Here is a 144,179-nt window from a genome sequence, read left to right as displayed (position 1 = left end):
CCTCCTCCCAGTTTCCCTCACCCTTCTCCCATTCTCCCTCACCCTCCTCGCATTCTCCCTCAACTTTCTCCCATTCCCCCTCACCTCAATCCAAATCTCCCTCACCCTCCTCCCAGTCTCCCTCACACTCCCCCAGTCTCCCTCACACTCCCCCAGTCTCCCTCATACTCCTCCCAGTCTCCCTCACCCTCCTCGCAGTCTCCCTCACCCTCCTCCCCATCTCCCTCAACCTACTCCCAGTCTCCCTCACCCTCCTCTCAATCTCCATCACCCTCCTCCCCATCTCCCTCACCCTCCTCCCAGTCTCTCTCACCCTCCTCCCATTCTCCCTCATCTTCCTCCCATTCTCCGTAAACTTCCTCCCAATATCCCTCCCCTCCCCCCATTCTCCCTCACCATCTTCCAATTCCCTGTCACCATCCTCTCAATCTCCCTCACCCACCTCCCAATCTCCCTCATCATTCTCCCAATGTCCCTCATCTTCCTCCCAGTCTCGTTCACCCTCCTCCAAATCCCCCTCAACCTCCTCCCAGTCTCCCTCACCCACTTCCCAATCTCCCTCCCCCTCCCCCAGTCTCCCTCACCCTCCTCCCAATCTCCCTCACCCTCCTCCTAGTCTCCCTCACTCTCTTCCCAGTCTCCATCACCCACATCCCAGCCTCTCTCACCCTCCTCCCAATCTCCCTCACCCTCCACCCAATCTCTCTCACCCTCCTCCCAATCTCCCTCACCCTCCTCCCAATCTCCCTCACCCTCCTCCCAGTCTCCCTCACCCTCCTCCCAATCGCGCTCACCCTCCTCCCAGTCTCTCTCACCCTCCTCCCATTTTTCGTCACACTCCTCCCAATCTCCCTCGCCCTACTCCCAGTCTCCCTCACTCTTCTCCCATTCTCTCTCACACTCCTCCCAATCTCCCCCATCCTCCTCCCATTCTCCCTCACCCTCCTCCCAATCTCCCTCGCCCATCTCCCAGTCTCCCTCACCCTCCTCCCAATCTCTGTCACCATCCTCCCAATATCCCTCACCCTCCTCCCATTTTTCCTCGCCCTCCTCCCAATCTCCCTCACCCTCCTCCCATTCTCCTTCACCCTACTCCCAAACTCCCTCACCTTACTCCCAGTCTCCCTCACTCTTCTCCCATTCTCCCTCACCCTCCTCCCAATCCCCCTCAACCTCCTCCCGGTCTCCCTCACCGTCTTCCCCATCTCCCTCACCTTCCTCCCAATCTCCCTCACCCTCCTCCCAGTTTCCCTCACCCTCCTCGCATTCTCCCCCTCCCTCCTCCCAAACTCCCTCACCCTCCTCGCATTCTCCCTCAACTTTCTCCCATTCCCCCTCACCTCAATCCCAATCTGCCTCACCCTCATCCCAGTCTCCCTCACACTCCTCCCAGTCTCCCTCACCCTCCTCCCAATCTCCCTCAACCTACTCCCAGTCTCCCTCACCCTCCTCTCAATCTCCCTCACCCTCCTCACAATCTCCCTCACCCTCCTCCCAGTCTCCCTCACCCTCCTCCCAGTCTCCCTCCCTCTCTTCCCAGCCTCCCTCCCTCCCCCCAGTCTCCCTCACCCTCCTCCCAATCTCCCTCACCTTCCTCCCTGTCTCCCTCACTCTCCTCCCAGTCTCCCTCACCCTCCTCCCAATCTCTGTCACCATCCTCCCAATATCCTTCACCCTCCTCCCATTCTCCCTCACCCTCCTCACAATCTCCCTCACCCTCCTCCCAGTCTCCCTCACCCTCCCTCCAGTCTCCCTCACTCTCTTCCCAGCCTCCCTCATCCTCCTCACATTCTCCCTCACCCTCCTCCCAGTCTCCCTCACCCTACTCCCAATCTCCCTCAACCTCCTCCTAGTCTCCCTCACCCTCCTCTCAAATCTCCCTCACCCTCCTCCCAATCTCCCTCGCCCATCTCCCAGTCTCCCTCACCCTCCTCCCAATCTCTGTCACCATCCTCCCAATATCCCTTACCCTCCTCCCATTTTCCCTCACCCTCCTCCCAATCTCCCTCACCCTCCCCCCAATCAACCTCACCCTACTCCCAATCTCCCTCACCTTACTCCCATTCTCCCTCACCCTCCTCCCAGTCTCCCTCACCCTACTCCCAATCTCCCTCACCTTACTCCCAGTCTCCCTCACTCTTCTCCCATTCTCTCTCACACTCCTCCCAATCTCCCTCACCCTCCTCCCAATCTCCCTCACCTTCCTCCCTGTCTCCCTCACCCTCCTCCCAGTCTCCCTCACCCTCCTCCCAATCGCGCTCACCCTCCTCCCAGTCTCTCTCACCCTCCTCCCATTCTTCCTCACACTCCTCCCAATCTCCCTCGCCCTACTCCCAGTCTCCCTCACTTTTCTCCCATTCTCCCTCACCCTCCTCCCAATCTCTGTCACCATCCTCCCAATATCCTTCACCCTCCTCCGATTCTCCCTCACCCTCCTCACAATCTCCCTCACCCTCCTCCCAGTCTCCCTCACTCTCTTCCCAGCCTCCCTCCCGCCCCCCAGTCTCCCTCACCCTCCTCCCATTCTCCCTCATCCTCCTCGCATTCTCCCTCACCCTCCTCCCAATCTCCCTCACCCTACTCCCAATCTCCCTCACCTTACTCCCAGTCTCCCTCACTCTTCTCCCATTCTCTCTCACACTCCTCCCATTCTCCCTCACCCTCCTCCCAATCTGCCTCACCCTCATCCCAGTCTCCCTCACACTCCTCCCAGTCTCCCTCACCCTCCTCCCATTATCACTCACCCTCCTCCCTTTATCACTCACCCTTCTCCCTTTATCACTCACCCTACTCCCAATCTCCCTCAACCTCCTCCGATTCTCCCTCACCCTCCTCTCAATCTCCCTCACCCTCCTCTCAATCTCCCTCACCCTCCTCCCAGCCTCCCTCACCCACCTCCCAGTCTCCCTCACCCTCCTCGCAGTCTCCCTCACCCTCCTCCCCATCTCCCTCAACCTACTCCCAGTCTCCCTCACCCTCCTCTCAATCTCCCTCAACTTCCTCCCAATCTCCCTCACCCTCCCCCCATTCTCCCTCACCATCTTCCAATTCCCCGTCACCATCCTCCCAATCTCCCTCATCCTCCTCCCAGTCTCCCTCATCTTCCTCCCAGTCTCGGTCACCCTCCTCCAAATCCCCCTCAACCTCCTCCCAGTCTCCCTCACCCACTTCCCAATCTCCCTCCCCCTCCCCCCAGTCTCCATCACCCACCTCCCAGCCTGTCTCACCCTCCTCCCAATCTCCCTCACCCTCTTCCCAATCTCTCTCACCCTCCTCCCAATCTCCCTCACCCTCCTCCCAATCTCCCTCGCCCTACTCCCAGTCTCCCTCACTCTTCTCCCATTCTCTTTCACACTCCTCCCAATCTCCCTCACCCTTCTTCCAATCTCCCTCACCCTACTCCAGTCTCCCCCATCCTCCTCCCATTCTCCCTCACCCTCCTCCCAGTCTCCCTCACCCTTCTTCCAATCTCCCTCACCCTACTCCAGTCTCCCTCACTCTTCTCCCATTCTCCCTCACCCTCCTCCCAATCCCCCTCAACCTCCTCCCGGTCTCCCTCACCGTCTTCCCCATCTCCCTCACCTTCCTCCCAATCTCCCTCACCCTCCTCCCAGTTTCCCTCACCCTCCTCGCATTCTCCCCCTCCCTCCTCCCAAACTCCCTCACCCTCCTCGCATTCTCCCTCAACTTTCTCCCATTCCCCCTCACCTCAATCCCAATCTGCCTCACCCTCATCCCAGTCTCCCTCACACTCCTCCCAGTCTCCCTCACCCTCCTCCCAATCTCCCTCAACCTACTCCCAGTCTCCCTCACCCTCCTCCCAATCTCTGTCACCATCCTCCCAAAATCCTTCACCCTCCTCCCATTCTCCCTCACCCTCCTCCCAATCGCCCTCACCCTCCTCCCAGTCTCCCTCACCCTCCTCCCAATCTCTGTCACCATCCTCCCAAAATCCTTCACCCTCCTCCCATTCTCCCTCACCCTCCTCACAATCTCCCTCACCCTACTCCCAGTCTCCCTCACTCTCTTCCCAGCCTCCCTCCCTCCCCCCAGTCTCCCTCACCCTCCTCCCAATCGCCCTCACCCTCCTCCCAGTCTCCCTCACCCTCCTCCCAATCTCTGTCACCATCCTCCCAAAATCCTTCACCCTCCTCCCATTCTCCCTCACCCTCCTCACAATCTCCCTCACCCTCCTCCCAGTCTCCCTCACCCTCCTCCCAGTCTCCCTCACTCTCTTCCCAGCCTCCCTCCCTCCCCCCAGTCTCCCTCACCCTCCTCCCATTCTCTCTCATCCTCCTCGCATACTCCCTCACCCTCCTCCCAGTCTCCCTCACCCTCCTCTCAAATCTCCCTCACCCTCCTCCCAATCTCCCTCGCCCATCTCCCAGTCTCCCTCACCCTCCTCCCAATCTCTGTGACCATCCTCCCAATATCCCTCACCCTCCTCGCATTCTCCCTCGCCCATCTCCCAGTCTCCCTCACCCTGCTCCCATTCTTCCTCACCCTCCTCGCATTCTCCCTCAACTTTCTCCCATTCCCCCTCACCTCAATCCCAATCTGCCTCACCCTCATCCCAGTCTCCCTCACCCTCCTCCCAGTCTCCCTCACTCTCTTCCCAGCCTCCCTCCCGCCCCCCAGTCTCCCTCACCCTCCTCCCATTCTCCCTCATCCTCCTCGCATTCTCCCTCACCCTCCTCCCAGTCTCCCTCACCCTACTCCCAATCTCCCTCACCCTCCTCCCAGTCTCCCTCACTCTCTTCCCAGCCTCCCTCCCGCCCCCCAGTCTCCCTCACCCTCCTCCCATTCTCCCTCATCCTCCTCGCATTCTCCCTCGCCCATCTCCCAGTCTCCCTCACCCTCCTCCCAATCTCTGTCACCATCCTCCCAATATCCCTCACCCTCCTCCCATTTTTCCTCGCCCTCCTCCCAATCTCCCTCACCCTCCTCCCATTCTCCTTCACCCTACTCCCAAACTCCCTCACCTTACTCCCAGTCTCCCTCACTCTTCTCCCATTCTCCCTCACCCTCCTCCCAATCCCCCTCAACCTCCTCCCGGTCTCCCTCACCGTCTTCCCCATCTCCCTCACCTTCCTCCCAATCTCCCTCACCCTCCTCCCAGTTTCCCTCACCCTCCTCGCATTCTCCCCCTCCCTCCTCCCAAACTCCCTCACCCTCCTCGCATTCTCCCTCAACTTTCTCCCATTCCCCCTCACCTCAATCCCAATCTGCCTCACCCTCATCCCAGTCTCCCTCACACTCCTCCCAGTCTCCCTCACCCTCCTCCCAATCTCCCTCAACCTACTCCCAGTCTCCCTCACCCTCCTCCCAATCTCTGTCACCATCCTCCCAAAATCCTTCACCCTCCTCCCAATCGCCCTCACCCTCCTCCCAATCTCTGTCACCATCCTCCCAAAATCCTTCACCCTCCTCCCATTCTCCCTCACCCTCCTCCCAGTCTCCCTCACTCTCTTCCCAGCCTCCCTCCCTCCCCCCAGTCTCCCTCACCCTCCTCCCAATCGCCCTCACCCTCCTCCCAGTCTCCCTCACCCTCCTCCCAATCTCTGTCACCATCCTCCCAAAATCCTTCACCCTCCTCCCATTCTCCCTCACCCTCCTCACAATCTCCCTCACCCTCCTCCCAGTCTCCCTCACCCTCCTCCCAGTCTCCCTCACTCTCTTCCCAGCCTCCCTCCCTCCCCCCAGTCTCCCTCACCCTCCTCCCATTCTCCCTCATCCTCCTCGCATTCTCCCTCACCCTCCTCCCAGTCTCCCTCACCCTCCTCTCAAATCTCCCTCACCCTCCTCCCAATCTCCCTCGCCCATCTCCCAGTCTCCCTCACCCTCCTCCCAATCTCTGTGACCATCCTCCCAATATCCCTCACCCTCCTCCCATTTTCCCTCACCCTCCTCCCAATCTCCCTCCCCCTCCCCCAATCTCCCTCACCCTACTCCCAATCTCCCTCACCTTACTCCCATTCTCCCTCACTCTTCTCCCATTCTCTCTCACACTCCTCCCAATCTCCCTCACCTTCCTCCCTGTCGCCCTCACCCTCCTCCCAGTCTCCCTCACCCTCCTCCCAATCGCGCTCACCCTCCTCCCAGTCTCTCTCACCCTCCTCCCATTCTTCCTCACACTCCTCCCAATCTCCCTCACCCTCCTCCCAGTCTCCCTCACCCTCCTCCCAATCGCGCTCACCCTCCTCCCAGTCTTCCTCACACTCCTCCCAATCTCCCTCACCCTCCTCCCAGTCTCCCTCACCCTCCTCCCAATCTCCCCCATCCTCCTCCCATTCTCCCTCACCCTCCTCCCAGTCTCCCTCACACTCCTCCCAATCTCCCCCATCCTCCTCCCATTCTCCCTCACCCTCCTCCCAGTCTCCCTCACCGTCTTCCCCATCTCCCTCACCTTCCTCCCAATCTCCATCACCCTCTTCCCAATCTCCCTCACCCTCCTCCCAGTCTCCCTCACCCTGCTCCCATTCTTCCTCACCCTCCTCGCATTCTCCCTCAACTTTCTCCCATTCCCCCTCACCTCAATCCCAATCTGCCTCACCCTCATCCCAGTCTCCCTCACCCTCCTCCCAGTCTCCCTCACTCTCTTCCCAGCCTCCCTCCCGCCCCCCAGTCTCCCTCACCCTCCTCCCATTCTCCCTCATCCTCCTCGCATTCTCCCTCACCCTCCTCCCAGTCTCCCTCACCCTACTCCCAATCTCCCTCAACCTCCTCCTAGTCTCCCTCACCCTCCTCTCAATCTCCCTCACCCTCCTCCCAATCTCCCTCGCCCATCTCCCAGTCTCCCTCACCCTCCTCCCAATCTCTGTCACCATCCTCCCAATATCCCTCACCCTCCTCCCATTTTTCCTCACCCTCCTCCCAATCTCCCTCACCCTCCTCCCATTCTCCTTCACCCTACTCCCAAACTCCCTCACCTTACTCCCAGTCTCCCTCACTCTTCTCCCATTCTCCCTCACCCTCCTCCCAATCCCCCTCAACCTCCTCCCGGTCTCCCTCACCGTCTTCCCCATCTCCCTCACCTTCCTCCCAATCTCCCTCACCCTCCTCCCAGTTTCCCTCACCCTCCTCGCATTCTCCCCCTCCCTCCTCCCAAACTCCCTCACCCTCCTCGCATTCTCCCTCAACTTTCTCCCATTCCCCCTCACCTCAATCCCAATCTGCCTCACCCTCATCCCAGTCTCCCTCACACTCCTCCCAGTCTCCCTCACCCTCCTCCCAATCTCCCTCAACCTACTCCCAGTCTCCCTCACCCTCCTCCCAATCTCTGTCACCATCCTCCCAAAATCCTTCACCCTCCTCCCATTCTCCCTCACCCTCCTCCCAATCGCCCTCACCCTCCTCCCAGTCTCCCTCACCCTCCTCCCAATCTCTGTCACCATCCTCCCAAAATCCTTCACCCTCCTCCCATTCTCCCTCACCCTCCTCACAATCTCCCTCACCCTCCTCCCAGTCTCCCTCACTCTCTTCCCAGCCTCCCTCCCTCCCCCCAGTCTCCCTCACCCTCCTCCCAATCGCCCTCACCCTCCTCCCAGTCTCCCTCACCCTCCTCCCAATCTCTGTCACCATCCTCCCAAAATCCTTCACCCTCCTCCCATTCTCCCTCACCCTCCTCACAATCTCCCTCACCCTCCTCCCAGTCTCCCTCACCCTCCTCCCAGTCTCCCTCACTCTCTTCCCAGCCTCCCTCCCTCCCCCCAGTCTCCCTCACCCTCCTCCCATTCTCCCTCATCCTCCTCGCATTCTCCCTCACCCTCCCCCCAATCTCCCTCACCCTACTCCCAATCTCCCTCACCTTACTCCCATTCTCCCTCACTCTTCTCCCATTCTCTCTCACACTCCTCCCAATCTCCCTCACCTTCCTCCCTGTCGCCCTCACCCTCCTCCCAGTCTCCCTCACCCTCCTCCCAATCGCGCTCACCCTCCTCCCAGTCTCCCTCACCCTCCTCCCATTCTTCCTCACACTCCTCCCAATCTCCCTCACCCTCCTCCCAGTCTCCCTCACCCTCCTCCCAATCGCGCTCACCCTCCTCCCAGTCTTCCTCACACTCCTCCCAATCTCCCTCACCCTCCTCCCAGTCTCCCTCACACTCCTCCCAATCTCCCCCATCCTCCTCCCATTCTCCCTCACCCTCCTCCCAGTCTCCCTCACACTCCTCCCAATCTCCCCCATCCTCCTCCCATTCTCCCTCACCCTCCTCCCAGTCTCCCTCACCGTCTTCCCCATCTCCCTCACCACCTCCCAATCTCCCTCACCCTGCTCCCATTCTTCCTCACCCTCCTCGCATTCTCCCTCAACTTTCTCCCATTCCCCCTCACCTCAATCCCAATCTGCCTCACCCTCATCCCAGTCTCCCTCACCCTCCTCCCAGTCTCCCTCACTCTCTTCCCAGCCTCCCTCCCGCCCCCCAGTCTCCCTCACCCTCCTCCCATTCTCCCTCATCCTCCTCGCATTCTCCCTCACCCTCCTCCCAGTCTCCCTCACCCTACTCCCATTCTCCCTCAACCTCCTCCTAGTCTCCCTCACCCTCCTCTCAATCTCCCTCACCCTCCTCCCAATCTCCCTCGCCCATCTCCCAGTCTCCCTCACCCTCCTCCCAATCTCTGTCACCATCCTCCCAATATCCCTCACCCTCCTCCCATTCTCCCTCACCCTCCTCCCATTCTCCTTCACCCTACTCCCAATCTCCCTCACCTTACTCCCAGTCTCCCTCACTCTTCTCCCATTCTCTCTCACACTCCTCCCAATCTCCCTCACCCTCTGCCCATTCTCCCTCACCCGCCTCCCAACCTCCCTCACCCTCCTCCCATTCTCCCTCACCCTCCTCCCAGTCTCCCTCACCCTACTCCCAATCTCCCTCACCTTACTCCCAGTCTCCCTCACTCTTCTCCCATTCTCTCTCACACTCCTCCCAATCTCCCTCACCCTCCTCACCCTCCTCCCAGCCTCCCTCACCCTCTCCCAAACTCCCTCACCCTCCTCCCAATCTCTCACCCTCCTCCCATTCTCCCTCTCCCTCCTCCCAGTCTCCCTCACCCTACTCCCAATCTCCCTCACCCTCTGCCCATTCTCCCTCACTCTTCTCCCATTCTCTCTCACACTCCTCCCAATCTCCCTCATCCTCCTCCCAATATCCCTCACCCTACTCCCAATCTCCCTCACCTTACTCCCAGTCTCCCTCACTCTTCTCCCATTCTCTCTCACACTCCTCCCAATCTCCCTCACCCTCTGCCCATTCTCCCTCACCCTCCTCCCAGTCTCCCTCACCCTGTCCCAAACTCCCTCACCCTCTTCCCAATCTCCTTCATCCTCCTCCCAATTCTCCCTCACCCTCCTCCCAGTCTCCCTCACCCTACTCCCAGTCTCCCTCACTCTTCTCCCATTCTCTCTCACACTCCTCCCAATCTTCCTCACCCTCCTCCCATTCTCCCTCACCCTCCTCCCAGTCTCCCTCACCCTGTCCCAAACTCCCTCACCCTCTTCCCAATCTCCTTCATCCTCCTCCCAATTCTCCCTCACCCTCCTCCCAGTCTCCCTCACTCTCCTGCCAATCTCCCTACCCTCCTCCCAGTCTCCCTCACCCTTCTCCCAGCCTCCCTCCCCCTCCACCCAGTCTCCTTCACACTCCTCCCAGTCTCCCTCACCCTCTTCCCAAACTCCCTCACACTCCTCGCATTCTCCCTCAACTTTCTCCCTTTCTCCCTCACCTCAATCCCAATCTGCCTCACCCTCATCCCAGTCTCCCTCACCCTACTCCAATCTCCCTCAACCTCCTCCTAGTCTCCCTCACCCTCCTCTCAATCTTCCTCACCCTCCTCCCTGTCTCCCTCACTCTCCTCCCAGCCTCCCTCACCCAACTCCCAGTCTCCCTCACCCTCCTCCTAGTCTCCCTCACCCTCCTCCCAGTCTCCCTCACCTTTCTCACAATCTCCCTCACCCTCCTCCCAATCTCCGTCACCTTCCTCCCAATATCCCTCACCCTCCTCCCATTCCGCCTCATCTTCCTCTCAATCTCATCTCGTCCTCCTCCCAATCTCCCTGACCCTACTCCCAATCTCACTCACCCTCCTCGCATTCTCTCTCACCCTCCTCCCCAACTCCCTCACCTTCCTCCCATTCTCCCTCACTCTCCTCCAGTTCTCCCTCACCCTCCTCCCCATCTCCCTCAACCTACTCCCAGTCTCCCTCACCCTCCTCTCAATCTCCATCACCCTCCTCCCCATCTCCCTCACCCTCCTCCCAGTCTCTCTCACCCTCCTCCCATTCTCCCTCATCTTCCTCCCAATATCCCTCCCCCTCCTCCCATTCTCCCTCACCATCTTCCAATTCCCCGTCACCATCCTCTCAATCTCCCTCACCCACCTCCCAATATCCCTCATCCTCCTCCCAGTGTCCCTCATCTTCCTCCCAGTCTCCCTCACCCTCCTCCCATTCTCCCTCACCCTCCTCCCATTCCCCCTCATCTGCCTCTCAATCTCCCTCGTCCTCTTCCCAATCTCACTCAACCTCCTCCCCATTCTCCGTAACCTTCCTCCCAATATCCCTACCCTCCCCAATCACCCTCACCCTCCTCCCATTACTCCTAACCTTCCTCTCAACATCTCTCACCCGCCTCCAATCTCCCGTATCCTCCTCCCAATCTCCCTCACCCTCCTCCCAAACTCCCTCACCCTCCTCCCAAATTCCCTCACCCTCTTCCCAATCTCCCTCACCCCCCTCCCTGTCTCCCTCACTTTCCTCCCAGTTTCCCTCACACTCCCCCCAGTCTCCCTCACCCTCCTCCCAGCCTCCCTCACACTGCTCCCAGTCTCCCTCACCCTCCTCCCAGTCTCCCTTACTGTCTTCCCAGCCTCCCTCACCCTCCCCCCAGTCTCCCTCACCCTCCTCCCAATCTCCCTCACCCTCCTCCCAGTCTCCCTCACACTCCCCCAGTCTCCCTCACCCTCCTCCCAATCTCCCTCACCCTCCTCCCAGTCTCCCTCACAGTGTCCCTGAGTTATTTGTCTGCAGTTTCTGAATTGGCGGGAGAGTGTGATAATGCCTGAGAGGATGTTGTGGATGTCGATGAGATTTACCGAGATGGCGCCTGGGCTGGAGAGTTTCAGATTGGGGGAGATCTCGAGAGACTTTTTCCGTTTGTGGGAAATTCTGGGACCAGAGGGCATGACCTCGGAATACTGGGTGCATGTTGAAGACAGAGATGCGGAGGAATTTCTTCCCACAGACGGGAGTGAATCTCGGGTTTTTCCCACGTCGAGGCTGGGTCGTTGAGTATGTTCAAGGCTGAGATAGACAGATTGTTTGTCAGGAATTAGGAGTTGAAGGGAAAAGGCAGGAAGGTGGGGGTGAGGACCATCAGACCAGCCATGATCTTACTGCATAGCAGAGCAGGCTCGATGGGCTGAGTGGCCTTCTTCTGTTTGACTGGCTGGTCCTCTGGAGTATGGAGCAGGCTGGGATCGCTGTGAACTGTCATATCTCTCTTCACACACAAACCATTACCCCCGCCTGCCCTTTTTAAATCTTTTCCCTCTCACCTTCAAAATATGCCCCCCTAGTTTTGAAACTCCCCCACCCCAATGGAAAAGACATTTGCTCTTCACCTTTGCTCTGGCCCTAATGATTTAATAAACCTCTATATGGACACACCTCAGTCTCTGACACTCGGGTGAAAAAAAGTCCCAGCCTGTCGAGTCTAACCTTGTGACTCGAGCCCTCCAATCCTGGAGACGTCCTGGTAAATGATTTCTACACCCTCTCCAGGTTAGTAATCCCCTTCCTATAACAGGGTGATCAGACCTGGACTTGGTACTCCCGAAGCAGCCCTCACCTCCATCCTGTACATGACATGACAGCCCATCTCCGATACTCAAGGGACTGAGCAATGGGGGTAAGCGTGCCAAGTGCCTTCTGAACTACCCTGTCTCCCTGTGACACAAACTTTGAAGAATTATGTACCTAAACTGATTGGTCTCTCCATTCAGCAACACTCCCTAGGACCTTACCCTTCAGTGGATAAGTCCTGCTCAGATTTGCTTTTCCAAAATGCAGCACCTCGCATTTATCTGAATTAAACTCCATCTGCCACTTCTCAGCCCATTGGCCCATCTGGCCCAGATCCTGTTGTAATCTGAGGTAACAACAATGACTGCAGATGCTGGAAACCAGATTCTGGATCAGTGGTGCTGGAAGAGCACAGCAGTTCAGGCAGCATCCAAAGTGCAGCGATATCGAAACGTCGATTTTGCTGTAATCTGAGGTAACCCTCTTCGCTGTCCACTGCACCTCCAATTTTGGTGTCATCGGCAAACTTACTAACTATACCTCTTATACTCACTTCCAAATCATTTCTGTAAGGTGGACTCCGCACCATCCCCTCGGATCTCTCCCTTAAAACAGCTCCTTCCTTTTCTCGCTCACAGTTCAAAATTTAAAAACCATGAAAAAAGCATGTTCTTTCTGAGTTTGCACCTGCATTTCACCATGAGGTATATCACACACAGACAACAACAACACTCCAGACTCACACCCATTCACCCTCGCTCTCCCAAGAGAATCTTTTATCATCTCTTCAATCTTTAATTCATTTCTTCTTTTTACTTTGCAAGGCATTGAATGATAGATCGAACCCCTACAGTGTGGAAACAGGCCCTTCGGCCCAACAAGTCCGTACCAACCCTCCAAAGAGTAACCCACACAGGCCTATTCCCCTTCTATTTACCCCTGATTATTGCACTTAACCTACACATCCCTGAACGCTACGGGCAACTTAGCGTGACCAATTCGCCTAACCTTTGGACTGTGGGAGGAAACCGGAGCACCCGGAGGAAACCCACGCAGAACGAGCAAACTCCACACAGTCAGTCGCCGGAGGCTGGAATTGAACCTGGGGCCCTGGTGCTGTGAGGCAGCAGTGCTAACCACTGAGCCATCGTGCTCAATGGCTGAATCAAAAGACTCCACATAAACAGGCTGTTTTTGTTTGTGTTTTCAACATTTTAATTAATGCCAGCAAATCATTGTCAGTATAGATCAATGTTCCATTGCAACCATATCTGACACATCCCAACGTGCTGCGAACCAGCTATAATCCCAAAGTCTCCTTTTCCATAGCAGGAAACTCGGCCTGCATCCGGGTGATGAAGACCCACCAGCAGGTCCACAGCACAGAAACATTCCGTTTCAGGAAAACTGGCTCAAATACCCTCAGGATTTCCTCACAATTTCCCAACCAATCTGACTATCCCAAACTGCGTGGAGATTAAAGTTGACCCCCAACCCCCGATTAATGTACAGCCTTTGCACCTCCATTCTATATCTTCCATGTCCTTTTCCACAGTAAATACTGATGCAAAATACCGGTTTAGTATCTCCCCCATCTCCTACGGCTCCACACAAAGGCCGCCTTGCTGATCTTTGAGGGGTCCTATTCTCTCCCTAGTTACCCTTTTGTCCTTAATGTATTTGTGAAAACCATTTGGATTCTCCTTAACCCTATTTACCAAAGCTATCACACGTCCCCTTTTTGCCCTCCTGATTTCCCTCTTAAGTATATTCCTACTTCCTTTATGCTCTCCTAAGGATTCACTCGCTCTTTCCTGTCTATACCTGACATATGCTTCCTTCTTTTTCTTAACCAAACCCCCAATTTCTTTAGTCATCCAGCATTCCCTATACCTACCAGCCTTCCCTTTCACCCTGACAGGAATATACTTTCTCTGGATTCTCATTATCTCTGTTCTGAAGGCTTCCTATTTTCCAGCCGTCCCTTTACCTGCGAACATCTGCCTCTGATCAGTTCTTGAAAGTTCTTGCCTAATACCGTCAAAACTGGCCTTTCTCCAATTTAGAACTTCAACTTTTAGATCTGGTCTATCCTTTTCCATCACTATTTTAAAATGAATAGAATTATGGGTTGCTGGCTCCAAAGTGCTCCCCCACTGACACCTCAGTCACCTGCCCTGCCTTATTTCCCAAGAGTAGGTCAAGTTTTGCACCTTCTCTGGTAGGTACATCCACATACTGAATCAGAAAATTGTCTTGTACGCACATAAGAAATTCCTCTCCATCTAAACCTTTAACACTATGGCAGTCCCAGTCTATGTTTGGAAAGTTAAAATCCCCTACCATAACCACCCTATTATTCTTACAGATACCTGAGATCTCCTTACAAATTTGTTACTCAATTTCCCTCTGACCACTAGGGGGTCTATAATACAATCCCAATAAGGATCATCCCTTTCTTATTTCTCAGTTCCACCCAAATAACTTCCCTGGATGTATTTCCAGGAATATCCTCCCTCAGCACAGCTGTAATGCTATCCCTTATCAAAAACGCCACTCCCCCTCCTCTCTTGCCTCCCTTTCTATCCTTCCTGTAGCATTTGTATCCTGGAACATTTAAGCTGCCAGTCCTGTCCATCCCTGAGCCATGTTTCTGTAATTGCTATGATATCCCAGTCCCATGTTCCTAACCATGCCCTGAGTTCATCTGCCTTCCCTGTTAGGCCCCTTGCATTGAAATAAATGCAGTTTAATTTATTAGTCCTACCTTGTCCCTGCCTGCCCTGACTGTTTGACTCACTTCTGTTCCCAGCTGTACCCGTCTCAGATCGATCTCTTTCCTCACTATCTCCCTGGCTCCCACACCCCCACCGTACCAGTTTAAATCCTCCTGAGCAGCTCTAGCTAATCTCCCTGCCAGTATATTAGTCCCCTTCCAATTTAGGTGCAATCCATCCTTCTTGTCCAGGTCACTTCTACCCCAGAAGAGATTCCAATGATCCAAAAATGTGACTCCTTCTCCCATACACCAGCTCCTCAGCCACGCATTCATCTGCTCTAACCTACCCTCACTGGCTTGTGACACCAGGAGTATTCCAGATATTGCGACTCTCAAGGACCTCCTTTTTAAATTCCGGCCTAACTCTCTCTATTCTCCCTTCGTACATCTCTCGACTGTGGGAGGAACCCCAGACAGACACAGTGAGAACGTGCAGACTCCACACAGACAGCTGGCCGAGGGTGGGATCGAACTGGGGGCCCTGATGCTGGGAGACAGCAGTGCTAGTTACCGTGCCTACCAGCGTTGGCTCCCCTGATATTTCTTACCTCCACCCATCGACATCATCAGAGCTGAGATCATTCCTTGCTGTTGTACTCACTCCACGCATACCAACAATGCTGTCTCACCACCCTTTCCTTCCTGCCCCTCCTTGTGAAAATCACATCCCCCTGAATATTTCGTTGCTAGCTTTGATCTCCTTATAAACTGCATCTTTGTAATGGCTAATAAGATCAAACTCATTATCCTGTCTTTTGTGCAACAAACACAATGCATACGCAAATAAAGAGTCACCCACTTTGGATTTTTGGTCTGATCATTCTCCCCCAGCTAGTTCTCTCTGTTTGGACACTCAGTCCTATCCAGTACCACTCTGGGCATCATTATCCAATAGGTGGAAGTGAGGACTGCAGATGCTGGAGATTAGAAAGTGTGCTGGAAAAGCACAGCAGGTCAGGCAGCATCCGGGGATCAGGAGAATCGACATTTCGGGCAAAATCCCTTCATCAGGAATGAGGCTTTTGTCCGAAACGTCGATTCTCCTGCTCCTCGGATGCTGCCTGACTTGCCGTATTTTTCCAGCACCACTCTAACCTTGACTTCCCATCATTATCCAACAGCCAACCCGACACATTCTCTCGCCCTGTGAGGCTACAGTTCCCCTCTCCCAAACCCGAGGCACCTGATTCGCCAGGGCATTGGTCCCAGCTCCGATCAAGTGAAGTCCATTCCTCCTGATCTGCCCCCTTCTGGCCCAGCACATAAGTGCCAGTGCCCCATGTGATTGGGACTTTGGTGGTTCTGCATTGTAATTTAAAACCTCATCATCAAAATCTTCAGCTAAGCCTCCCTTCCAGTCATAGCCTCGTAGAGTCATCCAGCACAGAACCAGCCCCTTCGGTCTCACCAGTCCATGCTGAACATAATCCCAAAAGGAACGAATCCCACCTGCCTGCTCCTGGTCCCTATCCCTCCAACCCCTTCCTAGTCATATACCCATCCAAATATCTTTTAAACATTGTAACATCCACCACTTTCTCTGGCAGTCCGTTCCACACATGAACCATCCTCTGTGTAAAAGATTTGCCCCTCATGTCTTTTATTAAATCTCTCTTCTCTTACCTTAAAAATACACCCTCCCTTGACTTGAAGTCCCTCATCCTAGAGAAAAGACCTTGTCTACATACCCTATCCATGCCCCTCATGATTTTACCAACCTCTATAAGGTCACCCCTCAACTTCCTATGCTCCAGGGAAAACAGGCCCATCCTAATCCAAGATGGAGGACAGGAAAAATTTCTGGCTGTAAGAGCTGCTCCTTTTTTTGTGGTATTTTAGGTGTTGGCGGTGATTTCCTTGAATTCCAGGAGCACAATTACTGTTTGATATGCTGTTGCGTTGTTTTGGTACTTTGGGGAAAAAAAAGTCAAAATAAAAGCAGTTTTAAAAGGGAAAAGAGCAGACAAAGGAAGCACATGGTGAGGACAGTGCAGGAGAGAGAGAGAGAGAGAGAGAGAGAAAACCTGCACAGTTACTGCCTTTGCTGTTTTTGAATTCATGTGTTGCTGGACATTGGAGTGCATTTGGGAAAATTAACAAACAGCGAATTTCACAAGGAGAAAGTGAGGACTGCAGATGCTGGAGATCAGAGCTGAAAATGTGTTGCTGGAAAAGCGCAGCAGGTCAGGCAGCATCCAAGGAGCAGGAGAATCGACGTTTCGGGCATAAGCCCTTCTTCAGGAATGAGGAAAGTGTCACAGAGTGAATTTCACAACTAATCTTGAAGGAACCGGTTTGGGTGAAGTTCACAGCACAGAATCAGATAAGTTAATTGTTGTTTTAAGTCTGTCCAAGAGAAAGGCTGCATTAGTGAGTACAGTGGGTTCTTTCTTGATTATATGTTTTTTGGAGATAAATCTCTTGATTAAACTTAAAATATAAGCCATAGCTATTAATTTAACCGGTGCACTGTTTTGTAGAGGAATAAGACAATGTTATTTTCTGGGTCTGTAGATTGTGAAGGAGCAAAAATGACCTTTGCAGTGATATGTACTTCTTGTCAGATGTGGGAATTTAAAGACAGTTTAAGGGTTACTGCGGATTATATCTGCCATAAATGCTGTTGGATGCGAATCTTATCAGATCAAGTGGATCAGTTGGAGAGACAGATAGAAGCAATGAGGAATTTGCAACAGCAACAGTATATGATGGATGGCAGTTATAGGAAGGGGGGAATGTCTCCGATACAGTCACATAGATGGGTTAAATCCAGGAAGGGTAAGAGAGGTAGGCACCTAGGGCAGGAGTCTTTTGTGGATATACCCATTTACACCAGGTATGCTGTTTTGGAAAATGTAGGGGGTAATGGATTCTCAGGGGAACATAGCACGAACAGCCAAGTTTCTGGTACTGAGACTGGCTCTAATGCAATGAGGGGTACGTCGGCTTCCAAGAGATCAATTGTGTTAGAGGATTCTATAGTCCGAGGTACAGACAGACGTTTCTGTGGCCAGCAGAGAAAAAGCAGAATGGTGTATTGTTTCCCTGGTGCCAGGATCAAAGATGTCTCAGAGAGGCTGCAGAATGTTCTCAGGGGGGAGAGGGGCCAGCAAGAGGTCATTGTCCACATTGGAACCAATGATATAGGAAGGGAAAAGGTTGAGATTCTGAAGGGAGATTTCAGAGAGTTAGGCGGAAATTTAAAAAGGAGGTCCTCAAGGGTAGTAAGATCTGGATTACCCCCAGTGCTACGAGCTGGTGAGGGCAGGAATCAGAGGATAGAGAAGATGAATGCATGGCTGAGGAGCTGGTGTATGGGAGAAGGATTCACATTTTTGGATCATTGGAATCTCTTTTGGGGTAGAAGTGATCTGTACAAGGAGGGATTACACCCGAATTGGAAGGGGACTAACATACTGGCAGGGAGACTTGCTAGAGCTGCTCGGGAGGATTTAAACTAGTAAGGTGATGGGGGGTGGGACCCAGGGAGATAGTGAGGAAAGAGATCGATCTGAGACAGGTACAGCTGAGAACAGAAGTGAGTCAAACAGTCAGGGCAGGCAGGGACAAGGTAGGACTAATAAATTAAACTGCATTTATTTCAATGCAAGGGGCCTAACAGGGAAGGCAGATGAACTCAGGGCATGGTTAGGAACATGGGACTGGGATATCATAGCAATTACAGAAACATGGCTCAGGGATGGACAGGACTGGCAGCTTAATGTTCCAGGATACAAATACTACAGGAAGGATAGAAAGGGAGGCAAGAGAGGTGGGGGAGTGGCATTTTTGATAAGGGATAACATTACAGCTGTACTGAGGGAGGATATTCCCGGAAATACGTCCAGGGAAGTTATTTGGGTGGAACTGAAAAATAAGAAAGGGACGATCCTTATTGGGATTGTATTATAGACCCCCTAATAGTCAGAGGGAAATTGAGAAACAAACTTGTAAGGAGATCTCAGCTATCTGTAAGAGTAATAGGGTGGTTATGGTAGGGGATTTTAACTTTCCAAACATAGACTGGGACTGCCATAGTGTTAAAGGTTTAGATGGAGAGGAATTTGTTAAGTGTGTACAAGACAATTTTCTGATTCAGTGTGTGGATGTACCTACTAGAGAAGGTGCAAAACTTGACCTACTCTTGGGAAATAAGGCAGGGCAGGTGACTGAGGTGTCAGTGGGGGAGCACTTTGGGGCCAGCGACCATAATTATATTCATTTTAAAATCGTGATGGAAAAGGATAGACCAGATCTAAAAGTTGAAGTTCTAAATTGGAGAAAGGCCAGTTTTGACTGTATTAGGCTAGAACTTTCAAAAGCTGATTGGAGGCAGATGTTCGCAGCTAAAGGGACGGCTAGAAAATGGGAAGCCTTCAGAAATGAGATAACGAGAATCCAGAGAAAGTATATTCCTGTCAGGGTGAAAGGGAAGGCTGGTAACTATAGGGAATGCTGGATGACTAAACAAATTGAGGGTTTGGTTAAGAAAAAGAAGGAAGCATATGTCAGGTACAGACAGGATAGATCCAGTGAATCCTTAGAAGAGTATAAAGGAAGTAGGAGTATACTTAAGGGGGAAATCAGGAGGGCAAAAAGGGGACATGAGATAACTTTGGCAAATAGGGTTAAGGAGAATCCAAAAGGTTTTTACAAATACATTAAGGAGAAAGGGGTAACTAGGGAGAGAATAGGGCCCCTCAAAGATCAGCAAGGCGGCCTTTGTGTGGAGCCACAGAAAATGGGGGAGATACTGAATGAATATTTTGCGTCAGTATTTACTGTGGAAAAGGATATGGAAGATATAGACTGTAGGGAAATAGATGGTGACATCTTGCAAAATGTCCTGATTACAGAGGAGGAAGTGCTGGATGTCTTGAAATGGTTAAAGGTGGATAAATCCCCAGGATCTGATCAGGTGTACCCGAGAACTCTGTGGGAAGCTAGAGAAGTGATTGCTGGGCCTATTGCTGAGGTATTTGTATCATCGATAGTCACAGGTGAGGTGCCGGAAGACTGGAGGTTGGCTAAGGTGGTGCCACTGTTTAAGAAGGGTGGTAAGGACAAGCCAGGGAACTATAGACCAGTGAGCCTGACCTCGGTGGGGGGCAAGTTGTTGGAGGGAATCCTGAGGGACAGGATGTACATGGATTTGGAAAGGCAAGGACTGATTAGGGATAGTCAACATGGCTTTGTGCATGGGAAATCATAGAACATAGAACATAGAAAAATACAGCGCAGTACAGGCCCTTCGGCCCTCGATGTTACGCCGACCAAAGCCTACCTAACCTACACTAGCCCAATAACCTCCATATGCTTATCCAATGCCCGCTTAAATGACCATAAAGAGGGAGAGTCCACCACTGCTACTGGTAGGGCATTCCATGAACTCACAACCCGCTGAGTAAAGAAAATCATGTCTCACAAACTTGATTGAGTTTTTTGAAGAAGTAACAGAGAAGATTGATGAGGGCAGAGCAGTAGATGTGATCTATATGGACATCAGTAAGGCGTTCGACAAGGTTCCCCATGGGAGACTGGTTAGCAAGGTTAGATCTCATGGAATACAGGGAGAACGAGCCATTTGGATACAGAACTGGCTCAAAGGTAGAAGACAGAGGGTGGTGGTGGAGGGTTGTTTTTCAGACTGGAGGCCTGTGACCAGTGGAGTGCCACAAGGATCGGTGCTGGGTCCTCTATGTTTTGTTATTTACATAAATGATTTGGATGCGAGCATAAGAGGCACAGTTAGTAAGTTTACAGATGTCACCAAAATTGGAGGTGTAGTGGACAGCGAAGAGGGTTACCTCAGATTGCAAAAGGATCTGGACCAAATGGGCCAATGGGCTGAGAAGTGGCAGATGGAGTTTAATTCAGATAAATGCGAGGTGCTGCATTTTGGGAAAGCAAATCTTAGCAGGACTTATACACTTAATGGTAAGGTCCTAGGGAGTGTTGCTGAACAAAGAGACCTTGGAGTGCAGGTTCATAGCTCCTTGAAAGTGGAGTCGCAGGTAGATAGGATAGTGAAGAAGGCGTTTGGTATGCTTTCTTTTATTGGTCAGAATATTGAGTACAGGAGTTGGGAGGTCATGTTGTGGCTGTACAGGACATTGGTTAGGCCACTGTTGGAATATTGTGTGCAATTCTGGTCTCCTTCCTATCGGAAAGATGTTGTGTAACTTGAAAGGGTTCAGAAAAGATCTACAAGGATGTTGCCAGGGTTGGAGGATCTGAGCTACAGGGAGAGGCTGAACAGGCTGAGGCTGTTTTCCCTGGAGCGTCAGAGGCTGAGGGGTGACCTTATAGAGGTTTACAAAATTATGAGGGGCATGGATAGGATAAATAGACAAAGTCTTTTCCCTGGGGTCGGGGAGTCCAGAACTCGAGGGCATAGGTTTAGGGTGAGAGGGGAAAGATATAAAAGAGACCTAAGGGACAACTTTTTCATGCAGAGGGTGGTACGTGTATGGAATGAGCTGCCAGAGGATGTGGTGGAGGCTGGTACAATTGCAACATTTAAGAGGCATTTGGATGGGTATATGAATAGGAAGGGTTTGGAGGGATATGGGCCGGGTGCTGGGAGGTGGGACTAGATTGGGTTGGGATATCTGGTCGGCATGGACAGGTTGGACCGAATGGTCTGTTTCCACGCTGCACATCTCTGACTCTATGACTCTATCCAGCCTCCCTCAAACCCTCCATTCTCAGACATATCCTGGTACAACCTTTTTGAACTCTCTCCAGTTTAATAATATCCTTCCTGTAACTGGGTGACCAGAACTGGACATGGTTTTCCAGAACAGGCCTCACCAATGTCCTGTACAATCTGAACCGGACATCCCAACCCCTATACTCTAAGGGCTGAGCAATAAACTCACGTTAAATGCTGAATGCCTTCTGAACCACTCAGTCTACCTGTGACCCAAACTTCAAAGAACCATGTACCTGCACCCCTAGGTCTCTCTGTTCTATAGCACTACCCAGGGCCCTAGCACTAACACAGTGTTAGTGCCAAGATGCAGTGGGTGGTTGGGATGCACAGTTCGGAATGAGATGGCTACAATAATGGGGGTTGGGGCGATTGTTGAAGGTAGAGCCAGAATGGGAGCAGAGATGTCATGGGCCACCTCACTGAGATCTCCCAAGACCATGACGTTGATGTGATCATCCACAACAATCCCAGAAAGTCAAAGCTTTGTTCACAACAGACAGGTTAAAGGAAGGTTCCTCACAGGGTATGGGACCAATTGGATAACATTCTCAAAGACACTCACTAGGCCAAGTGGTCTACCTTTAAAATTCCCATCCTCCCTTTCAAATCCCGTATCTAGAATCCCCTAAAGCCTTGCTCCCTCCAAGATCCCTGCCCTCCTTCAGTTCTGCACACGGAGTTTACCCACAATTGATAATTGTGCCTGCTAGTAGTCTCAGCCTCAAATTCTCACTCCAACCTTCTCCATCTCTCTCTCTCACCGTATCTCCCTCGCTCACTGTCTCTCTCCCTCTCTCACCCTCTCTCTCTCTCACTGTCTCTCTCTCTCTCTCACCCTCTCTCTCTCTCTCACTGTCTCTCTCTCTCACTGTCTCTCTCTCTCACTCGCTCACTGTCTCTCTCTCTCACTGCCTCTCTCTCGCTCACTGTCTCTCTCTGTCTCACTCTCTCTCTCTCTCTCACTGTCTCTCTCTCTCTCTCGCTCACTGTCTCTCTCTCTCTCTCTCTCTCACTCACTGCCTCTCTCTTGCTCACTGTCTCTCTCTCTCTCTCTCTCACTCTCTCTCACTCTCTCTCTCTCACACTGTCTCTCTCTAATTCACTGTCACTCTCACACACAATCACTATCTCTCTCTCTGTCTCTGGGTCACACTCTCTCTGGGTTTTTCTCTCGCTCACTGTCTCTCTCTCTCACTGTTTTTTTCTCTCTCACTGTCTCTTTCTTACACACAATCACTCTCTCTCTCTCTCTTTCACTGTCTCTCTCTCTCTTGCTTTTTCCCTCTCTCTCTTTTCCACTTTCTCTATTACTGTGTCTCTTTCTCTCTCTCACTCAGTCTCTCTCTCTCTTTCTTTCTCATTGCCTCACTCTCTCTCACCTCTTTCTCACTGTCTTTCTTTCTCTCTCAGTCTCTCTCTCTCTTTCTTTCTCATTGCCTCACTCTCTCTCACCTCTTTCTCACTGTCTTTCTTTCTCTCTCAGTCTCTCTCTCTCACTCTCTCTTACACAATTACTGTCTCTCTATCTCTCTCTCACTGTCTCTCTCACTCTCTCTCTCTCTCTCTCTGTCAGACTGCCTCTCTCTCACTGTTTCTCTCTCTCTCTCTCTTTCACTCACACACACACACACTCTCTCATTGTGTTTTTCTCTCTCTCTCACTGTCTCTCTCTCACACACACAACCACTATCTCTCTCACTTTCACTGTCTCTCTCACTGTTTCTCTCACATTGCCTCTCTCCCTCACTTTCTCTCTCTCTCTGTTTGTGTGTGTGTGTGTGCGCGCGCGCGCGCGCGTGTGGCTGTGTCACTCTCTCTCTCTGAGTTTCTCTCTCTCTCACTGTCTCTATCTCTAATACACAATCAGTGTCTGTCTCCCTCTCTCACTGTCTCTCTTTCTCACACACTCTCTCACTGTCTCTCTCTCTCTTTCTCACACAATCGCTGTCTCTGTCTCTCTCTCACTCTCACACTCTCTCTCTCGCACACTCTCTCTCTCCCCCTCTCTCCCTGTGCCCCCTCTTTAAGCCGTTCCTCTTTAGCCCAGTGTTTGGTGATCAGAGTGACTGCTACCATAAATGGCTCCATGGGAAATTCAGATTGCTAGCTCTCATTAAGCTGTGATATTTCACTCCATGAAAGCTGCTATGTATAACAAGCTATTGTTGGTGATATCTGAAGGTCTGGTGACTTCAACAGGAAGGACAGCCTGGGCTGAGCATCCCACTGTCAGTTAAAAATAACTTCCATGGTTTTTTTAGCCGCCCTTATGCCCTGGAGTTCTGAGATTATTTTTAAAACCTATTCACCAGATGTGGGCGTTGCTGACTGGCTCAGAGCTCATCACCTGTTGATTTTTGAGAAGGTAGAGAGTTTGGAAAGTGCTGTCTGAGGATCTTTGGGGAATTCCTGCGGTGCAACTTCTTCCCCTGAGTATCGGTGGTGGAGGGAGCCAGTATTGACAGTGCTGGATGGGACACTGGTCAAGGACCGGACTTTGTCCTGGACGGGCATAGAGATGTACAGACACTTCGGTCCAACTCATCCATGCCGACCATTAATCTAGTCCCACCTGCCAGCACCCGGCCCATATCCCTCCAAACCCTTCCTATTCATATACCCATCCAGATGCCTCTTAGATGTTGTAATTGTACCAGCCTCCACCACATCCTCTGGCAGCTCATTCCATACACATACCATCCGCTGTGTGAAAACGTTGCCCCTAAGGTCTCTTTTATATCTTTCCCCTCTCACCCTGAACCTCTAATTCTAGACTCCCCCACCCCAGGGAAAAGACCTTGTCTACTTACCCTATCCATGCTCCTCATAATTTTATAAGGTCACCCCACAGCCTCTGACGCTCCAGGGAAAACAGCCCCAGCCTGTTCAGCCTCTCCCTGTAGCTCAAATCCTCCAACATCCTTGTAAATCTTTTCTGAACACTTTCAAGTTTCACAACATCTTTCTGATAGGGAAGTGTAGAGGGAGCGTTACTCTGTATCTAACCCCGTGCTGTCCCTGTCCTGGGAGTGTTTGATGGGGGACAGTGTAGAGGGAGCTTTACTCTGTATCTAACCCTGTGCTGTCCCTGTCCTGGGAGTGTTTGATGGGGACAGTGTAGAGGGAGCTTTATTCTGTATCTAACCCCATGCATCCCTGTCCTGGGAGTGTTTGATGGGGACAGTGTTGCACACAACATTCCAACAGTGGCCTAACCAATGCCCTGTACAGCCGCAACATGGGGGTGGGAGGCTCTGTGGATGGGAGAGCGGTCTGGGGGTCTGGGCAGTTGGGTGTTTCCCTCACGATCAAGGTCTACCCCGTGAGTACCCCCTGTGTTCTGGGAGGCCAGCTCTCTGCTCAATGCCTAACTTGAAAGTTTCCAACTTACCCAGTCCACACCACGCCCTCAATAACACTCCGCCAGTGTGTCCCCATAGCAACCTCCACAGCTCAGATCACAACGGTTTGGTCAGACAAAATAAAATAATGCTCCCTCCCCACTGTCCCCATCAAACACTCCCAGGGACAGGGACAGCACGGGGTTAGATACAGGGTAAAGCTTCCTCTACACTGTCCCCATCAAACACTCCCAGGACAGGGACAGCACGGGGTTAGATACAGAGTAACGCTCCCTCTACACTGTCCCCATCAAACACTCCCAGGACAGGGACAGCACGGGGTTAGATACAGGGTAAAGCTCCCTCTACACTGTCCCCATCAAACACTCCCAGGACAGGGACAGCACGGGGTTAGATACAGGGTGAAGCTCCCTCTACACTGTCCCCATCAAACACTCCCAGGACAGGGACAGCACGGGGTTAGATACAGGGTAAAGCTCCCTCTACACTGTCCCCATCAAATACTCCCAGGACAGGGACAGCACGGGGTTAGATACAGAGTAAAGCTCCCTCTATACTGTCCCCATCAAACACTCCCAGGACAGGGACAGCACGGGGTTAGATACAGAGTAAAGCTCCCTCTACACTGTCCCCATCAAACACTCCCAGGACAGGGACAGCACGGGGTTAGATACAGAGTAAAGCTCCCTCTATACTGTCCCCATCAAACACTCCCAGGACAGGGACAGCATGGGGTTAGATACAGAGTAAAGCTCCCTCTACACTGTCCCCATCAAACACTCCCAGGACAGGGACAGCACGGGGTTAGGTGCAGAGTAAAGCTCTCTCTACACTGTCCCCATCAAACACTCCCAGGACTGGGACAGCACAGGGGTTAGATACAGGGTAAAGCTCCCTCTACACTGTCCCCATCAAACACTCCCAGGACAGGGACAGCACGGGGGTTAGATACAAAGTAAAGCTCCTTCTACACTGTCCCCATCAAACAGTCCCAGGACAGGGACAGCACGGGGGTTAGGTACAGAGTAAAGCTCCCTCTACACTGTCCCCATCAAACACTCCCAGGACAAGGACAGCATGGGGTTAGATACAGAGTAAAGCTCCCTCTACACTGTCCCCATCAAACACTCCCAGGACAGGGACAGCATGGGGTTAGATACAGAGTAAAGCTCCCTCTACACTGTCCCCATCAAACACTCCCAGGACAGGGACAGCATGGGGTTAGATACAGGATAAAGCTCCCTCTACACTGTCCCCATCAAGCACTCCCAGGACAGGGACAGCATGGGGTTAGATTCAGAGTAAATCTCCCTCTACACTGTCCCCATCAAACACTCCCAGGACTGGGACAGCACGGGGGTTAGATACAGAGTAAAGCTCTCTCTACACTGTCCCCATCAAACACTCCCAGGACAGGGACTGCACGGGGTTAGATACAGAGTAAAGCTCCCTCTACACTGTCCCCATCAAACACTCCCAGGACTGGGACAGCACGGGGGTTAGGTACAGAGTAAAGCTCCCTCTACACTGTCCCCATCAAACACTCCCAGGACAGGGACAGCACGGGGGTTAGATACAGAGTAAAGCTCTCTCTACACTGTCCCCATCAAACACACCCAGGACTGGGACAGCACGGGGTTAGATACAGAGTATAGCTCCCTCTACACTGTCCCCATCAAACACTCCCAGGACAGGGACAGCACGGGGTTAGATACAGAGTAAAGCTCTCTCTACATTGAGTGCTAACCCTGTCACAGGTGATAAGGTGCCTCTTGTCTCTGAGTGAAGGGAAGTGTGTGTTGGGAGGAGCAGCCTCTGATTGAGTGTGAATTCCTGTAGGGAGATGCCGGACTGTCCCTTGGGAGCTCCCTCAGCCTCCCGTGCATTCAGCACGGATATGGAACGGAAATGCAGTCTCCATGTATTCGGAGAGGCAGGTCAGGGAGCTATTGTTCCCCAGCACGCAACCTCAAACCAGCACCGCCCTGAGGAGGCAGAGGCTGGTTCACCACCCTGGTTAGAGACAGCCATGACCATTCCTCATGACCAGGAGGGGCACGAGATCAGAGAGAGAGGCCTGAGGGAGGATAGGGAGACAGCAAGTGTCAGGGAGCGAGAGTGAGAGTAACACAGAGATAAATATTCGGAATAACATTGAGTGACACAGAGAGAGGCAGAGAGAGACAGGGAGAAAGAAAGATAGAGAGATAGAGACAGAGAGAGAGAGAGACAGAGAGAGAAAGACAGAGATTGAGAGACAGGGAGAGGGAGTGAGATTGACCAAGATAGACAAACATTGAGGGGGAGAGACAGTGATAGAGGCAGAGAGAGAGAGAGAGAGAGAGACACACAGACAGAGAGGCAGGCAAAGAGAAAGAGAGACAGTGAAAGAGCTAGACAGATAGAGAGAGTGATACACACATGGAAAGAAAGGGGACACTGGAAGATAGAGGGACAGAGAGAGAGAGATTAGAACGAGAGATAGCACCAGCACAAGGGATGAGAAAGAGAGAAATAGAGAGGAGAGAATTCAGTGCAGGCCAACTGGGAGTGAGGGAGTGTGGAAGGAGAGGGTGGTAGGTGAGGGTGTTCAGTGTGAGGAATGAAGGGTGACAGTGCTGGAGCTGTGAGTTTCTCCCCCCCCCACACACACACAGTTTCTCCCTCTCAGGTTTGCTCCCCCATTTCTCCCCCAGTTTCCCTGCCCCATTTCTACCCCCATTTCTACCCCCATTTCTACCCCCAGTTTCTCCCCTAGTTTCTCCCCTCAGTTTTTCCCTCCATTTCTGCCTCATTTCTCCCCCAGTTTCTCCCCCAGTTTCTCCCTTCAGTTTCTCCCCCGTTTGTGCCCTAGTGACTCACTCCCCCAGTTTCTACCCCCAGTTTCTCCCCCAGTTTCTCCCCCCCCCGTTTCTCCCCCCATTTCTGCCCTAGTGACTCACCCCCCCCAGTTTCTCCCCCCAGTTTCTCCCCCAGTTTCTCCCCCCCCATTTCTCCCCCCATTTCTGCCCTAGTGTCTCACCCCCCCCAGTTTCTCCCCCCCGTTTCTCCCCCCATTTCTGCCCTAGTGACTCACTCCCCCAGTTTCTCCCCCCCCCGTTTCTCCCCCCATTTCTGCCCTAGTGTCTCACCCCCCCCAGTTTCTCCCCCCAGTTTCTACCCCCAGTTTCTCCCCCAGTTTCTCCCCCCCGTTTCTCCCCCCATTTCTGCCCTAGTGTCTCACCCCCCCCAGTTTCTCCCCCCAGTTTCTACCCCCAGTTTCTACTCCCCAGTTTCTCCCCCCACAGTTCCCAGTTTCTCCCCCGTTTCTCGACCCCCCCCCCCCCCCCCCCATTTCTCCCTCAGGTTTCCTCCCTGTTTTCTCCCCCATCTCCGTTTCTCCCTCCAGTTTTTACTCCCCACCCCGACCCCATTCCCACCGACCCCCCCCACTTCCCCTCCCAATTTCCCCTCCCCCGATCCCAGCCTCTGGCCTGACTGTGGGGAGGGCAGTAGCTGTTAGAGTTGTACTGAGGGGGTTTAATGTGTTCCAGATTGTGGAGATTTAGTTTCTCCCACTGTCGCCTGGCACCAGTCCAAGGAGGAAAAGAGAGAACACAATTACGGCCTGCCCTTTTCCCAGGGACGGGGTTAACCCTTTCCTCTGCCTCGCCATGGCAACAGGGTGACAGGGCCCAAAATCCCACCCCATTCCCAGCTCCTTCAAACCTGCCGACTGGGCCCGGACCACCCCAGCTCAGCTAACTCCCACCGAGGGGTTACTTACTCACTCCTGGGATGTGTGTCACTGGCATTTATTGCCTGTCCCTAGTTGCCCCTTGAGAAGGTGGGGGTGAGCTGCCTCCTTGAACCGCTGCAGTCCATGTGCTGTCGGGTTGACCCACAATGCCCTGAGGGAGGGAATTCCGGGATTTTGACCCAGTGACAAGGAAGGAATGGCGAGATATTCCCAAGTCAGGATGGGGAGTGGCTGGGAGGGGGTGGTGTTCCCATGTACCTGCTACCTTTGTCCTTCTAGATGGAAGTGGTCATGGGTTTGGAAGGTGCTGCCCGTAAATTGTTGGTGAATTTCTGCTGCGCATCTTGTAGATGGTACACCCTGCAGCTACTGGGTGTCAGTGGTGGAGGGAGGGGATATTTCTGAATGCGCTGCCAATCAAGTGGGGGCTTGACTGTTAATCCACTGAGCCAGGTCATGTTCTGGGACCTAAGTTCGTATCTCCCCCTGTCAGATGGTGGAATTTCATCACAGTAAAAGTCTGGATTTAAGGCTCTAGTGATACATGAAATTGTCAGGAAAAGCCCATTTGTGTCACTGATGTCCTTCAGGGAAGGAACCTGCCCTCCTTACCTGGTCTGGCCTACATGTGACTCCAGACCCACAGCAAGGTGGGTGACTCTTAACTGCCCTCTGGGCAATTAGGGATGGGCAATAAATGCTGGGCCGAGCCAGAGATGAAAATGTGTTGCTGGAAAAGCGCAGCAGGTCAGGCAGCATCCAAGGAGCAGGAGAATCGACATTTCGATCATGAGCCCTTTCCTGAAGGGCTGAACCTCCTATACTACCCTTAGAGTGTCAAAGTGAGATTAGATTAGATTCCCTACAGTGTGGAAACAGGCCCTTTGGCCCAACCAGTCCACACTGACTCTTTGAAGAGTAACCCACCCAGACCCACTTCCCTCTGACTAATACACCTAACACCACGGGCAATTTAACATGGCCAATTCACCCTGACCCGCACATCTTTGGACTGTAGGAGGAAACCGGAGCACCCGGAGGAAACCCACACAGACACGGGGAGAACGTGCAAACTCCACACAGACAGTTACCCGAGGCTGGAATCGAACCTGGGACCCTGGCACTGAGAGGCGGTAGTGCTAACCACTGAGCCACTTCCTAACGTCACTCCTGAACAGTCTGTCCCTGATTTTGAGACCACACCGCCCCCCCGCCCCCCGATTATCTTGTCGTTTTTATCGGGAGCTTGCTGTACATGAATTGGTTTACCCCATTCCAAACGGTGACAACTTCCCTGAGAGATTTCTTTCATGTGATGGTGAAAAATGCTACGGAAATGCAGGCCCTGATGTTTCTCTTCGATTCACTGAGCAAATTGGATCTTTACTGCTGGAACTGGTGATGAGTGCTGACTCAGGTTTCCATGGAGATTGTCCAGGGTTCTTGGCCACTAGAGGATTGTGGGTAAGCGCTATCAGAGAGCCAGCACAGTGCAATGGGACAAATGGCCTCCCTCTATCCCATTTCATTCGGCAGTGCTGCTTTCCTGGCATTGCTCGGTGCTGACGTCATTAGCAGGGCCTGGAAAACAAGGCAGAGGGACGGTCACAGCCCAGGAAGCTCTGCTCCCAGGTCAGACCAGCACCAGTCTGAACCTCAGCCCTTGGGGAGCTGTCAATGCAGCCTCTCCTGTTAATCTGAGGGGGTCCAGGCCTCACACACTCTCTGGGAATGGCGAGGAACATCTGGAACTGTGTGGAAATCCAGGACCAGGAAGACAACAGCCAAAGTATCACAGAGCAGTGAGGAAGATCTTGGAGCAGTGAGGAACACTTGGAACAGTGAGGAATATTTGGAACAGTTAGGACTAGTTTTGGTACAGTGAGGAATAATTTTGGAGCAGTGAGGAATATTTGGAACAGTGAGGAATAATTTTGGAGCAGTGAGGAACATCCTAGAGCTGTAAGGATTTTTTTGTAACCCTTAGAAACATCAACAAACAGAGGGATGTAGGTTCACAGGTCCCTGAAAGTGACAACACAAGTGACTAAGCTGGTCAAGAAGGCATTGGGCATGCTTGTCTTCATTGCTCAGGGCACTGAGTCACGTTGCAGCTGTTGTACACTGCTCTGGTCATCGGAAGGACGTACTTTTTAAATGCATCATGGGATGTGGGTATCACTGGCTAGACCATTATTTATTGCCCATCCCTAATTGCCCTGAGGGCAGTTAAGTGTCTTGTTGTGGGTCTGGAGTCATGTGTAGGCCAGACCAGGTAAGGATGGCAGTTTCCTTCCCTAAAGGACATTAGTGAACCAGATGGGATTTTCCCAATTATTGATTCATGGTCACCATTAGATGTTAATTTCCCAATTTTGATTTGTATCGAATTCAGGTTCCACCATCTGCCGTGGTCGGTCCCCAGAACATTCCCGGATTAACAGTCCCGTGATAATACCACCAAGACATCAGCTCCCCTCGGACGTTTGTGGAAAACGCTCACCAGGATGTTGCCTGGTTTGGAGGGTATTAGCTATGAGGAAAGTTTGGACAAACATTTTGGTTTGTTTTCACTCAGACTTTGGAGGCCGAGGGTCGAGCTGATAGAAGGTTGTAATATCATAGTCAGAGTCTTTCCCCAGGGTAAAAATTGTGGGGTGGTGCTGGAAAAGCACAGCAGTTCCACACACTTGACTCTGACCACCAGCATCTGCAGTCCTCACTTTCTCCCAGGGTAGAAATGACAGTTCCTAGGGGGCAGAGGTCAAAGGTGAAAGGGGGGATATTTGAAGGAGATGCGAGAGGCAGCTCTTTCACACAGAGGGTGGTAAATGCTGCCAGGGGAGGGGGTTGGGGGCAGATACAATTTCATTTAAGAGGCATTCTAAGAGATACACGAATAGGTAGGGAATAGAGGGACAAGATTAGAGTGGTGCTGGAAAAGCACAGCAGGTCAGGCAGCATCTGAGGAGCAGGAGAGTCAACACTTCGAGCAAAAGCCCTTCATCAGGAATAGCGGGATATGGATTGTAAAAGGTTTCCAGTTTGGGAAACACAGCATGTGTTGGCACAGGCTTGATGGGCTGAAGGGCCTGTGCCTGCTCTCAGTTCATTCGCAGGATGAAGAAAATCTTCGACTAATGAGGATCCTCGAGAGAAGGGAGGAAGGTGAGGGAGCAGTTGGTGATCCTGGGGGATAGGTGCGATGTATGTGGGTAAGTGAGGAACAGCCAGACCAGCCCAGATGGTGAACTGGGAGGGACACCTGGAACCTTGCTCCCATTCTAACCAAATTCCGACAGGTCATCCCGGCTCCCTCAGCACGGGAGTGGGAGTGATCTCCGTGGAAACTGAGGGAGATGGCTTCTAGGCAGCTGTTGTCCTCCTCTTCCAGTGAGATAACTCACCAAGACCCATGCCCTCTGGTAATGGAGCTCACCATTGAGACGATCCCAGCCAATGAGGCGATCCCTCCCATTCTGTGGCTGCACGCCATCCAATCGCTGTCTTCCCACAGCACGCCCCTCCCTCGCCCAACTCTCGGAATCAGAAAGGGCAAGAGGCCATTCAGCCCCTCGCACCAGCTCCACAAACAGACTCAACTGCTTGGAATAAATACACAGAGCTCCCAAGGGTGGGTGGGGGGGGTGGGGGTGGGTGGGATGGGGTGGTTGAGCGCCTCTCCAGCTCTGGAGCAGTTGTCATGCGCTGTGGGAGGTTTGGTCAGCTTACCTGAGACAGGATGTTCTGCCGATGGACTGAGTTTACCAGACTGATTCCTGGGTATGAAGGGAGACTGGATTGGTTGGGACTCTACTCACTGGAGTTTACAAGCATGGGGGTGGAAAATCATAGAAATCGATGACATTCTAACAGGGAGCCCGGGGAATTCTCTGGCACAGGAAGTGCATTGAATGTTTTCTGGAAGAATCGGATCTAGATCTTAGGGCTAAAAGAGATCGGAGAGTCTGGGGGCAGGAAGAGGGACTGAGTTCAATCCTCGGACATGATCCCAGTGAATAGTAGGACAGGCTTGAGGGGCCAAATGGCCCGCTCCTGGTCCTAGTTACTATGTTTCTAAGTTTAATAAATCCTGGCTTTTTGAATCCAAAATGACCTCAGTGGGTTCTCCCCCCTTTGTCGGGATGGGATGGACCTTGATGCAGTGAGGTGTTTGTGTGTTTATTGGAGGTGAGGGTGGGGGATTATTTTGTTTTTAATTCAGTCATTTGTTGAGGCCATCACTGGCTAGACCAGCATTTATTACCCAGGGGACAGTTGAGAATCACCCACAATGCCGTGGGTCTGGAGTCACGTATAGGCCAGGCCAGGTAAGGATGGTGGTCTCTTTCCTGAAAGGACATTAGTGAACCAGATGGGTTTTTCCACTAACTATTGTCCCATGGCCATCATTAGGCACAAAATTCAAGATTAACCCCACTACCTGACATGGTGGGATCTGAACCCAGGCTCCCAGAGTCTCTGGATTAACATACCAGAATAGCACCACTAGGCCAGCACCTCATGTGTACATGTAACCTGGAGTGTGTGTGCTTACTTGAATGTGCGTGTGTGTGTGAGAGCGAGTGAGTGTATTTGTGTGTATATGTGAGAGAGTGTGTTGTGTGTGTATGGGAGAGTGTGTTGTGTGTATATATGTGTGTGTGAGTGGGTGAGTGTGTGTATGTGTGTGTGTAGGAGGGAGTGTGTGTGACTGTGTATGTGTGTAAGCGAGAGTGTTGAGTGGGTGTGAGCGAGATTGCATGTGTCTAAGTGAGTCTGTGAGAGAGTGTGAGTATGTTGAGTGGGTGAGGGAAAGAGTTTGACAGTGTATGCTTGAGAGTGTGTGTATGAGTGAGCGTGTAAGGGTGTGTTGAGTGAGTGTGTGTGTGAGCCTGTGAGTGTGTGAAAGTGTGTGTGTTAGAGTATGTGTGAGTGTATGGAAGAGAGAGAGTGTGTACAAGTGTGTGTGAGTGTCAGTTTGTGTGTGTTTGTGCAAGTGTGTGTGAGTGAGTGTGTGTGAGAGTGTGGGTGTGTGTGAGATTGATAGTGTGTGTGTGTGTGTGAGAGGAAGTGTGTGTGAGAGTGTGAGTGTCTGAGAGAGTGAGTGTGACTGTGAGTGAGAGAGTATGTATTTGTGAGTGAATGTGAGACAGTGTGAGTCTGTGAGTGTGTGAAAGTGAGTGTTAAGGTGTGAGACAGTGTGTATAAGTGAGTGTGTGAGAGAGTGTGTGTGTTGAGTGGGTGAGGGAAAGGGTTTGAGCATGAGTGTGTGTGTATGAGTGAGCATGGGAGGGTGTATTGAGTGGATATGTGTGTTTGTGAGTGTGAGAGAGTGTGTGTGAGTGTAAGTGAGTGAGTGTGTGAGTATGAGAGAGATTGAGTGTGAGTGTGTGTGTGTGAGTGTGAGAGTGTGAGTGTAAGTGTGAGTGTGTGTGTGAGTGTAAGTGTGTGTAAGAGTGAGTGAGTGTAAACGTGTGTGAGTGTAAGAGTGTGTGTAAGAGTGTGTGTGCGTGTGAGAGTGTGTGTGTGTGAGAGTGTGTGTGAGACTATGTGAGTATAAGAGTGTGTGTGAGAGTAAGAGTGTGTGTGAGTGTGAGAAAGTGTGTGAGTGTATGAGTGTGTGTGAATATGAGAGTGAGTGTGTAAAAGTGTGTGTGTGAGTGTGAGAGTATGTGTGAGTATAAAAGTGTGTGAGAGTAAGAGTGTGTGTGAGTGTGAGTGTGTGTGAGTGTGAGTGTTTGAGAGTGTGTGTGTGTGTGAGTATGAGAGTGAGTGTGTAAGAGTGAGTGTGAGAGAGTGTGTGAGTATAAAAGTGTGTGAGAGTAAGAGTGTGAGTGTGTGTGAGTGTGTGAGTGTGTGTGAGTATGAGAGTGAGTGTGTAAGAGTGAGTGTGAGAGTGTGTGTGAGTATAAAAGTGTGTGAGAGCAAGAGTGTGTGTGAGTGTGTGTGAGTGTGTGAGTGTTTGAGTGTGTGTGTGTGTGTGTAAGAGTGTGTGTGAGTATGAGAGTGAGTGTGTAAGAGTGAGTGTGAGAGTGTGTGTGAGTGTGAGAATGTGTGTATGAGAGTGTGTGCGTGAGAGTGAGTGTGTGAGTGTGAGAGTGTGTGTGAGAGTGTATGAGTGTGTGTGTGTGAGAGAGTGTGTGTGTGGGTGTAAGTGTGTGTGTGAGTGTGTGTGAGTGTAAGTGTGTGAGTGTGTGTGTGAAAGTGTATGAGAGAGTGTGTGTGTGTGAGTGTGTGTGTGTGTGTGAAAGTGTGTGTGTGAGTGTGAGAGTGTATGAGAGAGAGAGTGTGTGTGTGTGTGTGTGTGTGTGTGTGTGTAAGTGTGAGAGTGAGTTTGTGTCGGTGCTTTCCCTGAGTTGCTGCGATGCAGCTGTTGAAGGGTTAATGCAGGCCGTGCTGAGGCTGAGTGTATCGCTCAGGAAGGGGCTGCTTCGGGGAGTTGGAGCTGAGCTCTGGAGCAGACTGTATCCACAGCCCTCCCTCACATACTCAGATGGTAAGGAGCTGGGGGACAGCAGGCGCACTATTGGTGATTGTGGGCAGAGTCCGCTCACCTTGGGGCTGGAGGGCAGACAGAGAGGGGCAGAACCACACCACCCGCAAGCTCAGAGCCTCCTCTCAGACATCTCCTTCACTTCTCGTTTCTCCCAGGATCCTGGCACTGTATTCCCAGCCACAGACCGGGAATGTTGTACTGAAGGCATTGACCAACACAAGGTAGGATGGTGCCTTGGGATCTTCTCAGCTCGGGACTGGTCTGCTCTGGCTAGGACTATCCCTCAGGGCAATGGTTTTCTGAAGTTAACCATTTCAGTGTCTCTGGTCTGACACAGGAGGGAGGGATGGAGGGAGAGGTTCCCCATCTCTCTCTCTCCCCTCGCTGCAGGAAGAAGAATTTAGAGTCAAGCGTTCCACAGGGGCTGAAACAATACCCCAGGCTCAGGGGGGCGGTGGGAGGGAGGGGGGTGGGGAGAGATCTTCCAAATCCAACACAGATTCTGTTTTACCCAAATCACCACGTTGTGGATCAGTACTGAGGGAGTGCCACACTGTCAGAGGGTCAGTACTGAGGGAGTGCCACATGGTCAGAGGGTCAGTACTGAGGGAGTGCTGCACTGTCAGGGGGTCAATACTGAGGGAGTGCCACACTGTCAGAGTGTCAGTAGTAAGGGAGTGCTGTACTGTCAGAGGGTCAGTACTGAGGGAGTGCCTCACTGTCAGAGGGTCAGTCCTGAGGGAGTGCCGCACTGTCAGAGGGTCAGTACTGAGGGAGTGCCGCACTGTCAGAGGGTCAGGACTGAGGGAGTGCCGCACTATCAGAGGGTCAGTACTGAGGGAGTGCCACACTGTCAGAGGGTCAGTACTGAGGGAGTGCCACACTGTCAGAGGGTCAATACTGAGGGAGTGCTGCACTGTCAGAGGGTCAGTACTGAAGGAATGCCACACTGTCGGAGGATCAGTACTGAGGGAGTGCCGCACTGTCAGAGGGTCAGTACTGAGGGAGTGTCGCACTGTCAGAGGGTCAGTACTGAGGGAGTGCCGCACTGTCAGAGGGTCAGTACTGAGGGAGTGCTGCACTGTCAGGGGGTCAGTACTGAGGGTGTGCTGCACTGTCAGAGGGTCAGTATTGAGGGAGTGCTGCACTGTCAGAGGGTCAGTACTGAGGGTGTGCTGCACTGTCAGAGGGTCAGTATTGAGGGAGTGCTGCACTGTCAGAGGGTCAGTACTGAGGGAGTGCTGCATTGTCAGAGGGTCAGTACTGAGGGTGTGCTGCACTGTCAGAGGGTCAGTACTGAGGGTGTGCTGCACTGTCAGAGGGTCAGTATTGAGGGAGTGCCGCACTGTCAGAGGGTCAGTACTGAGGGAGTGCTGCACTGTCAGAGGGTCAGTACTGAGGGAGTGCTGCACTGTCAATTGAATCCTATGCGTTAGTAATTCTGTCTTATTCATGTCTACTCTTGCTTCTTGGTTGTATTTAAATGATCCCATGAGCTGTCTGTCGGAGCCTGGGTATTTTCCCTGCAGTTTGTTTTGCCATGAGGAGAAATGTTTTCACCCAGAGAACATAGCACAGTACAGCACAGTACAGGCCCTTCAGCCCTTCATATTGCGCTGGCCTTTATCCTACTTTCAGATCAGACTAGCCTACGTACCTAGGTAGATGAGAGTAAACCGGTTGATGTGGTGTATATGGATTTCAGCAAGGCATTAGATAAGCTTCCCCATGGCAGGCTATTGTACAAAATGCGGAGGATTGGGATTGTGGGAGATATAGCAGTTTGGATCAGAAATTGGCTTGCTGAAAGAAGACAGAGGGTGGTGGTTGATGGGAAATGTTCATCCTGGAATCCAGTTACCAGTGGTGTACCACAAGGGTCAATGTTGGGTCCACTGCTGTTCATCATTTTTGTAAACAACCTGGATGAGGGTGTAGAAGGATGGGTTAGTAAATTTGCGGATGACACTAAGGTTGGCAGAGTTGTGGATAGTGACGAAGGATGTAGTAGGTTACAGAGAGACATAGATAGGATGCAGAGCTGGGCTGAGAGGTGGCAAATGGAGTTTAATGTGGACAAGTGTGAGGTGATACACTTTGGACGGAGTAATCGGAATGCAAAGTACTGGGCAAATGGTAAGATTCTTGGAAGTGTAGATGAGCAGAGAGATCTCGGTGTCCATGTACACAGATTCCTGAAAGTTGCCACCCAGGTTGACAGGGTTGTTAAGAAGGCATACAGTGTTTTGGCCTTTATTAATAGAGGGACTGAGTTCCGGAACCAGGAGGTTATGCTGCATCTGTACAAAGCTCTGGTACGGCCACACTTGGAGTATTGTGTACAGTTTTGGTCACTGCATTATTGGAAGGATGTGGAAGTTTTGGAAAGGGTGCAGAGGAGATTTACTAGGATGTTGCCTGGTATGGAGGGAATGTCTTACGAGGAAAGGCTGAGGGACTTGAGGCTGTTCTCGTTAGAGAGAAGAAGGTTGAGAAGTGACCTAATAGAGACATGCAAGATAATCAGAGGGTTAGATAGGGTGGACAGGGAGAGCCTTTTTCCAAGTATGGGGACAGCAAACACGAGGGGACACAACTTTAAAGTGAGGGGGGATAGGTATAAGACAGATGTCAGAGGTAGTTTCTTTACTCAGAGAGTAGTAAGGGTATGGAATGCTTTGCCTGCAATGGTAGTAGATTCGCCAAGTTTAAGTCATCATTGGACAGGCATATGGACGTACATGGAATAGTGTAGGTGGGATGGGCTTCAGATTAGTATGACAGGGCGGTGCAACATCGAGGGCCGAAGGGCCTGTACTACGCTGTAATGTTCTATGTCCTATATTCTACGTACCCTTCATTGCACTATCATCCATGTGCCTATCCAAGAATCACCTAAATGTCCCTAATGTATCTGACTCTACTACCACTGCTGGCAGTGCATTCCACACACCCACGATTCTCTGTGTAAAGAACCTCTGGCATCTCCCCTAAACCTTCCTCCAATCACCTTAAAATGATGCTCCCTCATGATAGCCATTTCCTACGTGGGAAAAAGTCTCTGACTATCCACTCTATCTATGCCTTTCATCATCTTGTCTATCTCTATCAAGTCACCTCTCACCCTTCTTCACTCCAATGAGAAAAGCCCGAGCTCCCTCAACCTTTCTTCGTAAGACATGCCCTCCAGTCCAGGCAGCAACGTGGTAAATCTCCTCTGCACTCTTCCTAAAGCTTCCACATCCTTCCTATAATGAGGCAACCAGAACTGAACACAATATTCCAAATGTGGTCTAACCAGGGCTTTATACAGCTGCAGCATAACTGAGCGGCTTTTAAACTCAAGCCCCCTGCTCATGAAAGCCAACACACCATACCCCTATTTAACAGTCCTTGTGTGGCACCCTTGAAGGATTCATGCACTTGGACCCCAATGACCCTCTGTTCCTCCACATCGCCAAGAATCTGCCTTTCACCTTGTATTCTGCATTCAAGTTCACCCTTCCAAAATGAATCACTTCACACCTTTCCAGGTTGAACTCCATCTGCCACTTCTCAGTCCAGCTCTGTATCTGTCAGAGTCTCGTTGCAACCTACAACAGCCCTCCACACGATCCACAACTCCACCAACCTTCGTGCCAGCAGCAAGCTTAGTAAGCCACCCTTTTGCTTCCTCATTCAAGTCATTTATAAAAATCACAAAGAGCAGGGGTCCCAGAACTGATCTCTGTGGAACACCATTGGTCATTGAGATCCAGGCTGAATACTTTCCATCTACTACCAACCTCTGTCTTCTATGGGCCAGCCAATTCTGTGTCCGGACAGACAGATTTCCCTGTATCCCAGACCTCCTCGCTTCCTGAATGAGCTTACTAAGGGAAATCTTATCAAACGCCTTGTTAAAATCCATATACTGCTCTACCCTCATCAATGTGTTTTGTCAAAGAATTCAGTAAAAGTTTCTGAGGCATGACCTGCCCCTCCCAAAGCCATGCTGACTATCTCTAATCAAACTATGGTGCGCCTGTGGAAATCTCTTCCATTTCAAAGCGGTTTGAGGCCAAAACATTGTAAGTTGTTTAGAAGGAGTTCAGTATTGTTCTTCGGGCTAACGGGGTCAAAGGGTATAGGGGAGAAAGCAGGAACAGGGGTCAGAGTTGGGTGGTCAGCCATGAGGGTATGGAATGCTGGGTCGGACTAAAAGGGCCGAATGGCCTACAGCTGCGCACAATTTCTGTGTCTCTTTATTTCCACGGCTGGGATTCAGAAACAGAGGCACATAGTCATAGAGATGTACAGCACGGAAACAGACCCTTCGGTCCAACCTGTCCATGCCGACCAGATATCCCAACCCAATCTAGTCCCACCTGCCAGCACCCGGCCCATATCCCTCCAAACCCTTCCTATTCATATACCCATCCAAATGCCTCTTAACCGTCATAATTGTACCAGCCTCCACCACATCCTCTGGCAGCTCATTCCATACACATACCACCCTCTGCGTGAAAAAGTTGCCCCTTAGGTCTCTTTTATATCTTTCCCCTCTCACCCCTAAACCTATGCCCTCTAGTTCTGGACTCTCCCATCCCAGGGAAAAGACTTTGTCTTATTTATCCTATCCATGTCCCTTATAGAATATAGAACATAGAAAAATACAGCGCACTACAGGCCCTTCGGCCCTCGATGTTGCGCCGATCCAAGCCCACCTAACCTACACTAGCCCAATAACCTCCATATGTCTATCCAATGCCCGTTTAAATGCCCATAAAGAGGGAGAGTCCACCACTGCTATGGCAGGGCATTTCATGAACTCACGACTCGCTGAGTAAAGAATCTACCCCTAACATCTGTCCTATACCTACCACCCCTTAATTTAAAGCTATGCCCCCTCGTAATAGCTGACTCCATACGTGGAAAAAGGTTCTCATGGTCAACCCTATCTAAACCCCTAATTATCTTGTACACCTCTATCAAGTCACCCCTAAACCTTCTTTTCTCCAATGAGAACAGCCCCAAGTGCCTCAGCCTTTCCTCATACAATCTTCCTGCCATGCCAGGCAACATCCTGGTAAACCTCCTCTGCACCCGTTCCAGTGCCTCCACATCCTTCCTATAGGATGGCGACCAAAACTGCACACAATACTCCAGATGCGGCCGCACCAGAGTCTTATACAACTGCAACATCTTTTACTCCACCCTCAGTAAACTCCACCCTCACAGAGAGGTACAGAAATTGGGATCTTGCTGTGTATTATCAGGCTGCTATGTCTGTGTGTCCCCTCACTGACAGGACAGCTGTTGAAAGCACTGTCCTCTGGGTTACGAAGGGTTTCGGGGTACCCCGATGAGGTGTCCCGTGATGAAGGTGAACATTCCCTCACCCTCCCTCTCTTTGCTCCATCCTCCCCCAGACCCCTTCCCCTATCACCCGGCTGGTGGGTGGGAGAGCTGGGGGATGGGGGAACGGGAAGGTGGTGAGTCCTGCCTGGCTCCTGGTTCTTATCCACCTGGTCACAGGCAGAGAATCACTCACCTCCCCCCACCCACCCCTCTCTCCCCTGGTGTCCCCTGAAGATCGATCCTTGGCCCCGTCCTATTTCTGCCCCATTCCCACCCCAGTAGGAAGGCAGTCAGTGCCCTCTCTCAGCTCCCTGGTGGGGGTGGGGGTTGACGGGTGACAAACACCAGTTGCCATGCCAACGGACACCTCCCTGGCACTGTGAGGCAGCAGTGCTAACCACCATGCCACCCCAATTGCTATGACCCTGATATTAATATTGCTGCCTGGATCCTAGAATTCTCCCCAATATGAAGCCCATCGTCCAGTCTACCTCACCGCGTCTTTGAGACAGCTCTTCGATTGTCTGACTGATTGTGGCTCAGCCCTTTGTGTTCCTTTGGTAACTCACGTTTGAAGCAAATTCCATTGTGTCACTAATATCCCAGAATGTGTGGTGGGTGTCAGACAGCAGGGTTACTGACGCAGGGAGATAGGAGGCAGGGATACAGTGAGATATCGTTATGTTGGACGTTGCTCAGTGCTCAACGGTTCAAGTTGGTCAAAGAGTACATTTGTGGGTGACCAATGTGTGTCAGTGTGAGAGAGGTGTTCCTTCATTCACAGGATGAGGGTTTCATGGTCTCGGGTAATGTTTAATGCCCATCCCTAATTCCCCAGAGGGCAGTTAAGAGTCACCCACCTTGCTGTGGGTCTGGAGTCACATGTAGGCCAGACCAGGTAAGGAGGGCAGGTTCCTTCCCTGAAGGACATTGGTGACCCAGATGGGACTCTGTGACAGTCGATAGGGGTTTCACATTCAGAGTTTCATTGAATTCAATTTCACCATCTGCCAAAGGGATGGGCTTTTTCAAGTCATGTCCCAGACATGAGCCAGAGGCTCTGGATCACAGTCTAGTGACAATACCGACATGTTAGAGAGAGAGAGAGAGAGAAGGAGAGAGAGAATAGTGTCAGTATATTTGTGTGTGAGAATGTGCTAGTGAGAAAATATATGTTTGCATGTGTGAAACAGGGAGAGTGTGTGTGTGAGCGAGTGTGTGTATGAGTCAGTGTGTGTGTGTTGTGTGTGTGTGAGAATGTGTGTGTGCGAGTGAGTGTGTGAGAGTGAGCATGTGTATGAGCGTATGTATGTGTGTGTGTGAGAGAGAACGAGTGTGTGCGAGTGAGAGTGTGTGTGAGTGTGTGAGTGAGAGTATGTGTGAGTGAGCGAATGTGTGTGTGTGTGTGTGAGTGTGTGTGTGTGTGTGTATGTGTGTGTGAGTGTGTGTGTGAGAGAGAGAATGAGTGTGTGCGCAAGTGATTGTGTGTATGTGTGAGAGTGTGTGTGCGTGTGTGTGAGAGAGAATGAGTGTGTGCGTAAGTGAGTGTGTGTATGTGTGAGAGTGTGAGTGTGTATGTGTGTGAGAGAGAATGAGTGTGTGCGCAAGTGAGTGTGTGTATGTGTGAGAGTGTGTGTGTGTGATTGAGAGAATGAGTGTGTGCATAAGTGAGTGTGTGTATGTGTGAGAGTGTGAATGTGTGTGAGTGTGTGTGCGAGTGTGAGTGTGTGTGAGTGTGTGAGTGTGTGGGTGTGTGTGTGTGAGTGTGAGTGTGTGAGAGTGTGTGTGTGTGTGTGTGTGAGTGTGTGAGAGTGTGAGTGTGTGTGCGAGTGTGAGTGTTTGTGAGTGTGTGAGTGTGTGGGTGTGTGTGTGTGAGTGTGAGTGTGTGAGAGTGTGTGTGTGTGAGTGTGTGTGTGTGTGTATGTGTGAGGGTGTGTGTGTGTGAGTGTGTGTGTGTGTGTGAGTGTGTGTGTGTGTGTGAGAGTGTGTGTGTGTGAGTGTGTGGGTGTGGGTGTGGGTGTGTGAGTGTGTGGGTGTGTGTGTGTGTGTGTGTGTGAGTGTGAGTGTGTGTGAGTGTGAGTGTGTGTGTGTGTGAGTGAGTGTGAGTGTGTGTGAGTGTGTGTGAGTGTGAGAACAATACCCTTTGCCCAGGGAGGAGTTTGGGTGTGGAATACATTGCCTCAGAATGTGATGGAGGCAGCTTCAACTGAAACAGGGAAGGAACGGCGATATATTTCCAAGTCAGGATGGCGAGTGGCTCGGAGGGGAACCTGCAGGGGGTGGTGTTCCCATGTACCTGCGGCCCTTGTCCTGGACGGTGTCGAGTATCTTGAGTGTTGTTGGGGCTGCCCCCATCCAGGTAAGAGGGGAGTATTCCATCCCCTTCCTGACTTGTGCCGTGTAGATGGTGGACAGGCTTTGGGGAGTCAGGAGGGGAGTTACTCCCTGTAGTATTCCCAGCCTCGGACCTGCTCCTGTGGTCACTGAGTTTATGTGGTGGGTCCAGTTGAGTTTCTGGTCAATGGTAACCCCCAGGATGTTGATAGTGGGGGGTTCAGTGATGGTAACACCATCGAATGTTATCGGGCAGTGGTTAGATTGTCTATTGTTGGTGATGGTCATAGCCTGGCATTTGTGTGGCATGGATACTGACAGCATCCATCATTTATCTTTCTCCATTACTCCACTGTTTCAACATTATCAGCTTACCGCCAGGGGCTGAGCAGAAATTGCCTCAGCCACTGGGTTTATTTCCCAGTGCAAACCCAATGCTCTAACTGTGAGGCGGAACGACAATGACAATCTCCCGGTCAGGCCTGACCCCCACCACCAGCCTGGAGAGACACCGACAAGAAGGTTGTGTCATCTTCGAGATTGTCTAGTCACTCCCCCTTTACTGAAACCAGCCAACGCTCGGGTCGTCAGATAGCATCCACGGAGAGAGGGGAAGCTCACATCCCCCCAGCTCTGATGCAGAGTCATCTAGTCTCCAAACGCGAGCTTGCTGTCTCCCTGTGGATGCTAGCTGACTCGCTGTGATCTCTAACACTGGTGGTTTTCCACACACATTCCAGCATCTGCAGTAATTTGCTCCTACACCCCTGTAACTTCCCTTTACCCTGTCCCAGCGGATCCATCCTGGAGCACCCCTCTGTCTCCCCTAGACTGGATTGTTTCATGGTGGGTATCCCACACTCTGGATCCTCCAAACCCCAGCTGTCAGTGTCTGACCGGACTTGCTGACCAACAATCCCCCAATTTTAAAATACTCGTCATCGTTTACAAACCACTCCGTGGCCTCACCTCTCTGTATCACCTCTTCCAGTCTCTTGAACCCTCTGAGCTACTTGCCTTCCTCTGGCTCTGGTCTTCACCACAGGTCTGGCTCAATATCGCCAAGATTAGAGCCGTGCTGGAAAAGCACAGCAGGTCAGGCAGTGTCCTTTTGCCCAAAACGAGACCCGGGTTCAATTCCCGACTCAGGCGACTGACTGTGTGGAGTTTGCACGTTCTCCCCGTGTCTGCGTGGGTTTCCTCTGGGTGCTCCGGTTTCCTCCCACAGTCACAAAGATGTGCGGGTCAGGTGAATTGGCCATGCTAAATTGCCCGTAGTGTTAGGTAAGGGGTATATGTAGGGGTATGGGTGGGTTGCGCTTCGGCGGGTCGGTGTGGACTTGTTGGGCCGAAGGGCCTGTTTCCACACTGTAAGTAATCTAATCTAATCTAATCTAAATACATCGGTTCTCCTGCTCCTCGGATGCTGCCTGACCTGCTGTGCTTTTCCAGCACCACTCTAATCTAGACTCTGGTCTCCAGCATCTGCAGTCCCCACTCTCACCTGCTCGATATCACCAGCATCGCCTGGAGGCCGAAGGTCTGTAATTCCCACCTTTAACCTCTCCCTCCATTATCTTACTCTCTGTTAGACATAACCTGTGACCATCTGACACAAGACCCCTTGGTGCTGCTCTGTAGAACATTATTTCAGAGGGTTCTCCCGCTGAGACCGGAGAGGGAGGGACTGTCTGATGAGGAGATGTGTACAGGTTGGGCCTGTACTCATTGGTGTTTAGAAGGAAACAGATAGGATTGTTAGAGGATGTGGCAGGATAGATGTGGAAAGGTTGTTTCTCCTTGAGACAGAGTCATAGAGGGTAAAATCTCAGAGTAAGGGCTCGCGCAGAGATGGAGGAGGATTAGAACTGCTCTGGGAGTATCGCGGGGAGCTTTGAACTCAGGGCTGGAGAGTGGGAGCCATGTTGAAACCTCTGTGTGTCACAGCCATTCCCCTCAGTGATGGAAGGTCCCTTATGTGTTTTTTTCAGAAGTTGCTTTGACCAACACCAGCAGATGCGACATGAGCACAGACCGGAACTCGAAGAGGGGGCAGTCTGCCCCAGGTAAGAAGGCACCGACTCAAAGATCGAGGGACTGCCCCTCCTCCCAAAACCTTCCTCCATCCTCGGCTGCATCGGCGCATGGGTGACCACCCAGGGACAGTACTGTCCCCTCACCCACCCTCGGTGGGTCAGTGAGGATTAACGGATGGGGGCAGGAGGGTCAGTGAGGGATGTGGGGGGGAGGGTCAGTGAGGGATGTGGGGAGGGTCAGTGAGGGATGTGGGGGGGGAGGGTCAGTGAGGGGTGTGGGGAGGGTCAGTGAGGGATGTGGATGGGTCAGTGAGGGATGTGGGGGGGAGGGTCAGTGAGGGATGTGGGGAGGGTCAGTGAGGGATGTGGGGGGGAGGGTCAGTGAAGGATGTGGGGAGGGAGGGTCAGTGAGGGATGTGGGGAGGGAGGGTCAGTGAGGGATGTGGAGAGGGAGGGTCAGTGAGGGATGTGGGGGGGAGGGTCAGTGAGGGATGTGGGGAGGGAGGGTCAGTGAGGGATGTGGGGAGGGAGGGTCAGTGAGGGATGTGGGGAGGGAGGGTCAGTGAGGGATGTGAGGGGGAGGGTCAGTGAGGGATGTGGGGAGAGTCAGTGAGGGATGTGGGGGGGTGAGGGTCAGTGAGGGATGTGGGGAGGGTCAGTGAGGGATGTGGGGGGTGGTCAGTGAGGGATGTGGGGGGGAGGGTCAGTGAGGGATGTGGGGGGAGGGTCAGTGAGGGATGTGGGGGGGAGTGTCAGTGAGGGATGTGGGGGGAGGGTCAGTGAGGGATGTGGGGAGGGTCAGTGAGGGATGTGGGGGGGGTCAGTGAGGGATGTGGGGGGGGAGGGTCAGTGAGGGATGTGGGGGGAGGGTCAGTGAGGGATGTGGGGGGGGAGGGTCAGTGAGGGATGTGGGGAGAGTCAGTGAGGGATGTGGGGGGAGGGTCAGTGAGGGATGTGGGGGGGGTGAGGGTCAGTGAGGGATGTGGGGAGAGTCAGTGAGGGATGTGGGGGGAGGGTCAGTGAGGGATGTGGGGAGAGTCAGTGAGGGATGTGGGGGGAGGGTCAGTGAGGGATGTGGGGGGGTGAGGGTCAGTGAGGGATGTGGGGAGGGAGGGTCAGTGAGGGATGTGGGGAGGGAGGGTCAGTGAGGGATGTGGGGAGGGAGGGTCAGTGAGGGATGTGGGGAGGGAGGGTCAGTGAGGGATGTGGGGGGAGGGTCAGTGAGGGATGTGGGGAGGGTCAGTGAGGGATGTGGGGGAGAGGGTCAGTGAGGGATGTGGGGAGGGAGGGTCAGTGAGGGTTGTGCGGAGGGTCAGTGAGGGATGTGGGGGGAGGGTCAGTGAGGGATGTGGTGTGGGTCAGTGAGGGATGTGGGGGGGAGGGTCAGTGAGGGATGTGGGGGGGTCAGTGAGGGATGTGGGGGGGGAGGGTCAGTGAGGGATGTGGGGGAGAGGGTCAGTGAGGGATGTGGGGAGGGAGGGTCAGTGAGGGATGTGGTGAGGGTCAGTGAGGGATGTGGGGGGAGGGTCAGTGAGGGATGTGGGGGGGGAGGGTCAGTGAGGGATGTGGGGGGGAGGGTCAGTGAGGGATATAGGGGGAGGGTCAGTGAGGGATGTGAGGAGGGTCAGTGAGGGATGTGGGGGGAGGGTCAGTGAGGGATGTGGGGAGGGAGGGTCAGTGAGGGATGTGGGGAGGGTCAGTGAGGGATGTGGGGGGGAGGGTCAGTGAGGGATGTGGGGAGGGTCAGTGAGGGATGTGGGGGGGAGGGTCAGTGAGGGATGTGGGGAGGGTCAGTGAGGGATGTGGGGGGGAGGGTCAGTGAGGGATGTGGGGAGGGTCAGTGAGGGATGTGGGGAGGGAGGGTCAGTGAGGGATGTTGGGGGGAGGGTCAGTGAGGGATGTGGGGAGGGAGGGTCAGTGAGGGATGTTGGGGGGAGGGTCAGTGAGGGATGTGGGGAGGGAGGGTCAGTGAGGGATGTTGGGGGGAGGGTCAGTGAGGGATGTGGGGAGGGTCAGTGAGGGATGTGGGGGAGAGGGTCAGTGAGGGATGTTGGGGGGAGGGTCAGTGAGGGATGTGGGGGGGAGGGTCAGTGAGGGATGTGGGGAGGGTCAGTGAGGGATGTGGGGGGGAGGGTCAGTGAGGGATGTGGGGAGGGAGGGTCAGTGAGGGATGTGGGAAGGGTCAGTGAGGGATTTGGGGGGAGGGTCAGTGAGGAATGTGGGGGGGAGGGTCAGTGAGGGATATAGGGGGAGGGTCAGTGAGGGATGTGGAGAGGGAGGGTCAGTGAGGGATGTGGGGGGAGGGTCAGTGAGGGATGTGGGGAGGGAGGGTCAGTGAGGGATGTGGGGAGGGAGGGTCAGTGAGGGATGTGGGAAGGGTCAGTGAGGGATGTGGGGGGGAGGGTCAGTGAGGAATGTGGGGAGGGTCAGTGAGGGATGTGGGGGGGAGGGTCAGTGAGGGATGTGGGAAGGGTCAGTGAGGGATGTGGGGGGGAGGGTCAGTGAGGAATGTGGGGAGGGTCAGTGAGGGATGTGGGGGGGAGGGTCAGTGAGGGATGTGGGGGGGAGGGTCAGTGAGGAATGTGGGGAGGGTCAGTGAGGGATGTGGGGGGGAGGGTCAGTGAGGAATGTGGGGAGGGTCAGTGAGGGATGTGGGGGGGAAGGGTCAGTGAGGGATGTGGGGTGGGAGGGTCAGTGAGGGATATCGGGGGAGGGTCAGTGAGGGATGTGGGGGGGAGGGTCAGTGAGGGATGTTGGGGGAGGGTCAGTGAGGAATGTGGGGGGGGAGGGGGTCAGTGAGGGATGTGGGAGGGAGGGTCAGTGAGGGATGTTGTGGGGAGGGTCAGTGAGGGATGTGGGGAGCGAGGGTCAGTGAGGGATGTGGGGAGGGAGGGTCAGTGAGGATGAAGAATGTAGGACCTCACTACTTCCTACTCCCCCCCCCCCACACCCTCCCACATCCCACCACCCAGGGATTTGGACCAAACCAAGTGCCCCCTCATGCCCACCCTTCACAGCATGCTGGAGGGCCTCTATTGGTCAGTAGGGGGCGGTCTGCTGGGAGGGTGGAATCCTGAACCCTGGGATAGAATTCGATTCCCACTGAAGACCACCATCGGGGGAAGGTCTCTCTGAGGGTCAGGAGCAGTGGATCATTGGATACAGAGATACGTGGTTGAACGTTTATTCAGGGGTGGAGACCCTGCCAGACCTACAGTGAGCTAGCTTGAAAGGCTAGCTTAGAGAGAAGGGTCACGGGTGTCTTCCTGCCCCAGTTGGCAGGGTTAACAGCTGTCTGTTTTTGGCTGGGTTACATTCCCGGGTGATATCAGAACCAGGCCCTCACAGGAGCTCTGCTGAATGAGGTCTCGATCAAACTGTGTAAAACGTTTAGAAATGTTCATTCGTTTGCAGGAGTGCAGTTTCTGGTCCCCCCCAGGCCAGAGCTCTGATTTTACCCCTGAGTGACCACGGTGGCATCAATCCCTCCCTGTGTCTGGGTGATTCCGGCCAACGCTGTTCAGGGCAGGAGAGAGGAAAACCTGGGGGCTGGGTCCTGACAGAACGCTCGCGAGAAAACCGGAATAATCAGAGCGGCTTGTTCTGAGAGGGGGCTCGATCCCCAACCAACAGGAAGACAGGGATTAAACCCTGAGTCCATCCGGACTCGGGCCACTGCACAGTCGATCAACTGTTCAACAGATCACCTGGGGGATTGCCAACAGGGATCGGGTTAGTGTGCTGCTGGGTCAACACCATTCTGATTACACAGGGGTTGGAGAAAGATGTAACCAGATATGGCAATGAGTGGAGGCCTTTGGATCTTATTTTAGTTATGATGAAACCTCGTAGTGAACCGTGCGAGGTGTAGGCAGGGGGTCGGGGAGAATATTGGTCCATCCGTATAGACTCTGTGCCTTCCCGTACAGGGAGAGGCTCAGCGGGGATCACACAGTGGTCAGGGTGCGCTGGATGAAGCTTCATCAGAATCACTGCAGAACAAAGAAGACCATGCATGGGCCAAATCCATGTGCTTCATCAGGAAGACCGAATTCAGCAAGCAATTGCCAGGGAAACTTTCTGTTTCTTGGTTCCAGCGTTAATCTTTGGGAAGGCTCCCAAAGTGCAAGTAGAAACAGTGGGAACATATCGCAGTCCCTGTCAGTGTCTCGTGCCTGGGTTGTGGGGGGAGAACAACACACCAGTGTTTACCCTACCTGCTGTCAGTGCTGACTACCGTGGACACCATAAAGACTGAGTTCTGAGGAAAGGTCACCGGACCCAAAACACGAACTCAGCTTTCTCTCCACAGATGCTACCAGACCTGCTGAGTTTTTCCCAGCAATTTTGATCTTAGTTCCTGATTTACAGCAGTTCTCCCAGGTGTTTACAACATCAGACCAGTCTCTTTAGGCAGGTTGTCAGAGCAGTAACGGAATAGTTGAATTGATGAGATTTCTATTGCCACATGTACTTACAGACAGTGAAAAGGTTTGTTGTGGGTACAGATCATGGCTACCAAAGGTGATAGGAATACAGAGTTCCAGAGAAGGTGCCTGGACAGCGAGATCAACTTTATCAGAAGCCTAAGTTCCATCAGTGGGGCAGATGGATTCTAAAGATAGACTACAACAGACTGAAAATGCCCAGGAAGTGGGTGAGCGAGATGTATTATTCTCCTTGGGAGAATGTTTGGAATGTGGATATCACGGTTAATGGTAAGCAAGCTGAAAATGTGTTGCTGGAAAAGCGCAGCAGGTCAGGCAGCATCCAAGGAGCAGGAGATTCGACGTTTCGGGAGGTCATGGTGAGGAAGCCAACATTAGACTGGATACAGGTGTAGGCAGGTCAATCCTTTCTGATTCTCACTGTCACAGCTGGCTGTTCATGTGATGGAATTCCCAGATGGAATAAAAACATCCCTCGTTCACTCACAGCGAGCTGGGAGCATTGGTGATGCCTTTGACAAAAGGAACGTTGGTGGTGGGGAAGGGGCAAGTAGGGGGCAGGATAAAATGGCCAACAGTTTCTGGGACGGAGAGCAAGGCTTGGGGAGGGGAGGGGATGTAAGAAATGGGTCTAATAGCTCTACACTCAGATGGTCACAATGATGTCAGACCACAAGGTTCATAGAATCTTCTAGTAAAGAGGAGGCCCTTCAGCCCATCCAGTCCACACTACTCAAAATCTGCTCTAGTCCTGCTTTCCAGCACTTGATCCCGAGCCTGGAATGTTTGATGATAATGCAGTTGAATACCCTCCTCCTGAACTGTGTCCGTCAGCGATCTGTACGTGGTGAATAAATCTTCTTAAGTTTGTATAAGTCTGGGTTCCAGGCCCCGCCATCCAGGTACAGCCATGATTCAATGTGCAAAACACAAGACAGGGGAAGGGCAGAGGGAGAGAGAGAGAGAGAGAGAGAGGGGTGGAAGAAGAGATAGAGACGGGTAATCAGACAGAGAGAGACAGAGATGAAGCTGCAGAGAAAAGGGACAGAGATAGATAGATAGATGCAAGAAATGGCAGGGAGGGAGGGTTAGAGTGGAGTATAGAGAATTATAGAATCCCTACAGTGTGGAAACAGGCCCTCTGGCCCAACACCAACCCCCTGAAGAGTATCCCACCCAGACCCAATCCCCTACCCTATACATTTAGCCCTGACTAATCCATCTAACCCACACATCCCTGAACACTATTAGCATGGCCAATTCCCCTAACCTGCACATCTTTGGACTGTGGGAGGAAGCTCACACAGACACGGGGAGAATGTACATACTCCATACACAGTCACCCGAGGGTGGAATTGAACCGGGGTCCGTAGTGTTGTGCCACTGTGTAACCATGAGAGAGGTAGAGAGCAGGCAGAGAAAGAGAGAGAGAGAGAGAGGGAGAAAAGTACGAAGAGAGCAGATGGACAGAGAGGATTCAGAGAGAGAGAGGAGACAGAGAGGAGACAATCGGGCTGGGGATGTGGAGATTTTGGCTGCAGACAGGGTTAGTTGGTCTTGGTAATTATAGATGGTGACAGGGCTCAAACCTCAACATTCTTCATTTGAGAAGCTGTGCCAGAGGAGCTCAGCTCTGACTGGGGCCTTTACTCTGCACCCAGACACCAGGCAGCAGTGTACAGAGACAGGGCCTAGCACCACACTCAGCCCCCAGATACCCAGCAGCAGAGTACAGAGATAGGGCCTAGCACCACACTCAGCCCCCAGATACCCAGCAGCAAAGTACAGAGACAGGGCCTAGCACCACACCCAGCCTGTCGAGTAGCTACAGAGCAGAGGTACATGTCCGGGGAATGGTGAAGGCTCAAACAGTGACTGACCCTGCCTTAGACACACACACTCACACACACTCACACTCACACACACACACACTCACACTCACACACACACACACTCACACACATACTCTCTCTCACACACACGCACTCTCACACACACGCACTCACACACACGCACTCACACTCACACATGCATGCACTCACTCACACACTCACATACTCACTCACACACACATTCAAACACACACACTCACTCACACACACACGCACTCACACACACATACACACTCACACACACACTCACAAACTCACACACAGTCACACACACACTCACTCTCACTCACACTCACACACCCACCCACACACTCATTCATACACACAATCACTCACACACACACAATCACTCACACACACTCTCACACTCACACATACTCACACACACGCACTCACACACATGCACTCACACATTCACACACACACACATGCACTCACACTCACACATACTCACATACAGACACTCACACACATACACATGCACTCACACACTCACACACACTCTCACACATACACACACACACTCACACTTGCACACACTCACACACAGTCACACACATGCACTCACACTCACATACACGCACTCACACTCACACATACTCACATAAACACACTCACTCACACACACATGCACACTCACACACAGACACACAGACACACACACACACACACACCCTCAGTATTGGAGCACTGTGGTTACATTGCTGTATTAATGAGTTGAAAGCCCATGGCAGCAGCTGGGGAATTTAAATTCCATTTATTAAATACATCTGGAATTAAAATCCTCAGCTCGGTAATTGTGATCAGGAAGTTGCCCCTGATTGCTGTAGGAACTCGAGCCTATGGGAAGGAAGGAGAGCTGCTATCCGGAGCTGAGCTGTATGTGAGTGCAGACCCACAGTGATGTGGTTAATCCAAACCTGCTCTCTGAGGGTCCCACAGTGTAAAACTGTGACTCACCCGCACACTCTCAAAGGCAGTGAGACAATGTTGGACCATAGCCAGTGATGTTCACATCCCACACAGCCCTAAAACCACACTCACACATACAAACACAGTCAATACAGCCTCACAGAGAGAGAGAGAGAGAGAGAGAGAGAGAGGGTGGGGGTGGGGGTGGGGATTAGGGGTGGTGGCCACCCAGAGACTAGCTGCTGCAGATGAAGGAGGCCGGAGTTAAAGAGCAGACAGCAGACTGGGAGAATGTGGTTCCCAAGAGGAGACAGTGGGTGCCAGTTATGGAAAGATTCTGGAGTTTGGGAATGTTTACTGATATCCCACAGAATATTCCCCTGGGCCCACGTCCCTTCATTGTGAACAGCCATGATGGAGAGACAGAGAGGGGATGGGGGCAGGGACCCACTGCAATACCAGGATTCAAACTCCATCCTCTGGACAGAAGGAGCGTTTCAAATCCATCTAATTCTTCACAACCCCCAGCAGGAGCTCGGGCCCCCTCACACTCTCTCTCTCTCTCTCTCTCAATAGACAGTGTATGAACTTCTCTCATTCTCCTCTTCTCCCTATTTCTGTTTCTCCTTCCTCCCCTCTTCCTCCCCCTACCTCCTCACTCTCTCTCGTGCACCTCCATGACCCCCCTCCCTGTCTGTTGCTGTCTCCCGTGCCTCTCTCTCTCACTCTCTGAACCACCCTCCTCCCCTCTCCCTGACGCCTCCTCGCTCTCCAACCCCCTCCCTCCCCAATCTCTTTCTGCCACTCTCCGTGTCTCCCTCTCTCTCTCTCTCTTTCCTGCTTCATCTCACATTCTCCCTCTCCCATCTTCCCCACCCCTCACTTCTCTCTCTCTCTCTCTCTCTGTGAATTTCCTCCCACAATCCAAAGATGTGCATGTCAGTTGGACTGGCCATGCTAAATGGCGCATAGTGTTCAGGGATGTGCAGGCTAGGGAAATGCAGGGGTTATAGGGTAAGGGAGGGCGGAGAGGTCAGGAAGAGGATTGCAGGTTAGGAGGGCGGTGCTGAGTTGAGGGAACCGACTGAGACAAGGTGGGGGGAGGGGAAATGAGGAAGCTGGAGAAATCTGAATTCATACCTTGTGGTTGGAGGGTTCCCAGGCGGAAGATGAGGCGCTCCTCCTCCAGCCGTCGTGTAGTTGTGTTCTGCCGGTGGAGGAGTCCAAGGACCTGCATGTCCTCGGTGGAGTGGGAGGGGGAGTTAAAGTGTTGAGCCACGCGGTGATTGGGTTGGTTGGTTCGGGCGGCCCAGAGGTGTTCTCTGAAGCGTTCCGCAAGTAAGCGGCCTGTCTCACCAATATAGAGGAGGCCACATCGGGTGCAGCGGATGCAATAGATGATGTGTGTGGAGGTACAGGTGAACTTGTGGCGGATATGGAAGGATCCCTTGGGGCCTTGGAGGGAAGTGAGTGTGGAGGTGTGGGCGCAAGTTTTACATTTCCTGCGGTTGCAGGGGAAGGTGCCGGGGGTGGAGGTTGGGTTGGTGGGGGGTGTGGATCTGACAAGGGAGTCACGAAGGGAGTGGTCCTTGCGGAACGCTGATAGGGGAGGGGAGGGAAATATATCCTTGGTGGTGGGGTCCGTTTGGAGGTGGCGGAAATGGCGGCGGATAATACGTTGTATGCGCAGGTTGGTGGGGTGGTAGGTGAGAACCAGTGGGGTTCTGTCTTGGTGGCGGTTGGAGGAGCGGGGCTCAAGGGCGGAGGAGCGGGAAGTGGAGGAGATGCGGTGGAGGGCATCGTCGATCACGTCTGGGGGGAATCTGCGGTCCTTGAAGAAGGAGGCCATCTGGGTTGTGCGGTGTTGGAATTGGTCCTCCTGGGAGCAGATGCAGCGGAGACGAAGGAATTGGGAATATGGGATGGCGTTTTTACAGGGGGCAGGGTGGGAGGAGGTGTAGTCCAGATAGCTGTGGGAGTCAGTCGGTTTATAATAGATGTCTGTGTTGAGTCGGTCGCCCGAGATAGAAATGGAAAGGTCTAGGAAGGGGAGGGAGGACCGCTGCACCCGATGTGGCCTCCTCTATATTGGTGAGACAGGCCGCTTACTTGCGGAACGCTTCAGAGAACACCTCTGGGCCGCCCGAACCAACCAACCCAATCACCCCGTGGCTCAACACTTTAACTCCCCCTCCCACTCCACCGAGGACATGCAGGTCCTTGGACTCCTCCACCGGCAGAACACAACTACACGACGGCTGGAGGAGGAGCGCCTCATCTTCCGCCTGGGAACCCTCCAACCACAAGGTATGAATTCAGATTTCTCCAGCTTCCTCATTTCCCCTCCCCCCACCTTGTCTCAGTCGGTTCCCTCAACTCAGCACCGCCCTCCTAACCTGCAATCCTCTTCCTGACCTCTCCGCCCCCACCCCACTCCGGCCTATCACCCTCACCTTGACCTCCTTCCACCTATCCCACCTCCATCGCCCCTCCCCCTAGTCCCTCCTCCCTACCTTTTATCTCAGCCTGCTTGGCTCTCTCTCTCTTATTCCTGATGAAGGGCTTATGCTCGAAACGTCGAATTCTCTATTCCTGAGATGCTGCCTAACCTGCTGTGCTTTGACCAGCAACACATTTGCAGCTGTGATCTCCAGCATCTGCAGACCTCATTTTTTACTTATAGGGTAAGGGCAGAGTAGGTCTGTGTTGGAGGGTTGGTATGGATTTGATAGGCTGAATGGCCTGATCCCACACTAGAGGGATTCTATACAACTGGGAACTGTCATCTAGATCAGATAATGCCACACTCCCATCCAGAGACAGGTCTCCAACCGCCCTCAATGTCATTGTGGTTAGGATAGACCAATTCAGAGTGAGGAAAATTAATTGGGGTAAGGATGGATTTGAGCCAAGGTTGGCAGGAAATGTGACATCTGGCCAATGGGCCACCTTCAAAGAGCAACATTGAGAGGACTAGGGAGGTGAAGGAGATGGTGGCCTGGTAGTATTTTGATAACCTCAAGACCCAAAGCTAATGGAGCACTGGGGTTCGAATCCCTCACTGGTTGTGAAATTGAAACTTAATTTACAAACCTGGGATTAAATTGAACGGCCGAAGAAATCAGGGATTGAACGTTTTCGTCCGTTGTTGCAAAATCTCTTCTGGTTGACCAACACTGGTGAGGGAAGGAAATCAGCTCTCAGTACTTGACCTGGCCGACACATAGACTCTACACCCAAAGCCAAGGATTACTCACTGCCCTCTGGCACAGCTGAACAAATCGCTCAGCTCAAGGGCAACTCAGGACAGGCCACAAACGCCAATGATGCCCCCCCGGCCAGGGACATAGGAAGAAAGAAATCCCAGTGAAGGCTGGGGTGATGGGGAAACAGGAACGGGGAGTGATCACTGGGGAATGCCAGTTGGGCAGTGCGGATAAGAACAACCCTGAAGGGAAGGTTCCAATGGGAACTGGTAAATGATTAAAGGGAAGCGAAGAGTGTGTGTGTGTGTGTGTGTGTGTGTGTGTGTGTGTAAAAGAGGGAATTACAAAGTCTCCTGTAGGCCATACAAGAGGATGGTAAAGGATGGACTAAAAGTCATTCCCACATGGAAGCAAGGGGCCTGTGGTATTAAAGAGATACATCACATCTCAAAAAGGAAAAGGAAGGGCAGGGATTGACTGACTGTCTGTATTTCATGTTGACAAAACTCTGACCAGATACATCCAAACATATCGTGAAGGGCTGAATGGCCTCATGCTGTCCTTGTGTAACACTCTGGAGGGGCTGAATGGCTTCTTGTTGTCCCTGTGTAACAGCCTGGAGGGGCTGAATGGCCTTGTGCTGTCCCAGTGCTGACAGGGGGACAGTAATATCTCCATTTCTGTGACAGTGTTTGTTTTGTTTTGATTCCAGTTGCTGGAGGAGACTCACCATCGGGACATCGGACTGAGATGGTCTCACCGTCCAACCCAGAGAGTTACAGCATCGCGCCCCTCACCCCATCCCAGACCCCGGTACGTAACCCCCTCACCCCTCACCCCATCCCAGACCCCAGTACGTAACCTCCTCCCCCCCCTCACCCCATCCCAGACCCCGGTACGTAACCCCCTCCCCCCCTCACCCCATCCCAGACCCCGGTACGTAACCCCCCCTCACCCCTCACCCCATCCCAGACCCCGGTACGTAACCCCCCCCCCACCCCTCACCCCATCCCAGACCCCGGTACGTAACCCCCTCCCCACCCCTCACCCCATCCCAGACCCCGGTACGTAACCCCCTCCCCCCCCCTCACCCCATCCCACACCCTGGTACGTAACCCCCCCTCACCCCTCACCTCATCCCATACCCCGGTACGTAACCCCCTCCCCCCATCACCCCTCACCCCATCCCAGACCCCGGTACGTAACCCCCTCCCCCCCCTCACCCCATCCCACACCCTGGTACGTAACCCCCCCTCACCCCTCACCTCATCCCATACCCCGGTACGTAACCCCCTCCCCCCATCACCCCTCACCCCATCCCGGACTCCGGTACGTAACCCCCTCCCCCAACTCACCCCATCCCACACCCCGGTACGTAACCCCCCCTCACCCCTCACCCCATCCCAGACCCCGGTACGTAACCCCCCCCTCACCCCATCCCCCCCACCCCTCACCCCATCCCACACCCCGGTACGTAACCCCCACCTCACCCCATCCCACACCCCAGTACGTAACCCCCCCACCCCTCACCCCATCCCACACCCCGGTACGTAACCCCCCCTCCCCCCCTCACCCCATCCCACACCCCGGTACGTAACCTCCCCCTCACCCCTCACCCCATCCCACACCCCGGTACATAACCCCCCCTCACCCCCTCACCCCATCCCAGACCCCGGTACATAACCCCCCCCTCACCCCTCACCCTATCCCACACCCCGGTACGTAACCCCCTCTCCCCCCCCTCACCCCATCCCAACCCCTCGGTATGTAACCCCCCTCACCATCCAAACCAGAGAGTTACAGCATCGCCCCCTCACCCCTAACCCTGCCCTTACTATGTAACCCAATCACCCCCACCCCCACACCCCATCCCAGTCTGAGGTAAGTAACTCCCCTTCCTCCCCATCCAATCCCAGTCTCTGGTAAATAACTCCCCCTTTATGCCATCCCAGTCTCTGGAATATAATTCCCCAATTATGCCCCATCCCAGTCTCTGGAATGTCACTCGCGGTGAGTGTGAACTGGCAGTGGTGGTCTGGGGGAGGTAATCCCGCTCTCAGGAATGCTGGCACTGCAGCCTCAGTCCCTGGGCGTTACTGACAGTGCCCTCCGTTAGCCAGTGGAGGATGGTAAAGTCCCAGCATTGTGAAGGGAGGTTTCACTGAGACCTGCTCAGCGATGGAGTGGGGTTCTGAGAAACTGTCTCCTGCTCAATGCTAGCAAGGGCTTCTCATGATGTAGTGCAGTGTGCTGAACTCTGGGCTGACAGGTTCAACGCCCATTCACCCTCCCAATGTCCATCGACACCATTGACCTCGAGGGCTGCTTTAATGTTCCTCTGGCTGTGGCTCATTTGCTCGCACTCACCTCTCACGATCCATGTTCCGGGAATCACAAGATGGGAGAAGGGGACGGTTTTGCCCATCAGGGCTGCACGGCCTGTCCGAGTGAGCTCTCTGGCTTGCTCCCACAGTCCTACCCTCTCCCGGTAACCCAGCACATTCTTTCTTTTCTGATAACAGACTAATTCCCTCCCCGATGATCTCATTGACTCTGCCTCCCACCACACTCCCAAGGCAGTGCAAATCCACACCCTCACTGCCCACTGAATACAGAAAACGTTTCTCATCACATTTAGCGTCAGAGAGATGTACAGCATGGAAACAGACCCTTCGGTCCAACCCGTCCATGCCGCCCAGATATCCTAAATTAATTTAGTTACATTTGCCAGCACTTGACCCATATCCCTCCAAACCCTTCCTACTCATATACCCATCCAAATGCCTTTTAAATGTTGTAATTGTACCAGCCCCCACCACTTCCTCTGGCAGCTCATTCCATACACGTACCACCCTCTGTGTGAAAAAGTTGCGTCGTAGGTCCCTTTTATATCTTCCCCTTCTCCCCCTAAACCTATGCCCTCTAGTTCTGGACTCCCCCACCCCAGGGAAAAGACCTTGTCTCATTACTTTGACCATGCCCCTCATGATTTTATAAACCTCTATAAGGTCACCCCTCAGTCTCTGACGCTCCAGGGAAAACAGACCCAGCCTGTTCAGCCTCTCCCTGTAGCTCAGATCCTCCAACCCTGGCAACATCCTTGTAAATCTTTTCTGAACCCTTTCAAGTTTCATAACATCTTTCCGATAGGAAGGAGACCAGAATTGCACACAATATTCCAACAGCGGCCTAACCAATGTCCTGTACAGCCACAACATGACCTCCCAACTCCTGTACTCAATAATTTCTATAAATCCATGTCACCTTATTCTCATTCCCTGTACCTACCCAATCTAGCCCACTCATGACTTTGGAAACCTCTCCTCTCAGATCCCCCCTTCCCTGAGGCACTCCCTCCACACACCCCCTCCACCCCCAACCCCCCCCCCCCCCCCCCACGTCTCTATTGTACATCCTCATCCCTGGAGTTATTCTTGCGGATCTAGTCTCTGCACATTCTCTCTCTCTCTCTCTCTCTCTTTATCAAATGGCTCACACCCTTCATAAAACCTAGTGCCTGGGGATGGACACAATGCCCAATGTCAGTGATGTGGTCCTCTCGAGGACTTATTTTGGATGGGGTGGATGGGAATGGAAAGGCTCCATGATGTTATCACGGTCAATGTTTATCTTTCAATGAACCTGCTGAGTCAACAGATTGCTGAGTTGCCTTAAATATGCTGTTTATGGGATCTTGCTGTGTGTGGGCTGCCGTTCCAGCAGGTGATGACATTTTGTGGGCTGTATAAACGTGTTGGGGCGGGTACTCTGTCATTCACAGCTGCCCCCCGATGCCAGGACTGCCCCCTGACCCATCCCTGATTGTGTTTTACAGAGATCCCTCGGCACCGGGCCACGGTTTCGGCCGTTCAGTGTGGTGGTGGCTATCGACTTTGGCACCACGGCCAGTGGCTATGCATTTAGTCTGGTACAGGACCCTGAAACCATCCACATGATGAGGTACGTCCGGCCCTCGGTGGCTTTCACATAGCGCCTATCCCTAATTACCCCAGAGGGGTTGGTGATGAGCTGCCTTCACATAGCGCCCATCCCTAATTACCCCAGAGGGGCTGGTGACGAGCTGCCTTCACATAGCGCCTATCCCTAATTACCCCAGAGGGGCTGGTGATGAGCTGCCTTCACATAGCGCCTATCCCTAATTACCCCAGAGGGGCTGGTGATGAGTTGCCTTCACATAGCGCCCATCTCTAATTACCCCAGCGGGGCTGGTGACGAGCTGCCTTCACATAGCGCCCATCCCTAATTACCCCAGAGGGGCTGGTGATGAGTTGCCTTCACATAGCGCCCATTCCTAATTACCGCAGAGGGGCTGGTGATGAGTTACTTCCTTCTGAAATTTTGTGGTCTTGGACTAATCAGGACAGAATGCAAGAATGCCAATTTTTGTACAGTCACAGCTGTTTATGCTGTGGGAGGAAGGCTCTGATTGGCCATGGCAGGGTGAGGCTGCTGAACTGTGGTAATCTCACGGAGCCCTGGAGGCCTCAGTCCATTTCGTACCTGGTCCCTGATTAATCTGGAAATGGATCTGGGAATCTCTGTACCGGTGACCCTGAAACTAACGTCAACTGGCAAAACAAACCCATCTGCTTCATTAATGTCTTCTGCAACGGCTCAAGAAGGCATGGTGGCTCAGTGGTTAGCGCCAACGCCTGAGATCCGGGTTCAGTTCCCGCCTCAGGCAACTATCTGTGTGGAGTTTGCACAGTCTCCCTGTTTCCTCCGGGTGCTCCGGTTTCCTCCCACAGTCCAAAGATGTGCAGGTTAGGTGGATTGGCCATGCTAAATTGCCCGCAGTGTTCGGTGTAGGGGAATGGGTCTGGGTGGGTTGCTCTTCGGAGGGTCGGTGTGGACTTGTTGGGCCGAAGGGCCTGTTTCCACACTGTGAGTAATCTAAATCATCTGCCACCTTCTCAGGGGCAACTAGGGATGGGCAGGAACTAGCAACACCCATGTCCCTCGGATGAATGCTAAAGAAATAGTTGTCCAGTTGTAAGATCGGCAGCTTGGGTCAGCAAAAAATACCCCTCACTGTCTCACTTTTACACTCAGAGGAAATTAAAGTCCACAAAGGCTGTCCTAATCAAAATGGATTAATTCTCATCGTCCTTACTATCTTCATTCCAGGCCTCACTCTCTAGGCTGGCCTTTGTTGTCCATCATTAATTGCCCCCTGAACTGATTGACTGTCTCAGAGAGTTGCCCAAGCTGCTGTGGGGCTGGAGTCACGTGTACACCTGACCGGGTAAAGATGGCGGTTTCCTTCCCCGAAGTGAACTAGACGGGGGATTGGCGATGATCCAGTGGTTTTGTGGCGACTGTCTCTGAGATATCATCTCTGAAAGCACTGATAGGATTTGAACTCTCAGTCGTAGGTAGACAGGATAGTGAAGGCGGCGTTTGGTATGCTTTCCTTTATTGGTCAGAGTATTGAGTACAGGAGTTGGGAGGTCATGTTGTGGCTGTACAGGACATTAGTTCAGCCACTGTTGGAATATTGTGTGCAATTCTGGTCTCCTTCCTATCAGAAAGATGTTGTGAAACTTGAAAGGGTTCAGAAAAGATTTACAAAGATGTTGGAGGGTTTGAGCTTTAGGGAGAGGCTGAACAAGCTGGGGATGAGGGGTGACCTTATCGAGGTTTACAAAATTATGAGGGACATGGATAGGATAAATAGGCAAAGTCTTTTCCCTGGGGTGGGGGAGTCCAGACCTAGGAGGCATAGGTTTAGGGTGAGAGGGGAAAGATTTAAAAGAGACCTAAAGGGCAACTTTTTCACACAGAGGGTGGTACGTGTGTGGAATGAGCTGCCAGAGGATGTGGTGAGGCTGGTACAATTGCAACATTTAAAAGACACCTGGATGGGTATATGAATAGGAAGGGTTTGGAGGGATATGGGCTGGGTGCTGGCAGGTGGGACTAGATTTGGATGTAGGTTCGCTCGCTGAGCTGGAAGGTTCGTGACGTTTCCTGATGTTTTGTCACCATTCTGGGTAACATCTTCAATGGGCCTCAGGGAAAGCACTGCTGATAATTCCTGCTTTCTATTTATATGTTTGGGTTTATTTGGGTTGGTGATGTCATTTCCTGTGGTGATGTCATTTCCTGTGGTGATGTTATTTCCTGTGGTGAAGTCACTTTCTGTTCTTTTCCTTAGGGGGTGGTAGATGGGTTCTAACTCGATGTGTTTGTTGATAGAGTTCCGGTTGGAATGCCATGTTTGGAGGAATTCCTGTGTGTGTCTCTGTTTGGCTTGTCCTAGGATTGGTGTATTGTCCCAGTCGAAATGTTGTCCTTCCTCATCAGTATGTAAGGATATTAGTGAGAGAGGGTCATGTGGTTTTGTGGCTGGTTAGTGTTCATGTATCCTGGTGGTTAGCTTTCTGCCTGTTTGTCCAATGTGGTGTTTGTTACAGTTCTTGTTTCGCTGGGATGAGACTAGGTTGGGAGACCTGGTCAGCATGGACAAGTTGGTCCGAAGGAAGGGTCAGTTTCCATGCTGTATGTTTCCATGACTGTGACTCTGGGTCAGTAGGCTTGGTCTCTAGATTGCTTTGAGATTGGAGGAGATTTTCAGCCCATCTAGCACCTCCTATCTCCAGTGTATATTTCACCCTTCCTGCTCTGTCATCTCCTCAGCATTTCCTTCGCCCGTCTAGCCATTGCTATCCCCATGTTCCGTGTAAACTCATTATTTCCCAATGGCTCAGGCACATGCGAGGACATTTTATTGACAGGAGCCATGTCTTTCTATGACTCTAAAAGGACAATGGCTTCTTGCTACTAATGCTGGACAATGAATGCAGAGACCCTGGTAATGTTCTGGGGGATCTGGGTTCGATTCCCACCAAGGCGGGATACAAATCTGGAATTAAAAGTTGAAAGATGACCATGAAACCGTTGCCAATTCGCTGATTTCCTTCAGGGGAGGAAACTGCCATCCTTACCTGGTCTGGCCTTATGTGACTCCTGACCCAGTGGGCAATGACCTCACCCTGTGAACGAATAAAAATGTCATATCAATGATCTCTCCCACAGTCCGAACCTTTCTGGGCACTGAGTAACAAAGAGAATTGCATTGCAAAACTATCTCCAGACAAAAGAAGGAAATCTCCAGTCGGTTTGGAGATAGCAATTCTGTAATGGTGGGTCAGTGGTTAGCACTGCTGCCTCACAGCGCCAGGGACGTGGGTTCGATTCCACCCTCGGGTGACTGTCTGTGTGGTGTTTGCACGTTCTCCCCGTGTCTGCGTGGGTTTCCTCTCACAGTCCAAAGATGTGCAGGTCAGGTGAATTGGCCATGCTAAATTGCTCATGATGTACAGGCTGGGTGGATTAGCCATGGGAAATGCAGGATTATGGGGATAGGATGGGTCTGGGCCGGATGCTCTTTGGAGGGTCAGTGTGGGCCTGATGGGCCTGAATCCCGCACTGTAGGAATTCTAGTGGAAGTACAAATCGTGATCAGCGTTGAACGTTGCCAGACTCCGACTGCTTCAGTGTGTTTGTTTGTTGCTAGGCGATGGGAGGGTGGTGATCCTGGAGTCGCCAATCAGAAAACTCCAACCAGTCTGCTCCTGACTCCTAACGGCAGTTTCCACAGCCTGGGCTACACAGCCAGAGACCACTACCATGACCTGGACCCTGAGGAAGCAAGGGACTGGCTGTACTTTGAGAAGTTTAAGATGAAGATTCACAGCACCTGTGTGAGTATACGCTGTACAATCACTTCACTCCCAGTGTGACAGGGACAACTCTCACATTAAATCACAACACACTGTTAGGGCCCCAACTCATGGCAATGCTGAATAGGTCAGATCCTGGAGCGGGTTCTGATAAAGGGTCACTGGACCCAAAATGTTGGCTCTGCACCTTCTCTGGGACTGTAACACTGCATTCAGTACTCTGTTACTGAAAGGTCGACTCCCCTGCTGCTTGGATGCTGCCTGACCTGCTGTGTTTTTCCAGCGTCACTCTCTGACCGTTGCCCTGATACATTAGTACAGTACGGTCCACCTGCAAAATACATAACACAACTTTTCACCGTACTTGGTACGCATGACAGGAATAAATCAAATCTACTTTCCCTCCAGAGCTGCTGTCAGACGGCATGGTGGCTCAGTGGTCAGCACTGCTGCCTCACAGCACCAGGGTCCCAGGTTCGCTTCCAGCCTCGGGCGACTGTCTGTGTGGTGATTGCACTTTCACCCTGTGTCTGTGTGGGTTTCCACCCACATTCCAAAGATGTGCAATCAGGCCATGCTAAATTGTCCCATAGTGTTAGATCAGAGGGAAGTGGGTCTGGGTGGGTTACTCTCCGGAGGGTCGGTTTGGGCTGAAGGGCCTGTTTCCACTCTGTAGGGAATCTAATCGAAACTAGTTGAGTTTCTCCAGCAATTTCTGTTTTGGTTTCCAGCATCCACAGTTCTTTAGTTGATGTTCTATGAGGATACAGTCTGGCTTGATGGGCCACAAGACTAACTTTTACGTTTAGTTCACGTTGTACTAGCTATTGAACATACTTATACAATGCTGCCGATGTTAACAATGTAACACAACTTTATTTCACAACAAAACAGAATAGATAAAACAGTTCAGAAGAGCAACACAGCAAATTGCCAATGTTTTTCCCAGCAATATCATTTACAGATACTCAATCCCAGTGTGGTCTAGCTCCTATCTCAGCCTTTTAATTTCTTACTGTACTGTACACCACAGCACGGTGGCTTAGTGGTTAGCACTGCTGCCTCGCAGCACCAGGATCCCAGGTTCAATTCCAGCCTCGGGCGACTGTCTGTGTGGAGTTTGCACGTTCTCCCCGTGTCTGTGTGGGTTTCCTCCGGGTGCTCCGGTTACCTCCCACAGCCCAAAGATGTGTGGGTCAGGTGATTTGGCCAGGCTAAATTTCCCATAGTGATAGGTGCATTAGTAGGGAGTAGGGGAATGGGTCTGGGTGGATTACTCTTTGGAGGGTGGAATTGTTGGGCCGAAGGGCCTGTTCTGCACTGTATTTGACATCCTAGAGCCTTCTCTCCAGTACTGATGATGTATGAAAATGTTCTGGGCAAATAGGATTAAGGAAAATCCCAGGGCCTTGAGGAACAAGAAAGTAGCTAGGCAAAGGATAGGTCCACTCAAGGAGAAAGGAGGGAATTTATGCATGGGGCTGGAGGAAGTGGGTGAGGTCCTGAATGAATACTTTGCTTCAGTATTCACATGGTGGATGGGGACTTGAGATAGTCTAAGATATGTCAATATAACAAAGGTATTGGGTGTTTTGAAAAACATTAAGGTAGATAAGTGCCTAGCATCTGATGGGATCGATCCGGGAATACTGAGGGAGGAAACTGCTGGGGGCCTTGTATCGTCTTTCATCACAGAGAGCTCCCAGAGGACTGGAGACTAGCCAATGGTCTCCTTTAGATGAGGAAGGGCAGCAGGATGATCCACAAATTTCCAGGCAGGTGAGTCTTACATCATTGGGAGGGAAATTATTGGAGAAGGTGCCTGGGGACAGGATTTACGTCACATTTGGGAAAAATGTGGACTTACTAGCAATAGGCAGCATGGTGAAGGTCGTGTCTCAACAAACATGATTGAGTTTTTTGAGGAAGTGACGAAGAGGATGGATGAGAGCAGGGTGGTGGATATCGTCTTTAGCGAGGCCTTTGACAAGGTCCCTCCTGGCAGGCTGACGCGGGAGGTGAAGGCACATGGGGTCCACACTGAGCTGGTTAGATAGATTCAGAACCGGCTTGCTCAGGGAGTAGCAGGGGAGTGGTGTTTTTCTGATGGAGATCTGTGCTGGAATCCTTGCTGTTTGTAATAGGTACCCATTAATTAAAAGAGAATGTAAGTGGTCTAATTACTAAATTTCGAAACAAATATTGGGGGAGTTGTGGAATAGTGAGGCGGATTGCCAGAGGGGTACAGCAGGACGTAGATCGACTGGAGACTGGAACAGAGAAATGGCAGACAGAAGTTGATCCAGACAAAGTTGAGGTGATGCATTTTGGAAGGTCAAATGCAGCGGGGATTGTAGAATCAGGGGAGGGAGGGGATCTCATAGGAACATGTAAACTCCTGATGGGAACAGACAGGCTAGATGTGGGAGTAATGTTCCCAATGCTCGGGGAGTCCAGAACGAGGGATCACCATCTAGAATAAAGGGTGAGCCATTCAGGACTGAGATGAGGAAGCGTGTCTTCACTCAGGGAGTTTAGGAACCTGTGGAATTCTCTCCAACAGGAGGCTGTTGTTGGGGACCAGTTCATTAGGTAGGTCCAGGAGGGAGCTGGATGTGGTCCATGTGGCTAAACGGATCAAGGAGCGTGGGGAGAGAGTGGGAATGGGATACTGAGGTTGCATGGTCAGCCATGATCGTATTGAATGGTGGTACAGCCTCAAAGGGCTGAATGGCCTGTTTCTATGTAAATATACAGTAAATGGCAGAACCCTTGGCAGCATTGACATACAGAACACTGTGGGCATATAACTCCACAATTCCCTGAGAGGGGCAACACAAGTGGATAAGGAGGGCAAGGATAAGGGGGCGTATGTATGGCCTTCCCAATGTTCTTTGAGGATAGGGATGGATTTGATAAATGAATCTCAGTGTGGAAAACTGTGAGACATTACACTTGGTGTAAAAGTGGAAAAGTCACCTATTTCTTAGAAATGAGGAACGTATACTGAAGCAAAGGAATAGAATGGCAGAGGCATGTAGCTTGGAAATAGGCCCATCAGCCTATCAAGTCTGCAGTGGCCATAAACAACCACCTCTCCATTCTAACCCCATTTCCCAACCCTAGGCCCATAGCCTTGGTGTCACATCTAAATCCGCCTTCAATGTGCCGAGGAGTTTGGTCTCTCCAACAGGCAATCAGTTCCAGATTCTCACCACCGTCTGGGGGAAATAGGTCTTTCTCACATCCCTCCTGCTCCTTACCTTCAATCTATAGCCCCCCGGTCACTGATCCCTCCATCAGGGAGTAAGGTTCCTTCCTGTCTCCCCTGTCTATGCCCCTCTCTGAATTATATACATCTCCATCGTGTCCCCTTCCAATCTCCTCTGCTCTGCAAAACCACCCTAGTGCCCAATCTCTCTTTATAACAGAAACTCTCCAGCCCAGGCAACACACAGAGAATGCTGGAGAAACTCAGCAGCTCTGACAGCATCTATGGAGAGAGAAACAGAGCCTCTTAAATGTTGTAATTGTACCAGCCTCCACCACATCCTCTGGCAGCTAATTCCATACACATACCACTCTCTGCATGAAAATGTTGCCCCTTAGGTCCCTTTTATATCTTTCCCCTCTCACCCTAAACCTATGCCCTCTAGTTCTGGACTCCCTCACCCTAGGGAAAGGACCTTGCCCCTTTACCCCACCCATGCCCCTCATGATTTTATAAAACTTCAAACCTCTCACTAGTGTAAATGCCAGTGGAAACAAACCCAGCCTGTCCAACCTTCCCTCAAGATACAACCCCCCCTCATGCCCACTATCAATCTGGTAAACAAACTGTGCATCACCTCCAATATATTTACAATCTTCCTCAAATGAGGAGACCCACCCAGCACACAGTGGTGGAGACATGGATCAATACTCACCATTAACCATTGATACTCAACAATGACCATCAATACTCACCAATAATCATCAATATCACCAATAACCATTGATACTCACCAATAAACATTGATGCTCACCAATGATCATCAATGTTCACAAATGATCATCGATACTCACCAATGACCATCAATACTCACCAATGACCATCGATGCTCACCAATGACCATCGATGCTCACCAATGATCACCGATACTCACCAATGACCATCAATACTCACTAATGGCCATCAATACTCACCAATGATCACCGATACTCACCAATGACCATCAATACTCACCAATGGCCATCAATACTCACCAATGGCCATCGATACTCACCAATGATCATCGATACTCACCAATGGCCATCGATGCTCACCAATGACCATCGATACTCACCAATGATCACCGACACTCACCAATGACCATCGATGCTCACCATTGGCCATCAATACTCACCAATAGCCATCAATACTCAACAATGGCCATCAATACTCACCAATGACCATCGATACTCACCAATGACCATCGATACTCACCAATGATCATCGATGCTCACCAATGACCATCGATGCTCACCAATGACCATCGATACTCACCAATGACCATCGATGCTCACCAATGACCATCGATGCTCACTCTCTGATTTCAGAACCTTCCACGATGCTGAAACCCCTTGCCTTGTCTCTCCAGGACCTCACCATGGAGACGGAGTTGGAGGCTGTCAATGGGAAGCGGGTCAAAGCCCTCGAGGTGTTTGCTCATGCCCTGAGATACTTCCGGAAGCATGCTCTCAAGGTCAGTGAGGTGCCTGAACTTTGACTAAAAAATGAGGTCTGCAGATGCTGGAGATCACAGCTGCAAATGTGTTGCTGGTCAAAGCACAGCAGGTTAGGCAGCATCTCAGGAATAGATCCTGAGATCTATTCCTGAGATGCTGCCTAACCTGCTGTGCTTTGGCCTGAACTTTGACATTTGTCACTGGGGTCAGGTGGTCAATCGGGAAGGGATGAGGACTGAGGTGGGAGTGAGGGCCATCAATGGGACCATGGGCTTGATGAATGTAGTCCGCTGTGTGTTGAGGTAAATCTGTTCTCCTATTCCTGAGCAGTGCTGTGTGTTTTGGCAGGAGCTGAGTGACCAATTCTCGGTCGGCCTGGACACGGGTGATGTCCGCTGGGTAATCACCGTGCCTGCAATCTGGAAACAACCCGCCAAGCAGTTCATGAGGGAAGCAGCTTATCTGGTAAGGAGCATCCAGCCCACCACTCAGCGTCTCCGGGAGAGGCAGGGGCACTGAGGGGGCAGGGAGATCGGGGTTAGGGGGTGAGGCACCGAGGGAGCAGACAGGTCGGGGTTAGGGGGAGGGGCACCGAGGGAGCAGACAGATCGGGGTTAGGGGGAGGGGCATCTAGGGAGCAGAGAGATCGGGGTTGGGGGAGGGGCACCAAGGGGGCAGAGAGATTGGGGTTGGGGGAGGGGCACCTAGGGGGCAGAGAGATCGGGGTTGGGGGAGGGGCACCTAGGGGGCAGAGAGATCAGTGTTGAGGGGGTCTGGGGATGGAGCTCCGAGGGGACAGAGAGATTGGGGTTGTGTTGGGGATCTGGGGGTGGAGCACTGAGGGGGCAGAGAGATCAGGGTCTGGGGGTGTCTGGGTGTGGGGCACTGAGGGGGAGACAGAGCAGGGTCTGGGTGGGGGTCTGGTGGAGGGGCACTGAGGGGGCAGAGAGATCAGGGTCTGGGGGTGGGGCACTGAGGGGGCAGAGAGATCGGGGTCTGGGGGAGGGGCACTGAGGGGCCAGAGAGATCGGGGTCTAGAGGGGGCTGGGGGAGGGGCACCGAGGGGGCAGAGAGATCAGAGTCCGGGGGAGGGGCTCCGAGCGGGCAGAGAGACTGGGTCCGGGGGAGGGGCACTCGGGAGGCAGAGAGATTGAGGTCTGGGGGGGGGTGCTGGGGGAGGTGTACTGAGCGGGGAGAGATATCGGGGTCTGGGGGAGGGGCACTGTGGGGCCAGAGAGATCGGGGTCTGGGGGAGGGACACACAGGGATTGATGGGGAACAGAAAACTGCCCTGTGAAGAGCTGGTGAAGAGATGGGGGAGAGATGGGGGAGAGCTGGTGGAGAGATGGTGAGGCGATCGTGGAGAGATGGTGAAGAGGTGGTGAAGAGATGGTGGAGAGATGGTGAAGAGATGGTGAGGAGATGGTGAGAGAGGTGAGAGAGAGAGGAGATGGTGGAGAGATGGTGAGGAGATGGTGGAGAGATGGTGAAGAGATGGTGAGGAGATGGTGAAGAGATGGTGAGGAGATGGTGGAGAGATGGTGGAGAGATGGTGAGGAGATGGTGGAGAGATGGTGAGAGATGGTGAGGAGATGGTGGAGAGATGGTGGAGAGATGGTGAGGAGATGGTGGAGAGATGGTGAGGAGATGGTGAGGAGATGGTGGAGAGATGGGGAGAGATGGTGGAGAGATGGTGGAGTGATGGTGGAGGAGATGGTGGAGAGATGGTGAGGAGATGGTGAGGAGATGGTGAGGAGATGGTGGAGAGATGGTGGAGAGATGGTGGAGAGATGGTGGAGTGATGGTGAGGAGATGGTGGAGAGATGGTGAGGAGATGGTGAGGAGATGGTGAGGAGATGGTGGAGAGATGGTGATGGTGGAGAGATGGTGGAGAGATGGTGAGGAGATGGTGAGGAGATGGTGGAGAGATGGTGGAGAGATGGTGAGGAGATGGTGAAGAGATGGTGAAGAGATGGTGGGATGTTTCGGTGGGAGGGAGTGTTCTGCCAGTTGGGTTGTTAACAACAATCCAGGTTTGTTTAATATTTCATTTCAGTCACATCACTCTGTAATCCTTTGCTATAAATTCTGTGTCTTATGATCTTATTCTCCACAACCACCTGGTGAAGGAGCATCGCTCTGAAAGCTAGTGCCTCCTGTTAAACCTGTTGGACTATAACCTGGTGTTGTGGGATTTGTAACTCTGCCCAGGGCCAATCCCAAAGGGAGAGAGTTAGTAGGCTGTGATATCAGAATGAGAGAGAGAGAGAGAGAGAGAGAGAGAGAGAGAGAGAGAAATCACAGAAAAGACACATCAAAGAAAACATATTGGAAGAATTAGAACAGACAGAGTGAGAAGATTGTCTGTCCCCGTATCGCGGCGATATAATTTAGCATTCCGGGGTGTGGTGCAGGTAGGGCTTGGGGCTCAGATGGGATTGGTACAATCCTCCCGGTATGTGTTGGATAATTTATTTCTCATTTGTAATCACTGAAAGGTTGTTGTGGTCAGCTCGATCTGTTCCAATATTGTCTCTGTTCTCTGTCTCCTCTCTCCCTCTCCCCCTAAACCTCCGGCCCCTCCTCCCTGCTCTCCTCCACCCTCCATCTCCTCCTTTCTCTCTTCCTCTGTCTCCCTCCCTCTCTGCCCCTCTCTCACATCCTGCCTCCTTCCAATCATCTCGTTTCCTTTTTCTCTGTCTCTATATCTTACTTATCTTTCTCTCACACTCTCTCTCTCCCTCTTTATCTCTTATCCTGTCTCTTCCGCTGTCTTTTTCTCTGTCATTGTCACTGAATGTTGCACTCTCGGTTTTGTTCTTTATTGCTTTCTCTCTCTCTCTCTCCTTCTGTCTCTGTCTCTCATTCTGTCTTCCTTGCTGCATTCTCCCCCCCCCCCCTATCGTTGTCCTCTCTCTCTGCTCCCTCATTCTCTCTCCATCTCTCTCCTTCCCTATTCATCCCTCTCTTTCTCTTTTCCTCTCCTTCTACGTCCCTCCTCACTTTCACCCTGTCCTCTCTCTCTCCCTCTCTCCATCACAACCCCCCAACCCCCCAACCCTCCATCTGCCTCTTTCTCTGTCTCCCTGTGTACATGTCTCTCTCTCTCTCTGGGTTTCTCTCCCTCCCTCTTTCTCTCTCTCTCTCTCTCTCACACACACACACACACTCTCTCTCTCTCTCTCTCTGGGTCTCTCTCTCTCTCTCTCTGGTTAACTTTGTCCCTGGGTCTCTCTGTATCTGGATCTCTCTCTCTGTCTCTCTGGATCACTCTCTCGCTCTGGGTCTCGCCCTCTCTCTCTCTCCATCTCTCTCTCTCTGGATCACTCTCTCTGTCTCTCTGGGTCTGTCTGTCTCTGGGTCTCTCTGTCTCTGGGTCTCTCTCTCTCTGTCTCTCTGGATCACTCTCTCTCTCTGGGTCTCGCTCTCTCTCTCTCTCTCCATCTCTCTCTCTGGGTCTCTCTCTCTCTGGGTCTCTCTCTCTCTCTGGGTCTCTCTCTCTCTCTGTCTCTCTCTCTCTGTCTCTCTCTCTCTGGGTCTCTCTCTCTCTGGGTCTCTCTCTCTCTCTCTCTCTGGGTCTCTCTCTCTGGGTCTCTCTCTCTCTCTCTGGGTGTCTCTCTCTCTCTCTCTCTCTCTCTGGGTCTCTCTCTCTGGGTCTCTCTCTCTCTCTCTCTGGGTCTCTCTCTCTCTCTGGATCTCTCTCTCTGTCTTTCTGGGTCTCTCTCTCTCTCTCTCTGGGTCTCTCTCTCACTCTGTCTGTCTCTCTCTCTGTCTCTCTCTCTTACTCTCTCTCTCTGGGTCTCTCTCTCTCTCTCTGGGTCTCTCTCTCTCTCTTTCTGGGTCTCTCTCTCTCTCTCTCCGGGTCTCTCTCTCTCTCTCTCTCTCTCTGGGTCTCTCTCTCTCTCTCTCTGTCTCTCTCTCTCTGGGTCTCTCTCTCTCTCTCTCTGGGTCTCTCTCTCTCTCTGGGTCTCTCTCTCTCTCTGGGTCTCTCTCTCTCTCTCTCTCTGGGTCTCTCTCCCCCCTCCGTGCTCCCTCTGTTCCTCCCCGATCCCAGGCCGGCCTAGCCTCTCCCGAATACCCTGAGCAGTTGTTGATTGCTCTGGAACCTGAGGCAGCATCGATTTACTGCCGGAAACTCCGTCTTCACCAACTCATTGACCTCAGCAACAGAGACACAGCCAATGGGTACGGCCCGGAAACTTCCATCGTCTCCAGCTTCAGGCAAGGTGAGGGGCTGCTCCCCTCCAACTCTCACCATCAGGGCCTTGGTGAAAACCAGACCTGCCCCCCCCCATCCCCCCCCCCACAACCACACAAACAAGAGTGGCCCTTCATCCCCTCTAGCCTATCCCTCCATGTGAGAAGACCACGGCCAACCTGGTTGTGAGTTTATTCAGTAAGCCACACTCTACCGACAGCTGGGAGGAAAGGCATTTCCTCAGCACCATCCCAAAGGGAGCCCCTCCCACGTTAACCCCCCCACCCACCCCAGTTCCCAGCCTGTCCCTCAGGATCCTGCACATTTCACCTCATTCTCCCCAACACCTACAGACCCAGGCCTGGCCCGGCTCCTCCTACCCACACGAGATCCACTGGTTTTGATCTCGGATACGTCGGGGAACCTGCTCTGAACTGTTTGGAAGCTTTTACTGATGTACCCTTTCAGTTTGGGAACTGGGCACAGTGCTGCAGATGTGACCACATTAATCTGGTGTTATATTGGTTATAAACAGTCTGTTTTAATATTCCACTCTCCAGGAAATCAGGGACATCACTCTGTTCTCCAACCCAGACACTTGCAATGGCTGCATACTCTGTGTGTGTGAGCATGTGTGTGTGCATGCATATGTGCGTGTGTGCATGTGTGTGTCTGTATGTATGCGTGTGCATGCGTGTGCAAGTGTGTGTGTGTGAATGTGTGTGTGCATGAGTGTGCATATGTGTGTGTGTGCGTGTGCAAAGGTGTGTGCATGAACGTGCATATGTGTGCATGCGTGTGTGCATGCATGTGCACTTGTGTGTGCGCGCGTGTGTCCGTATGTGCGTATGTGCATGTGTATGTGTGTGTGTATGTGCATGCATGTGTATGTGTATGTGCGCGTGTGTGTGCATGTGTATGTGCGTGAGTGCGTGTGTGAGTGTCAGTGTGTGTGTACGAGTGTGCGCATATGTGTGCGCGTGTATCTGTGTGTGTGCGTGTGCGCATGTGTGTGTGCGTGTGTGTGTACATGTGTGTGTGCGTGCGTGTGTGTCTGTGTGTGCATGCATGTGTGTGCGTGTGTATGTGCGTGTGTGTGTGCATGCGTGTGTGCGTGTGTATGTGTGCGTGTGTGTGCTTGCATATGCGTCTGTGTGCATGAGTGTGTGTGTGTGTATGAGTGTGGGCATATGTGTGTGCGTGTGACTGTGTGTGTGAGTGTGTGCATGTGTAGTGCGTGTGTGTAGTGCGTGTGTGTGTGCATGTGTGCGGGTGCGTGTGCTTGTGTGTGCGTCTGTGTGCACATGAGTGCATGTGTGCGCATGTGTGTGCGTGTGTGTGCATGTATGTAGTGCGTTTGTGTGTGTCTGTGTATGTATGCGTGCATGTATGTGCATCTGTGTGTCTGTGTATGTGTGCGTGCGTGTGTATGTGCGCGTGTGTGTGCATATGTGTGTGTGCATATGTGTGTGAGAATGTGTGCATGTGTGTGCATGCGTGTGTGTGCGTGCATGCGTGTGTGTGTGCGTGTATGTGTGCATGTATGTGTCTGTGCGTGCATGCGTGTGTGCGTGTGTGCGAGCGTGTGTGCGTGCGTGAGTGCGTGTGTGTGTGTCTGTGTGTGTGCGAGTGTGCGCATATGTGTGTGTGTGTGTGTGTTTGCGTGCGTGTAGTTCGCATGTGTGTGCGTGTGTGTGTGCGTGTGTGTGCATGTATGTGTGTCAGTGTATGTGTGTGTGCATGTGCATGTGCGCGTGTGTGTGCATATGTGTGTGTGCGTATATGTGTGTTAGAATGTGTGGGTGTGTGTGCGTGTGTGTGCACGCATGCATGCATGTGTGTGTCTGTGTGTGCATGCATGTGTGTGTGCATGTGTGTGCCTGTGTGTGCATGATTGTGTGTATGCGCGTGTGTGAGTGCGTGTGTGTGTGTCTGTGTCTGTACGAGTGTACGCATATGTGTGTCTGTGTGTGAGTGTGTGTGCATGTGTGCGTGCATGTGCGCGTGTGAGTGTGTGTATGCATGTGTGTGTGTGCATGCGGGTGTATGTGTCTGTATGTGTGTGTGTATGTGTACGAGTGTGTGTGACAGTGCAGCACTCTTTCAATACTGACCCTCTGACAGTGCAGCACTCCCTCAGTACTGACCCTCTGACAATGTAGCACTCCCTCAGTACTGACCCTCTGACAGTGCAGCACTCCCTCAGTACTGACCCTCTGACAATGTAGCACTCCCTCAGTACTGACCCTCTGACAGTGCGGCACTCCCTCAGTACTGACCCTCTGACAGTGCGGCACTCCCTCAGTACTGACCCTCTGACAGTGCAGCACTCCCTCAGTACTGACCCTCTGACAATGTAGCACTCCCTCAGTACTGACCCTCTGACAGTGCAGCACTCCCTCAGTACTGACCCTCTGACAATGTAGCACTCCCTCAGTACTGACCCTCTGACAGTGCGGCACTCCCTCAGTACTGACCCTCTGACAGTGCGGCACTCCCTCAGTACTGACCCTCTGACAGTGCGGCACTCCCTTAGTACTGACCCTCTGACAGTGCAGCACTCCCTCAGTCCCGGCGATGTGTTGTGTGAGCGGGCCTGTGTGTTTTCACTGCTCTAACCCACTGAGGTGATGTTGTTCAGTCTGATATCCGTCTATTGTGTCCAGGATAAATTTAGACACGCTGTGTGTGGGTCAGCCTCGGTTTGACCGTCCGACCGGAGAGAGCCAAACTAAAATAGGGTCTGTAAACAGTTTGGCTATTTCCCTCAGGGGACGTTGTCAGGGAAACTCTGAGACCGGTCTTCCTCAGTCAGGAGGGCCCAGAAATAATTCTCCCACGCTGCCTGCTCCCAAAATAGAGGTCATCAACACAGACATACCCACGTCCTTCCTCAAATACACCGCCACCCCCCCACACACTGTCACACTGACCCCCCCCCACACACACTGTCACACTGACCCCCCCACACACACTGTCACACTGACCCCCCCACACACACACTCACACCGACCCCCCCACACACTGTCACACTGACCCCCCCACACACACACTGTCACACTGACCCCCCCACACACACTGTCACACCGACCCCCCCCACACACTGTCACACTGACCCCCCCCACACACTGTCACACTGACCCCCCCACACACACTGTCACACTGACCCCACACACACACTGTCACACTGACCCCCCCACACACTGTCACACTGACCCCCCCCACACACACACACTGTTACACTGATCCCCCCCACACACACACTGTTACACTGACCCCCCACACACACTGTCACACCGCCACCCCCCCCACACACTGTCACACTGACCCCCCCCACACACACACACTGTCACACTGACCCCCCCACACACACTGTCACACCGCCACCCCCACACACTGTCACACTGACCTCCCCCACACCCTGTCACACTGATCCCCCCCACAAACACACTGTCACACCGCCACCCCCACACACTGTCACACTGACGCCCCCCACACACACACTGTCACACCGACCCCCCCACACACACTGTCACACTGACCCCCACCCACACACACTGTCACACTGACCCCCCCACACACACACTGTCACACCGACCCCCCCACACACACTGTCACACTGACCCCCACCCACACACACTGTCACACTGACCCCCACACACACACTGTCACACCGACCCCACCCACACACACACTGTCACACTGATCCCCCCCACACACACACTGTCACACCGACCCCCCACACACACTGTCACACTGACCCCCCCCCACACACACACACTGTCACACTGACCCCCCCACACACACACTGTCACACTGACCCCCCCCCACACATTGTCACACTGACCCTCCCACACACACACTGTCACACCGACCCCCCCCACACACTGTCACACTGACCCCCCCACACACTGTCACACTCACCCCCCCCCACACACACTGTCACACTGACCCCCCCCACACACACACTGTCACACTGACCCCCCACACACTGTCACACTGACACCCCCACACACTGTCACACTGACCCCCCCCACACACACTGTCACACTGACCCCCCCCACACACACACTGTCACACTGACCCCCCACACACTGTCACACTGACCCCCCCCCACACACACTGTCACACTGACACCCCCCCACACACTGTCACACTGACCCCCCCACACACTGTCACACGGACCCCCCCACACACGCTGTCACACTGCCCCCCCCCACACACACTGTCACACTGACCCCCTCCCCACACTTTCACACTGACCCCCCCACACACACTGTCACACTGACCCCCCCCCCACACACAGTCACACTGACCCCCCCCACACACTGTCACACTGACACCCCAACACACACTGTCACACTGACCCCCCCCACACTTTCACACTGACCCCCCCACACACACTGTCACACTGACCCCCCCCACACACAGTCACACTGACCCCCCCCACACACTGTCACACTGACACCCCCACACACACTGTCACACTGACCCCCCCACACACACTGTCACACTGACCCCCACCCACACACACTGTCACACTGACCCCCTCCCCACACTTTCACACTGACCCCCCCCACACACTGTCACACTGACCCCCCCCCCACACACACTGTCGCACTGATCCCCCCACACACACTGTCACACTGACCCCCCCACACACACTGTCGCACCGACACCCCCACACATTGTCACACTGACCCCCCCACACACACTGTCACACTGACCCCACACACACACTGTCGCACCGACCCCCCCCACACATTGTCACACTGACCCCCCCCACACCCACTGTCACACTGACCCCCCCCACACACACACTGTCACACTGACCCCCCGACACACTGTCACACTGACCCCCACACACACACTGTCACACCGACCCCCCCACACACACTGTCACACTGACCCCGGCTACACACACTATCACACTGACCCCCCCACACACTGTCACACCGACCCCCCCACACACACTGTCACACTGACCCCCCCCCCACACACACTGTCGCACTGATCCCCCCACACACACTGTCACACTGACCCCCCCACACACACTGTCGCACCGACCCCCCCCACACATTGTCACACTGACCCCCCCACACACACTGTCACACTGACCCCCCCCACACCCACTGTCACACTGACCACCCCCACACACACACTGTCACACTGACACCCCCCACACACTGTCACACTGACACCCCCCACACACACACTGTCACACTGACCCCCCCCACACACTGTCACACCGACCCCCCCACACACACTGTCACACTGACCCCCACACACACACTATCACACTGACACCCCACACACACTGTCACACTGACCCCCCCCACACACACTGTCACGCTGACCCCCCCCACACACAGTCACACTGACCCCCCCCACACACTGTCACACTGACCCCCACACACACACTATCACACTGACACCCCACACACACTGTCACACTGACCCCCCCCACACACACTGTCACGCTGACCCCCCCTACACACACACTGTCACGCTGACCCCCCCTACACACACACTGTCACACCGACCCCCCACACACACACACTGTCACACTGACCCCCCACACACACACTGTCACACTGACACCCCCCACACACTGTCACACTGACCACCCCCCCACACACACTGTCACACTGACACCCCCCACACACTGTCACACTGACCACCCCCCCACACAAACTGTCACACTGACCCCCCCCACAAACTGTCACACTGACCCCCCCCACACACACTGTCACACTGACGCCCCACACACACACACTGTCACACTGACACCCCCCATACACACTGTCACACTGACCCCCCCCACACACTGTCACACTAACCCCCCCCACACACACACTGTCACACTGACCCCCCCACACACACACTGTCACACTGACCCCCCCCCACACACAGTGTTTGATGGGGACAGTGTAGAGGGAGCTTTACTCTGTATCTAACCCCATGCTGTCCCTGTCCTGGGAGTGTTTGATGGGGACAGTGTAGAGGGAGCTTTACTCTGTATCTAACCCCATGCTGTCCCTGTCCTGGGAGTGTTTGATGGGGACAGTGTAGAGGGAGCTTTACCCTGTATCTAACCCCGTGCTGTCCCTGTCCTGGGAGTGTTTGATGGGGACAGTGTAGAGGGAGCTTTACCCTGTATCTAACCCTGTGCTGTCCCTGTCCTGGGAGTGTTTGATGGGGACAGTGTAGAGGGAGCTTTACCCTGTATCTAACCCCGTGCTGTCCCTGTCCTGGGAGGACTCTGTGTTCTCTCTCAGGCTGTTATTGGCTGGGCCAGCGTTAAATGGCCATCCTTCCTTGTGGCTGGTTGGGTGTGGAGTCACGTGGAGGCCGGGCTGGGTAAACCAGGCAGATTTCCCTTCCTTCAGACAGCAGTGGTCACATGGTCCCCATTTATCCCGGTGTTTAGTCCAGATCCTGATGGATTTGGAGTATTCCCCTGATGCCGTGGTGATCCCTGTGTATCTCCGGATCCCTCGCGGTGGGATATTGTCAATGCGCTGTCCCTGCCTCAGTACCCACTCCCTCCACACACTGCCGCAGGATTCCTGCCCCCCGGATCGTTGTGTGATTGTTTGTGGATTTTTCCAGCTCGGGAGCAGCTTCGACGTTCCCGACACAGTCGGACATTCCTGATGGAAAGTGGAGTTGGAGATTTGTGGGCGGAGATGGAGACAGGTACCTGTTCCTCATGACCACACTCTCTCTCTCTCTCTGTCTCTGTGAACACTTCTCTCTCTCTCTCTCTCTCTCTGTGAACACTTCTCTCTCGCTCTCTCTCTGTGAACCCCTCTCTCTCTCACTGTGAACACCTCTCTCTCTCTCTCTCTGTGAACACTTCTCTCTCTCTCTCACTGTGAACACCTCTCTCTCTCTCTGTGAACCCCTCTCTCTCTCTCTCTCTCTCTGTGAACACTTCTCTCTCTCTCTCTCTCTCTGTGAACACCTCTCTCTCTCGCTCTCTCTCTGTGAACACTTCTCTCTCTCTCTCTCACTGTGAACACCTCTCTCTCTCTCTCTCTCTCTGTGAACACCTCTCTCTCTCGCTCTCTCTCTGTGAACACTTCTCTCTCTCTCTCTCTCTCTCTGTGAACACTTCTCTCTCTCTCTCTCTCTCTGTGAACACTTCTCTCTCTCTCTCTCTCTGTGAACACCTCTCTCTCTCGCTCTCTCTCTGTGAACACTTCTCTCTCTCTCTCTCACTGTGAACACCTCTCTCTCTCTCTGTGTGAACCCCTCTCTCTCTCTCTGTGAACACCTCTCTCTCTCTCTCTCTCTGTGAACACTTCTCTCTCTCTCTGTGAACACTTCTCTCTCTCTCTCTCACTGTGAACACCTCTCTCTCTCTCTCTGTGAACACTTCTCTCTCTCTCTCTCTGCGAACACCTCTCTCTCTCTCTCTGTGAACACCTCTCTCTCTCTCTGTGAACACCTCTCTCTCTCGCTCTCTCTCTGTGAACACTTCTCTCTCTCTCTCTCTGTGAACACCTCTCTCTCTCTCTCTCTCTCTCTCTGTGAACACCTCTCTCTCTCTCTCTGGGAACACTTCTCTCTCTCTCTGTCTGTGAACACCTCTCTCTCTCTCTGTGAACACTTCTCTCTCTCTCTCTGTGAACACCTCTCTCTCTCTCTCTCTCTGTGAACGCTTCTCTCTCTCTCTCTCTCTCTCTCTGTGAACACCTCTCTCTCTCTCTCTCTGTGAACACTTCTCTCTCTCACTGTGAACACTTCTCTCTCTCTCTCTCTCTGTGAACACCTCTCTCTCTCTCTCTGTGAACGCTTCTCTCTCTCTCTCTCTCTGTAAACACTTCTCTCTCTCACTGTGAACACTTCTCTCTCTCTCTCTCTCTGTGAACACTTCTCTCTCTCTGTCTGTGTGAACTCCTCTCTCTCTCTCTGTGAACACCTCTCTCTCTCTCTCTCTCTGTGAACACTTCTCTCTCTCTCTCACTGTGAACACCTCTCTCTCTCTCTCTCTGAACACTTCTCTCTCTCTCTCACTGTGAACACCTCTCTCTCTCTCTGCGAACCCCTCTCTCTCTCTCTGTGAACACTTCTCTCTCTCTCTCTCTCTCTCTCTGTGAACACTTCTCTCTCTCTCTCTCTCTCTCTCTGTGAACACCTCTCTCTCTCTCTCTCTCTCGCTCTCTCTGTGAACACTTCTCTCTCTCTCTCTCTCACTGTGAACACCTCTCTCTCTCTCTGTGTGAACCCCTCTCTCTCTCTCTCTCTGTGAACACCTCTCTCTCTCTCTCTGTGAACACTTCTCTCTCTCTCTCTGTGAACACTTCTCTCTCTCTCTCACTGTGAACACCTCTCTCTCTCTCTCTCTGTGAACCCCTCTCTCTCTCTCTCTGTGAACACTTCTCTCTCTCTCTCTCTGTGAACACCTCTCTCTCTCTCTCTGTGAACACCTCTCTCTCTCTCTGTGAACACCTCTCTCTCTCGCTCTCTCTCTGTGAACACTTCTCTCTCTCTCTCTGTGAACACTTCTCTCTCTCTCTCTCTCTCTCTCTCTGTGAACACCTCTCTCTCTCTCTCTCTGTGAACACTTCTCTCTCTCTCTGTCTGTGAACACCTCTCTCTCTCTCTCTGTGAACACTTCTCTCTCTCTCTCTGTGAACACCTCTCTCTCTCTCTCTCTCTGTGAACGCTTCTCTCTCTCTCTCTCTCTGTGAACACCTCTCTCTCTCTCTCTCTGTGAACACTTCTCTCTCTCACTGTGAACACTTCTCTCTCTCTCTGTGAACACCTCTCTCTCTCTCTGTGAACACTTCTCGCTCTCTCTCTGTGAACACTTCTCTCTCTCTCTCTCTCTGTGAACACTTCTGTCTCTCTCTCACTGTGAACACCTCTCTCTCTGTGAACACTTCTCGCTCTCTCTCTCTCTGTGAACACCTCTCTCTCTCTCTGTGAACACTTCTCTCTCTCTCTCTCTCTCTCTCTCTCTCTCTGTGAACACCTCTCTCTCTCTCTGTGAACACTTCTCTCTCTCTCTCTCTCTCTCTGTGAACACCTCTCTCTCTCTCTGTGAACACCTCTCTCTCTCTCTCTCTGTGAACACCTCTCTCTCTCTGTGAACACTTCTCTCTCTCTCTCTCTCTCTGTGAACACTTCTCTCTCTCTCTCACTGTGAACACCTCTCTCTCTCTCTGTGAACACCTCTCTCTCTCTCTCTGTGAACCCCTCTCTCTCTCTCTGTGAACACTTCTCTCTCTCTCTCTCTCTCTGTGAACACTTCTCTCTCTCTCTCTCTCTCTCTCTGTGAACACCTCTCTCTCGCTCTATCTCTCTGTGAACACCTCTCTCTCTCTCTCTCTCTCTGTGAACACTTCTCTCTCTCTCTGTGAACACCTCTCTCTCTCTCTCTCTGTGAACACTTCTCTCTCTCTCTCTGTGAACACTTCTCTCTCTCTCTCTCTCTGTGAACACCTCTCTCTCTCTCTCTGTGAACACTTCTCTCTCTCTCTCTCTCTCTGTGAACACCTCTCTCTCTCTCTCTCTCTGTGAACACTTCTCTCTCTCTCTCTCAGTGAACACCTCTCTCTCTTTCTGTGTGAACAATTCTCTCTCTCTCTCTGTGAACACCTCTCTCTCTCTCTCTGTGAACACTTCTCTCTCTCTCTCTCTGTGAACACCTCTCTCTCTCTATCTCTCTGTGAACACCTCTCTCTCTCTCTCTGTGAACACTTCTCTCTCTCTCTCTCTCTGTGAACACCTCTCTCTCTCTCTGTGAACACTTCTCTCTCTCTCTCTCTCTGTGAACACTTCTCTCTCTCTCTCTGTGAACACTTCTCTCTCTCTCTCTCTGTGAACACTTCTCTCTCTCTCTCTCTCTCTCTGTGAACACTTCTCTCTCTCTCTGTGAACACTTCTCTCTCTCTCTCTCTCTCTGTGAACACTTCTCTCTCTCTCTCTCTGTGAACACCTCTCTCTCTCTCTCTCTCTGTGAACACCTCTCTCTCTTTCTGTGAACACCTCTCTCTCTCTCTCTCTGTGAACACCTCTCACTCTCTCTGTCTCTCTCTCTCTCTGTGAACACTTCTCTCTCTCTCTCTCTCTCTGTGAACACCCCTCTCTCTCTCTGTGAACACCTCTCTCTCTCTCTCTGTGAACACCTCTCTCTCTCTCTCTGTGAACACCTCTTTCTCTCTCTCTCTCTGTGTGAACACCTCTCTCTCTCTCTCTCTCTGTGAACACTTCTGTCTCTCTCTCTGTGAACACCTCTCTCTCTCTCTCTGTGAACACTTCTCTCTCTCTCTCTCTCTCTCTGTGAACACCTCTCTCTCTCTCTCTGTGAACACTTCTCTCTCTCTCTCTGTGAACACTTCTCTCTCTCTCTCTCTCTCTGTCAACACCTCTCTCTCTCTCTCTCTGTGAACACTTCTCTCTCTCTCTCTCTCTGTCAACACCTCTCTCTCTCTCTCTCTGTGAACACTTCTCTCTCTCTCTCTCGCTCTCTCTCACTCTCGCTCTCTGAATCCTGCTTCTCTCCCTCTCTCTCTTATTATACAGAGGGTTTATAGCGTCATAGAGATTTACAGAGGAAACTCGTTTATCTGGATTCCAATTAACTGAACAAAATACTCCCCGTCCTTGTCCTTCAGATAATTGAGGTTCCTCTGTACAGCACAAAAACAGACCCTTCTGTCCAACCCGTCCATGCCGACCAGATATCCCAACCCAATCCAGTCCCACCTGCCAGTACCCGGCCCATATCCCTCCAAACCCTTCCTATTCATATACCCATCCAGATGCCTCTTAAATGTTGCAATTGTACCAGCCTCCACCACATCCTCTGGCAGCTCATTCCATACACATACCACCCTCTGTGTGAAAACGTTACCCCTTAGGTCTCTTTTATATCTTTCCCCTCTCACTCTAAACCTATGCCCTCTAGTTCTGGACTCCCCGACCCCAGGGAAAAGACTTTGTCTATTTATCCTATCCATGCCTCTCATAATTTTGTAAACCTCTATAAGGTCACCCCTCAGCCTCCGACACTCCAGGGAAAACAGCCCCAGCCTGTTCAGCCTCTCCCTGTAGCTCAGATCCTCCAACCCTGGCAACATCCTTGTAAATCTTTTCTGAACCCCTTCAAGTTTCACAACATCTTTCCGATAGGAAGGAGACCAGAATTGCACACAATGTTCCAACAGATTCCATGAGATATAACCTTGCTAATCAGTCTCCCATGGGGAACCTTGTCGAACACCTTACTGAAGTCCATATAGATCACATCTACTGCTCTGCCCTCATCAATCTTCTTTGTTACTCCTTCAAAAAACTCAATCAAGTTTGTGAGACGTGATTTCCCATGCACAAAGCCATGTTGACTATCCCTAATCAGTCCTTGCCTTTCCAAATACATGTACATCCTGTCCCTCAGGATTCCCTCCAACAACTTGCCCACCACCGAGGTCAGGCTCACTGGTCTATAGTTCCCTGGCTTGTCCTTACTGCCCTTCTTAAACAGTGGCACCACGTTTGCCAACCTCCAGTCTTCCAGCACCTCACCTGTGACTATCGATGATACAAATACCTCAGCAAGAGGCCCAGCAATCACTTCTCTAGCTTCCCACAGAGTTCTCCGGTACACCTGATCAGGTCCTGGGGATTTATCCACCTTTAACCGTTTCAAGACATCCAGCACTTCCTCCTCTGTAATCTGGACATTTTGCAAGATGTCACCATCTATTTCCCTACAGTCTATATCTTCCATATCCTTTTCCACAGTAAATACTGATGCAAAATATTCATTTAGTATCTCCCCCATTTTCTGTGGCTCCACACAAAGGCCGCCTTGCTGATCTTTGAGGGGTCCTATTCTCTCCCTAGTTACCCTTTTGTCCTTAATATATTTGTAAAAACCCTTTGGATTGTCCTTAACTCTATTTGCCAAAGCTATCTCATGTCCCCTTTTTGCCCTCCTGATTTCCCTCTTAAATATACTCCTACTTCCTTTATACTCTTCTGAGGATTCACTCGATCTATCCTGTCTGTACCTGACATATGCTTCCTTCTTTTTCTTAACCAAACCTGCAATTTCTCTCGTCATCCAGAGGGATATGGGCCCTATGCTGGCAAATGGGATTAGTTTAATATCGGATAACTGGTCAGCATGGATGGGTTGAACAGAAGAAACAGATTTCTGTGCTGTATGGGGCTATGAGTCTCTCTCTCTCTCTCTGTCTCTGTGTTTAGCAGATTGCTAAATGCTGTGTTGTGTCCAGCAGCCCTGACCAGCCTCTCTCTCTCTCTCTCTGTCTCTCTGTCTGGGTGGTGTCTCCAGGGGACCGGTATATTGTGGCAGACTGTGGTGGTGGCACAGTGGATCTGACCGTTCACCAGATCGAGCAGCCGCAGGGGACGCTGAAGGAACTCTACAAAGCCTCAGGTACAGCCACAGAGAGAGCGCGGCCGTGCCCCCAGACCCCCTCCCACATCCCCCCCCCCGGGGATTCTTCCGTCTCCCTTCGTGGCCCATCACTAACCTCCCTCCCTCCTGAAATCACCCGACTGAGAGAGCAAACTTGCATTCCTGTAGCACCTTTTTGGGATGTCTACTCACAGCCTGACAAGAGTGCATTTTTAATAAAAATTTAGTGATCGTAGTAATGGTGGGGACAGGGTGCAGATTCGGTGGTTGGGGGTGGGTGGGGGGAAGGGAGAGAGAATGAACAAGCTGCTGTGGTGAACAGCAAGATCCCACAGACAGCAATGCAGAAAACCAGCAGGTTCAGGGATTCTGTCTGAGGATTGGACATTGACCAGGATTCCCAGGGTAACACCTTTCTCTCCTCTTCCAATGGGGTGTCTTTTCTGCCCGGTTCTGAGGGGGTGATAGAACGAGAGGGTTTAACAACTGCTTTCCTGGCAGTGTGGCACTCCCTCAGTGCTGCACTGGGCACCCAGCGCCTCCTGGTGGCCTGGGCAGTGCCATGTTGCTGGTTCCAGCCTCAGTTTCTACTGGAGAGAGGAAGGCCCAGGGGCCTATCATTCCTTCATTAATGCTCGACGTGTGGCCAGTCATTACCTTCCCCCCCACACTGAGCATGCTCAGTTCACTTGCAGCCACTGAGTGAAGGGTTAGGAGTCACATATATCAAACAGGGAAAGGACTGAATGGACCCAGTGAGTCTTTACATCATGTTTTCACAATCACCAGCCCCATCCACCCCCGGGAAAGGGCCAGACTGGAGACAGCTCGAAAGGGCCTGCAGGGACACAATGGGCCAAATGGCCTCCTGCTGGACAGCAGCTGTGAATGGTCATCGGGGGGATCTGAACTCCTGACCATGGGGTCAGGCTGGGCCCCGTCCGAAAGGGATAATCACATCAGAGGGAGAGACGGTTAGAACTTCCTGTCTTCAAAAACACAGGCAAAAGAATAAACACCTCATAGTGTGTGTGTCTGTGTGTTGGCGTGTCTGTGTGTTGGCGTGTCTGTGTGTTGGCGTGTCTGTCTGTCTGTGTATCTTGGTGTGAATGTGTGTGGGAGTGCGTGTGTGTGGATGAGTGTGTCGGAGTGAGTGTTTTTGTTGGTATGAGTGAGTGTGTGGGTAAAAAGTGAGATCTGTAGATGCTGGAGATCAGAGCTGAAAATGTGTTGCTGGTTAAAGCACAGCAGGTTAGGCAGCATCCAAGGAACAGGAAACTCGACGTTTCGGGCATAAGCCTTTCCTGATGAAGGGCTTATGCCCGAAACGTTGAATTTCCTGTTCCTTGGATGCTGCCTAACCTGCTGTGCTTTAACCAGCAACACATTTTCATGAGTGAGTGTGTGTGTTGGTATGAGTAAGTGTGTGTGTGTTTGTGTGAATGAGTGTGTATGTGTTGGTATGAGTGAGTGTGTGTGTTTGTGTGAGTGTGTGTTGGTTAGTGTGTGTTTGTGTGAGTGTGAGTGCGTGTTGGTGTGAGTGTGTGTATGTTTGTGTGAGTCTGAGTGTGTGTTGGTGTGAGTGTGTGTGAGTGTGTATTAGTGAGTGTGAGTGTGTGTTTGTGTGAGTGTGTGTTTGTGTGAGTGTGTATTGGTGTGAGTGTGTGTTTATGTGAGTGTGTGTTTATGTGAGTGTGTGTTGGTGTGAGTGTGTGTTGGTGTGAGTGTGTATTGGTGTGAGTGTGAGTGTGTGTGAGTGTGAGTGTGTGTGAGTGTGAGTGTGTGTGAGTGTTGGTGTGTGTGAGTGTTGGTGTGTGTGAGTGTTGGTGTGTGTGAGTGTTGGTGTGAGTGTGTGTTGGTGTGAGTGTGTATTGGTGTGAGTGTGTATTGGTGTGAGTGTGAGTGTGTGTGTGTGTGAGTGTGAATGTGTGTTGGTGTGAGGCGGTATGAGTCTGCAGGATTTCCCTGGCAGACAGGAACACTGAGCAGGTGGTGAACACGGAGGGGAAGTGAGGACTGCAGATGGAGCTCTGGCACCACCCAGTGGCTGTTGGATTGGGTTACCCGGAGCTCCCACAGACACTGCCCTGTGTGTATGACAGACATCCCCCTTTCCTGATCAATTGCCATCCTGGGAAAACCCACTCCTCCAGCCCAACCCTTACGGGGGGAGAGCGGGTAGGGTTGGGAGTGGGGGCGTAAGGAATGTGTACGGTGCCCTGATGGTGATATCGAGGGGGGGGGGAGGTGAGGAGAGTGGTGCAGGTTTGAGGACACTGGACACAACCTCACTGTCCGTCTCAGGGAGTCAACATAACTCTTCATCTGAAAGACAATGGGTGTAGTGTAATACAGTCGTAATGCTGTACAGCTGCAGTGTTGTACAGGTGCAGTGTTGTACGGGTGTAGTATTGTACAGGTGTAGTGTTGTACGGGTGTAGTATTGTACAGGTGTAGTATTGTACAGGTGTAGTATTGTACAGGTGCAGTGTTGTACGGGTGCAGTGTTGTACGGGTGTAGTGTTGTACAGGCGTAGTGTTGTACAGGCGTAGTGTTGTACAGGCGTAGTGTTGTACAGGCGTAGTGTTGTACAGGCACAGTGTTGTACAGGCACAGTGTTGTACAGGCACAGTGTTGCATGGTGTACTATTGTACCGCTGTAGTGTTGTACGGGTGTCGTGTTGTACGGGTGTCGTGTTGTACGGGTGTCGTGTTGTACGGGTGTCGTGTTGTACAGGTGTAGTGTTGTACAGGTGTAGTGTTGCATGGGTGTACTATTGTACCGCTGTAGTGTTGTACGGGTGTAGTGTTGCACGGGTGTAGTGTTGCACGGATGTCATGTTGTATGCCTGTAGTGTTGTGCAGGTGCAGTGTTGCACTGGTGTAGTATTGCAAGGATGTAGTGTTGTACGGGTGTAGCGTTGCACGGGTGTAGCGGTGCACGTGTGTAGCGTTGTACGGGCGCAATGTTGTACGGGTCTGGTGTTGTACAGGCACAGTATTGTACGGCTATAGTGTTGTACGCACGTAGTGTTGTACGGGTGTAGCATTGTACAGGCGTATCTTTGTACGGGTGTAGCGTTGTATGGGTGTAGCATTGTACGGGTGTAGTGTTTTACAAGCATAGTGTTGTACGGGCGCAGTGTTGTACGGGCGCAGTGTTGTACGGGCGCAGTGTTGTACCTGTGTAGTGTTGTACCTGTGTAGTGTTGTACCTGTGTAGTGTTGTACGGCTGCAGTGTTGTACGGCTGCAGTGTTGTACGGCTGCAGTGTTGTACGGCTGCAGTGTTGTACGGCTGCAGTGTTGTACGGCTGCAGTGATGTACGGCTGTAGTGTTGTACAGTTATGGTGTTGTACGTGTGTAGCGTTTTACGGGTGTAGCGATGTACGAGCGTAGTGTGGTACGGGGGTAGTGTTGTACAGCTGTAGTGTTACACGGTTGTAGTTGTATGCGGGCATTGTGGTATGCGGGTGTAATGGTATGCGGGTGTAGTGGTATGTGAGTGTAGAGGTACGTGGGTGTAGTGTTATATGGGTGTAGTGTTATATGGGTGTAGTGTTATGCGGGTGTAGTGTTATGCGGGGGTAGTGTAATGCGGGGGTAGTGTTATGCCGGGGTAGTGTTATGCGGGGGTAGTGTTATGCGGGGGTAGTGTTATGCGGGTGTAGTGGTATGCGAGTGTAGAGGTACGTGGGTGTAGTGTTATATGGGTGTAGTGTTATACGGGTGTAGTGTTATACGGGTGTAGTGTTATACGGGTGTAGTGTTATACGGGTGTAGTGTTATACGGGTGTAGTGTTATACGGGGGTAGTGTTATACGGGGGTAGTGTTATGCGGGGGTAGTGTTATGCGGGGGTAGTGTTATGCGGGTGTAGTGTTATGCGGGTGTAGTGGTATGCGAGTGTAGAGGTACGTGGGTGTAGTGTTATACGGGTGTAGTGTTATACGGGTGTAGTGTTATGCGGGTGTAGTGTTATACGGGGGTAGTGTTATACGGGTGTAGTGTTATACGGGTGTAGTGTTATGCGGGTGTAGTGTTATGCGGGTGTAGTGTTATGCGGGTGTAGTGTTATGCGGGTGTAGTGTTATACGGGTGTAGTGTTATACGGGTGTAGTGTTATGCGGGGGTAGTGTTATGCGGGGGTAGTGTTATGCGGGGGTCGTGTTATGCGGGTGTAGTGTTATGCGGGTGTAGTGGTATGCGAGTGTAGAGGTACGTGGGTGTAGTGTTATACGGGTGTACTGTTATACGGGTGTAGTGTTATACGGGGGTAGTGTTATACGGGGGTAGTGTTATACGGGTGTAGTGTTATACGGGTGTAGTGTTATGTGGGTGTAGTGTTATGCGGGTGTAGTGTTATGCGGGTGTAGTGTTATGCGGGTGTAGTGTGATACGGGTGTAGTGTTATACGGGTGTAGTGTTATACGGGGGTAGTGGTATGTGGGTGTAGTGTTATACGGGGGTAGTGGTATGTGGGTGTAGTGTTATACGGGTGTAGTGTTATACGGGTGTAGTGTTATACGGGTGTAGTGTTATACGGGGGTAGTGTTATGTGGGTGTAGTGTTATGTGGGTGTAGTGTTATACGGGTGTAGTGTTATGCGGGGGTAGTGTTATGCGGGGGTAGTGTTATGCGGGGGTAGTGTTATGTGGGTGTAGAGGTACGTGGGTGTAGTATTATATGGGTGTAGTGTTATGCGGGTGTAGTGTTATGTGGGTGTAGTGTTATGTGGGTGTAGTGTTATGTGGGTGTAGTGTTATGCGGGTGTAGTGTTATACGGGTGTAGTGTTATACGGGTGTAGTGTTATACGGGTGTAGTGTTATACGGGGGTAGTGGTATGTGGGTGTAGTGTTATACGGGTGTAGTGTTATGCGGGGGTAGTGTTATGCGGGGGTAGTGTTATGCGGGGGTAGTGTTATGTGGGTGTAGTGTTATGTGGGTGTAGTGTTATGTGGGTGTAGTGTTATACGGGTGTAGTGTTATGTGGGTGTAGTGTTATGCGGGTGTAGTGTTATACGGGGGTAGTGGTATGTGGGTGTAGTGTTATACGGGTGTAGTGTTATACGGGTGTAGTGTTATGCGGGGGTAGTGTTATGCGGGGGTAGTGTTATGCGGGGGTAGTGTTATACGGGGGTAGTGGTATGTGGGTGTAGTGTTATACGGGGGGTAGTGGTATGTGGGTGTAGTGTTATGCGGGTGTAGTGTTATGCGGGTGTAGTGTTATGCGGGTGTAGTGGTATGCGAGTGTAGAGGTACGTGGGTGTAGTGTTATATGGGTGTAGTGTTATATGGGTGTAGTGTTATACGGGTGTAGTGTTATGCGGGTGTAGTGTAATGCGGGTATAGTGTAATGCGGGTGTAGTGTAATGCGGGTGTAGTGTAATGCGGGGGTAGTGTTATACGGGGGTAGTGTTATGCGGGTGTAGTGTTATGCGGGCGTAATGGTATGCGGGTGTAGTGGTATGTGAGTGTAGAGGTACGTGGGTGTAGTGTTATATGGGTGTAGTGTTAAAAGGGTGTAGTGTTATGCGGGTGTAGTGTTATGCGGGTGTAGTGTTATGCGGGTGTAGTGTAATGCGGGTATAATGTAATGTGGGTATAATGTAATGCGGGTGTAGTGTAATGCGGGTGTAGTGTAATGCGGGGGTAGTGTTATGCGGGGGTAGTGTTATGCGGGGGTAGTGTTATGCGGGGGTAGTGTTATGCGGGTGTAGTGGTATGCGAGTGTAGAGGTACGTGGGTGTAGTGTTATATGGGTGTAGTGTTATATGGGTGTAGTGTTATATGGGTGTAGTGTCATACGGGTGTAGTGTTATACGGGGGTAGTGTTATGCGGGGGTAGTGTTATGCGGGGGTAGTGTTATGCGGGGGTAGTGTTATGCAGGTGTAGTGGTATGCGAGTGTAGAGGTACGTGGGTGTAGTGTTATACGGGTGTAGTGTTATGCGGGTGTAGTGTTATGCGGGTGTAGTGTTATGCCGGGGTAGTGTTATGCGGGGGTAGTGTTATACGGGTGTAGTGTTATGCGGGTGCAGTGTTATACGGGTGTAGTGTTATACGGGTGTAGTGTTATACGGGGGTAGTGTTATACGGGGGTAGTGTTATGCGGGGGTAGTGTTATGCGGGGGTAGTGTTATGCAGGGGTAGTGTTATGCAGGGGTAGTGGTATGTGGGTGTAGTGTTATGCGGGTGTAGTGTTATGCGGGTGTAGTGTTATACGGGTGTAGTGTTATGTGGGTGTAGTGTTATGCGGGTGTAGTGTTATACGGGGGTAGTGGTATGTGGGTGTAGTGTTATGCGGGTGTAGTGTTATGCGGGTGTAATGTTATGCGGGGGTAGTGTTATGTGGGGGTAGTGTTATGCGGGTGTAGTGTTATACGGGGGTAGTGGTATGTGGGTGTAGTGTTATACGGGTGTAGTGTTATGCGGGGGTAGTGTTATGCGGGTGTAGTGTTATGCGGGTGTAGTGTTATGCGGGGGTAGTGGTATGTGGGTGTAGTGTTATACGGGTGTAGTGTTATACGGGTGTAGTGTTATGCGGGGGTAGTGTTATGCGGGGGTAGTGTTATACGGGTGTAGTGTTATGCGGGTGTAGTGTTATACGGGGGTAGTGTTATGCGGGGGTAGTGTTATGCGGGTGTAGTGTTATGCGGGGGTAGTGGTATGTGGGTGTAGTGTTATACGGGTGTAGTGTTATACGGGTGTAGTGTTATGCGGGGGTAGTGTTATGCGGGGGTAGTGTTATGCGGGTGTAGTGTTATGCGGGTGTAGTGTTATACGGGGGTAGTGTTATGTGGGTGTAGTGTTATGCGGGTGTAGTGTTATGCGGGTGTAGTGTTATGCGGGTGTAGTGTTATACGGGGGTAGTGGTATGCGGGTGTAGTGTTCTGCGGGTGTAGTGGTATGTGGGTGTCGTGTTATACGGGTGTAGTGTTATACGGGTGTAGTGTTATGCGGGTGTAGTGTTATGCGGGTGTAGTGTTATGCGGGTGTAGTGTTATACGGGGGTAGTGTTATGCGGGGGTAGTGTTATGCGGGGGTAGTGTTATACGGGGGTAGTGTTATACGGGTGTAGTGTTATACGGGTGTAGTGTTATGCGGGGGTAGTGTTATGCGGGGGTAGTGTTATACGGGTGTAGTGGTATGCGGGTGTAGTGTTATGCGGGTATAGTGTTATGCGGGGGTAGTGTTATGCGGGTGTAGTGTTATGCGGGTATAGTGTTATGCGGGTGTAGTGTTATGCGGGTGTAGTGTAATGCGGGTGTAGTGTTATACGGGGGTAGTGTTATGCGGGTGTATTGTTATGCGGGTGTAGTGTTATGCGGGTGTAGTGTTATGCGGGTGTAGTGTTATACGGGGGTAGTGGTATGCGGGTGTAGTGTTATGCGGGTGTAGTGTTATACGGGGGTAGTGGTATGCGGGTGTAGTGTTATGCGGGTGTAGTGTTATACGGGTGTAGTGTTATGTGGGTGTAGTGTTATGCGGGTGTAGTGTTATACGGGGGTAGTGGTATGTGGGTGTAGTGTTCTGCGGGTGTAGTGGTTTGTGGGTGCAGTGTTATACGGGTGTAGTGTTATACGGGTGTAGTGTTATGCGGGTGTAGTGTTATGCGGGTGTAGTGTTATGCGGGGGTAGTGTTATGCGGGGGTAGTGTTATGCGGGTGTAGTGTTATGCGGGTGTAGTGTTATACGGGTGTAGTGTTGTACGGGGGTAGTGTTATACGGGTGTAGTGTTATACGGGTGTAGTGTTATGCGTGTGTAGTGTTATACGGGGGTAGTGTTATACGGGGGTAGTGGTATGTGGGTGTAGTGTTATACGGGTGTAGTGTTATACGGGTGTAGTGTTATGCGGGGGTAGTGTTATGCCGGGGTAGTGTTATGCGGGGGTAGTGTTATGCGGGTGTAGTGTTATGCGGGTGTAGTGTTATACGGGGGTAGTGGTATGTGGGTGTAGTGTTATGCGGGGGTAGTGTTATGCGGGTGTAGTGTTATGCGGGTGTAGTGGTATGTGAGTGTAGAGGTACGTGGGTGTAGTGTTATATGGGTGTAGTGTTATATGGGTGTAGTGTTATGCGGGTGTAGTGTTATGCGGGTGTAGTGTAATGCGGGTATAGTGTAATGCGGGTGTAGTGTAATGCGGGTGTAGTGTAATGCGGGGGTAGTGTTATACGGGGGTAGTGTTATGCGGGGGTAGTGTTATGCGGGCATTGTGGTATGCGGGTGTAATGGTATGCGGGTGTAGTGGTATGTGAGTGTAGAGGTACGTGGGTGTAGTGTTATATGGGTGTAGTGTTATGCGGGTGTAGTGTAATGCGGGTGTAGTGTAATGCGGGTGTAGTGTAATGCGGGGGTAGTGTTATACGGGGGTAGTGGTATGTGGGTGTAGTGTTATGCGGGTGTAGTGTTATGCGGGTGTAGTGTTATGCGGGTGTAGTGGTATGTGAGTGTAGAGGTACGTGGGTGTAGTGTTATATGGGTGTAGTGTTATGCGGGTGTAGTGTAATGCGGGTGTAGTGTAATGCGGGTGTAGTGTAATGCGGGGGTAGTGTTATACGGGGGTAGTGTTATGCGGGTGTAGTGTTATGCGGGCGTAATGGTATGCGGGTGTAGTGGTATGTGAGTGTAGAGGTACGTGGGTGTAGTGTTATATGGGTGTAGTGTTATATGGGTGTAGTGTTATGCGGGTGTAGTGTAATGCGGGTGTAGTGTAATGCGGGTGTAGTGTAATGCGGGTATAATGTAATGCGGGTATAATGTAATGCGGGTGTAGTGTAATGCGGGTGTAGTGTAATGCGGGGGTAGTGTTATGCGGGGGTAGTGTTATGCGGGGGTAGTGTTATGCGGGTGTAGTGGTATGCGAGTGTAGAGGTACGTGGGTGTAGTGTTACATGGGTGTAGTGTTATATGGGTGTAGTGTTATATGGGTGTAGTGTTATATGGGTGTAGTGTCATACGGGTGTAGTGTTATACGGGGGTAGTGTTATACGGGGGTAGTGTTATGTGGGGGTAGTGTTATGTGGGGGTAGTGTTATGCGGGGGTAGTGTTATACGGGTGTAGTGTTATGCGGGTGTAGTGTTATACGGGGGTAGTGTTATGCGGGTGTAGTGTTATGCGGGTGTAGTGTTATACGGGTGTAGTGTTATGCGGGTGTAGTGTTATACGGGGATAGTGGTATGTGGGTGTAGTGTTATACGGGTGTAGTGTTATACGGGGGTAGTGTTATACGGGGGTAGTGTTATGCGGGGGTAGTGTTATGCGGGGGTAGTGTTATGCAGGGGTAGTGGTATGCGGGTGTAGTGTTATGCGGGTGTAGTGTTATGCGGGTGTAGTGTTATACGGGTGTAGTGTTATGTGGGTGTAGTGTTATGCGGGTGTAGTGTTATACGGAGGTAGTGGTATGTGGGTGTAGTGTTATGCGGGTGTAGTGTTATGCGGGTGTAGTGTTATGCGGGTGTAATGTTATGCGGGTGTAGTGTTATATGGGTGTAGTGTTATGCGGGTGTAGTGTTACGCGTGTGTAGTGTTACGCGGGTGTAGTGCTATATGTGTGTAGTGTTATATGTGTGTAGTGTTATGCGGGTGTAGTGTTATGCGGGTGTAGTGTTATACGGGTGTAGTGTTATGTGGGTGTAGTGTTATGCGGGTGTAGTGTTATACGGGGGTAGTGTTATGCGGGTGTAGTGTTATGCGGGTGTAGTGTTATACGGGGGTAGTGTTATGCGGGTGTAGTGTTATGCGGGTGTAGTGTTATGCGGGTGTAGTGTTATACGGGGGTAGTGTTATGCGGGTGTAGTGTTATGCGGGGGTAGTGGTATGTGGGTGTATTGGTATGCCCGTATAACACAACACCCGTATAACACTACAACTGTATAACACTATACCCGTATAATACTACACCCACATACCACTACACCCGTGTAACACTGAACCCACTTACTGTTACACCCGTATAACGCTACACCCGTATAATGCTACACCCGTATAACACTACACCCGTATGCCACTACGCCCGTATAACACTACACCCGTATAACAGTACACCCGTATAACAGTACACCCGTATACCGCTACATCCGTATAACACTACACCCGTATACCACTACAGCCATATAACACTACACCCATATAACACTACGCCTGTATAACACTACACCCGTATAACACTACACCCGTATACCACTACACCCGTATACCACTACAGCCATATAACACTACACCCATATAACACTACACCTATATAACACTACCCCCATATAACACTACACTCGTATACCACTACAGCCATATAACACTACACCCGTATAACACTACACCCGTATAACACTACACCTGTATAACACTACACCCGTATACCACTACACCTGTATAACACTACACCCATATAACACTACACCCGTATAACACTACACCCGTATACCACTACACCTGTATAACACTACACCCATATAACACTACACCCGTATAACACTACACCCGTATAACACTACACCCATATAACACTACACCCGTATAACACTACACCCGTATAACACTACACCCATATAACACTACACCTGTATATCACTACACCCGTATAACACTACACCCATATAACACTACACCTGCATAACACTACACCCGTATAACACTACACCCGTATAACACTACACCCATATAACACTACACCTGTATATCACTACACCCGTATAACACTACACCCATATAACACTACACCTGCATAACACTACACCCGTATAACACTACACCCGTATAACACTACACCCGTATAACACTACACCTGTATAACACTACACCCGTATACCACTACACCTGTATAACACTACACCCGTATACCACTACACGTGTATAACACTACACCCATATAACACTACACCTGTATAACACTACACCTGTATAACACTACACCCATATAACACTACACCCGTATAATACTACACCTGTATAACACTACACCCGTATACCACTACACCTGTATAACACTACACCCGTATACCACTACACGTGTATAACACTACACCCATATAACACTACACCTGTATAACACGACACCTGTATAACTCTACACCCGTATAACACTACACCCGTATAACACTACACCTGTATAACACTACACCCATATAACACTACACCCGTATAACACTACACCCGTATACCACTACACCTGTATAACACTACACCCGTATGACACTACACCCGTATAACACTACACCCGTATAACACTACACCCGTATGCCACTACGCCCGTATAACACTCCACCCGTATAACAGTACACCCGTATACCGCTACACCCGTATACCAATACACCCGTATACCAATACACCCGTATAACACTACACCCATATACCTCTACGCCCGTATAACACTACACCCGTATACCAATACACCCGTATAACACTACACCCGTATACCACTACAGCCATATACCACTACAGCCATATACCACTACGCCTGTATAACACTACACCCGTATACCAATACACCCGTATAACACTACACCCGTATACCACTACAGCCATATAACACTACACCCGTATAACACTACACCCGTATAACACTACACCCGTATAACACTACAGCCATATAACACTACACCCATATACCACTACACCCGTATACCACTACACCCGTATACCAATACACCCGTATAACACTACACCCGTATACCACTACAGCCATATAACACTACACCTGTATAACACTACACCTGTATAATACTACACCTGTATAACACTACACCCGTATAACACTACACCCGTATAACACTACACTCATATAACACTACACCCGTATACCACTACACCCGTATACCACTACACTAGTATAACACTACACCCGTATAACACTACACCCATATAACACTACACCCGTATGACACTACACCCGTATGACACTACACCCGTATAACACTACACCCATATAACACTACACCTATATAACACTACACCCGTATAACACTACACTCGTATACCACTACAGCCATATAACACTACACCCGTATAACACTACACCCGCATAACACTACACCCGTATAACACTACACCCATATAACACTACACCTGTATAACACTACACCCGTATACCACTACACGTGTATAACACTACACCCATATAACACTACACCCGTATAACACTACACCCGTATACCACTACACCAGTATAACACTACACCCGTATAACACTACACCCATATAACACTACACCCGTATGACACTACACCCGTATAACACTACACCCATATAACACTACACCCATATAACACTACACCTGTATAACACTACACCTGTATAACTCTACACCCGTATAACACTACACCCGTATAACACTACACCTGTATAACACTACACCCATATAACACTACACCCGTATAACACTACACCCGTATACCACTACACCTGTATAATACTACACCCGTATGACACTACACCCGTATAACACTACACCCGTATAACACTACACCCGTATGCCACTACGCCCGTATAACACTCCACCCGTATAACAGTACACCCGTATACCGCTACACCCGTATACCAATACACCCGTATACCAATACACCCGTATAACACTACACCCATATACCTCTACGCCCGTATAACACTACACCCGTATACCAATACACCCGTATAACACTACACCCGTATACCACTACAGCCATATACCACTACAGCCATATACCACTACGCCTGTATAACACTACACCCGTATACCAATACACCCGTATAACACTACACCCGTATACCACTACAGCCATATAACACTACACCCATATAACACTACACCCGTATAACACTACACCCGTATAACACTACAGCCATATAACACTACACCCATATACCACTACACCCGTATACCACTACACCCGTATACCAATACACCCGTATAACACTACACCCGTATACCACTACAGCCATATAACACTACACCTGTATAACACTACACCTGTATAATACTACACCTGTATAACACTACACCCGTATAACACTACACCCGTATAACACTACACTCATATAACACTACACTCATATAACACTACACCCGTATACCACTACACCCGTATACCACTACACTAGTATAACACTACACCCGTATAACACTACACCCATATAACACTACACCCGTATGACACTACACCCGTATGACACTACACCCGTATAACACTACACCCATATAACACTACACCTATATAACACTACACCCGTATAACACTACACTCGTATACCACTACAGCCATATAACACTACACCCGTATAACACTACACCTGTATAACACTACACCCGTATAACACTACACCCATATAACACTACACCTGTATAACACTACACCCGTATACCACTACACGTGTATAACACTACACCCATATAACACTACACCCGTATAACACTACACCCGTATACCACTACACCAGTATAACACTACACCCGTATAACACTACACCCATATAACACTACACCCGTATGACACTACACCCGTATAACACTACACCTATATAACACTACACCCGTATAACACTACACTCGTATACCACTACAGCCATATAACACTACACCCGTATAACACTACACCTGTATAACACTACACCCGTATAACACTACACCCATATAACACTACACCCGTATAACACTACACCTGTATAACACTACACCCGTATACCACTACACCTGTATAACACTACACCCGTATACCACTACACGTGTATAACACTACACCCATATAACACTACACCTGTATAACACTACACCTGTATAACACTACACCCATATAACACTACACCCGTATAACACTACACCCGTATACCACTACACGTGTATAACACTACACCCATATAACACTACACCTGTATAACACTACACCTGTATAACACTACACCCATATAACACTACACCTGTATAACACTACACCCATATAACACTACACCCGTATACCACTACACCTGTATAACACTACACCCGTATACCACTACACGTGTATAACACTACACCCATATAACACTACACCTGTATAACACTACACCTGTATAACACTACACCCATATAACACTACACCCGTATAACACTACACCTGTATAACACTACACCCGTATACCACTACACCTGTATAACACTACACCCGTATACCACTACACGTGTATAACACTACACCCATATAACACTACACCTGTATAACACTACACCTGTATAACACTACACCCGTATAACACTACACCCGTATAACACTACACCTGTATAACACTACACCCATATAACACTACACCCGTATAACACTACACCCGTATACCACTACACCCGTATAACACTACACCCGTATGACACTACACCCGTATAACACTACACCCGTATGACACTACACCCGTATAACACTACACCCGTATAACACTACACTCGTATACCACTACACCTGTATAACACTACACCTGTATAACACTACACCCGTATACCACTACACCCGTATGACACTACACCCGTATGACACTACACCCGTATGACACTACACCCGTATAACACTACACCCGTACGACACTACGCCCGTACGACACTACGCCCGTACGACACTATGCCCGTATAACACTACACCCGTATAACACTACAGCCATATAACACTACACCTGTATAACACTACACCCGTATAACACTACACTCATATACCACTACAGCCATATAACACTACACCCGTATACCACTACACCCGTATAACACTACACCCGTATGACACTACACCTGTAGCAACCTGGTTGACCCTTAACTGCCCTCTGGGCAATTAGGGATGTGCAATAATTGCTGGGCCTAGCCTGAGACTCCCTCATCCCGTGAATGAATGAGAATGGGACAGCCATGCTGTCTGTCTGTGTGTCTGGCCTTGCTGGTGAGGGCAATGACAGATTGCCAACTCTTATCCAGCCACACCATCGCCTATCAAAGGTGGCGTGGGTACAAAGTAACTTAGTCTTATATCTGCAGAGTGGCCAGGTTGTTATGGGAACGGCGAGCATTCAGATGGGGCTGAAATCCAATCAGAGGGATGCCATTAATGTGGGAGGTGTTGCTGCAGCTGGGTTTGGTAAGACAGGATGAGAAATCTCACTAGGCCTCACAGAGAGAAATCCTCCAAAATTGTGACACAACGCTATCTTTCTAACTCCCTTTTCCCCAAACAAACCGGTCAGGGGTATCCCAGTGCCTCCCATTTTGTGTCATTCATCGCTTAGGCCAAAGTGTCAGTGAGTAAAAAGTGAGGTCTGCAGATGCTGGAGATCAGAGCTGAACATGTGTTGCTGGTTAAAGCACAGCAGGTTAGGCAGCATCTCAGGAATAGGGAATTCGACGTTTCGAGCATAAGCCCTTCATCAGGAATGAGAGAGAGTAGCCAAGCAGGCTAAGATAAAAGGTAGGGAGGAGGGACTAGGGGGAGGGGCGATGGAGGTGGGATAGGTGGAAGGAGGTCAAGGTGAGGGTGATAGGCCGGAGTGGGGTGGGGACGGAGAGGTCAGGAAGAGGATTGCAGGTTAGGAGGGCGGTGCTGAGTTGAGGGAACCGACTGAGACAAGGTTGGGGGGAGGGGAAATGAGGAAGCTGGAGAAATCTGAATTCATACCTTGTGGTTGGAGGGTTCCCAGGCGGAAGATGAGGCGCTCCTCCTCCAGTCGTCGTGTTGTTATGTTCTGCTGGTGGAGGAGTCCAAGGACCTGCATGTCCTCGGTGGAGTGGGAGGGAGAGTTAAAGTGTTGAGCCACGGGGTGGTTGGGTTGGTTGGTCCGGGCGGCCCGGAGGTGTTCTCTGAAGCGTTCCGCAAGTAAGCGGCCTGTCTCACCAATATAGAGGAGGCCACATCGGGTGCAGCGGATGCAATAGATGATGTGTGTGGAGGTGCAGGTGAACTTGTGGCGGATATGGAAGGATCCCTTGGGGCCTTGGATGGATGTCAGTGTCAGTGGGCAGGCCAGAAGTTACCACCCATCCCTCATAACACCGCCCTCTAGGGGCTTGCCGGGGCTACTGCTGAGGGCTGATCAGAGTCATCCACCTTACCGTGGGTCTGGAGTCACATGTAGGCCAGATCAGGTAAGGATGGCAGATTCCTTCCCTCAAGGATATTAGTCAACCAGATGGGATTTTTACAACATTCAAGGAAAAGTTTTGTGGTTATCATCACTAAAATCAGCTTTATTTCCACACTTGTCAAAGGTTTACATGTATTTGGAAAGGCAAGGACTGATTAGGGATAGTCAACATGGCTTTGTGAGGGGGAAATCATGTCTCACAAACTTGATTGAGTTTTTTGAAGAAGTTTCCTAACTCAGTAGGTTGACAGGCCAATGAGGGGAGAGGCCATTCTAGACTTGGTGCTTGGAAACGAGCCGGGGCAGGTATCAGGTCTTGTGGTGGGAGAGCATTTTGGAGATGTGATCACAACTGCCTCACATTCTACATAGCTATGGAGAAGGAGGGGATTAGGCAAAATGGGAAGATATTTAATTGGGGAAGAGGAAACTATGATGCGATTAGACAGGAGTTAGGAAGCATGGATTGGGAGCAATTATTCCATGGTAAAGGCACTATATGTGGAGACTGTTTAAGGAACAGTTGTTGCAAGTGATGAATAAATATGTCCCTCTGAGACAGGCAAGAAGAGGTAAGATAGGAAGGAGCTCAAAAATGGTCTGAGGAGAGCCAGGAGGGGGCACGAGAAAGGCTTGGCAGACCAAATTGGGGAGAACACAAAGGCATTTTACACTTTTGTGAGGAATAAGAGAATGGTCAAAGAAAGAGTAAGGCCGATCAGTGATAGCATAGGGAATTTGTGTGTGGAGTCTGAGGAGGTAGGGGAAGCCTTAAATGAGTTTTTTGCTTCTGTCTTTACAAAAGAAACAAACTTTGTAGTGAATGAAACCTTTGAAGAGCAGGTGTGCATGCTGGGATGGATAGAGATAGAGGAAGCTGATGTGCTGGAAATTTTGTCAAACATTAAGATTGACAAGTCGCCAGGCCCGGACCAGATTTGTCCTCGGCTGCTTTGGGAAACGAGAAATGTAATTGCTTCGCCACTTGCGAAGATCTTTGCATCCTCGCTCTCCACTGGAGTCATACCTGAGGACTGGAGGGAGGCAAATGTAATTCCTCTCTTCAAGAAAGGAAATAGGGAAATCCCAAGCAATTACAGACCAGTAAGTCTCACGTCTGTCGTCTGCAAGGTGTTAGAAAGGATTCTGAGGGATAGGATTTATGACCATCTGGAAGAGCATGGCTTGATTAAATGCAGTCAACACAGCTTTGTGAGGGGCAGGTCATGCCTCACAAACCTTATCGAGTTCTTTGAGGATGTGACTAGAAAAGTTGATGAGGGTCGAGCTGTGGATGTGGTGTATATGGACTTCAGCAAGGCATTTGATAAGGTTCCCAATGGTAGGCTCATTCAGAAGGTCAGGAGGAATGGGATACAGGGGAACATGGCTGTCTGGATACAGAACTGGCTGGCCAACAGAAGACAGTGAGTGGTAGTAGAAGGAAAATATTCTGCCTGGAAGTCTGTGGTGAGTGGTGTTCCACAGGGCTCTGTCCTTGGGCTTCTACTGTTTGTAATTTTTATTAATGACTTGGATGAGGGGATTGAAGGATGGGTCAGCAAGTTTGCAGATGACACAAAGGTTGGAGGTGCCGTTGACAGTATAGAGGGCTGTTGTAGGCTGCAGCGGGACATTGACAGGATGCAGAGATGGGCTGAGAGGTGGCAGATGGAGTTCAACCTGGATAAATGCGAGGTGATGCATTTTGGAAGGTCGAATTTGAAAGCTGAGTACAGGATTAAGGATAGGATTCTTGGCAGTGTGGAGGGACAGAGGGATCTTGGTGTGCAGATACATAGATCCCTTAAAATGGCCACCCAAGTGGACAGGGTTGTTAAGAAAGCATATGGTGTTTTGGTTTTCATTAACAGGGGTATTGAGTTTAAGAGTCATGAGATCTTGTTGCAGCTCTATAAAACTTTGGTTAGACCACACTTGGAATACTGCGTCCAGTTCTGGTCGCCCTATTATAGGAAAGAAGTGGATGCTTTGGAGAGGGTTCAGAGGAGGTTTACCAGGATGCTGCCTGGAATGGAGGGTTTATCTTATGAAGAGAGGTTGACTGAGCTCGGACTTTTTTCATTGGAGAAAAGGAGGAGGAGAGGGGACCGAATCGAGGTATACAAGATAATGAGAGGCATAGATAGAGTCGATAGCCAGAGACTATTTCCCAGGGCAGAAATGACTAACACGAGGGGTCATAGTTTGAAGCTGGTTGGAGGAAAGTATAGGGGGGATGTCAGAGGTGGGTTCTTTACACAGAGAGTTGTGAGAGCATGGAATGCGTTGCCAGCAGCAGTTATGGAGGCAGGGTCATTGGGGACATTTAAGAGACTCCTGGACATGCGTATGTTCACAGAAATTGAGGGTGCATGAGGATCAGTGGTCGGCACAACATCGTGGGCTGAAGGGCCTGTTCTGTGCTGTACTGTTCTATGTTCTAAGTAACAAAGAAGATTGATGAGGGCAGAGCAGTAGATGTGATCTATATGGACTTCAGTAAGGCGTTCGACAAGGTTCCCCATGGGAGACTGATTAGCAAGGTTAGATCTCACGGAATACAGGGAGAACTAGCCATTTGGATACAGAACTGGCTCAAAGGTAGAAGACAGAGGGTGGTGGTGGAGGATTGTTTTTCAGACTGGAGGCCTGTGAACAGTGGAGTGCCACAAGGATCGGTGCTGGGCCCTCTACTTTTTGTTGTTTACATAAATGGTTTGGATGCGAGCATAAGAGGTACAGTTAATAAGTTTACAGATGACACCAAAATTGGAGATGTAGTGGACAGCGAAGAGGGTTACCTCAGATTACAACAGGATCTGGACCAGATGGACCAATGGGCTGAGAAGTGGCAGATGGAGTTTAATTCAGATAAATGTGAGGTTCTGCATTTTGGGAAAGCAAATCTTAGCAGGACTTATACACTTAATGGTAAGGTCCTGGGGAGTGTTGCTGAACAAAGAGACCTTGGAGACCAGTTGAAAGTAGAGTTGCAGGTAGACTGGGTGGTGAAGAAGACATTTGTCAGTAGGGTCTGTTTCTGTGCTGCGAGACTGCAGTCCTGTGTCTCCTGAACATACATCAGGCCTCATGCTATTAGGCAAGTCAGAGAGAGTGGGAATAGGCCATTCGGCCCATCAGGTCACATCTTCCATCCAATAAGCTGATGGCTGATCCTCTATCTCAAAGCCACAAAGGGTGGAGGTAGGTACAGTTATAACATTTATGAGACATTTGGACTGAGTCGGGGATAGGAAGGGTTTAGAGGATCTGTTCGGCGTGCTGGGAATTTGTGTTGCAGACGGTTCATCCCCTGTCTAGGTGACATCCTCAGTGCTTGGGAGCCTCCTGTGAAGCGCTTCTGTGATCTTTCCTCCGGCATTTGTAGTGGTCTGAATCTGCCGCTTCCGGTTGTCAGTTCCAGCTGTCCACTGCAGTGGCCGGTATATTGGGTCCAGGTCGATGTGTTTGTTGATAGAATCTGTGGATGAGTGCCATGCCTCTAGGAATTCCCTGGCTGTTCTCTGTTTGGCTTGGCCTATAATAGTAGTGTTGTCCCAATCGAACTCATATTGCTTGTCATCCGCCCTGCGTTGCTGTGCTGTGATAGGTCAGTGTGTGCTGGGAGCCCTGCACTGCCGTGCTGTGATAGGTCAGTGTGTGCTGGGAGCCCTGCGCTGCCATGCTGTGATAGGTCAGCGTGTGCTGGGAGCCCTGCACTGCCGTGCTGTGATAGGTCAGTGTGTGCTGGGAGCCCTGTGCTGCCGTGCTGTGATAGGTCAGCGTGTGCTGGGAGCCCTGCGCTGCCGTGCTGTGATAGGTCAGTGTGTGCTGGGAGTAAAAAATGAGGTCTGCAGATGCTGGAGATCACAGCTGCAAATGTGTTGCTGGTCAAAGCACAGCAGGCCAGGCAGCATCTCAGGAATAGAGAATTCGACGTTTCGAGCATAAGCCCTTCATCAGGAATAAGAGAGAGAGAGAGCCAAGCAGGCTGAGATAAAAGGTAGGGAGGAGGGACTTGGGGGAGGGGGGATGGAGATGTGATAGGTGGAAGGAGGTCAAGGTGAGGGTGATAGGCCGGTGTGGGGTGGGGGCGGAGAGGTCAGGAAGAGGATTGCAGGTTAGGAGGGCGGTGCTGAGTTGAGGGAACCGACTGAGACAAGGTGGGGGGAGGGGAAATGAGGAAACTGGAGAAATCTGAATTCATACCTTGTGGTTGGAGGGTTCCCAGGCGGAAGATGAGGCGCTCCTCCTCCAGCCGTCGTGTTGTTGTGTTCTGCCGGTGGAGGAGTCCAAGGACCTGCATGTCCTCGGTGGAGTGGGAGGGAGAGTTAAAGTGTTGAGCCACGGGGTGATTGGGTTGGTTGGTCCGGGCGGCCCGGAGGTGTTCTCTGGAGTGTTCAGCAAGTAAGCGGCCTGTCTCACCAATATAGAGGAGGCCACATCGGGTGCAGCGGATGCAATAGATGATGTGTGTGGAGGTACAGGTGAACTTGTGGCGGATATGGAAGGATCCCTTGGGGCCTTGGAGGGAAGTAAGGGAGGAGGTGTGGGCGCAAGTTTTACATTTCCTGCGGTTGCAGGGGAAGGTGCCGGGAGTGGAGGTTGGGTTGGTGAGGGGGTGTGGACCTGACGAGGGAGTCACGGACGGAGTGGTCCTTGCGGAACGCTGATAGGGGAGGGGAGGGAAATATATCCCTGGTGGTGGGGTCCGTTTGGAGGTGGCGGAAATGGCGGCGGATGATACGCTGTATACGGAGGTTGGTGGGGTGGTAGGTGAGAACCAGTGGGGTTCTGTCTTGGTGGCGGTTGGAGGAGCGGGGCTCAAGGGCGGAGGAGCGGGAAGTGGAGGAGATGCGGTGGAGGGCATCGTCGATCACGTCTGGGGGGAATCTGCGGTCCTTGAAGAAGGAGGCCATCTGGGCTGTGCGGTGTTGGAACTGGTCCTCCTGGGAGCAGATGCGGCGGAGACGAAGGAATTGGGAATATGGGATGGAGTTTTTACAGGGGGCAGGGTGGGAGGAGGTGTAGTCCAGGTAGCTGTGGGAGTCAGTCGGTTTATAATAGATGTCTGTGTTGAGTCGGTCGCCCGAGATAGAAATGGAAAGGTCTAGGAAGGGGAGGGAGGAGTCTGAGACAGTCCAGGTGAATTTGAGGTCGGGATGGATGGTGTTAGTAAAGTTGATGAACTGTTCAACCTCCTCGTGGGAGCACGAGGCAGCGCCGATACAGTCATCGATGTAGCGGAGGAAAAGGTGGGGGGTGGTGCCAGTGTAGTTGCGGAAGATGGACTATTCCACATATCCTACGAAGAGACAGGCATAGCTGGGGCCCATGCAGGTGCCCATGGCAACTCCTTTAGTTTGGAGGAAGTGGGAGGATTGAAAAGAGAAGTTGTTCAGGGTGAGGACCAGTTCAGTCAGTTGCACTGCTGTACTGTGATAGGTCAGTGTGTGCTGGGAGCCCTGCACTGCCGTGCTGTGATAGGTCAGTGTGTGCTGGGAGCCCTGCACTGCCGTGCTGTGATAGGTCAGTGTGTGCTGGGAGCCCTGCACTGCCGTGCTGTGATAGGTCAGTGTGTGCTGGGAGCCCTGCACTGCCGTGCTGTGATAGGTCAGTGTGTGCTGGGAGCCCTGCACTGCCGTGCTGTGATAGGTCAGCGTGTGCTGGGAGCCCTGCACTGCCGTGCTGTGATAGGTCAGTGTGTGCTGGGAGCCCTGCACTGCCGTGCTGTGATAGGTCAGTGTGTGCTGGGAGCCCTGCACTGCCGTGCTGTGATAGGTCAGTGTGTGCTGGGAGCCCTGCACTGCCGTGCTGTGATAGGTCAGTGTGTGCTGGGAGCCCTGCACTGCCGTGCTGTGATAGGTCAGCGTGTGCTGGGAGCCCTGCACTGCCGTGCTGTGATAGGTCAGCGTGTGCTGGGAGCCCTGCGCTGCTGAGCTGTGATAGGTCAGCCTGGAGAAGATGTTGTTGTCTCTGCATTGCCATATAACCTGTGACGCTGGGGCAGCTCTGAGATGTGGCTCCGTCTCTTTAACAGAGTCCAGTCACTGTGACCGTGTTTTCTCACAGGGGGACCTTATGGAGCTGTTGGAGTGGACATCGCCTTCGAGAAGATGCTGGGCCAGATCTTTGGCAGTGATTACATTGAGCATTTTAAGGTGAAGCGACCGGCAGCCTGGGTGGACCTGATGATTTCGTTTGAAGCCCGGAAACGGACTGCCTCCCCCAAGAGGCTTAACCCTCTCAATATCTCCTTACCGTTCTCCTTCATCGACTACTATCGCAAATATAAAGGGCAGAGTGTGGAAACTGTGCTGAAAAAGAGCAGGTAACAAACATCCCTTGTCCTTCCGTCGCCACACCAGCTCGTGAACTCTGAAACTAATTCATCGGTTTATTCACAGAATATACGGTGGCTCAGTGGTTAGCCACCTGGGTTCGATTCCAGCCTCAGGTAACTGGCTGTGTGGAGTTTTATTGTGGATTAGGCCAGACCACTCAAAACATTCCTAAACAGGCAGCCCAGACCGTAACTTTGCAGTTTGTTTCGGTAAGTGTACAGTGAGAATTACCTGGAGGAAGGTAGCGAGGTTGATTAGCGGGTTTCAAAACAGACGGAAATTTCTTCACAAACTTACACAAATAACAGAATAAAGATCCCCGACAGTGTACGCAAACTCGACTTCATTCTGTTGTTCCCAATATACACAACAGTCCCTGTAACCAAACCCCTTTAAAGAACTTTAAAAAAATGGAACAGATGTTTAAACGTTGAAGTTAGAGGGGCAGAAAGAGACAGAGAGAGAGAGAGAGAGCCTGTTTCCACATCGCTGAACTCCTAACCAGTTCTAGACTGACCTGCTCAGCTAGAGAGCTGACCACTCCCCTTTCATTATACAGGTCACTTCTGAAACATGACCACTTGAACCTGAACTCTCATCTGTTTACAGACAAATGAAAAGGCCTCTCAATACCCTGTGTACCAAACTCGCCTCCTCAGACCCTGGGTAGGCGTACAACCCTCCGGAAACAAAAACCAAGGACACTGTCTCTTTGATGAAAGGAACAGCTTTTTTTAGTAAAAATAAAGGGACCAGCTTTGTGGAGTTTGCACATTTTCCTCCCTGGGATTCCTCCGGGTGCTCCGGTTTCCTCCCACAGTCCAGGGATGTGCAGGTTAGAGGGGATTGCCCATGGGAAATTGTCCATAGTGTCCAGGGATGTGCAGGTGAGGGTGGGTTAGCCATGGGAAATGCATGGTTATGGGAGGGTGAGGGTGGGAAGCGGTTGACATGCTCTTTAGAGGGTCAGTGTGGACTCGACGGGCCGACTGGCCTGACCCCACACTGCAGGGAATCTATGAAAACCTCGTTGGCTGGGCAGTGCCGATATTCTGACTGACTCACGGGAACTGTGGTCCATCTCAGCCGAGACTGGGCACAGCGGGAGACCACTCAGCCCTTCAAACCTGCTGTACCCCTCACCCTGACTGATCCTCCACCTCAACGTCACATTTCCGTTGCCCCCATCCACTTCCTTCGCCCTGGACATTCCATGAACGTTATCTGTCCCCCCCCCCCCCCGCCACCCGGATTAGTCAGTGACCCCGAGAGTGGTGGGGAATTGGACATGCTCGCACAAGGTGAGGTCACTGCCCTGGGTGTTAGAGACAGCCCTCACAGACAGCGGGCACTCGGATAACCACACCGGTGGTAATGGTCACCTCTGCGGGCCTGGGGCAGGAGTTGAACCTGTGTTCAGGGTCTCACTCGGCCCCCCCCCCCCCCAAAACCAAGCAGCCAGCTGACAGAGCAAGGTCACGCAGTGCTGTCAGGGTGAAGGCGTTCCTCCTCATCTCCCGTATCCACCGATTGCGCGCCCAATCCCTCACCCCACCCCTGGGATCTAACCTCTCCCAGCCACAGGAATAACATCCTCCCTGCTAAATAAAACCCAACAGAACCAAAAAAAAGGGGCTCCCCAGGAAGGGTCACCGGACCCCAGCACGTTACCCCGGATTTCTCTCCACAGACGCAGCCAGACCTGCTGAGTTTCTCCAGCAAGTTTGGTCCTTATTTCTCCCTGCGTCTACTCCTCCCGTCAGACTTCCCTACGTTTCTCATCCTCCTAAACTCGAACGAGTGAAGACCCACTCGAACCAAATGCTCCTCCTGGAAGCAGACGCAGCTGAGGAGGATATTCAGGACCAGAGTTATACCGTCTGCTTGATCAGAACCAGCCTACAGGGGGCACTGCCAGAGCAGGCTCCCTGTCAGGGTCTGTCCTGTTCCATTGGCTGGAAACCTCCATTTAAAGAGAGTCCCTATAGTGTGGCAACAGGCCATTTGGCCCATCAGATCCATACTGCCCCTCCAAAGAGTATCCCACCCAGACCAACCCTACTCCTAGAACATTTCTGATGGTCACCTGCGCATCGTTAGATTATGGGAGGGAACCCACGCAGACTCGGGGAGAATGTGCAAACTCCACACGGACAGTTGCCTGAGGCAGGAATCGAACCTGGGATCCTGCTGCTGGGAGACAGCAGTGCTAACCACTGAGCCAGCCCAGGCTGTTAGCTGGCAGAGCCTGCAGGGCTCACAGCCTGGACTGGCTACATTCCCCAGCCAGAACACTCCAGCTATTCCCTCATCCCACACGGAGAGCCGTGGGAGGGAGGGGAGAGTGTATCCGGGTGAGATGTGAACCGTGTGTGTGTGTGTGTGTGTGTGTGTGTGTGTGTATGTGATGTCAAATGTGAGTGTGTGATGTGATGTGTGTGAGACGTGCGAGAGTGTGATTAGATTACTTACAGTGTGGAAACAGGCCCTTCGGCCCAACAAGTCCACACCGACCCACCGAAGTGCAACCCACCCATACCCCTACATTTACCCCTTACCTAACACTACAGGCAATTTAGCATGGCCAATTCACCTGACCCGCACATCTTTGGACTGTGGGAGGAAACCGGAGCACCCGGAGGAAACCCACGCAGACACGGGGAGAACGTGCAAACTCCACACAGACAGTCACCTGAGGCGGGAATTGAACCCGGGTCTCAGGCGCTGTGAGACAGCAGTGCCAACCACTGTGCCACCGTGCCGCCGCCGCCACCGCCCCCTGTGGGAGAGTGTGATGCGTGTGGGAGTGTGATGCGTGTGGGAGTGTGATGTGGGTGAGTGTGATGTGGGTGAGTGTGATGTGTGTGTGAGTGTGATGTGTGTAAGGTGTGGGTGAGTGTGAGGTGTGGGTGAGTGAGAGGTGTAGGCAATGTGAGGTGTGTGTGAGTGTGAGGTGTGTGTGAGTGTGAGGTGGGTGAGTGTGTGATGTGGGTGAGTGTGTGATGTGGGTGAGTGTGATGTGTGTGTGAGTGAGAGGTGTGGGTGAGAGGAGAGGTGTGGGCAATGTGAGTGTGATGTGGGTGAGTGTGAGGTGTGTGTGAGTGTGATGTGTGTGAGTGTGATGTGTGTGAGTGTGATGTGGGTGAGTGTGATGTGTGTGTGAGTGTGATGTGGGTGAGTGTGCTGTGTGGGTGAGTGTGAGGTGTGTGTGAGTGTGATGTGGGTGAGTGTAGGTGTGTGTGAGTGTGCTGTGTGGGTGAGTGTGATGTGTGTGAGATGTGTGTGTGTGAGTGTGAGATGTGTGTGTGAGTGTGAGGTGTGTGTGAGTGTGAGGTGTGTGTGAGTGTGAGGTGTGTGTGAGTGTGATGTGGGTGAGTGTGTGATGTGGGTGAGTGTGATGTGTGTGTGAGTGAGAGGTGTGGGTGAGAGGAGAGGTGTGGGCAATGTGAGTGTGATGTGGGTGAGTGTGAGGTGTGTGAGTGTGATGTGTGTGAGTGTGATGTGGGTGAGTGTGTGATGTGGGTGAGTGTGATGTGTGTGTGAGTGTGATGTGGGTGAGTGTGCTGTGTGGGTGAGTGTGAGGTGTGTGTGAGTGTGATGTGGGTGAGTGTAGGTGTGTGTGAGTGTGCTGTGTGGGTGAGTGTGATGTGTGTGAGATGTGTGTGTGTGAGTGTGAGATGTGTGTGTGAGTGTGAGGTGTGGGTGAGTGTGATGTGGGTGAGTGTGATGTGGGTGAGTGTGATGTGGATGAGTGTGAGATGTGGGTGAGTGTGATGTGGGTGAGTGTGTGATGTGGGTGAGTGTGTGATGTGGGTGAGTGTGATGTGTGAGATGTGTGTGAGTGTAATGTGGGTGAGTGTGTGATGTGGGTGAGTGTGAGGTGTGTGTGAGTGTGAGGTGTGTGTGATGTGAGTGTGATGTGGGTGAGTGTGCTGTGTGTGAGTGTGCTGTGTGGGTGAGTGTGAGGTGTGTGTGCAGTGTGAGTGTGATACTATAACTCCAGGCTGGTGTGTGACATCTCCCACCATTCCCACAGCACCTCACTGGTCAGGTGGTCTTCCCAGGGAATGCTGCGAATGACTCCCCAGGCCATCACAGAGCTCTTCCAGCCCACAGTCCGCCAGATCGTGGCACATATCGGTGAGTAACCGAGTCCCCGCTCTCACTCCCACACTCACACACACTCCCCACACTCACACACACTCACACACACACTCCCCACGCTCACACACACTCACACACACTCCCCGCGCTCACACACACTCCCCACGCTCACACACACTCACACACACTCCCCGCGCTCACACACACTCCCCGCGCTCACACACACTCACACACACTCACACACACTCCCCACACTCACACACACTCCCCACACTCACACACACTCACACACACTCACACACACTCCCCACACTCACACAAACTCACACACACTCCCCACACTCACACACACTCCCCACGCTCACACACACTCCCCACACTCACACACACTCACACACACTCCCCACGCTCACACACACTCACACACACTCCCCGCGCTCACACACACTCCCCACGCTCACACACACTCCCCGCGCTCACACACACTCACACACACTCCCCACGCTCACACACACTCCCCACGCTCACACACACTCCCCACGCTCACACACACTCCCCACACTCACACACACTCACACACACTCCCCACGCTCACACACACTCACACACACTCCCCGCGCTCACACACACTCCCCGCGCTCACACACACTCACACACACTCCCCACGATCACACACACTCACACACACTCCCCGCGCTCACACACACTCACACACACTCCCCACGCTCACACACACTCCCCGCGCTCACACACACTCACAAACACTCCCCGCGCTCACACACACACACACACACTCCCCGTGCTCACAAACACTCCCCACACTCACACACACTCCCCGCGCTCACACACACTCCCCGCGCTCACACACACTCCCCACACTCACACACACTCCCCGCGCTCACACACACTCACACACACTCCCCACGCTCACACACACTCACACACACTCCCCACACTCACACACAGTCCCCACACTTGCACACAGTCCCCCTCTCACACACACTCCCCGCGCTCACACACAGTCCCCACACTCACACACACTCCTCGCGCTCACACACACTCCCCGCGCTCACACACAGTCCCCACACTCACACACACTCCCCGCGCTCATACACACTCCCCACACTCCCTACACTCACACACACTCACACACACTCCCCGCGCTCACACACACAGTCCCCACTCTCACACACAGTCCCCACTCTCACTCCCACACTCACACACAGTCCCCCCACTCACACACAGTCCCCGCTCTCACTCCCACTCTCACACACACTCCCCGCGCTCACACACACTCCCCGCGCTCACACACAGTCCCTGCGCTCACACACAGTCCCCACACTCACACACAGTCCCCGCGCTCACACACACAGTCCCCACTCTCACTCCCACTCTCACACACACTCCCCGCGCTCACACACACTCCCTGCGCTCACACACAGTCCCTGCGCTCACACACAGTCCCCACACTCACACACAGTCCCCGCGCTCACACACACAGTCCCCACTCTCACTCCCACACTCACACACACTCCCCGCGCTCACACACAGTCCCCACTCTCACACACAGTCCCCGCGCTCACACACACAGTCCCCACTCTCACTCCCACACTCACACACACTCCCCGCGCTCACACACAGTCCCTGCGCTCACACACAGTCCCTGCGCTCACACACAGTCCCCACACTCACACACAGTCCCCGCGCTCACACACACAGTCCCCACTCTCACTCCCACACTCACACACACTCCCCGCGCTCACACACAGTCCCCACTCTCACACACAGTCCCCGTGCTCACACACACAGTCCCCACTCTCACTCCCACTTTCACACACAGTCCCCACACTCACACACAGTCCCCACACTCACACACAGTCCCCGCGCTCACACACACGCCCCGCGCTCACACACAGTCCCCGCGCTCACACACAGTCCCCACGCTCACACACACGCCCCGCGCTCACACACATGCCCCGCGCTCACACACACGCCCCGCGCTCACACACAGTCCCTGCGCTCACACACAGTCCCCACACTCACACACAGTCCCCACACTCACACACAGTCCCCACTCTCAATCCCACTCTCACTCACAGTCCCCACTCTCACTCCCACTTTCACACACAGTCCCCACACTCACACACAGTCCCCACGCTCACACACAGTCCCCGCGCTCACACACATGCCCCGCGCTCACACACATGCCCCGCGCTCACACACACGCCCCGCGCTCACACACAGTCCCTGCGCTCACACACAGTCCCCACACTCACACACAGTCACCGCGCTCACACACACGCCCCGCGCTCACACACAGTCCCTGCGCTCAAACACAGTCCCCACACTCACACACGGTCCCCGCGCTCACACACAGTCCCCGTGCTCACACACACGCCCCAGGCTCACACACAGTCCCTGCGCTCACACGCAGTCCCCACACTCACACACAGTCCCCGCGCTCACACACAGTCCCCACTCTCACTCCCACTTTCACACACAGTCCCCACTCTCACTCCCACTTTCACACACAGTCCCCACGCTCACACACAGTCCCTGCGCTCACGCACAGTCCCCACACTCACACACAGTCCCTGCTCTCACACACAGTCCCCACTCTCACACACAGTCCCCGCGTTTGCACACATTCCCTGCTTACACTCCCACACTCACACACAGTCCCCACCCTCACCCACAGTCCCCACGCTCACCCACAGTCCCCGCGCTCACACACAGTCCCCACACTCGCACACAGTCCCCACACTCACACACAGTCCCTGCGCTCACACACAGTCCCTGCTTACACTCCCACACTCACACACAGTCCCCACTCTCAATCCCACTCTCACTCCCACTTTCACACACAGTCCCCACACTCACACACAGTCCCCACGCTCACACACAGTCCCCACGCTCACACACAGTCCCCGCGCTCACACACACGCCCCGCGCTCACACGCAGTCCCCACACTCACACACAGTCCCCGCGCTCACACACAGTCCCCACTCTCACTCCCACTTTCACACACAGTCCCCACGCTCACACACAGTCCCTGCGCTCACGCACAGTCCCCACACTCACACACAGTCCCTGCTCTCACACACAGTCCCCACTCTCACACACAGTCCCCGCGTTTGCACACATTCCCTGCTTACACTCCCACACTCACACACAGTCCCCACCCTCACCCACAGTCCCCACGCTCACCCACAGTCCCCGCGCTCACACACAGTCCCCACACTCGCACACAGTCCCCACACTCACACACAGTCCCTGCGCTCACACACAGTCCCTGCTTACACTCCCACACTCACACACAGTCCCCACTCTCAATCCCACTCTCACTCCCACTTTCACACACAGTCCCCACACTCACACACAGTCCCCACGCTCACACACAGTCCCCACGCTCACACACAGTCCCCGCGCTCACACACACGCCCCGCGCTCACACGCAGTCCCCACACTCACACACAGTCCCCGCGCTCACACACAGTCCCCACTCTCACTCCCACTTTCACACACAGTCCCCACTCTCACTCCCACTTTCACACACAGTCCCCGCGCTCACACACAGTCCCCGCGCTCACACACAGTCCCTGCGCTCACACACAGTCCCTGCTTACACTCCCACACTCACACACAGTCCCCACTCTCACTCCCACTTTCACACACAGTTCCCGCGCTCACACACAGTCCCCGCGCTCACACACACGCCCCGCGCTCACACACAGTCCCCACACTCACACACAGTCCCTGCGCTCACACACAGTCCCTGCTTACACTCCCACACTCACACACAGTCCCCACTCTCAATCCCACTCTCACTCACAGTCCCCACACTCACACACAGTCCCCGCGCTCACACAGTCCCCACACTCACACACAGTCCCCACACTCACACACACGCCCCGCGCTCACACGCAGTCCCCACACTCTCACACAGTCCCCGCGCTCACACACAGTCCCCACTCTCACTCCCACTTTCACACACAGTCCCCACACTCACTCCCACTTTCACACACAGTCCCCGCGCTCACACACAGTCCCCGCGCTCACATACAGTCCCCGCGCTCACACACACGCCCCGCGCTCACACGCAGTCCCCACACTCACACACAGTCCCCGCGCTCACACACAGTCCCCACTCTCACTCCCACTTTCACACACAGTCCCCACGCTCACACACAGTCCCCACGCTCACACACAGTCCCCACACTCACACACAGTCCCCACGCTCACACACAGTCCCTGCTTACACTCCCACACTCACGCAGTCCCCACACTCACGCACAGTCCCTGCTCTCACACACAGTCCCCGCGTTTGCCCACATTCCCTGCTTACACTCCCACACTCACACACAGTCCCCACCCTCACCCACAGTCCCCACGCTCACCCACAGTCCCCGCGCTCACACACAGTCCCCGCGCTCACACACAGTCCCCACACTCACACACACTCCCCGCGCTCACACACAGTCCCCGCTCTCACACACAGTCCCCGCTCTCACACACAGTCCCCCCTCTCACACACACTCCCCCCTCTCACACACAGTCCCCGCGCTCACACACAGTCCCCCGCTCTCACACACAGTCCCCCCTCTCACACACACTCCCCGCGCTCACACACACTCCCCGCACTCACACACACTCCCTGCGCTCACACACACAGTCCCGCGCTCACACACAGTCCCCGCTCTCACACACAGTCCCCCCCTCACACACACTCCCCCCGCTCACACACACTCCCCCCTCTCACACACAGTCCCCGCGCTCACACACAGTCCCCGCTCTCACACACAGTCCCCGCTCTCACACACAGTCCCCCCCTCACACACACTCCCCGCGCTCACACACACTCCCCGCGCTCACACACACTCCCCGCACTCACACACAGTCCCCGCGCTCACACACACAGTCCCGCGCTCACACACAGTCCCCGCTCTCACACACAGTCCCCCCCTCACACACACTCCCCCCTCTCACACACACTCCCCCCTCTCACACACACTCCCCCCTCTCACACACACTCCCCCCTCTCACACACAGTCCCCGCGCTCACACACAGTCCCCGCTCTCACACACAATTCCCGCTCTCACACACAGTCCCCGCTCTCACACACACCCGCGCTCACCCACAGTCCCCGCGCTCACACACAGTCCCCGCGCTCACACACAGTCCCCGCACTCACACACACTCACCGCGCTCACACACACTCCCCGCGCTCACACACAGTGCCCGCTCTCACACACAGTCCCCCCTCTCACACACACTCCCCGCGCTCACACACACTCCCCGCGCTCACACACACTCCCCGCACTCACACACACTCCCCGCACTCACACACACAGTCCCGCGCTCACACACAGTCCCCGCTCTCACACACAGTCCCCCCCTCACACACACTCCCCCCGCTCACACACACTCCCCCCTCTCACACACACTCCCCCCTCTCACACACAGTCCCCGCGCTCACACACAGTCCCCGCGCTCACACACAGTCCCCCCTCTCACACACACTCCCCGCGCTCACACACACTCCCCGCGCTCACACACACTCCCCGCGCTCACACACACAGTCCCGCGCTCACACACAGTCCCCGCTCTCACACACAGTTCCCCCCTCACACACAGTCCCCCCTCTCACACACACTCCCCCCTCTCACACACACTCCCCCCTCTCACACACACTCCCCCCTCTCACACACAGTTCCCGCTCTCACACACAGTCCCCGCTCTCACACACAGTCCCCGCGCTCACACACAGTCCCCGCTCTCACACACAATTCCCGCTCTCACACACAGTCCCCACACTCACACACAGTCCCCGCGCTCACACACAGTCCCCGCTCTCACACACAGTCCCCGCTCTCACACACAGTCCCCGCGCTCACACACAGTCCCCGCTCTCACACACAGTCCCCGCTCTCACACACAGTCCCCGCTCTCACTCCCACACTCACATACACTCCCCGCGCTCACACACACTCCCCACACTCTCTCTCTCTCTCTCTGTCTCAGCCCCACCCTGAGCTTACACAGGGTCCCAGCCTCTGTGGGACACTGAGTGTTTGGTGGGCCGTTGTGCTGAATGTGCTGGTGAACTGGAGCCTTGTTGTCTTGTTGACTTTCCCAGAGAAGCTGATGAGGAAGCCGGAGGTGTGTGGAGTGAAGTTCCTGTTTTTGGTGGGGGGGTTTGCCGAGTCTCCCATCCTGCAGCTGGCTGTCCAACAGGCGTTCAGCTCCCGCTGCCGGGTCATCATTCCCCAAGACGTGGGTCTCACCATCCTGAAGGGGGCGGTACTGTTTGGCCTTGACCCTACCATCGTGCGGGTCCGGCGCTCCCCTCTCACCTATGGCGTTGGCGTCCTCAACAAGTTTGTGGAAGGCAAGCACCCTAGGGAGAAGCTGCTGGTCAAAGATGGCATCCAGTGGTGCACGGACATCTTTGACCGGTTTGTGTCCGTGGACCAGTCGGTGGCACTGGGTGAGGTGGTGCAGCGCAGTTACACGCCCGCCCGGCCTGGCCAGCGCAAGATTATCATCAACGTGTACTGCAGCAGCCAGGACAACGTCCAGTACATCAGTGACCCGGCGGCGCGCAAGTGCGGCACGGTCAGTCTGGACCTGTCGGAGGCGGACAGCTCCCCGGAGCAGCGGCGGCGCCGGGAGATCCGCACCAGCATGCAGTTCGGAGATACCGAGCTCCGAGTCACCGCCCTGGACGTGGCCACCTCACAATCCGTCAGAGCCTCCATCGACTTCCTGTCCAATTAACTGTGTCCGAGTGGGGGGGGGGGGGGGAGGGGGATGAGGGGGTGTGGCGGACCGGCAAAGGAAGCTGGGGAGGGCGAGGGAAGGGGGGAGGGGTGTAGCCGCGGGGAGGCAGCAATGATGATTTCACGGACTTCACACCCCGTCCGTTCAGATTCGGGAAGGGGATGGCGATGGCCCGGTGATCCTGTGGCTGGATTGTTAATCCCAGGGGACCCGGGTTCAAACCCCACCACCGCAGATGGTGGAATTTGAATCTAATAAAACCAAAGGAAAATCTCGAATTGAGGGTCTGATGATGGCCATGAGTCAATTGTTAAACCCATCTGCTTCACCAATGTCCTTCAGGGAAGGAACCTGCCCTCCTTACCTGGTCTGGCCTACACGTGACTCCAGACCCACAGCAATGTGGTTGACTCTTACCTACCCTCTGGGCAATTAGGGATGGACAATAAATGCTGGGCCGAGCCAGAGATGCCCACATCCTGGAAACAAATAAATGATTACCACTTTGTTCACTGCACTTGACCTACCTGACCTCTGACTGATGACCTCGAATTCCGTCCCCTAGTTACCTAGCATCCCTATTGGAGCAGAGACTGTTGTCAGACACAGTTAGGTGGTGGAGCAGGCAACGAGACAGCACGTGTTTCAAAGTGCACCAATCGGGAGAGAGGGGTAGAGATGGAGAGGCACCCAGATCTGAGAACGTATAATCACGAGGAGAGTGAATGCGCTGGAGCCGTGTTGGGGGATGACACTCAAAACATCGAGGGCCGAAGGGCCTGTCCTGCACTGTAATGTAAAACGGGTGGAGAGGTGGGTGGTCAGGATGTTCCCCAGGGACTGCGGAGCGAGGCAGGGAGATTCGGTGAGTGAGTGGCGGATATGCGGGGGAATGGGAGGGTAAGCACTTTGGCAGGAAGAATGGAGGGCTGAATATTATTGAAATGGCGACAGGCTGCAGAAAGCTACAGAAGAGAAAGATTTGGAAGTATAGCTCATGTCCAACTTCGGACGATCACTGGGGAAGGCGAAGGGAATGTGGGCCTTTATCTCAAAGAGAATGGAGTAGAAAAGTAAGGAGGATTTGCTGAAATTATAGAAAGCACCAGAGAGCTCACAGCTGCAGTACTGTGCACAGGTCTGGGTCCCTTATCTAAGGGAGGGTATACCGGTGTCGGAGGCAGTCCAGCGAGGGCTCACCCAACTGGTACTGGGTAGGGAGGGACTGTCTCATGAGGAGAGGTTGAGTAGGATGGGCCTGTACTCACTGGAGTTTAGAAGGATGAGAGGGGACCTTACTGAAACAGACAGGACGGTTAGAGGGATATGACAGAGGAGATATGGAAAGGCTGTTTCCCCTTGTGGGGGAGTCTGGGAGCAGGGGGTGGAATCCCAGAGGAAGGGGACAGAGATGAAGAGGAATTTCTTCTCGGAGAGGCGGGTGAATCCGTGACAGTCTATCCCTCGGGGCTGGGACATTCAGGATATTCCAGGCTGAGAGGTTTTTAATGAGGAAGGCAATTACGGGTCCAAGGGAAAAGGCAGGAAAGCGGAGTGGAGGCTGATCACAGCGACCATGATCCCATTGGATGGTGGAGCTGACTGGACGGGCTGAATGGCCCTGCTTCAGCTGATGGCCTCACGCTGATGGATGATGGATAGGCCGAGCTATCCATGAGGAGACGAATGGACTATTATGTTCTTGTAGGCTTTGAGGTCATGGCCAATCCCATGAACTCAAAGCCTACAAGAACATAGTAGCCCATTCATCTCCTCGGGCTGTCCCACCACTCCATAGGACCATGGACTCAACTCCACCTGCCCCCGATAACCTTTGACCCCTTACCAAACCCCCTGAATGAGCCAGACTCCACCGGTCTTGGGGGGAGAAATGCCCACAGGTGGACAGCCCTCAGAGAGCGGCCATTCCTCCTCACGTCTGTGTAAAATGAGGCACCCCCTTTCGTGTGAAATGGTGGATGCCAGCAGAGGGAAATGGCCACCACACAGAAGGGAATGGCTCTTTCCATCGGCTCCGGGAGGGGGAGAAGAGAGGTTCAATGTCAGCACACCCATTGGTGCAAATTAACCAGCCTATCAACCAATCAGCGGTCAGGAGGGGCGGGGCCATTCTACAGTGCCTCCTAGTGACCGGACTGGGTCATCACTGGAGCGTGCAGCATGAGATGGGTGTTGGCGCGAGTAGGGCAGTGTGGGGCTAACCCCCCTGCTTTCATTAATCTTCTTTTTCAATCCCCGTAATTTAAATTTTCTATGTAAGTTTATATCAACCAAAATAATAAAACTTTTTTTTTACATCAAGAATTTGTTGCAATTGTTTCCTTCCCCAAGATCAGCGTTCTCTCTGCGGGAGGGTGGGGGTGAGGGATCCTGATCTCCTCACTGAAGGATCACTGCGCCAGGCAAGGTGTTCCTGTTGGGACCGAACTTTCCCAGTGACTGGAACGATCCTCAGGGTAGTGGGAGCCTGGACACTTCTCGTCGTTTCAGCCTGTCCCCTCCTTGGCCAAGGGGAATCTCCAACCAATGCCCATCCTCCCAGCAATACCCCAGCCGGATCTCCAGGAGGAACTTCCAACCCCGTGACCAGACTATGGGCGGGATCCCGCTAATTCCCAATGGGGAGGGGAAGGACTCTGCCCTTGAGATCAAACTCACTTTCAGCCAAGTTCCTTCCCTTCAATCACAGGGTGTGGGCATCTCTGGCTGGGCCCAGCATTGATAGCCCGTCCCTAGTTGCCCCTTGAGAAGGTGGGGGTGAGCTGAGTTCTTGAATCGCTGCAGTCCCATGTCCCCCATAATGGGACCACCCAGTGACAGTGAAGGAATGGCGAGGTCTTTCCAAGTCAGGATGGGGTGGGTGGTTTGGAGGGGAACCTGCAGGGGGTGGTGTCCCTGTGTATCTGCTTCCCCTTGTCCTTCTAACCAAGTATCATTGAGCCAAAGCCCTGGAATTCCCTCTCTAGGGGCCATTGGGGGTTTACCTGTGGCATAGGGACTGCAGCGGGTCATGAAGGCACAGAAACACATAAACTGGGAGCAGCTGAAGGCCATTCGGCCCATCGAACCTGCTCTACCATTCAATACCATCATGGCTGATCATCCCACTCAGTTCCCCTGTTCCTGCTTTCTTCCCCATTCCATTTAGTCCCACAAACTGTATCTGCTTCCTTCTAGAAACCACGTAATGTTTTGTCCTGAATCACCTTCTGCATCTGAGAATTCGATGGGCTCCCCCCTCTCTGGGAGAAACATTTCCCTCCATCTCAGTCCAACCCCCTGATACTTAGACCAGGATCCCTGGCTCTGGATTCTGCACCACCAGGAACATTTCCTGCGTTTTTCCCCTGTCTATCCCTGTCAAGATCGTTATCAATCAGATTTCCCCTTTGTTATTCTAAACCCCAGTGAAGATCGTCCTAAGCAATGCAGACAACAGCCCACCCCACCCTCCCACATCAGTTCTGTCATCCCAGGAATCAGTGAGGTCGGACCTCAGCACGGCTTTCCCAAGGACAATCAGGGACAGGCAATAAATACTGTCCACGTTCCAGTAACAAATCCACCAGACGTACATTCCTCTCCCTGCCTGCCTTTCAGAGGGACTGTTCTCCCCAGGACACCATTGTTCACTCCTCCTTCAATCCCCTCGCTGCCCACGGCACCTTCCCGAGCAACCGCTGAACAACATCAGAACCAGGAGCAGGAGGAGGCCGTTCAGCCCCTTCGGGCCTGCTCCACCATTCAATAAGATCAGGGCTGGTCATCTCATGGAGTCAGCTCCACTGACCCGCCCTCTCCCGCTGACCCTTAATTCCTTCGCTGTTCCAAACATTACCTCTCTAAGCTTTAAAAACATTAACTGAACCTGCCTCAGCGCCTCCAATGGGCAGGGGTTCCCACAGATTCACAGCCTTTTGGGTGAAGAGGGTCCTCCTCACACAGCCCAAACTCTACTCCCCATTATTTTGAGGCACTATCCCCTAGTTCTACTTTCACCACCTCCCCCCACCCCGTGGAAACAACCTCCCTGCTTCGATCTTATCTATTCCCGTCATAACTTGATGTTTCTCTCAGATCCCCCCTCATTCTTATCAATATCATTCCCTGCCCAATATCATTCCCTGCCCAATATCACTCCCTGTCCAATGTCACTCCCTGCCCAATATCACTCCCTGCCCAATATCACTCCCTGTCCAATATCACTCCCTGCCCAATATCACTCCCTGTCCAATATCACTCCCTGTCCAATATCAATCCCTGTCCAATATCACTCCCTGTCCAATATCAATCCCTGTCCAATATCACTCCCTGTTCAATATCAATCCCTGCTGAAAATGTGTTGCTGGTTAAAACACAGCAGGTTAGGCAGCATCCAAGGAACAGGAAATTCGATGTTTCGGGCCAGAGCCCTTCATCAGGAATGAGGAGAGGGTGCCAGGCAGGCTAAGATAAAAGGTAGGGAGGAGGGACTTGGGGGAGGGGCGATGGAGATGTGATAGGTGGAAGGAGGTCAAGGTGAGGGTGATAGGCCAGAGTGGGGTGGGGGTGGAGAGGTCAGGAAGAAGATTGCAGGTTAGGAGGGCGGTGCTGAGTTCAAGGGAATCGACTGAGACAAGGTGGGGGGAGGGGAAATGAGGAAACTGGAGAAATCTGAGTTCATCCCTTGTGGTTGGAGGGTTCCCAGGCGGAAGATGAGGCGCTCCTCCTCCAGCCGTCGTGTTGTTATGTTCTGGCGATGGAGGAGTCCAAGGTCCTGCATGTCCTCGGTGGAGTGGGAGGGGGAGTTAAAGTGTTGAGCCACGGGGTGGTTGGGTTGGTTGGTCCGGGCGTCCCAGAGGTGTTCCCTGAAGCGTTCCGCAAGGAGGTGGCCCGTCTCCCCAAGATAGAGGAGGCCACATCGGGTGCAGCGGATGCAATAGATGATGTGTGTGGAGGTGCAGGTGAATTTGTGGCGGATATGGAAGGATCCCTTGGGGCCTTGGAGGGAAGTGAGGGAGGAGGTGTGGGCTCAAGTTTTACATTTCCTGAGGTTGCAGGGGAAGGTGCCGGGGGTGGAGGTTGGGTTGGTGGGGGGTGTGGACCTGACGAGGGAGTCACAAAGGGAGTGGTCTTTGCGGAACGCTGATAGGGGAGGGGAGGGAAATATATCCCTGGTGGTGGGGTCCGTTTGGAGGTGGCGGAAATGACGGCGGATGATACGCTGTATACGGAGGTTGGTGGGGTGGTAGGTGAGGACCAGTGGGGTTCTGTCCTGGTGGCGGTTGGAGGAGCGGGGCTCAAGGGCGGAGGAGCGGGAAGTGGAGGAGATGCGGTGGAGGGCATCGTCGATCACGTCTGGGTGGAATCTGCGGTCTTTGAAGAAGGAGGCCATCTGGGCTGTGCGGTGTTGGAACTGGTCCTCCTGGGAGCAGATGCGGCGGACCAAAGGAATTGGGAATATGGGATGGCGTTTTTACAGGGATGGAGTTCCGTCTCCGCCGCATCTGCTCCCAGGAGGACCAGTTCCAATACCGTACAGCCCAGATGGCCTCCTTCCCTGTCCAATATCACACCCTGTCCAATATCACTCACTGTCCAATATCACTCACTGTCCAATATCACTCCCTGTCCAATATCACACTCTGTCCAATATCACACTCTGTCCAATATCACACTCTGTCCAATATCACTCCCTGTCCAGTATCACTCCCTGTCCAATATCACTCCTTGTCCAATATCACTCACTGTCCAGTATCACTCACTGTTGGAAATGTGTTGCTGGTTAAAGCACAGCAGGTCAGGCAGCATCCAAGGAATAGGAAATTCGACGTTTCGGGCATAAGCCCTTCATCACACCCTGTCCAGTATCACTCCCTGTCCAGTATCACTCCCTGTCCAATATCACACCCTGTCCAATATCACTCACTGTCCAGTATCACTCCCTGTCCAATATCACTCACTGTCCAATATCACTCCCTGTCCAATATCACTTACTGTCCAATATCACACCCTGTCCAATATCACTCCCTGTCCAATATCACACCCTGTCCAATATCACTCCCTGTCCAATATCACTCCCTGTCCAATATCACTCACTGTCCAATATCACTCCCTGTCCAGTATCACTACCTGTCCAATATCACACCCTGTCCAGTATCACTCCCTGTCCAGTATCACTCCCTGTCCAATATCACACCCTGTCCAATATCAATCCCTGTCCAGTATCACTCCCTGCCCAATATCACTCCCTGTCCAATATCACACCCTGTCCAATATCACTCACTGTCCAGTATCACTCCCTGTCCAATATCACTCCCTGTCCAATATCACTCCCTGTCCAATATCACTTACTGTCCAATATCACACCCTGTCCAATATCACTCCCTGTCCAGTATCACTCCCTGTCCAATATCACTCCCTGTCCAATATCACACCCTGTCCAATATCACTCCCTGTCCAATATCACTCCCTGTCCAATATCACTCACTGTCCAATATCACTCCCTGTCCAGTATCACTCCCTGTCCAATATCACTCACTGTCCAATATCACTCCCTGCCCAATATCACTCCCTGTCCAATATCACTCACTGTCCAATATCACTCCCTGTCCAATATCACTCACTGTCCAATATCACGTACTGTCCAATATCACTCCCTGTCCAATATCACTCACTGTTCAATATCACTCACTGTCCAATATCACTCCCTGTCCAATATCACTCACTGTCCAATATCACTCACTGTTCAATATCACTCACTGTCCAATATCACTCCCTGTCCAATATCACTCACTGTCCAATATCACTCCCTGTCCAATATCACTTACTGTCCAATATCACTCACTGTCCAATATCACTCCCTGTCCAGTATCACTCCCTGTCCAATATCACTCACTGTCCAATATCACTCCCTGTCCAATATCACTCACTGTCCAATATCACTCCCTGTCCAATATCACTTACTGTCCAATATCACTCCCTGTCCAGTGTCACTCCCTGCCCAATATCACACCCTGTCCAGTATCACTCCCTGTCCAGTATCACTCCCTGTCCAATATCACTCCTTGTCCAATATCACTCACTGTCCAGTATCACTCACTGTTGGAAATGTGTAGCTGGTTAAAGCACAGCAGGTCAGGCAGCATCCAAGGAATAGGAAATTCGACGTTTCGGGCATAAGCCCTTCATCACACCCTGTCCAGTATCACTCCCTGTCCAGTATCACTCCCTGTCCAATATCACACCCTGTCCAATATCACTCACTGTCCAGTATCACTCCCTGTCCAATATCACTCACTGTCCAATATCACTCCCTGTCCAATATCACACCCTGTCCAATATCACTCCCTGTCCAGTATCACTCCCTGTCCAATATCGCTCCCTGTCCAATATCACACCCTGTCCAATATCACTCCCTGTCCAATATCACTCCCTGTCCAATATCACTCCCTGTCCAGTATCACTCCCTGTCCAATATCACTCATTGTCCAATATCACTCCCTATCCAATATCACTCTCTGTCCAATATCACTCACTGTCCAATATCACTCCCTGTCCAATATCACTCACTGTCCAATATCACTCCCTGTCCAATATCACTCACTGTCCAATATCACTTACTGTCCAATATCACTCCCTGTCCAATATCACTCACTGTCCAATATCACTCCCTATCCAATATCACTCTCTGTCCAATATCACTCACTGTCCAATATCACTCCCTGTCCAATATCACTCACTGTTCAATATCACTCACTGTCCAATATCACTCCCTGTCCAATATCACTTACTGTCCAATATCACTCCCTGTCCAATATCACACTCTGTCCAATATCACTCCCTGACCAGTATCACTCCCTGACCAGTATCACTCACTGTCCAATATCACACTCTGACCAATATCACTCACTGTCCAATATCACACCCTGTCCAATATCAATCCCTGCCCAATATCAATCCCTGCCCAATATCACTCCCTGCCCAATATCACTCCCTGTCCAATATCACTCACTGCCCAATATCATTCCCTGTCCAATGTCACACCCTGTCCAATATCACTCCCGTCCAGTATCACTCCCTGTCCAATATCACTCCCTGTCCAATATCACTCCATGTCCATATCACTCACTGTCCAGTATCACTCCCTGCCCAATATCACACCCTGTCCAGTATCACTCCCTGTCCAATATCATTCCCTGTCCAATATCACTCCCTGCCCAATATCACTCCCTGTCCAATATCAGTCCCTGCCCAATATCACTCCCTGCCCAATATCACTCACTGTCGAGTATCACTCCCTGTCCAATATCAATCCCTGCCCAATATCACTCCCTGCCCAATATCACTCACTGTCGAGTATCACTCCCTGTCCAATATCACTCCCTGTCCAATATCACTCCCTGCCCAATATCACTCCCTGCCCAAAATCATTCCCTGTCCAATATCACTCCCTGTCCAATATCACTCCATGTCCAGTATCACTCACTGTCCAGTATCACACCCTGTCCAGTATCAATCCCTGCCCAATATCACCCCCTGCCCAATATCACTCCCTGCCCAAAATCATTCCCTGTCCAATATCACTCCCTGTCCAATATCACTCCATGTACAGTATCACTCACTGTCCAGTATCACACTCTGTCCAGTATCAATCCCTGCCCAATATCACTCACTGTCCAATATCACTCCCTGTCCAGTATCACTCACTGTTGGAAATGTGTTGCTGGTTAAAGCTCAGCAGGTCAGGCAGCATCCAAGGAATAGGAAATTCGACGTTTCGGGCATAAGCCCTTCATCACTCACTGTCCAGTATCACTCCCTGTCCAATATCACACTCTGCCCAATATCACTCCCTGTCCAATATCACTCCCTGTCCAATATCACTCACTGTCCAATATCACTCCCTGCCCAATATCATTCCCTGTCCAGTATCACTCCCTGTCCAATATCACTCCCTGCCCAATATCATTCCCTGTCCAGTATCACTCCCTGTCCAATATCACTCCCTGCCCAATATCACTCCCTGCCCAATATCACTCCCTGTCCAATATCACACTCTGCCCAATATCACTCACTGTCCAATATCACTCACTGCCCAATATCACTCCCTGTCCAATATCACTCCCTGTCCAATATCACTCCATGTCCAGTATCACTCACTGTCCAGTATCACTCCCTGCCCAATATCACACCCTGTCCAGTATCACTCACTGTCCAGTATCACTCCCTGCCCAATATCACACCCTGTCCAGTATCACTCCCTGTCCAATATCACTCCCTGTCCTGTATCACTCACTGTCCAGTATCACTCACTGTCCAGTATCACTCATTGTCCAATATCACTCCCTGTCCAATATCACTCACTGTCCAATATCACACCCTGTCTAATATCACTCACTGTCCAATATCACACCCTGTCAAATATCACTCACTGTCAAATATCACTCACTGTCCAATATCACTCCCTGTCCAATATCACTCCCTGCCCAATATCACTCACTGTCCAATATCACTGACTGTCCAATATCACTCCCTGCCCAATATCACTCACTGTCCAATATCACTCCCTGTCCAAGATCACTCCCTGTCTAATATCACTCTCTGTCCAATATCACTCCCTGCCCAATATCACACCCTGTCTAATATCACTCTCTGTCCAATATCACTCCCTGCCCAATATCACACCCTGTCCAACATCACTCCCTGTCCAATATCACCCCCTGCCCAATATCACACCCTGTCCAATATCACTCCCTGTTCAATATCACCCCCTACCCAATATCACTCCCTGTCCAATATCACTCCCTGCCCAATATCACTGTCTGTCCAATATCACTCACTGTCCAATATCACACCCTGTCCAATATCATTTCCTGTCCAGTATCACTCCCTGTCCAATATCACACCCTGTCCAATATCGTTTCCTGTCCAGTATCACTTCCTGTCCACTATCACACCTTGTCCAATATCACTCACTGTCCAATATCACTCTCTGCCCAAAATCACTCCCTGTCGAATATCACTCCCTGTCCAATATCACTCCCTGTCAAATATCACACTCTGTCCAATATCACTCCCTGTCAAATATCACTCCCTGTCCAATATCACTCACGGTCCAATATCACTCCCTGCTGAAAATGTGTTGCTGGTCAAAGCACAGCAGGCCAGGCAGCATCTCAGGAATAAGGAATTCGACGTTTCGAGCATAAGCCCTTCATCAGGAATGAGAGAGAGTAGCCAAGCAGGCTGAGATAAAAGGTAGGGAGGAGGGACTTGGGGGAGGGGCGATGGAGGTGGGATAGGTGGAAGGAGGTAGAGACTCACTGAAATCCTTGTAGAGGGAGGAAGAGAGCTTCTTCAAGGAAGGCATCCTTGCAAGAGGATTCGCAGTAGGTTAAAATCTTCGAGTAAAAAATGAGGTCTGCAGATGCTGGAGATCTCAGCTGAAAATGTGTTGCTGGTCAAAGCACAGCAGGCCAGGCAGCATCTCAGGAATAAATATCACTCCCTGTCCAATATCACTCCCTGTCCAAAATCACCCTCTGTCCAATATCACTCCCTGTCCAAAATCACCCTCTGTCCAATATCACGCCCTGTCCAATATCACTCACTGTCCAATATCACTCCTTGTCAAATATCACTCCCTGTCCAATATCTCTCCCTGTCCAATATCACTCCCTGTCCAATATCACTCCCTGTCCAGTATCACTCACTGTCCAATATCACACCCTGTCCAATATCACACCCTGTCCAATATCAATCCCTGCCCAATATCAATCCCTGCCCAATATCATTCCCTGTCCAATGTCACACCCTGTCCAATATCACTCCCGTCCAGTATCACTCCCTGTCCAATATCACTCCCTGTCCAATATCACTCCATGTCCATATCACTCACTGTCCAGTATCACTCCCTGCCCAATATCACACCCTGTCCAGTATCACTCCCTGTCCAATATCACTCCCTGTCCAATATCACTCCCTGTCCAATATCACTCACTGTCCAATATCACTCCCTGCCCAATATCATTCCCTGTCCAGTATCACTCCCTGTCCAATATCACTCCCTGCCCAATATCATTCCCTGTCCAGTATCACTCCCTGTCCAATATCACTCCCTGCCCAATATCACTCCCTGCCCAATATCACTCCCTGTCCAATATCATTCCCTGTCCAGTATCACTCCCTGTCCAATATCACTCCCTGTCCAATATCACTCCATGTCCAGTATCACTCACTGTCCAGTATCACTCCCTGCCCAATATCACACCCTGTCCAATATCACACCCTGTCCAGTATCACTCACTGTCCAGTATCACTCCCTGCCCAGTATCACTCCCTGTCCAATATCACTCCCTGTCCAATATCACTCCCTGCCCAATATCACTCCCTGTCCAATATCAGTCCCTGCCCAATATCACTCCCTGCCCAATATCACTCACTGTCGAGTATCACTCCCTGTCCAATATCAATCCCTGCCCAATATCACTCCCTGCCCAATATCACTCACTGTCGAGTATCACTCCCTGTCCAATATCACTCCCTGTCCAATATCACTCCCTGCCCAATATCACTCCCTGCCCAAAATCATTCCCTGTCCAATATCACTCCCTGTCCAATATCACTCCATGTCCAGTATCACTCACTGTCCAGTATCACACCCTGTCCAGTATCAATCCCTGCCCAATATCACCCCCTGCCCAATATCACTCCCTGCCCAAAATCATTCCCTGTCCAATATCACTCCCTGTCCAATATCACTCCATGTCCAGTATCACTCACTGTCCAGTATCACACTCTGTCCAGTATCAATCCCTGCCCAATATCACTCACTGTCCAATATCACTCCCTGTCCAGTATCACTCACTGTTGGAAATGTGTTGCTGGTTAAAGCTCAGCAGGTCAGGCAGCATCCAAGGAATAGGAAATTCGACGTTTCGGGCATAAGCCCTTCATCACTCACTGTCCAGTATCACTCCCTGTCCAATATCACACTCTGCCCAATATCACTCCCTGTCCAATATCACTCCCTGTCCAATATCACTCCCTGTCCAATATCACTCACTGTCCAATATCACTCCCTGCCCAATATCATTCCCTGTCCAGTATCACTCCCTGTCCAATATCACTCCCTGCCCAATATCACTCCCTGCCCAATATCACTCCCTGTCCAATATCACACTCTGCCCAATATCACTCACTGTCCAATATCACTCACTGCCCAATATCACTCCCTGTCCAATATCACTCCCTGTCCAATATCACTCCATGTCCAGTATCACTCACTGTCCAGTATCACTCCCTGCCCAATATCACACCCTGTCCAGTATCACTCACTGTCCAGTATCACTCCCTGCCCAATATCACACCCTGTCCAGTATCACTCCCTGTCCAATATCACTCCCTGTCCTATATCACTCACTGTCCAGTATCACTCCCTGTCCAGTATCACTCATTGTCCAATATCACTCCCTGTCCAATATCACTCACTGTCCAATATCACACCCTGTCTAATATCACTCACTGTCCAATATCACACCCTGTCAAATATCACTCACTGTCAAATATCACTCACTGTCCAATATCACTCCCTGTCCAAAATCACTCCCTGCCCAATATCACTCACTGTCCAATATCACTGACTGTCCAATATCACTCCCTGCCCAATATCACTCACTGTCCAATATCACTCCCTGTCCAAGATCACTCCCTGTCTAATATCACTCTGTGTCCAATATCACTCCCTGCCCAATATCACACCCTGTCTAATATCACTCTCTGTCCAATATCACTCCCTGCCCAATATCATACCCTGTCCAACATCACTCCCTGTCCAATATCACCCCCTGCCCAATATCACACCCTGTCCAATATCACTCCCTGTTCAATATCACCCCCTACCCAATATCACTCCCTGTCCAATATCACTCCCTGCCCAATATCACTGTCTGTCCAATATCACTCACTGTCCAATATCACACCCTGTCCAATATCATTTCCTGTCCAGTATCACTCCCTGTCCAATATCACACCCTGTCCAATATCGTTTCCTGTCCAGTATCACTTCCTGTCCACTATCACACCTTGTCCAATATCACTCACTGTCCAATATCACTCTCTGCCCAAAATCACTCCCTGTCGAATATCACTCCCTGTCCAATATCACTCCCTGTCAAATATCACACTCTGTCCAATATCACTCCCTGTCAAATATCACTCCCTGTCCAATATCACTCACGGTTCAATATCACTCCCTGCTGAAAATGTGTTGCTGGTCAAAGCACAGCAGGCCAGGCAGCATCTCAGGAATAAGGAATTCGACGTTTCGAGCATAAGCCCTTCATCAGGAATGAGAGAGAGTAGCCAAGCAGGCTGAGATAAAAGGTAGGGAGGAGGGACTTGGGGGAGGGGCGATGGAGGTGGGATAGGTGGAAGGAGGTAGAGACTCACTGAAATCCTTGTAGAGGGAGGAAGAGAGCTTCTTCAAGGAAGGCATCCTTGCAAGAGGATTCGCAGTAGGTTAAAATCTTCGAGTAAAAAATGAGGTCTGCAGATGCTGGAGATCTCAGCTGAAAATATGTTGCTGGTCAAAGCACAGCAGGCCAGGCAGCATCTCAGGAATAAATATCACTCCCTGTCCAATATCACTCCCTGCCCAATATCACTCCCTGCCCAAAATCATTCCCTGTCCAATATCACTCCCTGTCCAATATCACTCCATGTCCAGTATCACTCACTGTCCAGTATCACACCCTGTCCAGTATCAATCCCTGCCCAATATCACCCCCTGCCCAATATCACTCCCTGTCCAAAATCACCCTCTGTCCAATATCACTCCCTGTCCAAAATCACCCTCTGTCCAATATCACTCCCTGTCCAATATCACTCACTGTCCAATATCACTCCTTGTCAAATATCACTCCCTGTCCAATATCTCTCCCTGTCCAATATCACTCCCTGTCCAATATCACTCCCTGTCCAGTATCACTCACTGTCCAATATCACACCCTGTCCAATATCACACCCTGTCCAATATCAATCCCTGCCCAATATCAATCCCTGCCCAATATCATTCCCTGTCCAATGTCACACCCTGTCCAATATCACTCCCGTCCAGTATCACTCCCTGTCCAATATCACTCCCTGTCCAATATCACTCCATGTCCATATCACTCACTGTCCAGTATCACTCCCTGCCCAATATCACACCCTGTCCAGTATCACTCCCTGTCCAATATCATTCCCTGTCCAATATCACTCCCTGCCCAATATCACTCCCTGTCCAATATCAGTCCCTGCCCAATATCACTCCCTGCCCAATATCACTCACTGTCGAGTATCACTCCCTGTCCAATATCAATCCCTGCCCAATATCACTCCCTGCCCAATATCACTCACTGTCGAGTATCACTCCCTGTCCAATATCACTCCCTGTCCAATATCACTCCCTGCCCAATATCACTCCCTGCCCAAAATCATTCCCTGTCCAATATCACTCCCTGTCCAATATCACTCCATGTCCAGTATCACTCACTGTCCAGTATCACACCCTGTCCAGTATCAATCCCTGCCCAATATCACCCCCTGCCCAATATCACTCCCTGCCCAAAATCATTCCCTGTCCAATATCACTCCCTGTCCAATATCACTCCATGTACAGTATCACTCACTGTCCAGTATCACACTCTGTCCAGTATCAATCCCTGCCCAATATCACTCACTGTCCAATATCACTCCCTGTCCAGTATCACTCACTGTTGGAAATGTGTTGCTGGTTAAAGCTCAGCAGGTCAGGCAGCATCCAAGGAATAGGAAATTCGACGTTTCGGGCATAAGCCCTTCATCACTCACTGTCCAGTATCACTCCCTGTCCAATATCACACTCTGCCCAATATCACTCCCTGTCCAATATCACTCCCTGTCCAATATCACTCCCTGTCCAATATCACTCACTGTCCAATATCACTCCCTGCCCAATATCATTCCCTGTCCAGTATCACTCCCTGTCCAATATCACTCCCTGCCCAATATCATTCCCTGTCCAGTATCACTCCCTGTCCAATATCACTCCCTGCCCAATATCACTCCCTGCCCAATATCACTCCCTGTCCAATATCACACTCTGCCCAATATCACTCACTGTCCAATATCACTCACTGCCCAATATCACTCCCTGTCCAATATCACTCCCTGTCCAATATCACTCCATGTCCAGTATCACTCACTGTCCAGTATCACTCCCTGCCCAATATCACACCCTGTCCAGTATCACTCACTGTCCAGTATCACTCCCTGCCCAATATCACACCCTGTCCAGTATCACTCCCTGTCCAATATCACTCCCTGTCCTATATCACTCACTGTCCAGTATCACTCCCTGTCCAGTATCACTCATTGTCCAATATCACTCCCTGTCCAATATCACTCACTGTCCAATATCTCACCCTGTCTAATATCACTCACTGTCCAATATCACACCCTGTCAAATATCACTCACTGTCAAATATCACTCACTGTCCAATATCACTCCCTGTCCAAAATCACTCCCTGCCCAATATCACTCACTGTCCAATATCACTGACTGTCCAATATCACTCCCTGCCCAATATCACTCACTGTCCAATATCACTCCCTGTCCAAGATCACTCCCTGTCTAATATCACTCTCTGTCCAATATCACTCCCTGCCCAATATCACACCCTGTCTAATATCACTCTCTGTCCAATATCACTCCCTGCCCAATATCACACCCTGTCCAACATCACTCCCTGTCCAATATCACCCCCTGCCCAATATCACACCCTGTCCAATATCACTCCCTGTTCAATATCACCCCCTACCCAATATCACTCCCTGTCCAATATCACTCCCTGCCCAATATCACTGTCTGTCCAATATCACTCCCTGTCCAATATCACACCCTGTCCAATATCATTTCCTGTCCAGTATCACTCCCTGTCCAATATCACACCCTGTCCAATATCGTTTCCTGTCCAGTATCACTTCCTGTCCACTATCACACCTTGTCCAATATCACTCACTGTCCAATATCACTCTCTGCCCAAAATCACTCCCTGTCCAATATCATTTCCTGTCCAGTATCACTCCCTGTCCAATATCACACCCTGTCCAATATCGTTTCCTGTCCAGTATCACTTCCTGTCCACTATCACACCTTGTCCAATATCACTCACTGTCCAATATCACTCTCTGCCCAAAATCACTCCCTGTCGAATATCACTCCCTGTCCAATATCACTCCCTGTCAAATATCACTCCCTGTCCAATATCACTCACGGTCCAATATCACTCCCTGCTGAAAATGTGTTGCTGGTCAAAGCACAGCAGGCCAGGCAGCATCTCAGGAATAAGGAATTCGACGTTTCGAGCATAAGCCCTTCATCAGGAATGAGAGAGAGTAGCCAAGCAGGCTGAGATAAAAGGTAGGGAGGAGGGACTTGGGGGAGGGGCGATGGAGGTGGGATAGGTGGAAGGAGGTAGAGACTCACTGAAATCCTTGTAGAGGGAGGAAGAGAGCTTCTTCAAGGAAGGCATCCTTGCAAGAGGATTCGCAGTAGGTTAAAATCTTCGAGTAAAAAATGAGGTCTGCAGATGCTGGAGATCTCAGCTGAAAATGTGTTGCTGGTCAAAGCACAGCAGGCCAGGCAGCATCTCAGGAATAAATATCACTCCCTGTCCAATATCACTCCCTGTCCAAAATCACCCTCTGTCCAATATCACTCCCTGTCCAAAATCACCCTCTGTCCAATATCACTCCCTGTCCAATATCACTCACTGTCCAATATCACTCCTTGTCAAATATCACTCCCTGTCCAATATCTCTCCCTGTCCAATATCACTCCCTGTCCAATATCACTCCCTGTCCAGTATCACTCACTGTCCAATATCACACCCTGTCCAATATCACACCCTGTCCAATATCAATCCCTGCCCAATATCAATCCCTGCCCAATATCATTCCCTGTCCAATGTCACACCCTGTCCAATATCACTGTCTGTCCAATATCACTCACTGTCCAATATCACACCCTGTCCAATATCATTTCCTGTCCAGTATCACTCCCTGTCCAGTATCACTCCCTGTCCAATATCACTCCCTGCCCAATATCATTCCCTGTCCAGTATCACTCCCTGTCCAATATCACTCCCTGCCCAATATCACTCCCTGCCCAATATCACTCCCTGTCCAATATCACACTCTGCCCAATATCACTCACTGTCCAATATCACTCACTGCCCAATATCACTCCCTGTCCAATATCACTCCCTGTCCAATATCACTCCATGTCCAGTATCACTCACTGTCCAGTATCACTCCCTGCCCAATATCACACCCTGTCCAGTATCACTCACTGTCCAGTATCACTCCCTGCCCAATATCACACCCTGTCCAGTATCACTCCCTGTCCAATATCACTCCCTGTCCTATATCACTCACTGTCCAGTATCACTCCCTGTCCAGTATCACTCATTGTCCAATATCACTCCCTGTCCAATATCACTCACTGTCCAATATCACACCCTGTCTAATATCACTCACTGTCCAATATCACACCCTGTCAAATATCACTCACTGTCAAATATCACTCACTGTCCAATATCACTCCCTGTCCAAAATCACTCCCTGCCCAATATCACTCACTGTCCAATATCACTGACTGTCCAATATCACTCCCTGCCCAATATCACTCACTGTCCAATATCACTCCCTGTCCAAGATCACTCCCTGTCTAATATCACTCTCTGTCCAATATCACTCCCTGCCCAATATCACACCCTGTCTAATATCACTCTCTGTCCAATATCACTCCCTGCCCAATATCACACCCTGTCCAACATCACTCCCTGTCCAATATCACCCCCTGCCCAATATCACACCCTGTCCAATATCACTCCCTGTTCAATATCACCCCCTACCCAATATCACTCCCTGTCCAATATCACTCCCTGCCCAATATCACTGTCTGTCCAATATCACTCACTGTCCAATATCACACCCTGTCCAATATCATTTCCTGTCCAGTATCACTCCCTGTCCAATATCACACCCTGTCCAATATCGTTTCCTGTCCAGTATCACTTCCTGTCCACTATCACACCTTGTCCAATATCACTCACTGTCCAATATCACTCTCTGCCCAAAATCACTCCCTGTCGAATATCACTCCCTGTCCAATATCACTCCCTGTCGAATATCACTCCCTGTCAAATATCACTCCCTGTCCAATATCACACCCTGTCCAATATCATTTCCTGTCCAGTATCACTCCCTGTCCAATATCACACCCTGTCCAATATCGTTTCCTGTCCAGTATCACTTCCTGTCCACTATCACACCTTGTCCAATATCACTCACTGTCCAATATCACTCTCTGCCCAAAATCACTCCCTGTCCAATATCATTTCCTGTCCAGTATCACTCCCTGTCCAATATCACACCCTGTCCAATATCGTTTCCTGTCCAGTATCACTTCCTGTCCACTATCACACCTTGTCCAATATCACTCACTGTCCAATATCACTCTCTGCCCAAAATCACTCCCTGTCGAATATCACTCCCTGTCCAATATCACTCCCTGTCAAATATCACTCCCTGTCCAATATCACTCACGGTCCAATATCACTCCCTGCTGAAAATGTGTTGCTGGTCAAAGCACAGCAGGCCAGGCAGCATCTCAGGAATAAGGAATTCGACGTTTCGAGCATAAGCCCTTCATCAGGAATGAGAGAGAGTAGCCAAGCAGGCTGAGATAAAAGGTAGGGAGGAGGGACTTGGGGGAGGGGCGATGGAGGTGGGATAGGTGGAAGGAGGTAGAGACTCACTGAAATCCTTGTAGAGGGAGGAAGAGAGCTTCTTCAAGGAAGGCATCCTTGCAAGAGGATTCGCAGTAGGTTAAAATCTTCGAGTAAAAAATGAGGTCTGCAGATGCTGGAGATCTCAGCTGAAAATGTGTTGCTGGTCAAAGCACAGCAGGCCAGGCAGCATCTCAGGAATAAATATCACTCCCTGTCCAATATCACTCCCTGTCCAAAATCACCCTCTGTCCAATATCACTCCCTGTCCAAAATCACCCTCTGTCCAATATCACTCCCTGTCCAATATCACTCACTGTCCAATATCACTCCTTGTCAAATATCACTCCCTGTCCAATATCTCTCCCTGTCCAATATCACTCCCTGTCCAATATCACTCCCTGTCCAGTATCACTCACTGTCCAATATCACACCCTGTCCAATATCACACCCTGTCCAATATCACTCCCTGTCCAATATCTCTCCCTGTCCAATATCACTCCCTGCCCAATATCACTCCCTGTCCAATATCACTCCCTGTCCTGTATCACTCACTGTCCAATATCACGCCCTGTCCAATATCTCTCCCTGTCCAATATCACTCCCTGCCCAATATCACTCCCTGTCCAATATCACTCCCTGTCCAGTATCACTCACTGTCCAATATCACACCCTGTCCAATATCACACCCTGTCCAATATCACTCCCTGTCCAATATCTCTCCCTGTCCAATATCACTCCCTGCCCAATATCACTCCCTGTCCAATATCACTCCCTGTCCTGTATCACTCACTGTCCAATATCACGCCCTGTCCAATATCACTCCCTATCCAATATCACTCCCTGCCCACTATCTCAGACCGTGTCGTCAGAATCCTTAAGGGGGAGGGTGTGCAGCCAGAAGTCGTGGTGCACATTGGCACCAACGACATAGGTAGGAAGAGGGGTGGGGAGGTCACTCAGGAGCTCAGGGAGTTAGGCTGGAAGCTAAAAGCTAGGACAGACAGAGTCGTCATCTCTGGGTTGTTGCTGGTGCCACGTGACAGTGAGGCAAGGAATAGGGAGAGAGTGCAGTTGAACACGTGGCTGCAAGGATGGTGTAGGAGGTAAGGATTCATGTATTTGGACAATTGGACTGCATTCTGGGAAGGTGGGACCTGTACAAACAGGACGGGTTGCACCTGAACCAGAAGGGCACCAATATCCTGGGAGGCAGGTCTTCAGGGGGGTTAAACCAATTTGGCAGGGGGATGGGATCCGGACTTGTAGTCCAGCAAGTAGGTTAGCTGTGTTTCAGGATGTCCAAGAATGTAGGGAGGCTGTGGAGAAGGTAGCACTGACAGGGAATACTTGCGGACACAGAGATGGGCTCAAGTGTGTATACTTCAATGCAAGGAGTATCAGAAATAAGGTGGGTGAACTTAAGGCGTGGATCGGTACCTGGGATTACGATGTTGTGGCCATCACGGAAACGTGGATAGAAGAGGGACAGGAATGGTTGTTGGAGGTTCCTGGTTACAGATGCTTCAGTAAGATTAGGGAGGGTGGTAAAAAAGGAGGGGGTGTGGCGTTGCTAATTAGAAATGGCACAATGGCTGCAGAAAGGCAGTTCGAGGGGAATCTGCCTTTGGAGGCAGTATGGCTGAAGTCAGAAATAGGAAAGGAGCAGTCACCTTGTTGGGTGTTTACTATAGGCCCCCCAATAGCAGCAGAGATGTGGAGAAACAGATTGGGAAATAGTTTTTGGAAAGGTGCAGAAGCCACAGGGTAGTAGTCATGGGCGATTTCAACTTCCCAAATATTGATTGGAAGCTCTTTAGATCAAGTAGATTGGACGGGGCGGTGTTTGTGCAGCGTGTCCAGGAAGCTTTTCTAACTCAGTATGTAGATTGTCCGACCAGAGGGGAGGCCATATTGGATTTGGTACTCGGTAACGAACCGGGACAAGTGATGGGCTTGTTAGTGGGTGAACATTTTGGTGATGGCGACCACAATTCTGTGACTTTCACCTTGGTTATGGAGAGAGATAGGTGCACACAACAGGGTAGGTTTTGCAATTGGGGGAAGGGAAATTATGATGCTGTAAGACAGGATTTGAGGAGCATAAGTTGGGAGCATAGGCTGTCAGGGAAGGATGTGGTGGAAATGTGGAACTTTTTCAAGGAGCAGATACGACGCGTCCTTGATATGTATGTACCTATCAGGCAGGAAAGAAATGGTCGTGTGAGGGAGCCTTGGTTGACGAGGGAGGTTGAATGTCTAGTAAAGAGGAAGGAGGAGGCTTACATAAGGTTGAGGAAACAGGGTTCGGACAGGGCAGTGGAGGGATACAGGATAGCCAGGAGGGAGCTGAAGAAAGGGATTAGGAGAGCTAAGAGAGGGCATGAAAAATCCTTGGCGGATAGGATCAAGGATAACCCCAAGGCCTTTTATGCGTATGTGAGAAACATGAGAATGACGAGAACGAGGGTAGGTCCGATCAAGGACAGTAGTGGGAGACTGTGTATTGAGTCGGAAGAGATAGGAGAGGTCTTGAATGAGTACTTTTCTTCAGTATTTACGAACGAGAGGGACCGTATTGTTGAAGAGGAGAGTATGAAACGGACTGGTAAGCTAGAGGAGATACTTGTTAGGAAGGAAGATGTGTTGGACATTTTGAACAACTTGAGGATAGACAAGTCCCCCGGGCCTGACGGGATATATCCTAGGATTATGTGGGAAGCAAGAGAGGAAATTGCAGTACCGTTGGCAATGATCTTTTTGTCTTCACTGTCAACGGGGGTGGTACCAGGGGACTGGAGAGTAGCGAATGTTGTGTCCCTGTTCAAAAAAGGGAATAGGGATAACCCCGGGAATTACAGGCCAGTTAGTCTTACTTCTGTGGTAGGCAAAGTAATGGAAAGGGTACTGAGGGATAGGATTTATGAGTATCTGGAAAGACACTGCTTGATTAGGGACAGCCAGCACGGATTCGTGAAGGGTAGGTCTTGACTTACAAGTCTTATTGAATTCTTTGAGGAGGTGACCAAGCATGTGGATGAGGGTAGAGCAGTGGATGCAGTGTACATGGATTTTAGTAAGGCATTTGATAAGGTTCCCCATGGTAGGCTTATGCGGAAAGTCAGGAGGCATGGGATAGAGGGAAATTTGGCCAATTGGATAGAAAACTGGCTGACCGGTCGAAGTCAGAGAGTGGTGGTAGATGGTAAATATTCAGCCTGGTGCCCAGTTACAAGTGGAGTTCCTCAGGGATCAGTTCTGGGTCCTCTGCTGTTTGTAATTTTTATTAATGACTTGGATGAGGGAGTCGAAGGGTGGGTCAGTAAATTTGCAGATGATACGAAGATTGGTGGAGTTGTGGACAGTGAGGAGGGATGCTGTCGGCTGCAAAGGGACTTAGATATGATGCAGAGCTGGGCTGAGGAGTGGCAGATGGAGTTCAACCCTGCCAAGTGTGAGGTTGTCCATTTTGGAAGAACAAATAAGAATGCGGAATACAGGGTTAACGGTAGGGTTCTTAGTCAGGTGGAGGAACAGAGGGATCTTGGGGTCTATGTACATAGATCTTTGAAAGTTGCCACTCAGGTGGATAGAGCTTGTAAGAAGGCCTATGGTGTATTAGCGTTCATTAGCAGAGGGATTGAATTCAAGAGTCGTGAAGTGATGTTGCAGCTGTACAGGACTTTGGTAAGGCCACATTTGGAGTACTGTGTGCAGTTCTGGTCGCCTCACTTTAGGAAAGATGTGGAAGCTTTGGAGAGGGTGCAGAGAAGATTTACCAGGATGTTGCCTGGAATGGAGAATAGGTCGTACGAGGACAGGTTGAGAGTTCTCGGCCTTTTCTCGTTGGAACGGCGAAGGATGAGGGGTGACTTGATAGAGGTTTATAAGATGATCAGAGGAATAGATAGAGTAGACAGTCAGAAACTTTTTCCCCGGGTACAACAGAGCATTACAAGGGGACATAAATTTAAGGTGAAGGGTGGAAGGTATAGGGGAGATGTCAGGGGTGGGTTCTTTACCCAGAGAGTGGTGGGGGCATGGAATGCGCTGCCCGTGGGAGTGGTAGAGTCAGAATCATTGACGACCTTTAAGCGGCAATTGGATAGGTACATGGATGGGTTCTTAATCTAGGATAGATGTTCGGCACAATATCGTGGGCCGAAGGGCCTGTTCTGTGCTGTATTGTTCTATGTTCTATGTTCTATCACTCCCTGACCAATATCACTCCCTGCCCAATATCACTCCCTGCCCAATATCACTCACTGTTCAATATCACTCCCTGCCCAATATCACTCCCTGCCCAATATCACTCACTGTCCAATATCACTCACTGCCCAATATTACTCCCTGTCCAGTATAACTCCCTGTCCAATATCACTTCCTGTCCAATATCACTCCCTGTCTAATATCACTCCCTGTCCAATATCACTCCCTGTCCAGTATCATAGAATATAGAACATAGAAAAATACAGCGCACTACACGCCCTTCGGCCCTCGATGTTGCGCCGATCCAAGCCCACCTAACCTACACTAACCCACTTTCCTCCATATGCCTATCCAATGCCCGTTTAAATGCCCATAAAGAGGGAGAATCCACCACTGCTGCTGGCAGGGCATTCCATGAACTCACGACTCGCTGAGTAAAGAATCTATCCCTAACATCTGTCCTATACCTACCACCCCTTAATTTAAAGCTATGCCTGCTCCTAATAGCTGACTCTATACGTGGAAAAAGGTTCTCATGGTCAACCCTATCTAAACCCCTAATCATCTTGTACACCTCTATCAAGTCACCCCTAAACCTTCTTTTCTCCAATGAAAACAGCCCCAAGTGCCTCAGCCTTTCCTCATACGATCTTCCTACCATTCCAGGCAACATCCTGGTAAACCTCCTCTGCACTCGTTCCAATGCCTCCACATCCTTCCTATAGTATGGCGACCAAAACTGCACACAATACTCCAGATGAGGCCGCACCAGAGTCGTATACAACTGCAACATGACCTCAGGACTCCGGAACTCAATTCCTCTACCAATAAAAGCCAGTACGCCATATGCCTCCTTCACAGCACTATTTACCTGGGTGGCAACTTTCAGAGATCTGTGTACATGGACACCAAGATCCCTCTGCTCATCCACACTACCAAGTATCCGACCATTAGCCCAGTACCCCATCATCTTGTTACTCTTACCAAAGTGAATCACTTCACACTTAGCGACATTTAACTCCATTTGCCACCTTTCTGCCCAGCTCTGCAGCTTATCTATATCCCGCTGTAACCTGCCACATCCTTCCTCACTGTCAACAACTCCACCGACTTTCGTATCATCCGCAAACTTGCTCACCCAACCTTCTAGCCCCTCCTCCAGGTCATTTATAAAAATAACAAACAGCAATGGTCCCAAAACATATCCTTGCAGAACACCGCTGGTAACTGCACTCCAAGATGTACCTTTACCATCAACTACTACCCTCTGTCTTCTTCCAGCCAGCCAATTCCTAATCCAAACCTCCAACTCACCCTCAATGCCATACCGCCGTATGTTTTGCAGTAGCCTACCATGGGGTACCTTATCAAACGCCTTACTAACATCCATATACACCACATCTACCGCTTTACCCTCGTCCACCTCCTTAGTCACCTTCTCGAGGAATTCAATAAGGTTTGTGGGGCACGACCTGCCCTTCACAAAACCATGCTGACTATCCTTGATCACATTATTCCTATCCAGATGTTTATAAATCCTATCCCTTACAATTCTCTCTAAGGCTTTGCCCACAACAGAAGTGGGACTCACCGGCCTATAGTTACTAGAGTTATCCCTACTCCCCTTCTTGAACAAGGGAACCACATTTGCTTTCCTCCAGTCTTCTGGCACTATTCCTGTAGACAACAAGGACATAAAAATCAAGGCCAATGGCTCTGACATCTCCTCCCTTGCTTCCCAGAGAATCCTAGGATAAATGCCATCAGGCCCAGGGGACTTATTTATTTTCATCCTTTCCAGAATTTCCAACACCTCTTCCCTACATACCTCAAGGCCATCCATTCTAATCACTTGTGACTCAATATTCACATCAGCAACAATGTCCTGTTCCTGAGTGAATACTGACGAAAAGTATTCATTCAGTGTCTCCCCAATCTCTTCAGCCTCCACACGCAACTTCCCATTACTATCCTTGACTGGACCTATTCCTACCCTAGTCATTCTTTTATTCCTGACATACCTATAGAAAGCCTTTGGGTTTTCCCTAATCCTACCAACCAAGGACTTTTCATGTCCCCTCCTTGCTGCTCTTAGCTCTCTCTTTAGATCCTTCCTGGCTACCTTATAACTCTCAATCGCCCCAACTGAACCTTCACGCCTCATCTTTACATAGGCCGCCCTCTTCCCTTTCGCAAGGGATTCCAATTCCTTATTAAACCACGGCTCCCTCACATGACCCTTTCCTCCCTGTCTGACAGTTACATACTTATCAAGGATACTCAATAGTTGCTCCTTGAACAAGCTCCACATATCGATTGCATCCTTCCCTTGAAGCCTACTTTCCAATCCACACATCCTAAGTCATGCCTCACCGCATCATAATTTCCCTGCCCCCAGCTATAACTCTTGCCCTGTAGTGCACACTTATCCCTCTCCATCACTAAAGTAAAAGTCACCGAATTGTGGTCACTGTCCCCAAAGTGCTCACCTACCTCCAATTCTAACCCCTGGCCTGGTTCGTTACCCAGAACCAAATCCAGTATGGCCTCACCTCTTGTTGGCCTGTCTACATATTGTGTCAGGAAACCCTCCTGCACACATTGGACAAATACCGACCCATCTAACGTACTCGAGCTATAGCTTTCCCAGTCAATATCTGGAAAGTTAAAGACCCCATAACAACTACCCTATTACTTTCACTCTTCTCCTGAATCATCCTCGCGATCCTTTCTTCTATGTCTCTGGGACTATTAGGAGGCCTGTAGAAAACTCCTAACAGGGTGACCTCACCTTTCCTATTTCTAAGCTCAGCCCAAACTACCTCAGATGGAGAGTCTTCATCCATTGTCCTTTCCACTGCTGTAATACTATCTTTGACAAGCAATGCCACACCACCCCCTCTTTTACCCCCACCTCTGACCCTACTAAAACATTTAAACCCTGGAACCTGCAACAACCAATCCTGTCCCTGTTCTACCCATGTCTCCATAATAGCCACAACATCGAAGTCCCAGGTACCAACCCACGCTGCAAGTTCACCTACCTTATTTCGTATACACACTTCAAGCCACCTTCCTGTTTACAGGCACCCTCCTTCGAGATTGATGCCATGTTCCTAACCTCCCTACACTCCAGATCCTGCACCCTAAAGCTACAGTCTAGGTTCCCATGCCCCTGCAGAGTTAGTTTAAACCCTCCCAAAGAGCACTAGCAAACCTCCCCCCAAGGATGCTGGTGCCCCTCAGGTTCAGGTGGAGACCATCCTGTTTATAGAGATCCCACCTTCCCCAGAAAGAACCCCAGTTATCCAGATACCGGAATCCCTCCCTCCTGCACCATCCCTGTAGCCACGCATTTAACTGCTCGCTCTCCCTATTCCTCGACTCTCTATCACATGGCACGGGTAACAAACCAGAGATAACAACTCTGTTTGTTCTAACTCTGAGCTTCCAACCTAGCTCCCTGAAAGCCTGCGTAACATCCTCATCCCTCTTCCTACCTATGTCGTTGGTGCCAATGTGGACCACGACTTCGGGCTGCTCCCCCTCCCCCTTAAGGACCCGGAAAACACGATCAGAGGCATCACGTATCCTTGCACCTGGGAGGCAACATACCAATCGTGAGTCTCTCTCGCCCCCACAAAACCGCCTATCTGTGCCCCGAACTATCGAGTCCTCAAGAACTATCGCTCTACCTTTCTCTACCCTTCCCTTCTGAGCAACGGGGACAGGTGAGCGGGAGGGTGAGCGGGAGGTTGAGCGGGTGGGTGATGGGTGGGTGATGGGTGGGT

The 144,179-nt window shown here is 51.7% G+C and overlaps 2 protein-coding genes across 3 annotated transcripts in view; both read left to right on the top strand.

Annotated features, from left to right (window-relative positions):
• The window catches only part of LOC132820809 (uncharacterized), a gene marked incomplete at its 5' end in the record, with an annotated part of 15,264 nt that extends 1,986 nt beyond the window's left edge, over positions 1 to 13,278 (top strand). The window contains 8 exon segments of the mRNA XM_060833125.1: positions 959 to 1,558; positions 2,504 to 2,593; positions 5,063 to 5,241; positions 6,228 to 6,458; positions 6,607 to 7,174; positions 7,750 to 8,228; positions 10,151 to 10,404; positions 13,127 to 13,278. Coding sequence (XP_060689108.1) covers positions 959 to 1,558; positions 2,504 to 2,593; positions 5,063 to 5,241; positions 6,228 to 6,458; positions 6,607 to 7,174; positions 7,750 to 8,228; positions 10,151 to 10,404; positions 13,127 to 13,278 — 2,553 coding nt within the window.
• A 21,567-nt stretch (positions 13,279 to 34,845) lies between these two features.
• Positions 34,846 to 117,371, top strand: hspa12b (heat shock protein 12B). Of its 2 annotated transcripts, none has more exons than XM_060828026.1 (13): positions 34,846 to 35,112; positions 44,560 to 44,631; positions 55,772 to 55,872; positions 58,895 to 59,019; positions 62,600 to 62,786; positions 67,385 to 67,489; positions 67,821 to 67,937; positions 71,527 to 71,698; positions 78,283 to 78,369; positions 83,984 to 84,088; positions 106,207 to 106,465; positions 110,515 to 110,618; positions 116,721 to 117,371. In XM_060828026.1, exons 2-13 carry the CDS (start codon positions 44,589 to 44,591, stop codon positions 117,359 to 117,361), a joined length of 2,046 nt encoding a protein of 681 aa, XP_060684009.1. In that variant the 5' UTR covers positions 34,846 to 35,112; positions 44,560 to 44,588; the 3' UTR covers positions 117,362 to 117,371. The 2 variants fall into 2 exon arrangements, with proteins under 2 accessions (XP_060684009.1, XP_060683999.1); XM_060828016.1 differs by having other exon boundaries at positions 44,557 to 44,631.
• The last annotated feature ends 26,808 nt before the right edge of the window (positions 117,372 to 144,179 follow it).

The sequence above is a fragment of the Hemiscyllium ocellatum genome, chromosome 1 (genome assembly GCF_020745735.1).
Source record: "Hemiscyllium ocellatum isolate sHemOce1 chromosome 1, sHemOce1.pat.X.cur, whole genome shotgun sequence".
NCBI lineage: Eukaryota > Metazoa > Chordata > Chondrichthyes > Orectolobiformes > Hemiscylliidae > Hemiscyllium > Hemiscyllium ocellatum.
The sequence above is the reverse complement of the archived record's forward strand: the minus strand, read 5'-3'. Positions and strand labels throughout refer to the sequence as shown.

Coding starts and splice junctions, on each gene's coding strand:
- hspa12b (XM_060828026.1), top strand. CDS start 44,589: ATGAGCACAGACCGGAACTCGAAGAGGGGGCAGTCTGCCCCAG. Junction 67,490..67,820: donor TCCGGAAGCATGCTCTCAAG/GTCAGTGAGGTG, acceptor GTGTTTTGGCAG/GAGCTGAGTGACCAATTCTC. Junction 67,938..71,526: donor TGAGGGAAGCAGCTTATCTG/GTAAGGAGCATC, acceptor CCCCGATCCCAG/GCCGGCCTAGCCTCTCCCGA.